We start from the raw sequence: 144,179 nt of genomic DNA, 5'->3' as shown, positions 1-144,179 counted from the left end.
CTGTGGATGTCTGGTTCTGTAAGCGCTGCCCAAGACCGAGCTCTCATTTTCTGCCAAAGGCAAGGTCCTCTCAGTGTACATCCACTGAGTCACTTTGCTTCTCATTAGAGATAGCAATGCCACTTTTTTGTTATTTTTTTTAGCCAATTCCTCCAAGTAATACTAATACTAAGTGCTGGTGAAACTTTTTTTAAACCAATATTGTGATATTGATGACAGATAATAAACCATATGTATCAACATTTAGTTTCACAGAAGTTTTGCTAACAAACCACCAACAACCCAGTGGAGCCATATTAAAAACTATTGCTTAATTCCACATTTACAAAACATCCTCAGTATTTAACCAAGAAAATGCTGAATTTCAAATAAACTGTCAAAATTTTGGATTTCTCTAAATAGCCCGTAGATGTAAACGAGTGTGTGAATGTGTGCGTGCGAGTGTTGCCCTGTAACAAAAGCACTATCACCTGACAATATCCATAATACTTAAAAAGTAAAAAAAAGTGTACCATTATATAAAAGTGATATTGAAAAATATTTCAATATTATAATTCAGCAAAGTCTCACTACAATCAAGATTTCAGCGGGTTGAGGCGGCCGAATATGGATCAGATTCCGATGCGAGAATCAGGAGTGGGGAAGAAATTCTTAAATATACATCTGAGGTATGCAGCTGTGATATTGTATGGTCTACAGAAGGAAATAAAGAGAATATATATAAGATAAATAAAATAAATTTTTATCTGACATGTATGTCTCGTCATACTAATTACACTCAAATCAGTAAACATGGTACAAGAAATATATTCAAAATAAACATCATATAATAATAATAATAATTATATATATATATATATATATATATATATATATATATATATATATATATATATATATATATATATATTCAATATTACCATAGGACAAGTGCAAAAACATACACTAAGTAAACAATAAAATAAATACCGAGGATAGTGCATGCTAACTACGTAGTCAGGGGAAGAGAACAATATTTGGATGGATTATATTATGGTGTGGCTGAGATGGAGCTGAGCAGAGCTGTGTTGTTTATTCGGAACAGCATATGATTAAAAAAAAACAAAACAAACAATCCCTTGCCACTAAACTATGCACTATCCCAGTAGAAGCACTAGGGAAACTGTAATAGGGCAGGGTTCCCAGTACTACATTCCCAGTAACCTATTTCCCACCACGCCTGCATGATAAGTAGAACAAAGACTACAATGTATTCACTAATATATAGGGTTATTTTTTAGAATCAATATCTTTATGCGTAGATCGATTCCCAAAGAGAAATGTCAGGACCAGTGTAGATCAATATTTAGGATTGATGCGCTCATCTGTAGTTCCAGTGCAAACCCACATTCAGTCACGCACAGTAACATGCTACACGAAAACAGAACAATCTGTTCCAACCATCATCCACCAGTGATCTTCAGCATTCAGACAGACCTACATGGCATCAATCATATTGCTCTTGTTTTTAATTACAGGCCACAAAACAAGCCAGATGATTTGTCAGGCATTGCAGAAAGTTCAGTGCTATACTTAGTGCAATCGTATGTGAGCTGAAATGCAATGCAAGCTTAAAGTATAAGAAAAAGAGATTATATAAATATACTGTTCTTGATGCATCTAAGAAATCGTCCTCAGGAGGCCGGTAGTTATCTTGTTTCCAGGCACTTAACTTATCTATATCTGTACTGCTTTTACCAATGTATATACAGAAGATATAGCCATACTTGGTTAGTCTACCAAAAAACCTGTGCACTGAAGTTCCTATAGACTACACTGTAGGAATTAGGGCTCAAGAACACACACACATACACACATACATAGGCATACAGGCCTATCTCCAGTTGGTCGAGTGTGGTTCACATAATATAAATAAACATTTATAAATCTGATTTAAGGGCATATTGAATTTCAAAAGACTTCCCCTACTCCACAAAATGCACATCAGGGGCACTAATATGAGCCATATTGTAGACATATTATAGCGCACAGGCACTGAGGAGACATGATATACACTAACCAAATTTCTCTCTCTCTCTCTCTCTCTCTCTCTCTCTCACTCTCTCATTCTCAAAGCACATTCCTCTGCAATTTCTCTCCCCTTATACATCTATATTCTACATCAGCCAGGCCAAGAATGGATCTGCCTTTCTCAAATGCGCCAGAACGACATCTCTGCAATGTAGATTTTAACATAACATGAGCTACTCAGGAAAAGACTCGTGAATGGAAACTTGGATGTGGGCCTATCCATCATTTTTGGTTATGAAGAAAGAGTCACGGTGCATTTTGTGTAATCTGTACACGTAAAATCTTAGGTTTTGTAGCCTTAACGGGGTGTTTGAAGGGTACATTGAAGATATCATGTTACAAAAACGAATGGTTTAGGGTGTTATGAAATCATTTCTCACTTTAAACCCAGGTTTTGGGAGGTACGGGGGTTTAATGGTTAGCACATTTTCCTCGCACCTCTGGGGTTGGAGATTCAATTCCCACATCTGCCCTGGGTGTGCAGAGTTTGTTCTTCTCGTGCTTCAGGGGTTTCCTTCAGGTACTCTGGTTTCCTACCCCAGTCCAAAGATATGTGCTTTAGACTGATCGGCATCTCTAAACTGTCCGTAATGTCTGAATGGGTGTGTGAGCGTGTGTGTGATTATGCCCTGCAATGGTTGGCACCCATTCCAGGGTGCCCCCCACCTTGTGCCCTGCTTCCCATGGGGGCGTGACCAAGTGTAGGATAAGTCCACCAGAAAATAGATGGACGGAAACCATCTTAACTCCTTAAATTATCCGTGTGTGATTCAGTTATTTAAAATAAATAATATTGTTCAGTAAAGATTATAAATGATGTGTTGTAGTTCAACTATTAGGATGGGGAATGTAGTTCTGTGAGTTTAATGTGTTAAGCCAATCAGTCCTGGGTTGTTTTTTTTGTTTTTTTTCCCATGATTTAAATTTCGCTGTGAGAAACCGTGAGTTTTAAACACTGTTATTTGCCATTCCTGTCCTGTCCATTAATTTTATTAATCTCAACAGCTCAGAGTGATGAATCTAAAAGCTTTATCTTTCCTGCCTCCTTTTCTAAACTGCCCTCTGTGCTAATCCAGCCATCCTTCTCTCTGTCACTACGCTACACTATATGTTCAGCAACCCAGGGAGTTAAGCAAGAATTGCCGCTACTGAGTCCTAAAGTCAATTTGACAAGGTGGAGGTCAGAGATAAAGCTGCTCCCCATTGGCTATTGTTCTCATTCGTATTGTTCTAGAAGGGATAAAGTGACAAGCTGAATGGCAGGTGCACTGCTCTAACAGTGGGTTCCCCCTGAGGCTCAACACCCACATGAGGTTATTAAAGCAGCAGGCTAAATGTAAGCCATTGCGAGCCTGCATACAGCATGACTTTAGATCTCACCCAGCAGTTACAGTATATAAAAATGGAAGCACTGGAAATGTGCACTGCATCATGAATTGAGCTGTGGTAAGAAGGTGATTCATCCGCAAGATCCCTTAAACCCTTCAAGTCATGGCAGAAGAATGTTTATAAAAACACAAAAGCAGCTTTGTGTCCCTCTACCTATACAATCCCCAATTCACAATGCGTTTCCCGCCGCAATCTCCTGTTATTTCCCCTAAAGCCTATGAGTCTAGTCCGCAAGAAGCAGATAGGTATGCTCCATTTCCTCTGCAAAGCTTCGGAGCGCTGTTTGGAATCCTAATTGAGTTGCTCTTCTTGAGTTCGGACTGTGAGTGGTTTTCATCTGGAACTTCCAAACTCTGGCAAGATGTGACTGAACCGCAGGTCAAAAGTACAATAATTTCTGTTTAGTGTACCTTCGTATTCTTTAAAACAGTTTAGTCAACTCAAGTAGTTCAAGTATAACAGCTTTGCTAATATTCTAAACATTCTCTGGTGATATCATTCAGCCTAAAATAAACATGAGCCTACATAATTTTTTTTTTAAAAAGGGGGGAAAAATGCAAATGAGGCCCCCAACATCACATGTAAGAGTAACCGATAAGGATTAAGATTAACACATGTTTGCTGCTGTAATTGTTCACAGTAGGATGCTGTCTACTAGAGTTCAAACCAAACATGAATACGTTATTCTGATATAATGTACTGATAATGTGTTTTAAATTAATAAAAATAAAGATATGAATAAGAAATTCCTTATTTGTGTTCCACCCACAGCCCCCAACCCCCAACCCCCTGAAAAAAGCTTCATTGAGACTCGTTTTTATATATATATATATATATATATATATATATATATATATATATATATATATATATATATATTGCGACTTGGATCCCACAGGACGAAAACATGGTTTTTACTTTCATACAGAGTTTGGAAAGGGCGAATATGAAACTCACAGACAGGGTTGCCAGGTTTCAGCTAAATAGAACCCACCCCAACTACATCTCAAAAACTGTCCAAAAAAAAATAGCTCAAAAAGTTCTAGGAGTGACAAGGGAGGCAAATTCCTCTTCCTTTTCTTAGTCTTCGCATAGGAAACAAGTTAACAGTATTGCGCACACATATAACCAGTACACTCCATGTGACTGCATATCTCTGTTGGGGTCCCACAAAGATAATGATTTCATTAATTTTAAACATATTACCTTGTACTTTCATTGTGAATGTTTTTCATCATTCTTAAATGAACATTCTCTGTTGTTGTTATTAAAAGAAAATCCTGGAAAATCATACAGGCATTAAAATGAAATGCCACTTAAAGGAGGCCATTTTGACTAGCAGCAGCACTGCATCACAGCTTCTTAGAAGATTCTGATAGTGTGTTCCTAGCATATGGCCTTCCAGTCTAGACTATTTCCACTTCTGAGTACGATACAGACACGAAAATTAGGAACAATAAACAAATGCAGATACAGATAGAGGCAATGCGTAATACCCCTACTGTCTACCTTCAATTAATCAGTCACATCTCATTGGGTTTTTCAAACTCTCAGTGAGGCAGAACAGCAGCGGCTTATATTAGATATGGAGGAGACATATGGAGGTGCCTCTGTGAGCTTGTGCTGCTGTGTTTTAATATGATTCTTATCAACTCTTTGTATACTGCACAGTAGAACACCTACAGCTAAGCTCTCCTGCATTCGCGGCACACTATTTGTCTTAGGCCTTGTTGCAGTAGATGGCATCCTGCTAGGACATTGTTTGTTTGTACTCGTCAAAGATCAAATAGAGTGGTTTATTACCCCACCATAGACGGAATAAAAAGATCGGCCCCCTTGTCTTTCATCTGCCAGCAGAAGACCGTCATGTGGTTACCACACGTCTTCACTGGGCATAAGTTCTTAAGAAGGACGCTACAATAACTACGGCTGTTCTGCACAGCATCACTGCTGTCCACACCATCGGTGCCAACATTTGGTTTGAGTTCTGAATTTAGCAGCACTCCAAAAATCTAGCATCGCCCTTAACCATTTTTGCTTGGTACCTTCACAGTGGTCTAAAATAAAAACTAATCAGTGTTCGATGAAATCTAACTTCATTAGCTCATGGTGTAGGATCGGACGTCTTTACTCCCAAGTTGCTGAAATGTTCATCGCAAACCCAATCTGAAAAGTAGTTGATGACCATTCAGAGCATTTCTGAGAAAAGTCATGACGCCGAAACCCTTTTAAATCCTCACTGTGAGAAATCATATCGCATTCCAAAGAGAAAAAGGATCTACATCATCAAAACATTTAGCAGATTCTGCAAAAGAATGAATGTGCCAGTAAAAGATTAGACTTCTTATTGTATCTGGCTGGGGTCTGTCTCAGGGAGGCTTTTGTTTAGTAAATATTATCATTCCCATATCATGTAACTGCATTCCTGGCTAAACGAAGCTCTCATCACATTAAGCAGAACGGACAAAAATGAATTGTTTCATATTTCCTTTGTGTCTGTTTACTCTCAAGATCGTTTATTTCCAAATACCCTGGCAGACGATAGCTCAGACGGCCAAACGTTCGCTCCAGCACAGTCTACAAATTCTTCTACAAATCCAGCAGAAACAAGCGGTTGAGGGGTGACAAGGCATTTCCGAGGCTTCTCGGCTAAAGGCTTAAATGACAGCTAGGCCTCACAGGACCCATCCATAACCCGTCACCCCGAGAGCGGCCAAAAACAAACCGAGAACAAAGAAAAAAATACCAATAGGAACAAATAAAACGAGTGTGGCATATGTCTGTGGACGTCATCGCAAGGGGGAACAGCCGAAGCAAAATAAACTCGGAGTGTTCTGACCATATTTAAGAACGGCGGCCCTGCCAGATCTCCAGAGCTTCTGTTTATTCAGCAGGAGGCTTGTTTAAAACCAAGCAAGCTCCTGGTTCAATGGATGGCTCATGTAAATCTCATCAAAGCTGAAAGGGTCAGCTCCTGGATCTGACGAGGACAATACCGCTCCGGATTCGAACCAGTCGGGTGTGGCAGCATCCTGATGGATTACTAAGAGATTCCAGCTTGATCCTTTTGTTTAACAGGTTGCTAGATGCAAACCATTGTGTTGGGGGCTCTGATTTAGCTTCTGTTACTGTGAGAAATACAAACCATGTCAAGATGTATCCAATTGTGTGAAGTCTAAATAAACATATCGCGTCCAGCTAGGCTGAAAATGACATGGAACGATTTGGAGTCTGGGTTTTGATGTGTTGCTTTGGTGACAAAGGTCCCATAACAAAAGCAGGCCCTCGTTAACCTGAGATGGCCGCAAAGCATGTACACGATCAAACCCAGTCTTGGATTCAAGTGTGACACACACTTGGAGGACTGTATACACACTTTGAGAGACCTCAGTGTCCCTCCTTTTCACTGGGACCCTATCAAGGACATTAATGACTTCGACTTGTGGTTCTCCAGCCAAGTCTTTCGCTAAAAGCATACAATCCTTACTGCCAGTCCTGGCTAAGACATTTGGTTCCTGATGTTTCCCAGAAGTCCATGCCCGCAAGCTGCCTGGCAGGCTGCACTAGAGACGTTCACCCGTGCGCAGATTTCACACATGCTGCTCTTGTGTTGTGCTGGGGTCAGGAGGACACTGAAGACCACAAACCCATCTCCTGACCAAGAGACTGTTAGTTCAAACCTCAGCACAACAAATATACACACATGCTTCTCATGCTTCTCAGCTGCATCTACTCCTGTCCAAAACTTTGCAATTTGTCTCGATTTGATTCAGGGTTCCACAATACACTTCTTTATATATTCTTGGTATCTTGATGGGCATTTGTATTTAATTTTTTATTATTTATTTTCATAATATTTTGCCAGCAGTGCTAATATTATTTTCTCCCCGTTCTTAAAACATATTCTGATATTTATCCATAGTGAAAAATCATGGAGTCAATATATTTAGTGTTCATCTTAAATCAAAGATGCTTGGTATGGTTCATCAATAAGAATCATTTTCTATTGTTATACGTTATGAACCAGACAAATTCAGTAGTCAATGAGCCCAGGACAAGCAGAAATCATTTCTGACTTTTGCTAAACAAACATTTTCATTTGGTATGTAGCTATATTTAAACTCAGTGTGCTTCACTGTGGTAGCATACACCTCAAGACTGTAACGAACAACAGGGTGAGCTCTGTGATTCCTGATCTGATTGACGACAGACCTATTTTTACTAGGCAGAATTAATTAGTGTGTAGATGACCTGTTTATCAGGAATATGAAGAAACGTACACTGCAAATTTGTCATATAATACCCCTGAGAGAAAATAAAGATGCTAGCCACAATGAACTAATATACAGTCACCGATCACTTTATTAGGAACACCTGTACACCTGCTCATTTTTGCACTTATCTGATCAGCCAATCATGTGGCAGCAGTGCAATGCATAAAATCATACAGGTACGGGCCAAGAGCTTCAGTTAATTTTGACATCAAACGTCAGAATGGGGAGTATTTCAGAAACTGTTGATTTTCTTGGATTTTCACACACAACAGTCGCTAGAGCAGGGGTGTCCAATCTTATCTGGAAAGGGCCGGTGTGGGTGCAGGTTTTCATTCCAACCAAGCAGAAGCCACACCTGATTCCCCCTGTTTAATCAGTTGATCTTGGCTTTCAGTAGACTCAGGTGTGGCTCCTGCTTGGTTAGAGTGCAAACCTGCACCACACCGGCCCTTTCTGGATAAGATTGGACATCCCTGCTCTAGAGTTTAGACAGGATTGTGTAAAAAAAAAACAAAAGAACATCCTGTCAGTGGAGGGTCTCCAAGATGAAACACCTTGTTGATGAGAGAGATTAGAGGAGAATGACCAGAATATTTTGAGCTGACAGGAAGTCTATAGTAACTCAAATAGTCACTCTTTACAACCGTGGTGAGCAGAAAATCATCTCAGAACACACAACACATCAAACCTTTGGGTGGATGGGCTACAACAGCAGAAGACTACATCAGGTTCCTCCCCTTCAGCCAAGAACAGGAATCGAGGCTATCATGGGAACAGAGTCACCCAAACTATACAGTTAAATACTGGAAAAAGACCACGTGATATTTTTTTCAATTGTCCAGTTTGGGTGAGTCTGTGCCCATGATAGCCTCAGATTCCTGTTTTTGGCTCACAGGAGAGGAACCTGATGTGGTCTTCTATTGTTTTAGTCCATACACCTCAAGGTTCGATGTTTTGTGCACGCTGAGATGCTTTTCTCAGCGCGAACCTCGGATCTGGCCATTTTCCTCCCATCTCTCTTACCAACAAGGTGTTTTCATCCACAAAACATCCGCTCACTCAATGTTTTATGCTTTTCACACTATTCTATGTAAACTTGTGTATGAAAATCCTAAGAGAACAGCAGTTTCTGAAATACTCAAGCCCGCCCATCTGGCACCAACAACCATGCCACGGTTAAAGTCACAGAGATCATATTTTTTCTTTGTTCTGATGTTTGATGTGAAGCTCTTGACCTGTATCTGCACTGCACTGCTGCAACATGATTGGCTGATTACATAACTGCATGAATGTGCAGGTGTACAGATGTTCCTAATAAAGTGGATGGTGAGTGTATGTAATATAAGTACAGAACACCACATCTCATAGCTGAAACCTTGGCCAATGACTTGCTGACTTTTTCATCGAGGATGCAAACACATTAGTCTACATTAGAAACTTAGAAGGGGATTATAATCACATAGTCATTTGTTAATTGTAGTCGGTATTAATACACTTAACTAGCTTGCCATATGTTATTAATTACTTAGGTTTCAGAGCAAGCAAAATATGCGACTATGCAGCACATTAGAGCTTCCACTTGACTAACTAATGAATTTATGTTTTGTTTAGCCCTGTGATCTTTAAAGGGAGAAAGATTCTTTCCTAAAATGACTAGACATCTGAAACATTGAGCATACAGATGCACATTTTAGGCTGGGTGAACATCTGAGACCATTCGAGAACCCGCATGTTGCTCCAGAAAGAGAGGATGCCATTCCCACTCCTTCTTCTTTGCTGAAATACACTGAGGCATGCAGGGGGTGTAAGGGGACAGAGAATGGCATTTGGCTCATTCTTTCTATCTCTCTCATTTCAGTGTGGACTTCTGATGAGAGCCAGCAGCGTGCTGCGCCAGCCACAATGTGCCACATTGTGCTCCTGAAGTGCGAAGAGCGAGAGCGGACTGGCCAGTGTGAAAACTCTGTCAGTCAGCCCGGGTGTGTATGCAACTGCACACATGTGCGAGTGAGAGTGAGCTTGCATATGTGTGTGAGAATAACAGTGTGTGTGTACGTGTGTGTGACGGACAGAACACCAATCACTGAGTGAAGACTCATAAATGCTATCAACAAAAGGTAACATTTAGAGGAAAAATCTATTAACTCTCCACTATACGTGTTCATGAGACAGATGTGCGCTCATTACACTTCCATCAACACTGCAGGCCGTTACAGGACCGGTGGCAGTGTGTAAACCACCCCTGAGAGAGATGCAGCCAGCACCTGGACTTTAAGTGGTCGTGAAACCATATTTTATGGAAAGACTTTAAGTCAAGGCCTCTGTGAGTTCTGAACTTTTCAGGTTGATCAACTAGTTTCTTAATCCTGCAATCTACAAAACAGCATTAACACTGCCTCACAGTCAAATTTGGAAATACTCAGCGAAGTATGAAGGTGCTTTACCGAGACCCATCCTGACCATGTAAACAAATAAACACCCCACTGTGTGAATAAATGGGGCTCGCCTAAATTTATGTTCCTTCACGTAGACATTCCTAACAAAACCCCTGAGGGTTTGACAGGTTACAAGGGTCAAAAGGCCCTCCAGTCAAAGTTTGTATGTTTTTCTTGTCACGCTACAGTCAGAGAAAACTTTTAATTTGATCAATTAAATTAAATTAAATTAAATTTATAAAACATGCTTGCTCATAGGGCTGGGCAATGTCATGATATAATATTGCTATTGTGATCAATTATATCAATTATATCTTGTATATATACATATATACATACACACACACACACATTTATATATATATATATATATATATATATATATATATATATATATATATATATATACACACACACACACACACACACATATATATATACTGTATAAATGCAGTACACTTTTCTGAGATGTCGTAGCTAGAGAGAGAGAGCAATATCTTTATAACTTCTTTTTTATCTTGCTTAAGGATATTTGACGTTGTACAGAATCTTTAAATTGTAAAACATTCTACTTTCATTACAAAGTTTTAGTGCAAAATAATCCATTTTCGTAATAGAAAAATGTAATAAAACTTATCACTGGACATAAATGCTGGCAGTTTGATAGCAAACCTATGTATTGTGGCACATACTGTGTCTTATAGAAATGACTTAAAAATAAAGGTTCCAGATAAAACCAAAAAAGGGTTTTTCAGCCTGATGCCATCGTAGAACCCTTTTAAGTTGTGCAAAGCCTTTAACTCTCAAGTTATTCAGATTTACTGGTGCTTTAAAGAACCTATACTATTTACTCATGCTTGAAAGAACCCAGAAATGGTTCTTCACAGCAGTGCCACAAGGAACCATGTTATTACAAGTTCTCTAAAAAACCCTTTAAACCTCTTTACTGCTTTAAGGAACCAAAGTACGGTTCTTAAGAGTGATGTCACTCTTAAGAACTCTATAGGGTTCAGGTTCTTTAACCTGTTAAGGGATGATACCTTGAAGAACCAATACACTGCTCTGAAGAAGCCATAATGAAACATAAAGAAATTCTTTAAGCTCCAAAGAACCATATAGCTCAACTCAAGAACCATATACAATGAAAATTGGTTCTTGACAAGAAGAAGGTTCTTTGCAAAGCCTATGGTGCTGTGAAGAACCATTGAAGTACCTTTATTTTTAAGAGTGAAGTATTGTAGAATGTCTTGTAGAAATGTCACCTCCTACTCCTTATGCTGGTTAACTTTAGGATTCATGATGCCTTGCATGTCTATCAGTAAATAGCACTGTGACTAAGGTATTATGATTATGATTATTATTATGATTATTATTATTATTATTATTATTATACGCCGTATAACCTTATTAGCGATAAGAGGGAAGGTCAAGCATGAGACCCTGTTTACTGCCCTAAACTGATCCATTATTCTCCACTTTAGAGACACACACACACACATGAGCCACACTTCATTTAATCGCTTGGTACATTTTTTTTGTTGTTACATTCAGCAATAGTCAGTGGTCTGCTTTTTAAACGCTATAAAATACAAAAGAGCACAAAATTCATGGAAAAAGCATTTCTCAGACAGTGAAAGCTAACAAAACGACAGCATTTAAGGTTTACACATCTAACTGTTCACCACTGAATTGCCTCCTCCTAAGAGCACTGTGAACTTGTGCATATTTCTTTCACAACAGCTTTAGCAAATGCCAAAGCAAACCATTTTACACTCAACATCTGACCACTCAAAAACGTCCTAAAACGTCATGCCGTGTTTGAAATGCTTGAACGACCGTAATATATTTCACACATTCCAACACATCATCATGAAGCGTCTAGCTCATAGGCTGTATTTGAGGGAAAAGCAAAAAGAACCGCATTGTAAATATTATTCGAGATTATATTCATGAGCGGTTTAATGAAGGTGGTGTTTTTTTCCCCGGTACACAGCCAAAACTACATTGTTAGCATAACTCTGAATTAATCCAGTGTTCATACAGTGTTCATGTGTATCCAGCTGCACAATATGTCATTTCGATACTCGTTGCAGTTTTGGCTTTTGTTGCACTAACATTGCGACGGCTGTGAATTATACACAAGGCAAATCACACACCCACATGCACACAAACACGTCTATCGCAATCTCATAAATGTATTCATCTCCTTCTCCGTGTTTACAGATGTTTTAAACTCTGATTCGATTGCGATATTATTTTAAATAAATGAAAATGAGGGTCGCAGTGCTGATCTATCACTCGTCCTTCTCTAATCAGTGCAACAGGTCACGCAGTTTCAGTTTATATATATATATATATATATATATATATATATATATATATATATATATATATATAGGATTCATAAGGAGAACCCAACTTCTACCCTACACATCTAAACACAAAACCTATTTATTATTTTTATCTTACTTTCCATGATAGAGGCTAACTAATGACTAACACACCATCAGTGTACCAAAACACCAATACTAGCTAATTACTTACTAGTTAATTACTACTTACTAACAGTTTACATTAGGTACACTTTATCTCACAGATAAACAATAGCAGCAGTTCACAAACGAACTGTGTTCATTACTGATCAAGTCATTAAATGATTGCACATCCTGTTGCATTTAATCACATCAGCTTTGTCCCTTAATTAAATTAGACCAGCCAGTTGATTTAGATGTGTTTTAGTTCATTTACTATAATCCCAGGTTGGTAAAAACAACATAATAAACTAACATGCATGAAATGAGTCCAACATAAATTCTGCTGGGGTTTTCGAACAAAAGCAGTCTATTGTCTATATAGGTTGGTTTGCAATGAATGTGACAGTTTGACTGTACCTGATATCCCTGTGATATTACGTGTAGGATTCAGTGCATGTTTCAATATATAGCAATACAGTTCTAGTGAAGTGTGTTGTGTGTGTATATACATATATATATATATATATATATATATATATATATATATATATATATGTAATGCATTAACAGACTACTGTATATGGACACTAAGGATACTTATAATAGTGTGGGTTGTTTGATCATCTACCTTGATGTAAGTTAACACCCAAATGTAAGGCATAGAGAGACTGCTATAAGACAGATACAGGTACGCGCGTGCTCTAAAGCCCGCATTCCCAAGGCGGTGATGTGCATCCATTGCGCTACTCACAGACGCTCGGTGTTTCTCGGGATGCCCCTCGGTACAGTCTTGAAGCCCTGCGCCTGGCAGTCCACGTGTGAGCCCGAGCAGCTGCACTTATGCGGACACGCGCGCGCCGCGACCAGGCACAGCAAGCCGCACAGCAGAGCCAATAAGGAGCCGCGCTGGAGCGCCGGGAGCTTCTCGCGCGCAGCCGGTGCCATTGTACCCGCAACAGTGGCTCGCGGCAAACTCGGAAACGCGAGACAGAAGGGGGGTGGGGTGGGGGGTTTAAAAAAACAAACAAACAAACAAACAAAAAATATCCGGTGCTTGTTCCGAAGTCGGTCACAATCCAAAATAATAGTAATAATAATAATAATAATAATAATAATAATAATAATAATAATAATAATAAAAGTACAAGTGATGAATCTAATTCAATTCTAATTAATTCTCCAGGTTGGAAAACTCCAGACGCGCGCGCGTGGATTCACTCAACAAAAGTTAAACTTCCATTCATCCGCATCTCTAGCGCTGAAAAGACCAAGGTGCGCATCCGAAATCCGACATGAACATCACTAGACACTAATGTGCATAATATTCCTCCTTATTGTGTGCGTGTGTGTGTGTGTGTGTGTGTGTGTGTGTGGGCAAATTCAAACAGAAGCGTCTTAATTAGTCTCCTCTGTATAGTGAAAAAGTTCCAGTTGAGTTGATCCGAGCGGCAAATCCTCAGTCGTAGAAGTTCAGAAGACAGACAGGCAAACGAGGAGAAACTTCTTAGGTGCGCGGGTAAAGTTTGCGCGTTCACTCAGAGACTTGTGTGCACGCGCGGACACACACACACACACACATACACACACACACACACACACCCAGCCCCCAAAAGCTGCGCTCCACACTCCTACTGGCTCTCCGGTGTGATGTCGATAGAGGATGTTTGGGGTCTGAAAACGTTTCACTCGAATACCAGCTTCCTGTAAACTGTCTGTGTTTAAACGGGACATGCGTTTTACAAGTTTATAACCAAAAATCGACCTCACATGGAAATGCAAGACAGGTGATCATGTGTAAAACTAGAAAGAGGAATAGAATGTTCTACTTTTAAACAATAAAGCATTATTATTATTATTATTATTATTATTATTATTATTATTATTATTATTATTATTATTTGTTCTCCAGTGTACAGTACTTCTGTGTCTATGCAGCGGTTACTAGCACATCTGCACACTCGCTCCTAATGTGTACTAATGAAACCTGGCTGGAAAAAGTGGCCTGCGGGATTTCTTAGAATAACTTGCCCATACGTGCTGAGTCAAACTATTTCTGTGCCATCTCAAAACCCATTCAGAGCGAAGTTCCTCTTCTTGTGGTGATTAACTTGAGTCTATCCGCTGCCGTCACAACTGATTTTCCCCTCAAAGCTCAGCATTTTGCAGTCGCAGTGCCCTCGTCTGGTCAGAAAGTAAACATGGTTGAGCCAAGTCCGTGACAACCGTGTTATAAATTGCTTCCATGTCCTCTCAGGAAAAAAAAAAAAAAAGGGGGTACTGCTAAACTGTACCATACCACCCATTTTCACTGGGGTGGTACCCTGAAGGGTCAATCTTTTGCACTTTTAGTGTGTATCTTTGGCCTGGAAAGGTAAAGAGTGGTCCTTAAAAACGAAAACTCCGTGCTGAAACACATTAAATAGGTTACAGTATGTTTATATGAAAACACTTGTTAGCAATTCAGATTGTAAGATGCTGGCTGGTGGTGTATTTTTGTTGTTCCTGTGAGAAGTTAGCAGCTGTGTGCCACACTGATGTCACAGGGGAACATTACTAGCATAGAGTTGGCTCCAAACGTCAGACGTCTGCTGGTGAAAATGCTTCGAATTTTCTCATTTACTACAACAGTGATCATTACAAATTATATTATTGACCACAACTTGAGTTGAAATTCGAATCTTTGAAATATTTACATGATTTTCAGACTTTCTTAATATTTGGTACGTTCCCCCCCCCCCCCCCCCCCCCTTTTGCTTTAATGGCCATGTGGACTCGAGCTGGCACAGACGGCACAAGTCTGTACAAAATCTTACGATCCATTTTAGATCAAATCCATCGGCATGTCGTCTGAACACACGCTTCGATAGGAGAGATCAGTCGTGAGGAAGATCTGACCTTTTGTACAAAGCATTTCACATGGTCAATATCACAGATTTGCTTACGTTTAAATAGCGAGCAGAAACCGTGCAGAATCTTGAATATTAAATATTCAAGATCTTGAACATTTACTATATTTGTTTTAAATGTTTAAAACATCTAAAACCTTCTTCCAATTTAAATGAAAAAATAATAATAATAAATATAATAATAATCATCCCAGATTTTCAATGTGGTCTCAGATTGTTGGACCTCCCTATAGTTATGACGGTGTTTATTAAGAGAGAAAATGTAAGCGATCTCAAACATAAGGGATAATGGGCTTCCACTGTTAGCTCCTACAAACAAAAGTGCGAGAACTTATTTTTCACATAGACCATTTTCCTGCAAATCATAATCATCATAATAATGAGATATCCAACACAGAAGGAGTGGAGTCATTCACTATGCAATGCTGAGTTATGGCAGAGACTCGGCTTGGCTAGTTAGAGATCTATGAGGTCTATGAGCATGATGCCATTGATTGTTGGATTAGCGTGATGGTTGAAGATTTGGAAACTCTGTTTCACTAGTGTATACAGATGAAGATGAGAGAGCTGGACAGACTACAGGACTAAAGAGCTGCTGCAATGGTCTTTTAGGCAGAGGGCTAATTCCTACTGATGCCACTGGTACCAGTGGTAATCAAACAACATGTAGAAAATCAGTAACCAAAGTGAAAACAGGCCAACATTTTGAAGAAAGAAGTTTAAACAACAGCAATAACAAAAAGAAAAGAAAAAAACTCAACTCATAATTTCATTATATAAAGAAATCTTGGACTCCATTGAATATCAGATATATTATTAAGATTAATATGCACGTTGTTCAGGGTGGATTTTTCCTTTATTTTTAAAAGTACACTACATTCATGTTCCCATGTAAAATATACACACTACAGCACATTAGGAGCTTGTGGTTAATGTCCCTCTACAAAGTGAGGATATAGGCTACATGTTTCTATACAGTATGTATTTCACGTTTACATAAATTCGAGGCAGATGTTTTGTTTTCTTCAACCAGGCCTCAGTATTCCCCAGAACAGAGTGTACCTCAAAGTGATATGGGGGAAATCAGATTAAAAACTGTGTTTAGAAAATGGAGAACAGAGTGGATTGAATGGAAGTGGATAGCTTCATTAAAATCCGGGTTGTCTGAGCTCCATGCTTCGATATAGCCATCCAGATTAGACTTGTTCAACAAACTGAGCAGATTGAATCAGCAGCCATCTGCCCAACTAATTCACTTACATTATTTCTTTTAAGAGTAAATAGAAACACACGTTTTGACCTTATGGACTTTTCATCTCTCTCTCTCTCACTCTTTCTCGCTCACTCTTTCTCTCCATCTGCTGTTTCTTTGAAGAATCCAAAGCTCAATTCCCCGCAGTAACTTGGTTTCTTAAACACTGCCAGTAGGAAGGTAAGGCTAAGCCGTGAACCATGTGCTTCACACTTCCCCTAACCCACACACACACATGGCCGCAGCCCTATAAATCCAGTGTGGGTGTCAATAAGGTCTGATGTGCTTGCTTTAACTGAGCGCTTTATTCTTTTCACTTGTTCACATCAGGAGCGAGGAATGTTCCACCTGTGCCGGAGTGTGGAGAATGAGCATGCAAGGGGAAGAGCACAGTACTACATGTGTCGGATCCAGAGTTCCATAGCCCAGATCTGACCTCATAACCACAATGCCACAGGCCCAGCATGATCATGTGAATACTGCGGAAATGTGTTCCTGCCCTCAACGAAGATGCAACTTCATTTTGACTGAGGATTTTGGTCGTTGAGGTCAAACGGGCTGTCCACAGACAGAACGCTGGAACTTAAACACTGGTTCTAGCACAAACATCATGAGTGCCATAATATAGTCTTTCTCTCAAACCTGGGAACATGTTCCTTGGCGAACAGAGTAGGAAACCTTCGTCACAGAATGCAGAGCTGTCTTCGGCAAATCATAATCATAAGCTTAATAAACAGAAATAGCAAAACCAGACGTTGCGTTGCCTCTATGGTTATTTTTTAACCCACTTCTGGTAATTGATAGGAATAGCTTGACAGTATTTGTCCAGTCAAGAGGTCAGTGTTAAACTGAGAGTATTATATCAGGTATGCTTCACCCTACAGGAGGTGAGTGGGCAGTGTGCGGGGAAACTTGGCATGGTCAGGGTGGATCGGGGCCCGGGCAGTGGAAGGATCACCATGGCCAAAGACCTGTCTGAGAAAACGGGCCATTAGCATACCATTTAGACATGAGAGGCCCTTTTAATGGAGCACTTAAACATAAAGAGAAGTTTCAACTTTCCAGCAATTACGTCAGTCTCTCGGCCTATCTCTTTGCCGCAACAGTGAGTGGGAGAGCTGTCTCATATGGATTTTCTCTCAGCCCATATATTCGCTCTCTTTGTCATTTTCTGTGTGTCGAGGATTGTCGTTCTGCAGCTTGGTAACTGAGAACAGAAACAGATTTCTCATTTCCCTGGGTGGAAAATTATTTTCTCCCTTTGTGCACAGGCACAAGCGGGAAAATAAGCCCTCAAGCATAAAATGCAACTGCAACATTTGTTTTATGGCCTGCAGATTTCAAACTGATTTCCTCCTTCTAACCAAAGCGAACAGTGCACGCTATAGATTCAAGCTTGTTGTCATGGGGTTCCTACAAGTATTAAGCAAATGGAACATGAATGGGAAAATCACTTCTTTTCTCAGAGTCAGCTTGCATTTTTTTGGCACCTCTGTAAGCCGCAGAGAGATAACAGAACTGAAGGCTTGGTCTGCTGCATCCTTCAGCCTGAGTTGCAGGTTGGACACAGGAGTCCAGGCTTCCGGAGCTACCAAAGAAGATGCATGTGTGAAGCATTGCAACCCCAGCCACTGCTGTCACAGAAAACTGTTAATTACCAGCACACTAGCTGATAAAGGGAGGAACAGGCAGGCTAGGAGAGAAAAGCTGTGGGGAGGTGGAGAGTTGTGGTTAAAGGAAAGTTCTGGCAAAAAACAGTCACTAACCTCCTGGACACATACCCTCGAATACCCCTTTTATAGATTTTGCTAGCTAGAATCACTCAGCTCAGCACAGCCAGTCCTTCGTAGTTCAAGAGCAGCCTAAAAATAAGTGACAGATCTTTGTGGGTGTACAAAGCAGACTATTTTTGACATATGTGCTCACATTGGTAATGGCACACAAACAATTAGAAAACAACACCAGATGTGCCACAGCCCTTTGAGTTTGAGTTGTTTGTCATTCTACAAGCTCACATTCATTTGACAGGAGCCTTACTGGACCATAGTCAACCTGAGGCAGCTTCTTTAACAGGCTTGACCTCTGATCTAGCTCTGATGTTGATACTTGCTCTGTTTGATGTCCAGCCTTCTGCTAAATCTCTTACTTTCTCGCTTACTGGCAGGCATAATGATGTTGTGAGCTGTGTTTATCATGACCTGAGCTGTGTAGCTTCTCTACTTTACACTTGGCATACAAGACCCTTTCGCTTTGGCATGGATGTGCATTATGTAGACCAATAACTGTAGAAACTAAATGAGTTAGCACAACCATAATTGCCACAAAAAATAACTCTCGAGGTCTATAAGGAAGACAATTAGCTGGGCACATTGAAATGTTGGGAAGATTTATACGATGATGGAGTGGTGGATATGATTGCTTGTGTATTCCTTTTTTTTTGGGGTGGGGGGGGGGGGGGGGGTAATCTGCTGCCCTTACATTCCCCATGTTTCTATCAGGATTAGCCTATAAACAGTTACATATGTGGAACTAACCCTGACATTACAATGTAGGGCTTTTTTTTTTTCTTGGCCGGATGATTGATGATCCAATTTACTGGAGAGTTATCATGCACCTAAATACAAACGGCTGCACAGAAGGGTGGGTTGCTTGCTCCTCTACTATTATTTTCCAAGACCTAGAATTTCATCTGCAGTCCTAGAAACAGATTTTGATTTTGCACGTCTGAGATGTCTTTGTGACTTTTCTACCAGTGCACCTTCAAATGGACATAAACACAACAACAAAGCTGAAGAACCTGACTTTTTACAGCTCAGGGGCAAGGAAACAGAGCCATCCAAAATGATCCCAAGTCTAAGACTGGTCTACCCTGGATGCACTTATGGTTCAGTAATAATCTGTAATTGACACTAACCTCTGAGATCAGCCAGTTGATTGGGGCCAGCACATGCACGCCATCTGCACTGCCCTCCACCTTCAGCTCAATGCTCTGAGCTATTTACATTCGGATGTCCTACCAGCATTCATCATGGCCCTCTGTGGGTACAACTGTCAGATATTTGCAATGCAGCTTGCTTTGCAAAAGCAGACTGGCCAGGAGCAGCTATTAGCAATAGGCCATTTGAGAGCCATTCATAGCTATCAGCCAGGCCCATAGACATTGCAGGCTGCAGTTGACAGGGCTGACCTCGTTCTGGCCACCATCCATCTCTGAACAGAGCTGTGATTGCCTCTCTGTTTCTTTTTTCACCTCTGAAAGTCTGGCTGACCAGAATTTTTTTTTATTATTAATTTTCAAATCTGTGCTAAGTCTGTCACTTCTGTGCTTGGCTGGCCTCACTATTCCTCCCTCCGCTGGCTCTTTTGTCAGCGAAGCAAAAGAAAGCCAACTGCACACAAGTGGACCCTCGAAGGGTTTCACAGATTTAAATCAAAGAAACTTCTGGGGAGGGGGATGCTCGACTAGAGATTGAAAACAGCAAAGTTCAAAATCTCCAGCAAGGCATTTTAATTAACCCGACCTGACAGAGTGATTTTTGTCTGTGAGAGAATGGCAGCCAGGCAAAAAGGGTAGGGGGTCTCTTTGGAAGTGGAGAGAGGCTGGTGGAGAAAGCCTCCCAGCTCAGAGAGGGTGAAATCACATGGAGACTCAACGAGGCCGAACAATAACCTCCTTTTCTCGCGTGGACTTTTGTCAACATGAGAAAATTAGAAATGCTGGGCATTATGAAGAGGACCCTAGAAGGTGAAGGTCGAATGCCAAAAGCTCACACATTTATGAGAGAGTTTAGCAGCTGTGATGCTGTTTACTTTGAATAAGCTGGAAATGCCCCGAGTGGCCCCAGCCCAAGGAAAACAATGTTATGCGCTGCCTGGCAGTGGGAACTCTATCCTTCTGCAAGCAAGCCAGTCGTGGTCTGACATGGGCACCAAGGCCTTTGCTAAATCAGGCCTTATTATGTTTACAGCGGCTTCACTGTACAAAGAGGAGGGGAATGGAGGACAGGAAAGGGCTGAGCTGAGCAAACGTTACGTTGTGTGGTGAATCAAATGAATAGGGAAGCACTCCAGTCCATAAAACCACAATTGTGCATCGCTAGAGCAATAGTCTTGAGGCTGATTGGATTGGATTGGCTGGCCTACTTCGAGGCACTGCACAGAGGTCTCAGCACTTTTGCAACTTTCTTTTGGAAACTCTAATGGTGATTACCACAGAACGTTGGGCTTTAACAATGGCGCTAGTGTTACAGGATGAAATGTGGAAATAGGAATTTGACAGGATTCCATGAGATGTTAAATGTGCCAATTCTCTGTGGGCGCTCAAAATGTGGCCCATAAAAGGAGCCCCACAGGCCTAGATTGGGCTATATGATTTTGATTACTGTTAGTGAGATCCACAGGTCTGATTTCATTAATATATTCCACCTGCACAAATATAGTTGTTGTAAGCTACAGGACATTCTGCTACTGCAACAGTTAGATTAGCCATGGTGCCTTTGACTCCCCCTATCTATATCTTACTTGGTCTCTTCCTCTTTCCGTCATCCCTTGGTCTTTGATTGTGTAACAGTTCAATGGTTTGCTTTCTGAATGAAACGGTTAGATTTAATGGTTCTGTGGCAGACATTTGGATCTTTGGAAAGGATTTAAAGTGCATGAACAAACACTCAGAGTAGAGAGTAGCTTTACTGCCAGTGCCTTCCCATTCTCTCAGGCTCCAGAGTACATCAACAACAATGACCATCAGTACAATCACTGACCATTTTAATAGAAACACCCGTACGCCTGCTCATTCATGCAATAATCCAGTCAGCCAATCACATGTGACAGCAGTGCAATGCATAAAATCATGCACATACAGCACAAGAGTTTCAGTTAATTTTCACATCAAATATCCAAACAAGAAACATTTTTAGCTCAGTATTGATCTCTGGTTTGAGCATTTCAGAAACTACTGATCTGGGATTTTCACACACATCAGAAAAAAAAAATTGAAAAAGCAAAAATGTTCAGTGAGTGTCTATGGGTGAAAATGACTTGTTGATGAGAGGGGTCAGGGAAAATGGTCCAATAACTGATCTATACAACTGTGGTGAGCAGAAAAGCATCTCAGAACACATAACAAATCGAGGCAGATGGGCTACAACATTAGAAGAACACATTGGGTTGTACTCCTGTCAGCCAAGAACAGGACAGTGGCCACAGGCTCACCGAAATTAGATAGACTGGAGATTGGATTGGAAAGATTGGAAAACGACCAGGCAGACAATGTTTTTCCAATTTTCCCAAAAAGCCTTCTTGTTAGCTCGAACCAGTCTGACCCTTCTCCTCTGACCTCTCTCAACAATGCCCATATGTAAACAGGTGTTCCTTTTAAAGTGGCTAGTGAGTGTATTATAACACTCAATCAATACCTTTATAGATTTCATTTGGATTGCATGAAAGAGAGGTCCTAAATGTGTGATCATAAGGTCTATAGGGTCTGAGCAAGATACCAGGAAACAGTGACTTAATTACTTACTTACTTTCCTCTCTCTCCTTTGCTCACTTTCTTCTTTCCTACCATCCTCCTCCCCTTCCTCCTTTCATTCCTTCCTTCCTTCCTTCCCTGAACTAAGCAAAGGTATGGCAGTAGGAGAGAGTGGGAAGGACAGAATAGAAACACAGAAGCTAATATTGTACTGCCACTAGTCCCCTTCCTTTCTTTCACACTTCCTCCACCCATCTACTGAGTAAAAGAGTGACAGTGAGATCAAGTGTGCAGGACACAGAGGGTCTAATGCTGTATTTCCACATGTCACTTTACTGAAGCTGAAGGAGAGGTCAGTGCAAAGTGCTCTTTCCATGTTAGACCTGCCAGACCCGCTCAGGCCCCAGCCAGTCTGATGTTTGGGTGACTGAGGGACACGGGTCCTCCAGAGAGCCAAGGACCTGCTCTAGCCCCATGCTGTCAGTCTCAAGGACCTCAAATAATAAGACCATGTGCAACTCTACTTAGGAGGCTTGGTGGCTCAAACCATTTTTCCCCCTACAGCTTTTCCCACAGCCTTGTAGTGATGATGGAGACAACTCAGAGAATGTGAACTCATCTGGATGCCAATAATGGAGAGAGTAAATGAAATATTAGCTAACACCAGAGCCATGTTGAGCCAGGTCAATCTTTCACCACTGCAATTAAGATATTATTGAGGAGAGATTGTTGTATTGCACAGTTTACTGGTTTATAGATTTTTAACCCAACTCATCAGTTCACTATCAGGTCCTTACAGATGACTGTTAAAGCATAAATGCCTCAACCATATCTGTAACATCGTTAGGGGAGCCAGACAGTCTCTTTGCGACATTCTGATGCATGAGTCTGTTGACCAGCTCTCCATTTTAAATGTTTAACTAGGCAGAAAGTTTATATATATAGTAGGCAGTGATTGAGTGTGTGGCCAGTACTTTGTGTATTTACACAGTGCACACTTCCACCTCCAGTGCAGTGACCGGCTACAGCAATTAGCCTTTTATGCTTATCAGGGAGGCCTCGGAAACGCAGTCAAAAACAGTAGCACCAGACCTGGGACAAAGTTACTGGACAGAGGCTGGTGCAGCTATTAATGAGGAAGCAGGCTCCTGTTCTGTTTTAGATCATCCATCTTATCACTGGCTACTAAGATAAACTATCTCTCCTGATGGAAGAAGACTATAAAAAAGGTTTTATATCACTGATGGTATTTATGTTTAAAAAGCCATCTCCTCCTCTGTTTTAAAGTAAAAGCTTCCAGATAAATATTGTAAATATTGGATGTGTAGCAACATCTCTGGGAGGTCTAACATCTTGAAATTCTGAAAAAACTGAAAACAACTGCAGAGATCACAGGATCACAATATCTTACTATCCACAGTCGCCCAGAAGAGAATAGGTTCCCCATTTGAGACCTGTTAAGGTTTCTCCCTTAAGCTATCTCAGCCTTTTTTTCTGGCCACTGCTGACTGTCTTGCTCATGAGGGATCTAGATCTAGACCAGGAAGCTTTAGATTTACAATGAAGTCAGATCACTGTCATATTTACGACTTGGCTATCTTCCACATATATGGTCCAAAAACAGGTCACTACCCTCATGAAGCAGGAAGAAGTGACAGTTTTAATGAACCATTGCTACAGATCCCTAAGAGGATATATTAGTGACGCAGTGGGACAGTGCTACTTATATATCCTCTTGACCAGACGGCAGGATGGTGTTTGGAAGGAAGGGAGGGAGACAGAGTTCTAGGTATCTGATATACAAACATGCAGTCTGTCACATATATTTCTTAGCTTGTCAAAAAGCCAGGGTCAGTTGAAACAATTATTGCTTGGGTCGTCATCTCACAGACTGTGGTCCAAATGTGGATGCACCAAAATGTTTCAGTGGATCGAACCAAGCTCTAGTGCACAGAACCAAAATATTGTAGCAGAGGTGATGTATAAAAACTGGTCATGGGTTAGCGATTCCAGTGTTTTAAACATAACCCATCTGGTGTTTATGTTTAGACATACAATACATACTGTACAAGATCCTTCTTTAGAGCTTGTTGCAGCCAATCACATGCATTTTATGTAAATGATTTACCTAAAGGCAGCTCATTGAAAAAGGAAAGCGTTTTCAGAGACTTTCACAGATTTACCCTTTGTGGTCTGGTTGGATAAGTGATGATATGACTGGTTAAAAAACATTGACAACAAAACCTGTGTTTTAAAGACAATTGGACAGAGAGACATGCAATTACTGTCTGTCTCATGAGTTCATGAGTCCATGGTGCTATTGAAAAGTGGTAATGTCAGAACATTGCTGTGTCTAGAGATGCAACAACTAATCGATAAAATCGATAATAATCGATTATGAAAATTGTTGTCAACGAATCTCATTATCGATTAGTTGGTCTGCGTGTGGTACATTTACTCATTACGTTACTCTGTTCTGAAAACAGAGAGAGTAAATCGGAGTACATCGGAGAGTAAATACTAAAGTTGTGTCCCAAATGACGTACTCTACGCTTACACTATGCACTACCGTCTAGTGCAGTGTTTCTCAACCGGGGGTCTCACTGGGGGGGGTACCCCCTAGTGATCAGTGGTGTAATTGCAGGGGTTCCGTAGGAAAGTTTTTAAAATGTTTAAATTATATATATATATATATATATATATATATATATATATATATATATATATATATATATAATATAATAATATGTTTTGATACATTTAACAACAACAGCAAAAATTTTATATATATATATATATATATATATATATATATATATATATATATATATATAAAATTTTTGCTGTTGTTGTTAAATGTATCAAAACATATTCAAATGAGATGTTTTAAAATTATTTGCAAATATCATATTAGCCAAGCTGCCCATCATTCAATGATGGATTTATTTTACAGTTATTTACAAATGAAATGATAATTTGCAAAAACCTATGAGTGGTATACAAGTTCAAGTGTCACATTGATGGATAAAATAAACAAAAGATAATTCAGAGAGTCAAATTAAATGTCACACCAACAATAAAATGTAAAAAATAAAATCTTGAAATGTTTTGATTCAATTATAAATGTCCGATGTTAATATTATTAATGTTAAATATTAATAAAATAAAGTAACAAATATATATAAAAATGACTATTTAATATATAGCCTATAATTGTTGTGGAGTGAGGGGGTCCTTGTGGATTGTTCAAAATATGCTAGGGGTCCAGAGCTCACAAAAGGTTGAGAACCAATGGTCTAGTGTATGAATTTTGGAAAGGTAATATTATCTCAAATGGAACACATAAGTTTTTTGCTAACCTGAAAGTTTGCCAACCCCCCCCCCCCCCCCCCCCCCATGCGATTAATCGATTAATCAAAGAAAAGGAAAAAAAAGAGTAATTGGCCAACTAATCGATTATGAAAATAATCGTTAGTTGCAGCCCTAGCTGTGTCATGAACATTTAGAACCATGAACTAATCACTAATGGTTAAGCATTAAAAGGTATCTTTTGATACCATTCAGTTAGGTTAGTTGCTTATCTGGATCTTCATGAGCAAGGAATTTTATCTAGCTTTTAGTTGAATACCCCTGACTTATTGTAAGTTCTCCTCGCATTCAGACAGCTGTCAATAATCTGCTCCGTGGTGCCCCCAGCCCCCGTAAATGGAACAAAAATAAATGATCTGGACCACCAACATCCAGCCATTCAGGTGAAGGAGGTGTTTTTATGTATCTTTCAGCTATGTTGCCTGTCAATTCAGAAAGCTCCCCCTCTTGCAATAACATTCAGGCATTCAAGCCTGGACAGCACATGTGCTTTAGGGAGAACACTGAAGTCATGGACTGTATTTGAATTACGAGTGACAGCTGGTTGTCATATTAGGAAGGCCAAAATCTAACATCAAGCAGTAAGTTGACAATGAAATTATGCATTATATCACAAGGCCTCACTGATGACACGACTATCACTGATTAGGTGCATGAATATACAGTCTGGCCCGGAAAGAAATCAGCCTCAGGTTCACTTCATACCATTCTGTGTATTTTTCTTATGCCTATTTAAATTTTTAAAAAGACATTTAAAAGTCTTTTAGTCCTGCTATCCCATTTATGCAAGTACGTTTCAAAACAGCTAGCTTCAAAATCACTGACCGTACCTTCAATCCTGTGACCACTTCCGTAGTTAGTTTAAAAATGCAAATCATTGCTCTGTCCATTACTTTGTTCCGTTCTGTGAAATTATGCAGTAAATATGATATCATATCAGTAACGAGCTGTAGGAACATGGAAGTATGGGTTAATGCTTAGATTACACTGGCTGGTCATGGGAGCTGATAATCACAGTGTTTACCCAGATCAAAGTCAATGAGTATGACTGCTTACAGTAATGCCTATCTAATTGTCTCTCTCTTTCTCAAGCTTTCTCTCTTTCTCTCTGCCCCATCTCTCTCTCTCTCCCTCTCTCAGCACTCCTGAATATGTTGACAGACCAATCCTTAATTTCCACAAACTAATGTAATCTCAACATATAATAAATGCCATTCTTTTATAGCATCATATGGTAAATATTACGACAGTAAATGTGACCAAAAAAAATCCCCACAAGACTCATGTTTCTCACATAATCCCTGTCTGAGGGAATTGATAGGGTTAGTTGTTTTTGATTAGAGCATAAGATCAGAAAGCAGGCGAAGAAAGTCAGAGAGCGTGACTTGACTCTCGCACATAGAGCATGCCCCTCATGGACTGAATACAGGATCAGAGAGTTCAGTAGGAGTCAGGGCCATGCTGAGCTAATGCACACTGGCCCCAAACTGAGCCTCTACTTAGCCCACACGTTTTCTAGCTCCTGCATCAACTAAAGAACCAGCTTCTCTCTGTTTCCCTTCGTTTATCTCCATCTCCCTCTATCACTAAAGATTTCCTTAGTCTCAGCAACGGCAGGTGCTTTTCATTACTGAACTTTGAAGTGGGAGAGGTAGAGATGGGAGATGGCGGATCAGCGATAAGCCTGCTTTCTCCTACCGTGGAGTCTTTTCCTCATGATCCGTATTACCAGCATGGAGCAGAGGGCACAGGAAACGCAGTATCAATCTGAGCCTCCTTCACGTCATTAAAAGAGAATTCTACCTGACCTCCAGACTTTAAACAAATGGTTTTGTATTGAATAGTCAATCTGGAATAACTCAATCACACATTATTCCAGCATTCTTTAGTACCTAGCAACAAATTAGCCTAATAATCCTGTAACTGGGTGACATAAAGAAATTAATGATACGAGGGGGGAAAGAACAAGGTTTAGATTCTCACCAAGTTTCAGGAGAACTAGCCAGGTTTAAGAGAACTAGCTTTAAGTAAAAACACTGAATTTCGTATAACAACTTTGTGACTATACGTACAGGTACTTTGTTAATGAAGTGGTTTTTAAGTGCTTTACCTCTTTTACATTTTCAAACACGGCATCACTATATGTCTCTATTTTCATATATACACATAAGATGACTTTGTCACATCAGTCAGCTTCAGTAAGTTGATTTAAACTCCAAACCACTCTAAACTTTAACAGATCTGTCAGCAAGAATGAGACCTAATACACATCACTATAATCTATCTGCTGCTACTTACCTGTTATACTGTATTTACCAAGACAGTTTGTATTGAGACAGCTTGCTGATAGCATTCAGCTAGTTTTTATTGTCAGAGTTACAAACAAATGCTAGCTAACATGTGAAAGATTAGGAGTAATATTGTCTTTACTTAGCCTTGGGTAATATTTCCTCACTTTTCTTGGTTCTTCACTTTCATGCTTTAAGTTAAAAGTAATTTTAAAAATGTATGCATTTCTACTTCAACTCAAATGAAGAATTTGATGTTTATTCTGTATTTATTATGATACAGTTGAGGTCATGTAAATTGTTATTATTTTGTTTAAATATCTTTTTTTTTCATTTGGTACTGCCCTTCAGAAGCTACATAAGATATTTACATGTTTCCCAGAAGACAAAATAATAATTTACACCAATCATCCTGTTCAAAAGTTTACACCCCACTGACTCTTAATATGTCATTAAGATACATTCTTGAGCATCAATGAATGTTTGCACCTTTTGTAATAGTTGTGTACGGGTCTCTCAGTGGTCCTCAGTGTGAAAAGATGGATCTCAACATCGTAAAGCCACTGTTGGAAAGGAGTGAAATATGCAGAAGATGCTGGAAAAGCAAAGAATGTGCAGGACCTGGAGGATTTTTCTGAAGAACAGTGGACAGTTTAACTGCTCAGGACAAACAAGGGACTCATGAACAACTATCACAAAACATAAACACAGACACTGATCATGCAGGTAACAACACACAGTATTAAGCATCAACTGTACATGAACTTTTGAACTGGTTCATTTGTGTAAATTCAATTATTATTGTGTCTTGTGGACTATATGTAAACATCTATTAAAATGCAGTTTTTATTTTATTTTAATCATTCTTATTCTTCAAATTATTGCATAGTTTGCAAGGTGTATGTAAACTTATGACTGCAATTGTACATGTTGAGTTACACTTTTAATTGAGTAAAAATTTGCATACATTTACCACCCCTTCCATGGAATATTGTTGCTTGAAAAGGGAGGTCAGAAAGACGAAAAAAATGAGCGTTGTTGCAGAAATGAAGGAAAATGCAAGAAAAATCCATTATATATAAAGAATTTTAACTGTAGTATTTTCTTTGAGTCAGTGGTTGTCGATCGTTGCATTCAGAGCTCAGACTTCAGAAGAGAAAAATTACATCAATTTACACAGCTACATAACTAAATTCCTACGTCCGTGCCTCCTGGAAAATACCCTACGAGGCTTTGTTCAGAGCCAGGGCTAATTTGTTGTTCTGCAACCCCTGATTGTTGCCTTAGGTTCAGAGCTGACCACAATGAGCGCATGGTGACACACCACTGCGGGGAAAACACATATTATAGTGTCTCTGCTGATTGATTAAATGCTGAAAAACTCTAAATCCATACCTCATCAATTTCCAACCACTAGTCATGCCAACTTTCCAAGAAAATAAAAAGTCGCTATTGATTAATTCGGATGTTTCCCACTACAAGGAAAAACACAGGATGAGTGTGTGTATGTTGGGTTTGTAACCGTTGCAAATCCATGGTCAAAAGGGTGAATATAGCTGATGCTGATTGTACAAATACAATAAGTGCCACATATTGAGAAAGAATGGACTGGTTAGAGATGTTGAAGCAGGTCGTAGGATTCGGGACCAGAGCGGCAAAGAGCCATGCCTCCAGTGGAGCTGAAATGGCCAATCCAAGGGTATTAAAGGCATTTAGATCTGGCAGGGAAAGTATTTGTTTGAAGCACTGGCGTCTTGCTTAGCCATGCTTTATATCCGGTGCAATTTATCGCTGTTTTGATTGCCCTTCTGTTATCGGGCCGGCAGTGTTTTCACTGGCTGTGAAGAATGTGCACAGGAATGTGTTGATGTTACTGTAAAGCCTAACACGCATCTCATGCTCAGCACCTCCGTCTCAGGCCGATAAGAGCCTCTATCAGATGGGAAAGAATGTAGCCGACAGGGGCTGCCAGACGCCTTGCACCAGTCCACTGCCACTCCTATTAGGCTGTTAAAGCAAGGCTCACTTAACAAATAAACACACACAAGTACACAAACACAAGCAGTGTCTGACATGCACATAACATTGTAGTTTGTATGCATCACGCACACTTGCATGTCAGACCCAGATTAAAGAAAACTTCCGCTGGATGCCTGAAGCACATGATTTAAAAAATGTGAGTGCTGCAGCTGACCGTAATGCATTCTGTCAGGGGCGGAATGTTCTAGGACTTCAACTAAAACACGGCTGACCTGACTGATCCTAAACATATGTGAGTTTGAGCAGTGTGCACCTGCGGTAGTTTGGCTGCCGTTGTAGATTTGTAGATATTCTGTTTGGACGTGATTAATTATTAGATAAAGCTTTTAATCAAACATGTGTCTTCTCATATATGCCCACACAAATAGTCTGATACACCCACACACACTTTTAACACTTCTATCAAGCATGGCCAACATTTTAGGCCAGAAGGATTACAGCTGAGGTTGACGTGATGTCTGAATAAACCGCCTTTGTCCCTAGGCATAAAAAAAATGACCATCTTTTTTAATGATCTCTTAATGAACTTATTCAGGGAATGAGCAATGCTCTCACTCTCTCATGCATTAGACATAAATCACTTCCGCACATCAACTGTAATTAGTATTTTATGGGCGTAGGTTATAAGGTAATAAGATGTTTGTTGGGTTACTAATTTCTAACAGAGTATTTCAAATATTTCGTTATATGATCATTACTGATTTATTATCACAAATGTTTTCATACAAGATAATCTTCACAGGTGGTTTCAGAAGTAGCTCATGCTAAAATACTTTGGTGGTATACTGTCCACTCTGGAGATTCATAAACATATAGCATTAACAAAAGTATTGCTGATTATTCTGTTACTGCAGAAAGTCCATGAATAAATGTTGAATCTATCTATATTTTATTTTAGCAATCCGATATTGTGCCCCAGGATCAGGTCCATGGCAGGTCCATGGCACCAATTCATCCTACTAGGCTGTTTTTCCAGTTTTCCAACTTTTCCAGTTCAATTAAAATAATGTGGAATCTGTGAAAAGGGGTAAAGTATTGAACATTGTCCTGTGATTAAGATCTACTGACTGCAACTGGCCGATTTGTTTACAGGCTGTAGGGTGTGAGTCACCTAGTCAAATAATACATGCACTAGTCACCAGTGTGGAGCTGTCAACTAGTAAGTAAGGCAGAAAACGTGAGGCAGATGGTAGAAACCAGGGTAAATATAGTTTGTTACTCGGAAAATATTTCAAACAAGATGAAGCCAATTCTACAGTCATCTGCACAATACTACACTGATAAAGGAAATGGAAGGGACTGTTTAATGGAATACTATCACATCCCAGACCCTAATGTCAACGTATAATCCTCCATCCAGTGATGGCTACTCATTGCGCTATTAGGAGGGCTCTGTTGATGGACATGAGCTTCTCCACTGTGCTCTCAGTTCCAGAATCAGCGATTTTGCTATCAGGGCATCCATATGAGTGCTTTTTAAGAACTGATACACCCTAAATAAAATAATATAATATGATACATAGCTTTATCATGTCGTCTATCTATCGCACTGATATATTTATATTTGTCATTAAAAAAGCATTGAAGTTGGAAATATAATTGGTAGCCTATGTATAGTTGTTAACTGAAGTGAAGTGCGGATTGATGCATTCTGTTATCTGCACTAATAAAGTAGTCTGATGTCCTATGGAAAATATGACTAGTCAACTATTATTTTAAATTACTGGTCGACTAGTAAAAATGATTAGTCATGCAACCCCTAACATGCACACAGGTTATAGCTTTAGAGCAAAAAATAGCATTGCTAGCAAGAGCTGTTACACTAACAAAACAAAAAAAGAAAGAAAAAATTGTTGTTAACCCAAGCATTCAAAAAACAGCAACTAGCAAAAATGTAAGTGAGTAGGAATTGGTAGTGAAAAACTAAGGTACTATGCATAGTATACAAGGAAATTATGTTATTACCTAAACAAAGCACAAGAAATGCAGGTCAACTTTATTTTTTAAAATAAGAAAGTATTATGAAGTACTATGAAACAACACTCTCCTTGAGGTCTACTCACGTTAACAACCGATAGCTTGTAGTGAGGCATGAGGTCCCTTTCCAGAACCTTCATAGTGACTGTCCCTCAGTGCTGAATGAACTTCCAACCTTAATCTTCACCGCAGAATCTGTCACTATCTCCAAAAAGGCTAAAGACCCATCTCTTCCGTGAACACTTAACTACACACACACACACACACACACATACATTCTACTTACACCTCTACTCTGCGCACTTTGCTCCTCTACAACTGAATTATAAATCTTGTATGGTAGTACTACTTGTATTGTTCTCCACTTGATAGATCGCTTTGCTTGTATTTCCTCATTTGTAAGTCGCTTTGGATAAAAGCGTCTGCTAAATGAATACATGTAAGTGTAATTACTCTGAATGTTGACATGTTATAAATACATCCTTGTTTTCAGTGTAATTATCATTGTTATTGTGTGTGACTCAAGTTACAGTAGAAATTGTCATGATTTCCCCTCGTGCTAGCACTGTAGCATGCAGCGCGCCCCAAAGCTCGAAGCACGCGCTTCCAGATTTCAGTGACATTGACTTTGTTTACTTTTAACATGGGCATTTGTTATAATTTCTGTCCTGTCTCCCCCCTGTACTGTCATCAATTGTTCCCTTATGTGTCATCATTAGTCTCAGCTGTTTTGTGTTCACCTTTAATTACTTTTATCATTTAAACCCCTCGTGTCTCTTTGTTCGACACGAAGTATTGCATGAGTTTTCCGTGTATCAAGCTTTTATTCATAGGTTCACGGCTCGTAGTTTTGAGCCTATCCTAGACGTTGTTGTAGGGGTGGGCAGAGCGAGGCTTTGTGAAACACTGAAGCAGTTGAAGCAAATGTGTCGTATTGTGTCGAGGCTTCGAAACAATCCGACACCCGTCTCCATGGTGACACCTAGTGGTCACTTGCAGGTGTTTGATCTGAAACAACCTTGACAACGATTCAGACAAGTGTCGACAAATTATAACCTACATGTTGTTTGTGTAACACAAGGAAGTGGGTGGGGGAGCTGATAGTGACCTCGACTGACTCACTGCTGCCTTGGGTTCGAATCCTAGGTGAAGTGTCCCTGTCCACATCTTTGTAAGAGCCATTTAAAAAATTAGTGTTTTTTTTTTTATTTTATTTTATAAATGTGTTGAGGTCTGACAATTACATGAGCTTGGTTTTGTAACCTGTAGCCTCCTCATTGTGAATAACTAACTATAGGTTATTTTGGTCATGGAAAATTAAGATTAGTAAATGCAAAACTGTCCAAATTCTCTCTCGTCTACGTAATGACCCACAGCATCTGGCCATGTCCTCTTTACTTTTATCAGGTACTTTTATCTTTACTTTTATCAATTTGGTGGGATTTCATGTCAGATGATTAACAAGGCATCCTGAGGCAAGCAATGAAAATGGATCAGTCCAAACAGTTTAAACCTACTTAATAAAACTGACCAGAGAACAATTCAAATTATGTATTAAACACTGGTTCATTGGTTCATCTGGAGATAAACACCCCCTAGCAGCAAATCATGGAAATTTCGAAACGTTTAAAAACAGTAATGTTGTAACTAAGCCTCGTTTGCTGAAATCATGTGACTTGCCCAATTTGATACACGAGCCGAACCACTGATCCGAAACAAAAGGTTTTGAAGCTTCATGAAGCAGTGTCTTGAAAGCGCCATCACTACCTCCTTGTTTGATTCTTGTTGAGCCTACTTTATGCCCCTTTGCTGATCGCCTGACCTTTAGCCTGTTTTTGACCATGTTATTGATTCACGGTTTAGATTTGTCTGCCTGTCTCTCGTCTAATAAAGCACTTATCTGCACTTGCACCCATCATTAACCTTCATTTACGTGACAGAAATATGGCAACAGGAGGCAATTATCAGTTCTTCAATGTCAGCTTAGTATACTAAGCCTAAAGACATTCTCTCAAACAGCCTTTTTCAACACCTCTTTCCCCTGCCATGGATGTAAACATAATGCCTTTCCAATCTTGCTGCAATTCAATTACAAAAGTGACTTAATTCAAAACTGGCTTTAAGCCAAATTTTGTTTGTCTGTTTAATTATGTGCAGTGTGAAATTAAACCAAAAAGTATGGTTCTTGCTCTGTTGTCGGCTCAGGGATCGGACTAATAGGTGTGAAAGCAGCCATGTTGAACTTGGCTCCACAACCCCATCTGAAAGTGGTTCATTTTGAAGAGAGGAGAGAGACATTCTTATTTCTCTGCATGCCATTTTTCATGCTGCCACCTCTGTGTGTTGCCTTTATAACTCAGGACTTGCCTTTGGAGGATCTTCATTCCGGTCCCATTTAATCTCCTTTTATCCAATTAAACTGTGCCACACACACAGTCCCAGTGCAAATCTACTGCCTCTCACCACCTGCTTCAGGTTACAGGAATAGTCAGGCCACTGAGAGCTCATTGTCTCACAGCAAAACCCCACAGGAGAAAGAAAGCCAGTGTGGAGGAACTCAGTCATTTTGTGTAGCTATGTTTTATGTTTGCCATCTCTCTTTCTCCTTCAGTTTTGAGTCTCTTTGTTTCAAGGTCATGGTACATTCTGTTGTCTGCAAATGAGCCTGTAAGTCCCATGATGTAAAGCATTCATCCTGAGCATGATTCTTTCTTTCCTGGTGCCAGGGCTATTGTAAACCATCAGCGGTGATTCATAGCTCCAATAATCCATCAATAAAACACGCACATGTGTTTGTAGCTTTATGCTTGTCTGTTGCAGTGACAAAACCGGCGCGCACACACACACACACACACACACACACACACACACACACACACACACACACACACTGAATGATAACAGTGAAATAATACTATGTTTAGGCATATTAGATTTCACTAAAATTGAAAAGAAAAAAAAAGAGGATTTTTAGGGTAGAATTATATGTTCATATGTACAGTTAACAGAATATGCTTGGCTTAATGGAAGAAAAAAATATTTATCTTAACTTTACAAAGAGGAAACTAGTCATTTTGAACATAAGTCTTTATAATTATCCATTTGCCAGGACGTAATGTAAATTAAATTGCTAGTTGTAACACAATAACATGCATTGGTAAGAGAGGCATGAACAACACTGGAGTTTCTTGTGGTTCTTTCCAATATTTCCTCTACAGTCCATTCTGGTTATTAATTACATTTATGTGAACAATAATTCCTAGATGACTTGTGGATCGAAATCCTTAACCAACTTATAGCTTTATCACATGGAGATATTAAAAAGCCATTTGAGCTTTAAAAAAGTTTTCTAGGCAATCATAGATTCCTTTTCCTAGTATATATCAATGAGGAAGTGAGACATGCTTGTTAAAAAAGAGAGAAAAGGCAGAGAAGGAGAGATGCAGGATCACCAGGAACAGACGCATGATTAATCCTGCTTTGACGAACTCCTCCGGGAATTCCATCAAAAGGCCAGGGATTGTTTAATTGCCATTCCCACTTCTTCCCAAAGCTTACCTCCCTCCACTTTCCCGGTGAGGGGGTCTTGCTGGAATCTGGCAGCCCCCACACACAGACCGGGAATTGCTTTCAGATGTGCATGTCAGGCTCAGGAGCAGGGGATGCTAGCTTACCTAGCAAGGGCTAGGCAAGAGTTTGTAAGAGTAGGTGGGTTTTGGATGCATGCCAGAGGGCACAAAGAGCACTATAATTGTCCTGGAGTAGGGCTGGTAACAGGTAAGGTTGGAGAATTTGATTTCAGATTGCTCAATGATGAATATTATTATAGGCAAATAGCTCTCAGATCCATCAGATTGAACCAATTCCTTCCATTATGTCTTCATCTGGTCTGAGTTAGGGATACAATTTTTTTCATCTCTTTTATCATTTTCCTGTACTTTTATTGCCAAGGTAGTGTTACAGAATTCGAGAAAAAAAGATTTCCATCGTACATGTTGATATTTGTAAGCTAGTCTTGCATTGACTGCACTTAAATTGTGAAAAATCTTAATATGAAACTACAAAATCTTATAATTTCATACCTCACCTCATGCATCGTATTGCTTGACAATTATACCATGCCCATTAGGGGGGAAAATGATCTCTATAGTCCTTGACAACAATGAGTATCTACTGTATCTACTCAAATGATAACGCATTCCTGTTGTATATACGCAACGTGTTTTCTTAAGTTACTGTAGTGACTATAAAGCTCAGTTTGCAAGAGGAAGATAGAGCGTGCCTTTAAACAAATCTTGACCCAGACAAATGTATTCCAATGCTGTTTCCATTTTCTCTTTGTTGCTTTTTTTGTCAGAACTAAGAGAACTCGCATTTCTTGCCAGGCATTCCTGTTCGATTGGAGAAGAGATCTGTGACATAACACTATATGGACAAAAGCATGTGACCATCACATCCATATATGGGCCTTCTTCAAACTGTTGCCACAAAGTTGGAAGCGCACAATTGTCTAGAATGTCTTTGTATGCTGTAGCATTAAGGATTCCCCTTTACTGGAACTAAAGGGCCAAACATGTGCCAGCATGACAATGTCTCAATTCACAAAGCGAGATCCATAAACACATGGTTTGCCAAGGTTAGAGTAGAAGAACTGAAGAGGCCTGCACAGAGCCCTGACCTCAAACTCACTGAACACCTGACGGCCTCCTCACTCAACATCAATACCTGACCTCACTAATGCTCTTCTGGCTGAAAGGGCAAATCCACACATCCATGCCCCAAAATCTATTGGAAAGCCTTCACAGAAGAGTCTATTGTTGCCTCCTACCCAACTTTTTTGAGACGTGTTGTGGCTATCAAGTTAAATATTACCGTTTTTTTTTTTCTCATAAAACAGTACATTTACTCAGTTTAAACATTTGATATTTTTTCTATGTTCTATTGTGAATAACATATGGGTTTATGAGCTGTTGTTACCCAGATGAGGATGGGTTCCCTTCTGAATCGGGTTCCTCTCAAGGTTTCTTCCTATTAAAACATCTTAGGGAGTTTTTCCTTGCCACCGTCGCCACTCAGTGGCTTGCTCAGTTGGGATAAATTCACACCTTTAATATTTGTATACCGTGTTGATATTTCTGTAAAGCTGCTTTGAGACATTGTATATTGTAAAAAGCACTATACAAATAAAATTGAATTGAATTGAATTGAATGAGCTTTGCAAATCATTGCTTTCTGTTTTTATTTACATTTTACACAGCGTCCCGGTTTTGTTTTTTTTTGAATTAGGGTTATATAATGGGATGTTTAACAAGAGTATGGCTCCTCTTGAGTTTCGATAGTAATGTATATTTGGAAAGATGTACAGTTTATGTTTGACATCAACTATCACTATAAGTATATTTGACCAGAAGCAAACTAGTGCATTTTTGGTAAGCTGGTTTAAGTACATGGAGAGAAGTATACCTTATATGCTAGTATTTGTAAATATATTTGAAGAAAAGTACAATAGGTGCCAAATATTCTACAGGATGTCTCAAAAGTCTCCATACATAGGGGACTATGTACTCCAGCACCATGTCGGTTGTGCCTTCGTCAGTGGATGTTCGTGGACGTCCACTTCTCGGTTGATCTGCAACTCTTCCAGTCTTTTTGAATTTGTTAATAATTTTGGCAGCAATATTGTGTATGATGTGCTTACAGTGTTTTCCTGTTAAAGTCCATCGCAACCTTGCGACAGCTTCCTGATTCAGCCATGAGAATGATTTCAGAACGTTCCACTTCTGTCAAAGGTGTTCTTAAAGGTCATCTAAAAATATAAACTGAGAATGAAAAAAGTTTGGAAGACATGTTGCTAAAAAGTTTTAATTTCCCCAGTTTTTGGAGAATTTAGGGACACCCTGTATATTCCTAAATAACTAGTATTTTAGTTGTAGATGTAATAATACATGTAGAAAAAGTATTTTAGTATGCTAAATACTCAGGTCCACCTAAAATTATATATGCCTTATGCAAGCAAGTTTTAATCCAGTAACGTTATACTAATATGGACATAATACATTGTTATCAACTATTTAACATTCTATTTGAAGAGATTTCAATTTGGTTTTACTCAAATAATATTTGAGTAATAAATAAAATAAATAAATAAATAAATAAAATTATATAAGAAAAAAGTTTGATACTTTTTTTTGACAGTATTCATCCAACACATGACTCAATAAAATAACCATTAAACAATTGAAACACACACACACACAAAAATCCAGGTGGTGTACTGGTAACCAGTGTTGGGTAAATTACTCGGAAAAAGTAATCCACTACAGATTACTAATTACTATTTTAAAATTGTAATTTGATTACATTACTGATTACAGCATGTAAAAAGTTATCAGATTACTAATTACTTTACTATCATGTTACTTTCAAACCTACAAAAAATACACTACGCAGTGAAGCTCATAGTTCTTTGTAGTGTATTTCAGTCATTTTAGTGTGTCTCCATGTATGACATGATCAGAAAAAGTTGGATTATTATCAAAACTTGCCTCGGGTGTTGTGACTGTTTGAAGGACTACCAGACTGATATAATATAAAACTATTCTAACTAGGCTAGTTTGGTGTCACTAGACAAGGGGAGACACAGCTAAGCTATATGTAGCTCATACAGTGCCATGCAAAGTACATTATCTTTCCTTATGCTCTGCTCATATCCTGTTCACATAAACTGGAACTCATAGACATTTACACAGCTTGTTTTCCTGCTCAGCAGCAGAGGATGTTACTGTTTCAGTTTTAACCCCTTTACTGGTTAAAAATAAATAAATAAATATTTTTTTAAAATCAGTGTATATCCATTTTTCCTCACACTGACTGTGTGCTAGCGTTTGGCAGATTTGAGAGACTGTCAGCCAATAAGACACGAGCATTTCCACGTATTTTCCTGTAAAACTCTGTCTGATTGGTCTCGCCTCCGTTCACTGAAGATGTAAAATTACAACACCGCCATCTTCTTTTACTGGTGTTCAGTTACATAGTGACAAACCGTTCCAAATGGAAAATTATTCAGGACTAAAGACAAAATCTTCGGGGTTACAGCCCTGAATTCCCAGGCCAGGTCATGCCCCTGGCAGTATGGGATTCATTTTCCGTCAATAGTATTGTGGTCACGGATTTAATAATAAGTGTGAATCAAACATTTAAAACCACATGTTAAAATATATTGCACAAAACTAAAAAAAAAAAAGAAAAAAAAAAGAAAAGTTATCAGAAAAGCAAACAACGTGGTCACGGATCAAAAAATAATCCGCGTGAATCAAACATTTTAAAAAGCATTTACATTTATAGTGCACAAAACTGAAACATGAATTCAAAGTTTTCTGAATTGGACACAAAATCATGTTTTCCTTGGTTATATTACTATGTTTTTGTGCTCTCTGATATTTTCTGCTCATGTTTGCTTTTTATGAACGCTCGCGCTGTTTTTTCCTGCGCGCGTGTTTCCACATTCTTACTTTTCCAAATGTTGCAGTTCGAGTTTCATGTAAATGAGGGCGGGTTTTAGCAGCACCATTCGTCCATTACAGCTCCTCCTCTAGCCGATCAATCGGAGAGGGGAGTTGACATCACTCCACTGCGACTCCTGAGTGTTGTGTTTATATAGACATAAATAGACGCTGCGTTGGCTGCTGGATCGTAGGTCAATGTCGGCGCAATATTGGTCCGGGCAACAGTAATAGGTTTCAGTTTATATTATAAACTAAATTGCTGATAATCGAGATTTTTATCTATACTGTTTTTTTCTGTAAACCAACTTTTATGACAAGTTCCGCGTTTTGGCTGACCGATTGACATATTGTGAATCTTACTGTAGTTAGTTGACTGGCTAACTTTTCTGACCTGACAAGAAACGATAAAAGATGGGGTTAAAGACAGGAAAATTCATTTTCATGTACATGAGATTATATTACATTAGGGACGTCTCGGCATTTATTAACCAAGAAAAATAAGTAAATCTATGCTTGACAAGCATTTATGACAATGAATAATTTTCCAAGTCTTAACTATCGAGATTCTGAAGTAACTGAAGACATAACTTTTTTTTGTACTCCACGTAGATCATAAACCATTGAAATCGTTTGAGAAATGTAAACGTTATTGTGCTTTTTATCTAGTGAAGCCGTAGTCTTGCCCGGATCAATATGGCAGACGCGTTGACCTATCGCAGCACCGGGCCAGTGCGGCGTCTATGTATGTCTTTGGACACAACAGCCACGAGTCGCAGTGGAGTGACGTCAACTCGCCTCTTCGATTGATTGGCTAGAGGAGGAGCTGTAATGGATCAATGGTGACACTAAAGCCCGCCCTCATTTACATGAAACTTGAATTGCAACAAAGAAAGAATGTGGAAGCAAGCACGATGGAAAAACAGCGCGAGCGTTCAAAAAAGAAAAAAAGAAAAAAGAGAATGTCAGAAAGCACAAAAAACAGTAATATAACAAGGAAAACATGAGTTTGTGTCCGATTCAGAAAACTTTGAATTCATGTTTCAGTTTTGCGCACTATAAATGTAAAAGCGTTTTAAAATGTTTGATTCACACTGATTGTTCTTTGATCCGTGCCCACGTTGTTTGCTATTCTGATAACTTTGCATTTATTTTTCAGTTTTGTGTAATACATTTTTACATGTGGTTTTAAATGTTTGATTCACACTTATTATTTTTTTTTATCTGTGACCGCAATACTTTTGACGGAAAATGAATCCCATAGTACAGGTACAGGTAGGATTAGGGTGCAGTTTATACCCAACTCTAGTGGTAACATATTTACCTTCGTGATTAGGAGATTGTGTTCAAATCCTGTTGATGCCAAGTCTGGCCTCTGTTTCTCCTTTAATCCAAACATCTCACATCTCTTTTTCCGTCTCATTCGATTTCTCTTTAGAAAACATTTGTGCCAAAGTTGATATCTAAATGAAACCCAAGTGAGAATCCTCGTTAAATCTCCTGAGGTATCAAAGGGAACCCTTTAAGCAAAGAAAATTTCCACTGGGGAAATACACTTATTTCCAGATTTCTGGAAAGCTAAGAATAAGATGAAAGCCTGCCATATTCAGTATGGTGTAACTGCCTTATCTGATGTTAGACTACATTGAGAGCCTGACTGCTTGGAAAAGGGGGTTAAATGCAGTATGAGAAAGAAATGCAGCTTTGATCTCTTTTTGATCAACATCAAACAGTGCTTAATGTTCTCCTAGTTGTATTCGGAAAGGGAATAAATATGACATTTCCAGTAGTGCAGGCAGTGTGATAAAGCATTGCTGGTATACAAATCTGCCTAAGAAAACAGATTATCTAGAGGCCAAACTATAACCTGTAACTCTATGTTAGAACTGAAGAAGCTAAGAGTGGTTAAAGGACAGAAGAACATGTTAGCCATGTCAGTGCTTGGTATGATTCTTGTTAGTGCAAACGGGTGTCAGATCATAATCAGTGCCACACCTGCTGAGCTTTCCCAGAAGCCTCTCAGCATGGGGTCGACATTAAAGAGCTCTAATGGTCGCCTCATGAGAAAGACACTGTGACACTCCTGCACCTATAAATACACGACGCCTGACTACTTACAAAAAGGCTTCTCCGTGTCGTCTGTCTGTTTAGTTGTGCACATTAAAAATGGTCTGTATTATTACCGCGACTGTGTCTGTGTGTGTTTTCTGTGGTAATGCAATTATGCGCTGATCCCACTTTTCTCTAGCATTTTGCTGCTCCTATAACTTTTTCCTACCCATTTAACTGCCCGGTGGTGTTACATAGGCATAGGATGCCAAAACACATTTGATGGTGAAAAACATACATACTCTAAAATGACAATAAAATGTTTTAAAATGCTCCTGAGGACCATTGAGAACTCTCTTCCTGTAGTCTCCATGAGGTCCGGCACTTTTGGTCTGTTCAGAGGGCCATAACCAGTGTTAAAATGCTTCTTGGCAAGAAGCATGGCCTGGTTTGAGTTAGGAGGGAAGTAGCATGAAAAGCAAGCATATGCCGCTTCCATTTGTTGTTAAAGGGCATAGGATGCCACAGCTCATTCTGCTCTGGGGGGGAAAAAAAATGGAAATCCAAGATTCGTTTTGTACAAAAATGATTTTTGATCCCACTGTGAAAATTTAGAATCTGAAACAGACGTGTGTTCCTCTAGTCACTAGTACATATATAGTGTTTAAAACAGAACTCCATAGAAGCAATAATATTTCAGAGTAAGTTGTTTAAGTTTGGTCATTTAAAAAGGCTGGCAAATCATTAAAAAAAAAAAAACAAAACAATTTTTTTACAATTTGCAATTTGTTTTTAAACAGAACTACATATATGACCAACAGTCTTACACAGATGTGCCTGAATTCACATTCAGGTTAATTCAGATCCATGAATGCCAAGGCTGACTAAAACTTAGCCATTTTGTCTCCAAATTGTCCAGCTGTCTGTCTCCTATAAGGACACAGAATGCCAGAGAACGTCTCAGAGACGTTTCCCCTCACTATATAACATAACAAGAGAATCTGTGGTACCACTATGTGACAGGGATTACAATTCTTAAGCTGTACTGGCATATGGACAGAATGCCTTCATGAATCATAACTATAAAGATTTCAACGTTTCAAGTAATCTTGCAAAACACTGAAATTTCAACAGCTATAATGGAACTAACAGTTTTTCCATCATTACCACTCCAGTGTCAAAACCAACCATATTTCCTGTAACTTCAGCTTCAACTGATGTTAGGTATTACATTTATTACAGCACTGAATTTTGTAATAATTTGGGGCATGTTTCTGGCCCAAAAAGCCAAAACCATCTCAAGTCAAGTCATATATCATATTTATATGCGTCTAGTTCTCACTGTGCGTGTGTGTGTGTATGTGTGTGTCTGTGTGTGTGTGTGTGTGTGTGTTTGGGTGTTAAAAATACATATCAGCTTGAGCTCTAATAAGCCAATTTTCCCCCTTTACATGGCCAACTGCTATTTTCGTGGTCAGAAGTGAACACACCTGTGCTGATTTAGGTGGAGCAGCACAACAGGGCCACTTGAAATCTGAAGTTACAGTGGTATTTATACACCCACTGTTATGTACTGTCAAATCAATCAATTAATTTTAAATGTTGCTCTTATTAGGATGCTCTGCTCATGGTATTGCATGATTGCTTTGTCTGTTTGCTTGGTGAACCTCTGATTGCTGCTCTATTTTCCAGGGCCATCTGAAACAGAGAGTTTTAATCTCAATGAGCCTGTTGCCTGGTTCAATGAAGACTAAATAAAATAAGATAAAATCAAATCAAATAAACTGCGGTTAAAAAATGATGCTTAAGATACAGCCTGCCTAAATTGCCCCTTAGGATTTCTTACAACCCAGTTTTAGGGATGCACACTATTTAATAGTTTACTTCACACAGCTATAAACTAAAACCATTCATTCATTCATTCATTCATTTTCAATAACAGCTTTATCCAGGTAAGGGTTTCTGTGGATCTGAACTTCTCCCAGGAACACTGGGCATGAGGCATGAATACACCCTGGATGCATTCCTGTAAATAGGTTGTTGTCTCATTATGCAAAGGAACATCATATCATTATTGCAAAGCCAAAACTAATTAAATACCAGACTCAACAAATTCAACGCCATCATAAAAAACAAGGAATAAGCTAATGTAAAACCCCTGTCCATGAATGCTTAAACATTAGTGGTGCAACAGTAAACAAGTAATGAACAAATAATGTCTTAAACTCATGCAAATACAGATATAGAAATGAGGCACCCTACTTTTTTTTTTTCAAAAGCTTGTTTGAAATTTGTTTGAGAATAGATGTGTGCATTGTGCTGGGATGATGTAGGATGCAACAAAAAATTTACACAAGCAGGAAGTTTTTACTTTTATGTGGCCAAGTGGTCAGATACAGATTGTGGGTATGAGTGAGCAGTCAGATATGAAGCTTGTGAGACAAAGACCACATTCTATAACTTTCAATTAATCTACCAGTTTGTTTATATTTGGGGTAAATAGAATCAAATTAGTAGTGAATAAAACCAAGTGAATTAATTAGAAAATATCACAGGCAAGTCCAAACAAAAATAACAACTGCAAGTCCTTAACACATCTATAGTAGAGACCAATTTTGTTCTGGAGTGAGGTAGCTGAGGTTTAGGAAGTTTCAGAGCCAGAGCTCACAGACCATGTGCTGGGATTTTTCCAGTGTTTTCCACTGTTTCTGAGGGCAAAATTGTAGGGTTTTATATTGAATTAATTGTGAATGAACACCCACAAAAGTGTACAAGAGAACAGAACATTATATCAACCCAATCTGACTAAAGAACAGTGTTGATTCTGCAGCATTTGCACTTGAGTAATCATTGTATAAAACTGAGTGCCACTATTTTCCCTTTTATTTCCTCCTTATTACCGGTGACCATAGACATGTGACCACTACAGACTAGTCCAGAGAAGGACAGCAAGAGTAAGTCATGAGTGAATTTCTAAAATGAACTAAACACACAGTTGCAGTGAAAATGTAAAAGAAAAATGTGTCCAGTCCAGTTGATCCCTGTCTTCATTGTATTGCTCTGAATCTTCGAATAGTGCACATCTAGAGTGCATTTATCAAGATCTGTTTTCCCCCTAGGTAGTGCATTACATGTAGTGCACGCCATTTAATATTCAGCCACAGGAGAAATGTGTCGTAAGTACAGAGCTGTGTCAGATTAAAACGTAATCCCATTAAACCCACTCGACTGCTTGACTGAGGCTCTTGTGCCAAACTCGAGATGTGTCTCCGCTTTTCATTACTGATTCCTCCTCACATATTCTTGCTCGTTGTTGTTCCAATAGCTAACAATAGCAGTTCTGGCTGTTTATACGAGTATGTTTTTCCGCTATGTGGTCCTGCTCGGGTGATGTCATCCCTGATGTCAATTTTTACATAATTTTCATTTAACCGGACAAAAAAAAAAATGTGTGGAAGGAACTGTGGCCAGAGAAAGCTCCCAGCAGTATGCATTCAGATATAACAGTACTATTTGCCTATAAACATGTGCTGCTGGAGTTTACAGATTTACAGTGCATAAATACTGAAATTTGTACATACAGAGTGCATATTAAATTTGATATCAAACATATTAAATTGCAGTTCTGACAGAGGGAGAAAGAGAAAGAAAGAGTGAGGGAATTACAGAGGTCTTCACTTTGAGCTGGTGATTAGTTTAGCCCCTTTTGCCATTAGTTTGAGAGCTTCAAGCATGAGCCCATTAAGGTGACGGGTTGAGCCAGCTGCTGGCATCCATAACCACGGGCAAAATAACTGAACACGGTGATGGATCTCATGGCTGTAAACACATTGACCTCTGGGCCATGGAGAGAAGAAAAAAGGATCAGCAGCGTGAACATGCAGGGGTGCTTCAGGAGGCACAGGGGAACATCTGTCATATCTTGTGTCATTCCACAACATCAGCACCATGTAATGTAGTTGAAAAGGGACACTGGTTTTCTATCACACTTAGGCTTAGTTCTTATCTCAAAACAATAAATGTTAAAGTGAGTGTTAACGAAATGGCGCACGAGCTCAATTGAGGTGCTGCTGAATCTTTATGATTTTACTGCAGACTCCGTCGGGTTGATTACATCTTTTTCCAAGTGTCATGTCATACAGGTGATTAGTCTGCTTTCCCTGTCGGCTTGGAGCCTCTCCAAATGAATGATCAACCGAGACCCTTTGACCTGGTCTGCCGAGAACAGGAGGAGGGAGAGTGAATCTCACTCCAGCACCTTCACAGCAGCAAACAACATCTGGAGCTTATCACGGAGGAGAGTTCACACAGAAATGCGAAGAGAGAGAGAGAGAGGGAGTGAGAAATGAACAAGGAGATGAGAGAGTTGCAGTGTTGAATGTACTGTTCTACTTGGTTTATATCACAATATGTCACATGCTCTTATGTTCTAATGATTGCTATCTTAGTTATAAATGTTATAAGTAGAAGAACATATATAATAGTAATACCATTTTGTGGGGATCTTTGCTAGTTAAAAAAAAAAATTCCTAGACTTTGCATTCAGGAAACTGTTAAAACATTCAACTCGTGACTGATCTCAAGCGCTTGAGATGGTCATATTTAAGATAAATAGACATAGAAAAGTGCTGGCTCATGCGGCGGTCTCTTGTCCAGACACAATGGCATTGTTTAAACTGCTTTCCTGGCCAGAGGCCTCTCGTAGCGCCGACCTGCATTAACGTGCAGGTCAAGGGGCGCAGCCTCTGAGAAACTCAGGCTTTGTTTAAACAGAATGGGGCTGGCGCAGCAGCCCGGAGGGCATAAACCAAGCCACAAACCGCATAATGATACAGCAAGCCTTGCAATGCAAGCCATAGCTATAAATTCACTTAAAGACTAGCTGACATGATTTTGTCATTTTTGGATCACATGAACATCTTTGAATCACAATACTATTTTGTAAACAGTGTTTATTTACATTAAAATGTGATCTTCTGACCATGACTAATTTGTCCTCAGTCACATCCAGCTTCTCTGATTTCAGAAGTGCTTTCCAACATAAACTGTGTTACTTTTTTTGTGAAAGCCTTTTTTGTACTTAAAATCCTCTTTGTATTACTTGAAGTTGACTAATGTGCCTTGGATGAACATTAGTCATCCACTGCACATTAGTCAAGATGAAGATGATAAGCAGGAGTACATATGGGAGCTAAGAGACGAATAAATACAAAGACCCAAAGATTGGGCTTTTTGTAAACTAGTAGAGTTTCCTCCCGGTGAATCGGAGACTTCATGACCCTGTATCGACTGAGATTTGATAAAAATCCAAAATCATGAGTTGTAGCCGACTGAACGGCTGGGACGCAGGCAGAGGCTTCGCTCTGTTTGATTCGCTGTCTGTGACCATGCGATTGTGAGGGGATCCATATGTGTGTGTGTTTGTTTATGACGTAGCCCATAGCACAGTGAGAAGAGAGCAGTACGCTGATTATCTCAGAGAACTGACTAGACCATATTGCGGATAATTAAATACTGATGAGGTTCTGTTGTTGCGCCTGGAGATGCAAGTAGCATATTGCTCTACTTTAACTGCTTGTAGTGCCCTCTTGTGATGCTAATGAAGAAAGAAGAAGAAAAAAGATCCCTACTGAGCTCCTTACTGCTGATTTGACACGGGTGGTGTAATTGGTGTTTGGTTTGGACTCCACAGACATAAAAACACTGTCCAGTCCAGAACATATTGTGCTTTGTTGGCGCTCTCGATATTCGCATGGTTTGTCTTGTGCAATTGCTTATCTGCCATGCTGTTGTTGTTTTTTCAGTGCAGCTCAGCTCTGGCTGAGATTACCAAAACCGCTTCCCACCACAATGGGCAGAATCGGGGAGGAGATAAAAAGCCTGGAGAATCAGAAGCGACACACGTCAAGTCCAGGATGTCACCTCTTGAAATCCCCTCGCCTCTCCAAACTCATAATACCGTGGAAAAAGTCGACCTGGTCAGCAGTTTTACAGGCCACGGAGTCTGGCACTTGTGCATGGCATGTTTCCTCAGGCCTCATCCCAACAGCCCAGTAATTCTGAGTATGTCGAAGTGCCTTATTCTCCCCCATCCCATCTCCAGCAAAGTCATCAATCTCTCTCACCAGTCTGGAATGAAACTTTTGGTTTATTGAGAAGCTCAAGTTGACAAAGCTATTTTGGTTGCACGTAATTCCAACATTCCTATGTAAAATGTGGCCTTGACTGACGTACACACGTTATTATCTTTCACTTGTACATTATAAATCAGTCAGGATGTATCCTTGCAATGCACTCATCAGAGTTTCTTAGGGGAAGTGCTCAATAGTTTTGGTAAATTTCTCTTGAAAGGATTTGTGTTATGTGTCAGGTTGTGCTTACACTTACAGTATTTTAATGAAAATGCTGTAGACCTGTGTTTCCACCTGAGGCATCAGCACTAAGCCCACCATATCTTTCAAAGATAAAACATCAATATAAGGCTTTTTTTTTTTTTTTTTTTTGCTGTTTAGAAATGTACTATGAATGATGGATTATTTTGCACTGTTGAGGAAGCAATAACACCACCACCAATTGTTGTAAGAAAAATGCACAGAATGGTATGAAGAAGTGAGGTTGGGGCTGATTTCTTTCTAGCCCAGACTGTAGATTAATGCAGTGTATCAGTGACAGTTGTGTCAAGTGATTAAACAGAGTAGAATACTCAGCAGTGAATGAGAAAGAGCGTGTGTAATGAACATGAACAAGGTCAATTGTTTACTCTATCATCCTTTTTCCCTCAAATGCCTGTGAATGGGAGAGTAAAAGTAGATAGTCTATGCACATATTGTTCAAAGAAGAACTGTAAGTTATTGGTTTGAATGAAATAGCATGTTTGATTTTCAGAGGAAACACAACACAAACCAAGTAGAACATTAACTTTAAACATTTAAAACAAACTAAAAATATGGATGCATCTGCTGGTAATTACTGTATGTGTGTAATAGTTTGCTCCACATCATTGTTATTATGCCATTAGTGATATAATGCATTACTCAAACCTAATATTATCGGTTTGAGTAATCGGTTCATTGTTAAGCTATTGGTAGATAGAGATAGAGATTTTAGCACACCTATCTAATAGTATGACCAATAGATTCCACCAATAGACCAGACACATAGCAGGATATTTTGGGGTAGAAAAACACAATGGAGTAAGTACTAACGTTTTCTACACATCCATCCTTCCATCCATTTTTCATACACCTTATCATACACAGGGTCATGGGGCAGCCGGGAGTCTATACCAAGGAACAAGGCAGGGGACACCTTGGATGGGGTGCCAACACATTGCAGGACACAATCACACACACACACTATGGAAAATTTGGAAATGCAAGTCAGCTTACAGTGCACGTCTTTGAACTGGGGGAGACACATGGAGAGAACATGCAAGCTGTAGGTGCACAGGGCAGAGGCAGGATTTGAACTCCCAACCCTGGAGGTGTGAGGCCAATGTACCACTAAGCCTCCATTCCCACAGGCAATAATACAATAATAATATAACTGTGAGAAGCACAGTTCTGTCCCAAAACTGCACAGTCAAAGAGACTGTACCTACATAAACAAATAAACACATACACATAGACGGATTGGCATTAGATGTATTCATAGCACTAATCAGCTTCATTCCCAGTCTGTTTTTGCTATATTCAAATTGGTAGATTAACCGTGAAAGAGTATTTGTGGAATCTAGGCCACAGAAACCTTTAGCCGTTTCCTGAGTATGAAAATTTCAAAAGTTTAAACCATCTCAGCCTCCTCCCGTGTGGTGTGTTTCTGAGAGATGGTTGCAGCGGGGTAGGACTGATTAACAGCCTTGATTCCACCAGGGGAAAAATAATTGCGGTATTTTAGGGTATGAGTTCAGAAGAAAAAAAGCAGTAAATGTCTGGCATAGTATCAAATATGCAGCTTAAATAAACTGTTTACATTATGCAGGAAGAATATTTAGTGTATTCTGAGCTGTAAAAGATAAAGTGTGATAACAGAATCATATTTTACGGTACTAAACAACAAGTTTTGATTAAAAATGCAAAGGTTATGTCCTTGTTTTGTCACTCTGTAGCTTTGTATGCAACAGGGAGTTTTTGCTGCATAAGAATATGATAAGTGAACTGCTTTTTTTTTTTTTTTTTTAAAGCACAGAGGTACCGGCTAGACAAATGAATATCGCTTCTTTCAGTGAAGCAATTTTTTATTTCAGAATGTCAAATACTTCCATAATTAGGTTCCTTAACTGGAGAACAAAGGATTTAATCTAGCACTGACACTGTAATGGTAGAAATAATCAATAAACACTGTAACTCATTGCTCAATTTTTGTTTCCTGCCGCAGAAGATAGATATTTCTCGGATGGAGTGATATTCATGTAAATGCTGAGAAGACCACAAATTGTGGGGGAAATTTTGAGCCCTGCACTCCTTTTGGGCTTTTGGGTTTAGTATCACATTATTTTTTTATTACCAGTGGGTGTAATAGTGAATTACCTGATTCTGGAAGATTGTTGCTGGCAGGTTTAGATGAGGATTGGGCGGAGGGATTTAGCAGCAAGAATGATGAAGCTGTCTGGAAAGTATCTAACATATGAGGGAGAGATGTTTTTTTTATTTTTTTTTTAATCTTAAAAGGACAGGGTTCAGAATGATAAGGAATTAATCCAAAGAAATGACAATTAAATTGAAAGAAAAATACACATACATATGCACAAAAACAGCCCGAAATGCTTGTGTCAAGAATGATATTTAAAGCAGTAGATTACATAAAATTGTATGACATTTAATTTTTTTTTCTTTTCTTATAGATATGATGCTGGATGGAGCGTTGTCTGCATTTCTCTGTGCTGATAGGAAAAATAGACTCAGACTGCGTCCTATTTTCTTGATTTTCTTTTGGCCTTTAAAGCCAAAGATAAGGCAAGACTCTAGATAAGACTCCTCCCCTCCGTAACTGAAAATAAGCCATACTAAATGCTGAAAGTAAATGGAATGTTTATTTAGTAAATCTAACCTACAGTAGATATCTTGCCAGGTAGTTAGTAAAATTATGAGGTAATATTTATTGGTTACTGCTTTATTATGGTGTGTGTGTGTGTGTGTGTGTGTGTGTGTGTGTGTGTGTGTGTGTGTGTGTGTGTGTGTGTGTGTGTGTGAGAGAGAGAGAGAGAGAGAGAGAGAGAGAGAGAGAGAGAGAGAGAGAGAGAGAGCAACGCTACTATATTCAATGCTTTTTTTCATATGTGTGCAGAGAAAAGCAGAAAAGTTCTATTAGAAAAGTGAATTATTGAACTACATTAAGTGATATGGAGTGTTCCAATACAAGTCTCTGTTAAATAGTTTTTAATAAAGATTGAGCATATTATTATCCATTCGTTCATCCATTTTCCATACCGCTTATCCTACACAGGGAACTCTGGGCACAAGGTAGGGGACACCCTGGACGGGGTGCTAACCCATGGCAGGGCACAATCACACACGCATTCACACACTATGGACAATTTAGACATGCCAAACAGCCTACAGAGCATGTCTTTGGACTGGAGGAGGAAACCAGAGTATCCAGAGGAAACGCCCGAGCCACAGGGGAGAACATGCAAACGCCACTTACACAGAGCACTGGTGGGCTTCGAACCCCCAGCTCTGGAGGTGCGAGACAAACTTGCTAATCCCTAAACCACCGTGCCGTAATAAACCTGTGATTTGTTCTGCAGCCAGCATTACTTGTCAGAGCAGCTGCTATAGGATATTAATCAACACCTTGTGAACGATCAGAATTGTGAAGTTAGCAGTGCCTAATAATATTATCCAGCATTGCCGACTCACACCTCCAGGGTCCCTGGTTTAATCCTGAGCTCAGGTCCGGCTTAAAGTAGTCTGTGTGGAGGTTCACATTGTGTCCGTGTGGTTTTCCTTCGGGTTCTCCAGTTTCCTTTCACCTTCCAAAAACACGCTAGTAGATAGATTTGTATGAATGAGTATGCGAATGTCTGTGTGCATGGTGCTCTGTGATGGCCTGTTTTCCCATCGGATCCACCGCAACCCTGACCAGAATAAAGTGTTTACCAAAGATACATGAATGAATATATTAGGCTAATTTGAATAATATGAATCAGCAGAATAAATGCACAAGCTAAATTGACTGTGATTTAACTGTTGCTCACACTCTCTCTTTCTTTGTTGCTTATTTGTGGTGTTGAGAAAATGTGCTTGTGCCCAACAACTAGCACAAAATGAGCAATTAGGTGTTTAAAAAAGCAGTCAGGGTTTCTGCAGCATACTTGTACCAGTTTCTCAACATACTGGAAATATTTTGTTTCCCGCGAGACAAAATTAGGCAATTAAAAGGACAGTTGCCCTGTGCATGAACCAGTTTAAAAGAGAGACCAGAGAGCGGCTCTGGTGTTAGCGCCAGTTGTATAATGCACTAGAGTGTACATGTATATGATGTAACCACACAAAGTACAGTTTTTCCTATATTTTGGGTTTATGATATAAATTAAGCAACACCTGGTTTCATAACCACCATATACAAATAAAATAGATAGTATAGATACAAATTTCAAATGCTGGCCAATGATGAGGTTTCCTACTTTAAGAGAAACACCTGCTCACTCGTGCAGTTATCCAATAAGCCAATCATGTGGCAACATGCAACGTATAAAATCATGCAGATACAGGTTAAGAGCTTCAGCAGTTCTGCAGATGGAAAAGCCTTATTGATCAGAGAAGTCAGAGGAGACTGGGTTAAGCTATAAACTATTATAAATTATAAATTAAAATGTAATTATAATGTAATTATAATGTAATTATAAACTTGAATGAATTTTTTATTCATATTCACAATGCTTCTCTACTCATTATATTAAATAACAACAATCAAACCACAAATAGTGAATTCTGAAGATTCTGTGTCTGGCTGCCAGGTGTTTGCAACCTTTTAAAGCCTATAAAGTATTCTGCTTTTTATAATGGAGGTTTTAAAATGCAGGACCATACCAGCAATGAGAATAAAACTGATAGTAATAGCAACAGGGTAAACAGGAGGGAGAGCAGATAAATGACTTTAGAGCAGAACCCATAAATCCATGTCCTGGGATGGCATCAGCAGCAAGCGAAGGGAGAGAGAGAGTAAGTCTTCTAATCAGTGGGCAGGGGGTCTCCGAGCTCTTATCTCAAATCACTCCTCAGTGTTGTGAATCTTCTTCACAAATATCGCATGTCTCCTGTCAGCTGCATCGCAGAGGATGTTTACTCCGCCCATCACTTAGCAACAATCAAAAATCAAGGAAGCAACTTTTTTTGTTGGAGGTGTCATAGAAAGCAGTGGCCTTTTCAACAAGCGGTCTATCTGTGGCCGGGATCTGACCACAACACAAGGCAGAGATAGTGAGTGTGAGCGTAGGTGTGTTACTCAGCGATGGGATCACCCCACTCCGCTGAAAAGCATGCGCCCTGTGAAGTTCAGCCAAGTAGAACTGAGCTGCCTTCCTGCTGAAGAGAGGAAAGTGCTGGAACACTGGCGATGATGCTGATGATAGTGTTGACAGTCACCACCCCTCTAATGATCGCAGGTCCCGATAGAGGAAACTCTAATCTGCCTGTGCAAGCTGCGTCAGCAGGGCTGAGGGTGTCTAGGAGTCGCTCTTGTCGTATCTGTGTTGTCAGGAGCAAGCATGGTGTTATAGATATGATAAACACACTCCCTGTAGTCCGGCCTGTGTTAAGTTTACTTAGTTGACTGCCAGGCTTGAGGTTTTTGCAGCCTGTAGAGGTTTATTAGCTTTTATTTCCAGGTAAGACAGAGTAGAACACGCTGTAGGGCAATGCGTTTTGCCTAAATTGCTCTATAAAATGTAAAGATCTTAACATAGGGAACTAATCTCACATGAGGGACCACAAAAGTATCTTTAAAATAATCGTGCTTTAAATCAACAGCTGAGCATTGTAAAAAAAGAAAAGGAATGGTCTATAAGTCATTGATACTCCATGCCCGTGGAATGCATCTAAATCGAGACTGTGTTAACAGCTAAGAAATAATTCATGTTAACGTTTGCTCTTACACATTATGACAGATGATTTACATGTAAATCAACTGAGCAGTGCATGTGAAGTTCTTGCACTGGGAAGAAATAAGAAACGATTTGAACTACTTCATTATTCAGTTTTCTTGATGTTTCCGTGCTAAATGTTCTCAGAAACCTAAAAAGCTGTATGAAAAAAAAAGCATTTCTAATTCTGATAATGCTGAACAGCAAGTCTTTTCTTCTCGAGAGTGGTTAGTCTGTTTTTCTTTAAAAAAATAAAAATAAAAATTTCTCTCATAAAAAGGCACTATGTATTTATCTGTTCTACCAACTAGATGGGTGTGACTAGACAAGGGCACTGCTATAAATCTTCAACGAGGCCTCTCCTGCTTTTGCTCCGACCACTGCTCAAAAAACATTGGCAATGCTGTGCAACTTGACCCTAGGGATAAAAAAGCAAATGTATTTATGTGTCTATTTATTTTTTTCCTTTTCCATTTATACACATGTGCTTAGGATGGGAACACTGATGTGGCTGGCCACTGTGTGCTTATAATTAATGAACTGTAGACTCGCCTAAGTGGAGTGTTTTGGTAAACATAATCTTTATGAGTGTGAGAAGCTGTAGTGTTCTAGGACGTCCTGGCAGGCTCAGCAGATCAGGCGATCAGGCACGCTCAAACTGTAACGGAAAGACCGAAAAAATAAAAAGAGTACAGAATGAAGTCACTCTCTCTGATGTTGGTGTGAATGTAAGTGCTTTTAAAAACATACTCTCCAATACGAGTGACTTCAGTGCTCAAAAGCTGGGTGACCCTAAAGCTGGGTGGAAAACTTCCCAGCATCTGATGTTCCAGACAGCATTTGATAGGAATTGTGAGTGTGGCTTGGCCAGGTCTAAAAACAAATTCATTTCAATTTTATTTGTATAGCACTTTAACAAACGACATTGTCACAAAGCAAACCAGAGGTGACAGCTGCAAGGGAAAACTCCCTGAGACGACACCAGGAAGAAACCTTGAGACTCAAAAGAGAGCCCACTCTCTTCTGAGTGACACAGTATTCAAAAATAATTACAGAATAGAGCTGTAGAAGAGTAAAGACAAACAACACTAGTGATGCATCTATACTAATAAACGAAACAAAATCCTCTCCTCTCCATTGCAGCTCTAATCAATACAAGGTAACTACTGTAGCTAGCTAAAGACACTCCTGATGCTCCTTAATACAAAGTAGGTTTTGGTGTCAGTATCAGTATCAGTCTTGGACTCGGTCTGAAAAAAAAAAATGGTATCGATGCATCCTTAAACAGGACAGACTTTATGATCACAGCAGCAGATCTTTTAATGTACAAGTCTACAGCATCCAGGTGAAATTATCCTCTAAAGCAAAGGTGAGTCTTGGGCATTAACTGTTTTTGGGAAATGCAAAGCTTTATGATTTCCATGTGAGACCATCCACAGCAACAGAAGGTGAGACGCAAGTGCAGAAATCTCCAAGCAGAAGTAGCAAATAAGGACAAGAAGCACGAGAGGAGCCTCAGCAGCACAGTCTGTACAGTATTTCATTTTTTTATTATTGATTTTGCTGCTGCTTTTTTCATATTTGCGATGCAGCTTGCAGAGATTTAATGTTGTTGTTTTGAGGGTTTTTTTGCAGAAAACTACTTGACGAAATTGCAGTCGCACAAAATTGTTTTGCACGGTCTTTCGCAGTGATGTTTGTTGGTAAATGAGACGTTTTAGCTGTACTCGTGTTCGACAGTCGTGAATCAAAGAGGTCTTTGGCTGAATGCGTGTTGTGATGACATCACATGAAGTGTCTCGGCCCAAATCTGCAGAAATCCTGCAGTAATTTTGAAAAATTGCAAGCTCTTCCGAATATTGGAGAGGTACATTTCTGCGATCACAAAGTCGCAAATCCTGGAGGGACTGTCAATAGAAAGCGTTTCAGGTTCAGGCAGCGGCGTCACATCAGGCAGACACATCTACACATCTCTACACAGGTCTACACATCTCTCTGCAGGAGCTCCTATCTACAGGACAAGGGGAGTCATGTTCCAGGCTTGCGTGTGGTTGGCCATGCAGTAGTATATCATGTTCATCAAAGATTCAACATAGTAATGCTCCGAGTAATGCTTTATGAGACATATCAACCCATCAACCCTGCTATGCTGCAGTACTTCATGCATGGTCACTTAGTGTAAGAGTGTTCAGAGAGAACCTGAGGGCTACATGTGCCTTGGTGTTTGTGGAACGCACACGGTTGTGATTACAGCGTGCATGACTCCTGATTGAAACGGTTAACTCTGCGTGGTCGCACGCACTCATTGCAGGGTCGGCCAAAGCACCCTCTGGCTAAACCGTGTACAATGTAATACTTTTACAACTAGGCCCATTACATTTTGATATAGGTTTATTTCCCCAGCCAATGCTAAACATCTCTGCTTTTCTTAACAAGCCCCCCTGGGTCTAGACTCAGCATGTTAGTTTACCTGGTGTTTAGCAGGGCTTGGCTCCAGGTGCATTATAGAAGCGGTGAAGGATGACAAAAAAAAATGGTTACTGCAGTATGCGCTCACGCTCACCAAGCTGCTAAGGTTAAAAACTCTCGCTGAGAAACGCTCCCAACGAAACGCTCCCCACTCTGGGTTGGCGGGACCTGAGAAAGTGTGCAGACAGCCGTTTTTGATTATTCGTGCCCTAAAAACCCTGTAAAATACTAGCAGCACTCAAACCACAGCAGAAATGACTAAATTCTTTCATAAACGGACGGCCTCATTGGCGCAGGCCTGAGGCGAGCCCTGCTGAGTAAGACTGCTTGGCCACTCTCATTTTCCCCAACACTACAGCATGGTCATTTCCTCCACCCTATGAATCTATTGCGTAGCAACTGACCGTTCTGTCTTCAAACATGATGAGGACAACTTCAATTTATTTTCAATTTAGCTGTTTATGGGCCAGAAATAAAAGCAGACACGGTTTGTTCATGCAGTGGTTCAGACTGGTCAAGGCTTTTAATTTATCATCAAATATCCTTTAAATAACCTTTTATTTTATTACATTTTTTTAAATTCTGAAATTACTGGGTTTATTAGTGGCACCATAATCATTAATGCTGTCAGGACATAATGGTGTAATAAGCAAAACTACACACAGGCCCTTTCAAGCTAATTGTGGGCACAGACACTGATTGCAGCACTGAACATCCATCATACAATTAGACATGGTTATAAATGTGTTTTCTTACAGTATATAAGCAAAGCCTGTTGGTAAGTGATTTAATCCCCTTTCTGTTTCTCGTCAGACCAGACCAACAGCTTCCATTCCTCAGCTGAGATTCTTTCAGAAGAAGCAGACTTCGAACATGTAAGAAATAAAACATGACACTTTCACAGGAAAATAATCAGCAACATGGAGGTGTGATGCATTACCACACGGAAACGTATTATTTTCCAAAAACAGGCTCTCTTGAAGTGTTTTATTCCTCATATACTACAGCAATGTACCAGTGATTCTATTCATCCATCCATCCATCCATCCATCCATTTATTTTGCATACCACTTAACACAGGGTTGTGGGGAACCTGGAACCTATTCCAGAGAACTTGGGGGCAGGGAAGGCAGGAGACACCCTGGACAAGGTGCCAACCCATCACAAGGCACAATCACACACACATTCACGCACCCATTCACTTCTAGCAATTTGGAAATGCCAGTCAGCCTACAGTGCATGTCTATGGCCTGTGGGATGAAACCGGAGTATCCGGAGGAAACCCCCGAAGCAGAGGAAGAACATGTAAACTCCACACACACAGTGCAGAGGCAGAAAACGAACCCTCAACCATGGCGGTGCAAGGCAAACGTGCAAACCATTAAGTTAATATGCCCCCTTGCCAATAATTCTTTTTATTTATTTATTATTAATTAAAGAATGTGGTACATTTTGTCTATTTAAAGTTACGCATAATGTTCTGGAACATACCCAAGATATGTTAGGTCCTGGTATCGCTTACATTATAGCAACTATAAACAGTTGTTTCCTCACTAACCTTCCTTTTTTCTCTCTCTCTTTGAGTTAATAATAGACATTAATGTAGCTTCTCATGTTACTGAGAAACTGGAAAACTTAAGTACTGATGCCGGAGACTGGTTCCGAAGATGCTAAATAAATAAACGTTTCCTCACGGAAAATCTTACCATATTAACAAGTAAGTTTTTTTTATCGGTTTATTTGGAGTGTCCGCCATACAGAATAATTCCCAGCGTGAGTTGTTTCTTTGCAAATGATAGCGTACTTTGTAGTTTTAAATAGAATGTGAGAAGTACTATAAACATTGCAGAAAGAACTGCTGTCAGAGCTGTTGTTATAGGAAATGTGTTACTATGCCGAATCTGATACAGCTACAAACACACAAGTTCTGACCAACCAGAATTGAGAAATAGCACTGTGGTATAAGAAATGTTTATACAAACATGTCCTGGCTCTTTCTGGGTTTTACAGCTGACTGAACAAGGCAGATCCAGAATCTAAATCTGATGAGTGTTTTTGTGCTTGGAGTTGAACACTTTACATCCCTGTTTTTTTTTTTTTTTTTTTTTTCATTTACTCTCTTTCATTCACATACAGCCTTCTTGTGATGACTAGATGCATTCAGACAGATCACATCACAAAGGCCAAGATTTCTTTATCACTCCCCCTCTGTGTTTTTCCGTTCAGCCATACCTGTACGGGTTCAGAGGCGGCTGGAAGTGGAAGGTGCCATGGCCTAGAGAACTGAAAGAGCTCCGATACTGCTCAAGCAGAAGGGCCACCCTGAGGATGGATGAAGTCATTGTTTGCTTGCAATGCGTTTCTAGCCACCCAACACTAGAGTTTCAAAAGGGCTGGTATTTATGCGCATGGGCACACATGACGACACAATGTGCACGCAGCCAAATGGGAAAAGGAAATGTTCGTATTATTAGCAATGACAACTAGGCCAACACATGTTTCTCACTCTGGTTAATGTTTGTGTTGGAGGGTTGAGGGACTGCATGAAGCCAAATATATATATGTATGTATGTGTGTGTGTGTGTGTGTGTGTGTGTGTGTGTGTGTGTGAGAGAGAGAGAGAGAGAGAGAGAGAGAGAGAGAGAGAGAGCTGGAACAAACCCTGCAGGCCAAGTTCCTTCGTTTTTAGCTGAACTTCAAATACAGCTAAGTTTTGTTTGACACATGGATTTTGGCATGTGTTCACACAGAAAACAGAAATATTCAGGACACAATATTTCTGTTCCAGATTGCGTCTGCCGCAAAGGATGAAAATCAGTTGGGCCCCTTAAACCTGATTATATTTAACCTGAGTACTGATTGTATTAATAAATTCTATATGGCCCTCTGTAGCAACTTACACTTACCTGTCCTGCCATCTAGTGGACAATTGGTAAACAGTTTTTTTTTTTTCTTTGATCATTTAACTAAGATCACCAGGTCACTGTAACTGGGAAGTTAAAGGTCAGTGATCCCCCCTGCCGGAACTCACAAATCTGAAATCAAATCTCAGTTTCTGAGATCTCGTTTTACCCGATACTGATGTTGGTGAGAAAATTAACTAAAGTTCTTGACCTGTTTTTTCATGATTTTATGCATTGTGCTGCCAGTGAGTATATATCACCACATAGCAGCTTCATAAAGGGCTTGTCACAGAGTTTAGGTGCTAACTAAAGATCCACTACTGATGTAAGAGTCTGTCTGTAGCCATGGTATAAACTCTGTTAGGTTACGACCACTTTCATAAAGTACCTATTATGAAGTGTGCAAAGTACACTTATTGCAAAAAATGCATGTGAGTCAACCTTTGCATCATTGCATCAGCCATTGTAGCAGCTATCATAACAATTACTTATAATTTCAGTGTTTTACAACTGGACATGGATTGTCATGGTGATTAATGACATTATGGCATCCCCATGACGTGTTTATGGTGTGAGTTCAGTGTCAGATGGCAACCCTATTGGTTTTAACTTCCTGACTCATGAATGGTGTTTAGGAACAGAGAGAGAGAGAGAGAGAGAGAGAGAGAGAGAGAGAGAGAGAGACTCAAATCCACACTTAGGGCGGTACCGTCAAAGTACCCCTTTATACCTTTTTGCTCTAAAAATTAATTATGGCCAGGTGAAAGGTACAGGAAAAGGTACAGTTTAGTACCCTTTTTTGAGAGTGCACACACTGATTGATTTTTTTATTTTATTTTAAAAAGAGGAATAACAATTTCACTATAACCTGGTCACGTATGGAGATGACTGCAGTTGTGGTTTCAGTATTTTGCAAAATAGGTGGGCTGATTTCTTTGTGGCCTCAATTATTTTGCAGGTTCGACTCTAATTCATCTCTGTAGTGCCTGTAAGAGAGGGTAAAGGAGAGGTGAACCGGACCCACGGCTTCTCTCTTAGTGCCAAAATCCATCCAAGGGGAAGCAATTTACTTCTCCAACATCAATAATCTTGTAACCACAGACAAAACTGGAGACACGAATCAAACACACATGGAAAACTTATGCTGAAGCTCATTGCATGCATTGCATCTCACTGACCAAAACCAAGTGCCCAAGAAGAAAAATCACGTATTTTAACGAGAATATAATGTCATGGGTTAAGCTACACAGGCTAAAAAGCGATTAACCTCTTGAAAGCAATTAACCGTAGGAATGGCAGTGCTGTTTGCTAAAGATGTGCCACGATTTTGTAAAATCATTTGTTTTAGATCCACGTTATGGTTTATGCAACTATTCGTGAACACAATTCCTTTTATACACCACAGGGGCCCGAGCTTGGGGCAACTTTCTCAACCCAACAGGAGCCAATAAAGAAAGCTCTGTATCCACTGAAGGGGGAAAAAAATAATATTGTAAACAAGGATTTGTTTTATTACATACAACACTCAAACAGTGTACTGCGCGGAAAGAGATAAATAAGAGCAGGCACGACTGGTTGTGACGGTCGATGGGAGAGCTAAAATCTAATATCGGTCAATAGCTAGGCAATGAAATTAGGACTGAGCAATGCATGATATCATTAGGTCTCACTGATGACATAATAAGAAAGATGTGGGGTAAACTATTACACAGGGAGAGTAATTTCTTTTTTCCTCCAAAAACCAAACATGATAAATGCATGATAAACTCTTTTGTTCAAACCAAAAACGTCCAATTCTCTTTTCTGTTCTTTTGTCTAATTTGTACTTTGTTTGGACAATGTGTGCTTAGTGTATCTATTTTTAGTTTCTTCTCCTATCTTTTATTTATTTAATCTTTTTTTTTTTGGGGGGGGGGGGGGGGGGGCTGGAGAATATAAACTATAATGATGGGCTGGAAAACATCAGAGCAAATGCATATGAAATCTAGGGGCTGTATGAATCTACAGTCCTTTTGTTTTAAATCTTGGAAAGGCAGAGAGGTTAGCCCTGCTATATTATTCATACCAGCTGTCTATGAATAAAATACAACAGAAAAGATATCCTCTTGTATAATGTTATTTAGTGGGAATCTGTATTTGATAATTTTTACTATTTTAGAGGAATGCTGGACAAAGGTCAGTTAAATTAAAGCAGAATATCATTTATTATTTGGAGGTTCATGGGTTATTTACAATAGATAAAGACTGCAAACAAAATGCTTATCTTTCCACCATTATAACCAGAATGTGTTTTGACCAGAGAATTGGACCAGAGAATTGGATTTAACTGTCAATGACTTTTTCCATTGCAGAATTGTTTGCTCTTTTGTACACCTCCACTTTGCTGTACTTCAGTCAGCACACACACACACACACACACACACACACACACACACACACACACACACACACACACACAAAGGTTTTCTGGGGCAATTATTATTAAGTAATACTACTAAATGACTAATAATAATAGTAATAATAATAATAATAATAATAATAATAATAATAATGGGTGGTACAGTGGCGCAGAGGTTAATGTTGACAGTTTTCTCCCGGCTCCAAAAACATGCTTGTAGGTGGATTTTTAAATTTATATATATATATATATATATATATATATATGTGTGTGTGTGTGTGTGTGTGTGTGTGTGTGTGTGTGTGTATGGTGCCCTGTGATGAACTGGTATTACCACCTCACACACAATATTCTTGGGATAGGCTCCTCAGGTGGTTACTGAATCCATCCATCCATCCATCTTCTATACTGCTTATCATCTTCAAGGTCACGGGGAACCTGGAGCCTATCCCAGGGAGCATTGGGCACAAGGCGGGGTACACCCTGGACAGGGTGCCAATCCATCGCAGGGCACAATCACATACACACTCACACAACCATTCATACACTACGGACACTTTAGACATGCCAATCAGCCTGCTATGCATGTCTTTGGACTGAGGGAGGAAACCGGAGTACCCGGAGGAAACCCACACAGCACGGGGAGAACATGCAAACTCTGCACACACAGGGCCACGGCGGGAATCGAATCCCCAGCCCTGGAGGTGTGTGGCGGTTGTGCTAACCACTAAGCCTGGTTATAATAATATAAATTATTATTCATAATAGTAATAATAACATAAATAGTAATGATAATAACTTTCTCTTAACACACACACACACACACACACACACACACATATATATATATATATATATATATATATATATATATATATATATATATATATATATATATATATATAATTATTGTGTGTGAAAAAAGATTCTTTTAAATATTGTCCATTTAAACATACTTATAGTGTGTTGTTTTAACAAAAGCAACCAGGCGATGTCACTGTATCACAATATTTCTCGTCCAGAAACTCAGCGCTAGCGGTTGTATCGCTGCACTATGAAGTCGTTCCCACTACTGGTTGCCATAGTAACATGGATGGCGCAACTAACATTCCACTTTTGACAACAAACCAGTTTTCTTGCTGCTAAATTTAAACATTCTGGAGGGAGAGGATCTTATATAAAATTCACCAGTGTATATATGCATTATATCATAGATGAAGAAGAAGCGGTTTGTGCCATCGCGGCCATCTATCTGGGCAAAAAGGCAAGCGCCAATTAGCTTAGCTTAGCTTATGGCATTAGCGCGTTTAAAACGAAATAATGATGAAACACACTCACTTTTCCAATTCGATTCAATTAAGTTTTATTTGTATAGCGCTTTTAACAATGGACATTGTCTCAAAGCAGTTTTACAGAAGCATATACACACAGAATATAGATTTTAAGTGTGAATTTATCCCTATTGAGCAAGCCGGTGGCGACGGTCGCAGGAACAAACTCCATAACATGATATGAGGAAGAAACCTTGAGAGAAACCAGACTCAGAAAGGAACCTTTCCTCATAATTTTCAAAATAATTATTGCATATTCAATAAGAGACTGTAAAAAAACTAAATTTGACCAGTTTATTAAATTAACTGAAATTATACATTTATAACTATATACAAATAATATATACAGAACAAGTAATCAACACCATTGTACTCTCTCTCTCTCTCATATACAGACACTATAGAAACTCTGTCCGGATGTCTTCATAAGCTGTTGACTTGTAATTTATTATTCCCCAAGTACCAACAACAATGAACTTTACTATTATTATTATTATTATTATTATTATTATTATTATTATTATTATTATTCACTGAGTGAATAATAAGTTTCACACACGAGCATTTCCAGAAACAAATGTGGAAATGAGCTAAAACAGTGACAGGATCCCTGAATCAGTAGGTTGAACTCGAGAATCAAATCGGTTCTATTCGTGACTGAATCATTCAGACTGGTTTTATCAACTGGATTCTCCAATTCATTGAAATGAACCGACTCAAACAAACGATTCACTCAGGAATCGGACATCATTACAACACTCCCCTCATAAACCCACGGGACAATTAGATCAGATTTATATGATGACATTAAATTTCGTTAACACGTAACATCAAGCTGCTGCTGCTAGTCCACTGGCCCATTCTGCAGTGAGTTGACAAAACTAGTTGCTGCAAAACTAGTTTCCCCTAAGGGGGACAATAAAAAAGTAAACAACAATAACAACAACAATAGTCACCTGTCGGTCTTCTGTCTCTTGTCCTATCTGAAAGTCATAAAGATGACATTAGTGTTTGCCATTGACTATCGTGCAAATTTAAAAATATAATTGTTTTTTTTAATTAAAAACAACAGCAACATGGCTTTTAACCATGGTGTGTTAACAAGGCAGGCAACGCTAACTGACCACACCAATCCTCAAATATTAGTGGATTTTATTTATTTATTTATTTAAACATTGATGTAACCACATATACATACTACATACACATGTCGGTGTATGTTATAAATATTTTTAATCATGTATTGGCTACTAATGACCAAAAATCGCAGTTGTGTCTCTCTCTAATTCTATGGACTCAAATAGTCCGCAAATAACTTCCGGGTACTATCTGAGGTTTACATTAATCACGTGACGATCAAACGTTCAGAACTTCCTATGACACTCTCTCTCTCTGAGCGATACATAGTTGCGAGTAGCTGCCCTCGCGCGCGTGACGTCACGTTTCCACAGGTGCAGTGCAGCTAATGTGCGTCCCAATATCCAATTTTAGCATCCAAAACACTGTGCTATTCTAGGCCATAGTGTCTGTTACGATGGCGTCAGGTAGACATGGTGGGGTATAGCGGTAGTAAACAGTGTTTAGTAGTAATCCAGAGTGCGTGTGTTTGGGACTGGGACGTGCTGTACTGGAGCTGTATGAGGAGCGTGTGCTGTCGAGGGAGGATTTAAAGCACGCAGATAGGAATGTCGCCGGAAGGTGACCGCCTGAGTCACGGTTTTGGTTTGTTCAGTTGTTTTCGAATTCACACCGGCGTTTAAAAACACACTTCGCTAAATGGAAGCGTTTCACGGGATTTAAACTGCGCTGCGAGTCTGAACAACAACATGGGGTTGAACAACAGGTGAAATAATCTCCTCTTGGCTGTAGGTAAGCGGCGCTGCTGTCAACGGAGGCATCTTCTGCTTCGTTTAGTAAAACTGGCTTGTTCTATTTTTAGTTTCTACACGTTGTTTAGTCTTGCAGGTGTGACACCTGTAGAGTAATGCGAGTGTAACCTTTTACCTTTCTGTACAAAGCTTAGAGAACATTTCACTTCACTCCGGTAACTCGGCTAGCTACAGGTTTATTAAATTTAAAAAAGACAGAAATTCCCAGCATTAAAAAAGTGTGTACACAGTTTATGTAAAAACAGGGTACATTTGTTAAAACTGTCCTCATGTCAAGAATAGTCTTTTTATGGGGGAATATAAATATTATTTTTATGTTTTAAATGTTTTTAGATTCTTCAAGGAATATTAACCAGCCTGAATCACCTGAGAGTGAAATGGTTTCCTCTAGGTAGTATCCACAGATACTTTTCCACAAGTGGGTAAAAACAGGCTACATTTCTTATGGTGTCACGACCTTGTTGTTTTTCTTTATCTTTTTTTTTTCCTCATGTTTTTAGACTGGTAAAATATTATACCCAGTTCTTAGTACCATTTCAATCCTTCAGGGATTCATTCAGAAATGTAAGACTCGCACATCTTACAAGGAAACGTAATGCATCATGTTTATTCATTTGAATGATGAGACTTAATTTTCAACATTTATGACCTAAATGTGAGGATGGTGTGTTACAGCTCCTCCTTGCGTGACCACCTTTGACATTTGTCTGGATTTCAGTGGGGCGCACACATGCCTCACACTTCCAGGGTTGGGGGTTCGATTCCCACCGCTGCCCTGTGTGTAGAGTTTGTATGTTCTCCCCGTGCTGTGGGGGTTTCTTCCAGGTGTCATGTTTGGCATGTCCAAAGTGTATGTGATCGTTCCCTGTGATGGACGCAATACCTGGACGTATACCCCGTCCAGGGTGTACCCTGGGCCTTGTGCCTCCTGGGCTCGGCTCCCTGTGACCCAGTATTATAAGCGGTATAGCAAAAGGATGGATTTGAGTGTAAAACTCATCAATAAACGTTTTTCGATAAACAGAACAATTATCACAACAATCCACGTAGGAGATCAAGTCGCTTCAAGGTATTACAAAAAAAAATAAACAAAATCAAGGGAAAATGGGGAGAGTTGCCAAAAGTAGACACTTCCTGATATTTTTTTTCCCCAAAGAGGACAATTACGATAAAGTGAAATTTACACAGTGTCACAAGCTTGTTGTCGCAAAGTAAACATTTAATGTGTTGCATCTCCTTTCCTGTTACAACATTACAGTTGGATCTCAACTAATCTTACTACTCACTTGCTTTGTAATACAAAGAGCTTAGTGGAATGTTCAAGCTTTCTGATATTATAATACTATTTTATTATTATTATTAATCGTACATTGATGGGGACTTGAAAGAAAACCTGGATGAACTTAACTGTAATCTAGCTTCTTTTCTTTTTACACTGGAGAGTCAACTGAAATAAGAATGACAAAATAAAAATTTCATGCAACTCCAAGATCTTTTAGGATTTAAAAAAAAGTCAGTTCACAGAGTATTGTTACAGTTTACAATCTCTTGTTTCTGCAAGAATTGCTGTTTCAATATAGGCTAGTTCTTCATATTTCAGTAAATCATAATGTACAGGGTGAACCAAAATTCTCCATACGTACGGTTCTATGTTTACCAGCCCCACGTCTGTTGTGCCTTCGTCATGGGATGTTCGTGGACGTACACTCGTAGTTGTTTCTTGTAACTCCTAATGTTTTTTGTTAGTCAGCTTCCTGATCCAGCCATGAGAATGATTTCAGTACGTTTTTGTTAGGGAAGAGTGATATCTTATCGTTTGTGATACAGCGGTAGAAATTCTCCCCACAGTAAGAATTAGTCTTCCCGTGATAGTAACGATAAAGCCTAGTTGATGAAGTATTTCTATGTTCTACGATGTGCGACCCATTCGCAGCTCATGCGCAGAGCAAAAACAAGTATGGCAGAAGGTGGCCATGAAGCCGTGGAGGAGTTTATCGCTAAACAAGAAGGCCAGTTCTACAATATGGAAATGGTTTAGTTACAGAAAATCAGTTACTTTTAGATCAAGGTTTGTGATTCTGAGGCTCTCAAGACTGCATACAGCTGTCACTTGTAGCTAAAAACAGTGGTGAATGGTACTGTATTTATATCATCACTGATATCGTTATCACAATAAACACCAGAACATATTGTGATATAGTTTTAAGTCCATATCGCCCATCTTTAATTCTTCTTTTGTCAAAGGGATTCTTAAAGGTTATCTGAAGGAAATATATATATATATATATATATATATATATATATATATATATATATATATATATATATATACACATACATACATACATACATACATACATACATACATACATACATACATACATACATACATACATACAATGTATGTATATGTGTGAAAAAGTTTGGAAGACATTTTGCTCTAAAGTGTTAATTTCCCTGATGTATGGAGACTTCTGGGACACCCTGTGTTATGCTTTAGCATTTTATTCGTGTAACATCAAGGCTTTTTGTCAGTAAGTTATTATATGATAAGATTGTCTGCTGTCTTTGAATCTTTCTTTTCTTTTCTTTCTTTATTTAATTTTTAAATATCTGCACTTCTGTCCTCATATGAGTTAAGGGCCACTGCTCACTTCTATCAGAGCTGTTATTGTTGTGGGGAAGTGGTAGTGCAGTGCCTGAGCTTCTGAAATCCCATCCTCAAGCTCTAAATTTAAAAAAAAATATAAGGTGTCATAGAGCCATTGTTAACTCGTTGAGGGACTCGTAACCCTCAGCTGCTTAGTTCTGTGCTTGGATGGTATTTTTGCTTCTAAAATAAAATAAAAAGAAATTAATCAACTACTGGGTGGTGTGATGGTGATACCATCCCCAAGCTGATTATTTTTCAGTAACATCACGTCTTAACATGTTTTCTTCCTCTTCTGCCACAGTGATTTGCAAAAGCGAACAAATTTTCATTTGTGAAAGAAAGACACACCATACTTAAAAAAAAAAAAAAAAAAAAAAAAAAAAAAAAAATTACTGTATAGTGACTTTTAATGTTCTGGAAAGTTCACAAAGGAAGTTTGTTCCTGTTATCACTTACACAACAGGTGTTCCCTCACCATCATCTCAAACATGACAGCTGGTCATGTTAAAGAACTTCTTTTTAATCCATCTGTATGGTGTCCTAGCTACAAGTCAGTTTGAATGAGCTGTTCTATAGGAAATATAATGTATTAGATTAATATCAATCTTGCATTGGGCACTCTAGTCAGAGCTACAGAAAGTTACTCTGACCAATCAGAATTAATAATGCAGCAGCACTGTGGTCTGAATAAATGTCATCAGGAAATTGTCCTGGAGTATGGAAATAATAATCAGTAAATAGTTCATTATGTGTTGTGAGCATCCTGGCAAATCCCATTTGTTTCACATGAGCATTATTGGAATTAAATGAATCACAGCATGTGTAAGAACCAACAATCATGTGGTTTGAAGTCAAATTGTGTTTGCAAAAAGAAAGGAAAAGAAAACGCCAGGCGCTCTAACCACGTAACATGAGCTTTTATTCCATGCATTGCAACGCAGTGATACATGATGTCTTCTGCCTTCTCTCTGCCATTGTGTAACAGCAGGTCCTGTGCACATGTTTGTGTCTAATTTGCACCATGCCTTGTTAATCTGTTCACAGCTACTCAGTTTACAGTCTGTGTTTTGTTTAACTTTCACAGTCGTCTGTAAGTCAATCACATCTGCTGCAGCTCTGTAGGATGTTTAGGCTCTTCATATCAAGTTAAGTCTGTGTCTTGCTTTATTTGTCCTTCATACTGTAGTTGCTTAAATGTCAGGTGAAGCGGTTTATCAATCCACTCTTGGATACATATTGAGCAATATGCAACAAGTGGGTGAGACACAATCTAGCATCGCTGCCTCACAGCTGTAGGGTCATCCAGTTGATCCAGTTTCTCCCTTGTGTTCATGTGGGTTTCCTCCCATGTGTTCATGGGTTTCCTCCCGTTTCAGTCCATTGAGCTCTCCAGTTTCCTCCCACCTCCCTTAAACATAGCAGTAGGTTAATTGGCTGTTCAAAATCGTGCCGACGTGTGAATGTGTTTGTGTGTAGAGTTTAACAGATTGATCGGTTTTGCCTATTAATTGGCACCGATAACCGATTGCTGGAACTATGTTTTTCCCGGTTGCGTCCCTTGTGGGAACAGCTGAGAATCCGCTGTCATTATACAGTACGAGAGCGGCGTCTGGAGGCAAAATGAAAACTATCACTGACAAATTTAGTTGTTATTTGAAATGTGTGTTTTTGTTTTTTTTGGATGTCTCTATTTTTATTTGTTATTTGAAGTGTTATTTTTTTGGTTCAGTTTGGAAGTATTTCTTTTTTTACTTTAATATTTATTAATATATTAATATTGATATGTTTTTCATTTAAAAAAGTACAGAGCATTTTTCATGGCACAGTCAGTACTGTTTATTTTTGTTATGAAGCTCAGCAGTATTTTACTTTTAGTGTTACGTTTTCATTCAGTATCAGTTTTTAAAACTGATCATTGCTTTAATCAGTTATTGGCAGGTACCGCCCAAATTAGAGGATTGGTGTCAGTAAAATCCACTATCGGTCAACCTCTATTTGTGCTTGGTGCTAGTGTCCCGTTAGGGGTGTATTCCTGCCTTATATGCCTCGTGTTCCCGGGATAGGCTCCAGTTCTGATGCAGTCCTGACCAGGATAACGTTCTTACTGAAGATGAACGGAGTCCAGATAGCATGCTGGTGGTCTGGTATAATTTAGAGCATATTTGAAACTGCACAGAGATTTTGCTTGTCATTTACCCTCTGATGTTACTTTCGGTAGTGTGTATGTGTATTTCCTCCTGCTTGTTCTGTTTAGACTTTAGGCTGCTTCCTCAGCAAGTGTCATTTCCTTTTCACAAGCTGCTGCAGTCAGTCACTCCTATCCAGTTTTTTTTTTTGTGTGTGTGTGTGTGTGTGTCTGTCCTGACTGGCCTTATCCCATTCCCTCCTGCTAATGGCCCCTCCTTCCTCTGATACACTCTTCCACTGACCCACCCATCCCCCTTCAGTCACACATCCATGCCACTTGAGGCCTTGCAGTCTGACTCAGTGGAGAAAGTTACTCCAGTCAGATGCATGTGTGTTTGTGCCAGACTTTTTCCTCTGATGAAACACACAGCTCTGCCCTGCTCTGTCTACACAGGAAGATCTAGCATCGATTGATCTCGGACTCTGAAGGTAACAATGCTCTTTAAGAGATATTTTAAGCAATAGTGTCTTGTAGCAGACCTGCTGTTTTCCTCCCGGCTCGACTGCAGAAACACTGCACTGCACTGCACCACTTTTAACAGGGCTGTCAGAGCTCTGCGAAACATGCTGAGCAGGGGCTTTTTTTCTGTTTGTGTACATGCGAGCTCAGCTCAACTTGCGCGATTTATCCCAGTAGGAGATCTGTGTGGTTTGCTTTGGTAAAGTGTAAGTTGAAGCTTTGTATTTCTTTGAATGTTGACACAGCTGAAGCGAGCAAACAGAAAAAATTGTGCTTGATGCTTTCCCAGGAATTTTTTTTTTTTGCCCCCCCCACTTGTCATGTAGCACGTTTCGGACAACGTTCGGTTCTTCTTATTTAAATGAAGGTTTCTTAAGGTCAAGGACTATATGGACTCTTGCTACATTTCAAGAGGGGACACTTTTTTTTTCCTCTTTTTTTTTTTTTTTTAAAAATTATTTTTTTATTTTTTTTTATTTTCTTGTGGTTGTTCCACCCCAGAAGACATAACAGTGCTTATCAGTCGAGGTTGAATGGCTCCAACTTCTGTTCTGTCTGCAAACAGCTTTAACAGTACTTGTGTTCATTTTGGAAATTGTTAATCCTAATTGGAATCTATATTTTCAGAGAAACGTCCTAAATTGGGATTTTAATGTACTCTGGTTGGTAACCTTAAGAGTACATAATGCTCTTTACTTTACTGAAGGACATAATTACCATTAATACCTTAAGGACCAGTGTTGTACCTTTTCGAGGTGGTGTTTACATTGTTAATACTGTTGGGAACACGAAGGGACATGTACAGTACCTTTTCCTGACAATTATAAAATTTAAATTTAGTGAGTTGTTTTGATCTAGATTATATCTGGGGACTGTCACTTCACTTGGCAAAGGCAAGTGAAATGCTTCCTTCCTCTTCAAGTGACCTTCAGTCCCTGGCTTTCTCATTTTATACAACTGAGCAGTTGAGGGTTAAAGGCTTTGCTCATGGGCCCAGCATCGACAACTTGGCAGTGCTGGGATTTGAACTCCCGACCTTCCGATCAGTAGTACAGCGTCTTATCCTCCTGAGTTGCATGCTCACTGGTGTCTGGTATCTGATATCTTGATGCTAAGCGGAAGTACTATGTTTTCCCAGCTGTCAAGCAGGCCTAGTATGGAGCGTCGATTTGGGAGGCTAAGTAGGCAGGGAACGTCAGAGGAACTCCCTGAGCTGAAGGAGGTGGCTGAAGAGGTGAGTTGCCAGATACCAGTGGTTTCTGTGGAAGATGTGGATGGAGCCGTTGAGGACTCCTTCGAGAATGAAGAGGAGAACGTGGGGAGGATGAGGAAGACCGCACAGGAAGAGGCAACAGACAGGGAGAAGGTGGCTCAGAGGCAGCTCATGGCCATCCGAGAGCTGGTGGACACGGAGAGGAACTACCTGAAGTACCTACAGATTTGCACAGTTACTATCCGCAGCAACCTACAGAAGCTACAGGTAGGTCCGCTTCTCAGTTTTCTTGTGACGTTTCATCTGATCATTGCTACATTCGATCGCTTCAGCACAGACAAATTAGACAGCCTCTATGTATCAAGATGTCTGGACTTGACTGTAATTACAAGTGTGATGTAAATATTAAGACTATTTTTCATCCAGTGAAGAAAATAGAATCAGAATATTAAACCTGTGCCTAGAAGTCCACTTGTATATATGTGCTGTTCTGTAGTTAATGTATAAGCTTCTAGCAGTGGCAAGAAAAAGTATGTGAACCTTTTGGAATTTCGTGGTTTTCTGTATAAATTTGTCATAGAATGTGATCTGATCTTCATCTAAGTCAAGGGTATTGACAAATATAATGTGTCTAAAATAATAACACAAAATAAATTATGATCCTTCATAACTTTATTGAACATACTCATTCAACATTCAAAATGGCAGTGGAAAAAGTAACTGAACCCTTAGAATTAATAACTGGTTGACCCCCCCACGGCAGCAATAACCTCAACCAGGCGTTTCCTGTAGCTGTGGATCAGACCTGCACTTCAGGAGGAATTTTAGCCCATTCTTCCTGGCAGAACTGCTTTAGCTCGGTCATATTCTTTGGACGTCTCATGAGTATGGCTCTCTTCAAGTCATTCCATAACATCTCTAGTGGGTTGAGGTCTAGGCTCTGACTCTGGCCACTCCAAACAGTGGATTTTGTTTTTCTGAAACACACAGTGGAGCATTCTGTTGTGGACTTGCTCCGGTGTTTTGGGTCGTTGTCCTGTTGCATCACCCAACTTCTACACAGTTTCAGCTGACGTACAGACATGCTCACATTATCCTGAAGAATTGTCTGATATACTTGGGATTTCATCTTTCCCTCAGTGATTGCAAGCTGGCCAGGCCCTGATGCAGCAAAGCAGGCCCAAATCATGATGTTTCTTCCACCATACTTTACGGTTGGGATGATGTTTTCATGATATGCCGTGCCCTTTCTACACCAGATGTAGTACTGTGTGGTTTTTCCAAATAGTTCAATCTTAGTTACATCAATCCACAAAACATTTTGCCAATACCGCTGTAGAGTGTCAGTGTGCTCTTTTGCAAACTTTAGGCGTGCAGCAATGTTCTTTTTAGTAAGCAGTGGTGTCCTGTCGTAGATACCCTGCTTGTTCAATGTTTTACGCATTGTAGACTCATGAACAGAGATGTTAGCCAATTCCAATGATGCCTTCAAATCTTTGGCTGTCATTCGGGGTTGTTTCTTTACCTCATTGATGAGTCTTCGTTGTGCTCTTGGTGTCATTTTGACTGGGCGCCCACTTCTTGGTAGAGTAGCAACAGTCCCAAAGTGTCTCCATTTGTAGAATGTATACCTAACTGTAGACTGGTGAATTTCTAAAGTCTTTGAAATCACTATGTGACCCTTGCCAGCTTTATGTAAATCAACAATTCTTGATCGTAGATCCTCTGAAAGCTCTTTTTGGCGAGGCATGGCTCACATAAGCGTGTGCTTCTTGTGCAGAGCAAACTCCAAAAGTTTGAGGGGTTTTTATCAGTCAAGGTAGCTGTAGTCCACACCTCCAAACTCATTTTCTTAACGAGACTCCAGGTGTGCTAAAACCTGACTCCAATTAGTTTTTTTTGAAGTCATTAATTCAAGGGTTCACATACTTCTTCCACAGGCACTGAGTTTTTTTTTATGTTTTGTTTTGTTTTTTTTTTTTTTTTTTTGGTTGTTCTCAATAAAGACATGAAAGATCTGAATTTATTTTGTGTATTTTTTTTTTTTTTAGACACATTATATTTATCAATACCCTTGACTTAGATGAAGATCAGATCACATTTTATTACAAATTTATACAGAAAACCATAAAATTCCAAAAGGTTCACATACTTTTTTTTTGCCACTGTATGTATGGAATAAAACAGGATGAGGAAGTTATTTTAGAATAACAGCATAGCCTGATCTGTTTTATTATTGTTATATTACAGCAATTTGTCAGTGCTAACATTTTTTTTTCATTTATGAAAATACATGTGTTCCATTTAATACTGTAGGGCTTCTGGAAAACAGGTTAGTTCCTGTTATTGCTTATACTATAGCAGTGGTAAACACTTATTCCTTCGCCAGCCTCGCTGTTACAAAACACTGACAGTGGAGCCTCCTCAGATGCAAAAGCAAAATCCTTAAATGGAAATAAACATTTCCTTAGGAAAGATTTCTGAATATCAAGAATTACATGCATTTATTTAATCTGTTTATGTGAAGCGTCTAGGGCTGCAACTAACGATTATTTTCAGAATCGATTAGTTGGCCGATCATATTTATTTATTTATTTTTCGATTAATCGGATTGGGCGATGAATCGGATTAGATAAATTATATCTAACTTATTTTATAGTATTTATGCATTATGTTTATGGATTTACAAAAAGCACCGAATTAAACTACAGTCCTACGTTAAAATTAAAAACTCACTTTCACTGCACCTTGTGGTTTCTGTTACTTGCTGTCTTTAGACATATAATTTAACTTTTTATCATAATGTTTTAATTACACGTTACAGATCTTGCTCGCACTCTCACTGCATCTACGCTGCGCGTGATCAGCAACGCGGCCTCTTTACTAACACATCACTTCCGTTATAATAAACGACAGAATTTACACTGCTAGCACAAAAAATACAGCATATAATCACAATAAACTAAGATTAAACTAAAGCAGCTTGCACCATTTTCCCTGCCCCTTACACACAGTGGAGCATTTTGGATATAAACAAAAGTTTGTCCTCATGCATCAGTTTGATTTCCCTGGTGTTTAAAATTCTCCCCTGCCTTAGAGGACTTGGAAGTTACACACTTTCTTCCGATTTTGCCTTCGTCTGATGGTGACTGAGGTCATGTTGGGAATAAAAGGTAACACTGACTTCTGGTTGATTAAAAAAAAAAAAAAAAAACAGCTAGTGTTATATTTTAGATGATACTACCTTTCTAAAATCCACACACTAGACGGTAGTGCATAGTGTAAGTGTACAGTACTTCATTTGGGACACAACTTTGGTATTTAATCTCCGAAGCTTGTTTTCGGAACAGAAGTAATGTAATGAGTAAACATGCCCCGTGCCGCGCGCATACCAGCTAATCTATAATGAGATTCGTTGACAACGATTTTCATAATTGACTATTATCGATTTTTATCAATTAGTTGTTGCAGCTCTTGAAGTGTCCTTCATACAAGTCCCTGTGTACACTTTTGCTATAGAAATGATTCCATAGTGTATGAGGACAAGTGTGTTAATAGAATCCTATGCTGCACTAGCCTCAGTGTTGCTGTTTATAGAAGATTAATCAACACTGTCTGACTAATCAGAATTGAGAATTCAAATTCAACAGCACTGTGGTATAAAATGTTACATCATAAACCTTCTGACCCCTGCAGCCCCCACTGGTCAATCTGGATGGAATGTTCCAGAACATTGACAAAGTGATGGACGTATCCGTTCGACTCCTGAGCATCCTGGACCAGGCACATATGAAACCCAGTGATCCTAAGTACCTTGAAACTCTCTGTAAGTATTATAGGAAAACTAGACTGTCAAGTTCAAGTTCCTCAGCATGCTTTCTGTGCACTGGCTGCACTTACAGTGTTGATGTGGAAAGTGTAGGTATTTAGAAATTCTTGGCATTGTAGAACAAACAGGAATTTCAAGTTCAAATTCTTCTGAGTACTCGCTCATCTTTCTGATTCACACCCATCAGACTTCAGCCTTATGAGATGTTTGATTGGAATGTACCAAATTTAGCTCTGACACACTCTGAAACCTGCAACGTAATGATGGAGTTGCTTAAGAACCTTTAGAATGTACAAAGGTTTTCAGAAGGCATAGGTGCTGTCTGCATACCGGGGGTGGTGGTGGTTGGAGAGAATAAGCTATTTTAAGTGTTTTTTTTAAAGTGTTTTTTTCCCCCCATATTATTTTTGACAATTATCCTGGCAACACTTATTGTACTTGTAGTCAAAAGTCTGCTCATTTCACCAAATGCATATATGTGGATTACCTTCATTTGTACACATATGAAGAAGAAACATGTTGAAATACATATGTAATTATTTTGAAAATGCAACCAAAGGACACAAAGAAGACAGAGAGAATTTCTCGATTTCTTTCAACATTTAATTCAACTGCAAATATCGCAGCCTTCCTTTGAACACTTAACTTTCCTAGCTTTGTTGGCCCTGTAAAATTGTCTAATGAAGTTTTTGTAGTCCAACAATCCCAGCATCCCATCCATCTTGCTGCAGACTTCCAGGAGACCATCAGTCAGCCTGTTTCTCAGTGGGGTCTTGACCTAAAAATGAAACTGATTTTAAAGGTGTAGTCCAGAATCCTGGCTAAAGATTGTTGCCGCACAACCCGCAAGTGTTTGGAGAAGAAGAAAATGGAGGAATGTATGGAAGTCTTTACTCAGTTTCATGTAAAAACCTGATAAACGCATTTTTACAGAAGACTGCTTTGATGGGGGCCAATCTTCTAATAACTGGTGCCAAGCTTTGCAGGAATAAATTAATGTCATCTTCCCTGCATTGCTCTCTGTGCCCCCCCCCCCCCCCCCCCCCCCCCCCGCCTCCTTAGCTACCAGGTATCTTTCCACAAAGTCTGGTGTCTCTGGCCACTTTCTTTATTTTTGTTAACTTGACCGAACAGGTTCAGAACTTGTAGTGGAACTATACCTATAATGCTTATGACTTTAATAAGATATTAAACTCCCCATTGATTCTCATTTTCTCTGCAATTCCTTGCCACAGAGCTTCTTTTTTGTCAATGTTTTTGTAGTTGCTGTGACTTTTATAAAAAGTTCTCTGTTCTCAGACACCAATGATGATAAGAACTCTACATCCATTCTCTTCTCTCTTCCGGAATACTTTTCTTCAGTGTTTACACTGTTTTCAAAACAGCTTTCTGTGCTATAGTGCCACCAGTCTCACCATATTGTGCAACAGCAGCGGCGCCGGGCACGTGATCTAAAGCTCAAATGTGATTGTATGGCCCGTTTCATCGTGGAGTGACGGGGGAAAAATCGGCACACTGGTCGCGCCTGGTGTGAATAGCTCCATAGGGATCTATGTTTCGACTCGAGCGTTATCAACGTTGTACATTCGTGTTACTTAATCACGCTTGGTGTGAAAGGCCCTTAAGGCTGTGTTCACACACAATGCCTTTTTTAAAGTGATCAGCACCTGTTTTACATAATAATCCTATGGATTAAAACTCCGAGTTTCTTTTGGGATGCTCTCAACTGTATTTTGGAACAGTGTTTTTTTTTGTTTGTTTGGTTTTTTTTTAATATGAAAAAAGTGGTTTTCATCGGAAAAAGATGTTACGTGTAAACACAGCCTAACTTTGTTTAGCTACCAAGCTATGTTAGATACTAACATTAGTTCAGTCAAGGAATCTTTATGTAACTTCAACTAACTAGCATCACTGACTAACATAACTTAATTAGTACATGAATATCTATGTAAGTTAGCTAGGCTGGCTAACTCGCTGTCGCTATTGTTAAGAATTACTCCCTAACAAAAAATAATGTACTTAATTTATGTTGACGGTACTGAGAAATATCCAATCAGCTGTTTGATTAGCTTGACGATGTCAACACCAATCACTCAAACGTTCGTCCAAACACCGATTGTTGATTGGCAGGTCTTTCCTGTTGCCAGCTTACCTTTCCATTTGAGATCAAGCCACCTGTCTGTTTTTTTGCCAGCACAGGGAACTCTCACTGTTGTTTTTACATTCATTCTGATATGTCGCCTAAATGCCTTTTTACATAAATTCAGATTAAGGTCCTCTGCAAAAACACTTATGCACTGTGCTTAAGCCTTTCTATGCTAGGGAAAACCCTGGGTGTAGTAAACGGATACCCTAAATTTAGGTTGGAAATGAAACCCATTTTTATCAGCCATGACAGGAAAGTTACCTCGTTTTTAAGACTCGAGCCATTCCTTTTAACTTGATGGTGAGCAGATTAAAAGAATTACTGCCAATGCCAACCTTAATTTTCACTCTCCTTTTTCGTAGGTGGTTCTTTCCTGCATATGTCAGAAGACATCGAGATGGCGTACAAGGAATATCTGACCAACTATAATAACATCACTGCTATAGAGGAAAGCTATAAGCAGAAGGAAGCCCAGTGGCTCGAAATGGAGAAAGTCATCAAGTCCTCTGTGTAAGTTGCTGTCACACATCGAGTGTTCAGTTTACAGCCTTTTATCACCTTGGAATCAATGAGTTGGCTGATTTGTCTGTCAGTACAAACACCTCTATATAGGCCTGTCACATTTATTATGTAATCTCATAAAAGCTAATGTTTTGAGCTGAAGAAGATTATATGAAGTGATTTGTACATGTTTCCATCGAAACAAATGAAGTTTATTCTTCATTATTACAACATTTACTTAATTACAACAGCGTAGTACATTTATTCATTTATGTACTTTTATTCTAGTAATGTAATTGAGTATTTCAATAATGAATAGTTATTTGTCTTTTCCTTTTGTAACTTTTTTATATGGTAGACAACTTTCACTCACATTAATGTACTACATTGATGCACTACTGCTGTGAATATACTATAAAGGTATCTTAAATTAACCAACTCAATTAAAATCACAGTTTAATCACAGTTGTGTGTACGGCAATTAATTGCCAGTTCAAGTTTCCTAATCATGACAGGCCTATCTGAGTTCTTCCTGAGTACTTACGTCAAAATTTGGAAAAAAAATGAACCAGAAATAATAGGAACATTTTATGCTTTTCTACATAATATATGGCACAGAAGACGGTGTTGCTCATACCTCCATGGTACCCGGTTTGATCTTGCGCTTGGGTTCGATTTTTGCATGTTGTCTTCATGTCCATGTAAGCTTCGGGGTTCTCTGGTTTCTTCCCACCTCCCAAAAAAAACATACTTTTAGGTAGATTGGTGTTGCCTCTAGGTGCGTGTGCATGGTGACCTGTGATGCGCTGGCATTCCATCCAGGGTGTATTCCTATGTTCTTTCCAGTATTCCCAGGATAGGTTCTGGATCCTGGCACCGATAAAATAGTTACTGTACATGAATGCATTATACTTGCATATCCCTGGTATGAAATGTTCAGTTCACCATCTTATATTGTTAATACAGCACATTAACATCTTTCTTTTCTTATTGTCTCTCTCAGACCAGATGTGAATGCCTCCACTCTCAGCTTCTTCTTGGTGATGCCGGTACAGAGAATTGCCCGCTACCCCCTGCTGCTGCAGACCATACAGAAACACACTGATACCCAGCATCCTGCCTACCTCCTGCTGGAGCACACCGCGCACACCGCCGTCCAGCTCAACTGCAGGATTAACGAGTACAAGCGCTTCCGTGAAGTAGGTGAGGACCTGACTTCAGTTCTGGAAACATTTACAGAATCAACACAGTTTTTTTATTTTTTTATTTTTTTATTTTTATGTAAACATGGTTGGCTATTGGTTATTCACAAGAAAGAACTTTTATTATATATATATATATATATATATCTCACTGTTGTTGTGGGGGTTTTTTCATCACATAAAGCTGATAAGTACAAGAAGACCGAAACCCTGACCATCAAAGACAAGATCAACCGACTGAGTGGTCACAGCATTGCTAAGAAGACAGCCAGACTGGGCCAGTACATTAAACATGAAACTGGTATTGTACCAAAGGTATCGCACACTGTTTACTAAAGCGTTCATATAATATGAAGTGAGATTACGCCCTATTGTGAAACAGCTTAATCTTAAACAGCATAGGCTTTGTCTTTCTTGGGATTGGTGTAAATGAGTCTGATGGGCAATCAGATATATATATGCATACCGTATTTAACACTTCACACGTTGAGACTTGGAATCACTTTGCTGAAAAATACTATGGAGTTTAAAAGCCTTGCTGTTTATATACATTTAGAACACACTGTGAGTGCGATGATGATTCATATGTTTTTTTCCTCTATTGACTGTAGGTAAAGGATGAAGAGTTTGATGCCCTTGCAGGCTTTTTCTTTGTTTTGGAGAAAGGTGTCACAGAGCTGCAGGCCAACATGGCAGCCTATCTCAGCCATCTGCAGGTAGGTAAAGAATTCCAACATCCTTTTAAAAACTCTTACTTTACTATGATTTTTATTGCCCTATATCCTGACATTAAAGTAATATCTGTTTGCATTTGTATTGCTTGGTGTTTTGCTTTTGCTTCCATTGCTGTTTTAGCCGGTGATGAGGCTCACCCCAGGACGAAGGATCTGGAAAATCCTGTGGTGTTGAATTTGTCACATCTGTGTGTTCTGATAGTGTAGTGGTATAGTACAATGTTCTGAGCTGTGAACTGTTTTTATTACAGAGGTTCCTCAGCTGTAGTCCAGAGGAGGTTGACTTGGACCTGGAGGGCGAGAAGGCCGCCCTCTTTTCAAAGGAAATTTTTGTCGCACTCAGGCAATGGATATTCCCCGTTTATGTGAGTAGTCAGATTATACATTTATGATAATAGGGGTCAGCGTGTCATGTTGGCCAATCTTCAGTTTCAGTTTTAATGGATTTACTGGACAGCTAATGAAAAAGCCGAAGATGACAAGGAATCTTAGGAAGAAACCTTGAAAGGAACTGGGAATCAAAATTTTAGCCTGATTTGTGGTTGTTGTGTGTTTTTTAAAGTATTTTTAGAGCTGTATTAATCTCACAATTTCAAAAATGTATTTGGAAAATAGGTTTGCAATATTGGCTATATGTTTTATATATTTTTTTTCTATATTGTTTTCATTTCCCATTTGAGGGTTATTGGTAACACATTTTTCTGTGCCAGAAGTTAGCTCTGCCACACTCAGAACCTGTTCAGCTTAATTATTGCAGTCTTCCTTGTGTTTTGCTTGAGATAAAGTTTGTTGATTATCTATTCCAAAGCTTTTAACCCATTCAGACCCAACACACATCCAGTCCTGTAAATGGGGTTATGCGCTATATAGTATATGTATAAATGTACCCTTGGTTCCTGCAGGAAGGCCGACTGAAGACTCTGGTATTCAAACCATTGTCCTCTCTACGTGAGCTGATGGCCGGGCCACACAACCTCATCCGCAAGAGACAGGACAAGCTGCTAGATTTCGAAATAATTGAGGAGAAGAGTAGCTTGAACTATGATGAGCAGGCCATTGCCAACACCTACAAGACTATTAACACACTGTTGGTCAACGAGCTGCCTCAATTCAATGCCAAAGCCATGCAGCTGCTGTGGGCCACTCTGGGTACCTTCAGCTGCCTGCAAAAGGACCTGGCTATGGACATGGAACTGCTCGCCACCAGCTTTACTCATCAGGTTGGTAGAGGAAGGGCGAGTGGGGAAAAACAATGGCTTTTGTAATGAGTTTATGCATAGCATGGGGTGTCCAATTCCCATAATCCTGTAAGTCAGAGAAACAGATGGTCTTTGTTTTGCACTCTGTTCCAGTTAGTAGGAGCTTAGCTGGATATAGAGCTTCACATTTTACTACACTGGTGTAAAAAGAAAAAGCCCTGATACATTCATATGACCAGGTTACACACCTCTGACAAGGTGGAACCCACCAACCAGGAAACACGTCTCGACCAAGAGGCTGAATACAAATGTTATGATTTTATCTTTCTCTCTCTTTTCTTTATACAGCTCCCACACACTCATCTAGACAGCAATGCATTCTGGGAGTGGGCAGAGAGGTCAGTGCTGGAGGGTGCCAGGAAGCTGGAGACGCTGTGTCAGAGTGTTCAGGATGAGCTCAATGCTCCCATTGTGCAGGTCCGTCCCAGCACAGAGCCCGGTTATTTGTCCATGCTGTGTGGGTTACAGCGTGTCCACCCTTAACTTATTATGGAGCTTGTGAGCCATAGTAGAATGTTGTAGGAAAATGGGCTCAGTAGAGCCATTCACCTTGAATTAGCCAGCCTAAGGGTCATGTGTTTCAGATGAGCCCGCCCATTAAGCAAACTTCTCTCCAAGTCAAGCACTTCTATTTTTACAGCTGGGAGCAAACATCTGTCGTCTATTTGTACAACTCCTTTTAATAAGGAACATATGACCAGGCTATGAGAAAGATAGCAAAGTATGTGTCTTAAAATGCAGTTCTATTCCTTTTCCTTATTCCTTAAATTTTATTTGAACAAAATAAGTAAACATGACAGTTGTCATTATTCATAATTGGTGTGACTCTCCAGTTTGTTAAATGCCATTACTTCACTGTCTGTGGTTACTGATGGTGGATGTAAGGTCATTTCTTCATCTGATGAGAATGTTGAACAGGCAGATTTTGACCGATGAGTTGCTTCTGATCCGTTCAGCATAGTATCAGAGCGTCCTTTCTAACCCATAGCTTATGTTTGTTGCTGTCATTTATACTGACATCTTCATATGCAGGCCTTGAATGACCAAAGTCTAAGTCCTGTGTATGATCGGAGCCCTGCTTTATTTCATGGACATATAGAGATAATTATTAACTTAACAGCTGACTGGTCTATTTGCACACCATTTTTGGAGGACAGGAGCATTTAAAGATGTTTTCTAATTATGTGTCCAAGACATCCAGCTGCACCAAATGAACAACTCAAATGCCATGTTGCATGAGTAGTGATGTAATATCTGTACTGTATTTTGTAGTTTGGCAGGAGCTTGCAAGACTGTGGCTTTGACATGGTGTCATGGGCAATAATTACAACAGGGAGTCAGATACATTATGCTAAACACATAACATTACCATACCCAGTGACAAAGCTTTAGTTGACAGTTCCATAACTTATAATTATTTGCATTTGTTTGACAAAATAAATAGCAGTGACACCACTGATACTTCATAAATATCATTTTGAAATGTGATTTTGCCACACTTGTATGTGTATGTGCTTTTGTATGACTGGCTAAGTCCATTACTTTCCTTGACTATAGCAGTGTCTTGTGTATGAGAGTCAGGTACATTATTCCCATTAGCTAAAAGCATAGCATCATGAAAACAGTAACAAGCTTCCCAGGTTCACAGCAGTAAGAAATAAGGAGGGTTGGGGTGGGGGGGTCATCAACAGGGCGACGTGGTGGTTTTCATTTCCACTAGAAGATTTTCCAATAATAAAACACCATGAAGTGTTTTATTCCTCTTATAACACAGCAGTTTTCCAATGAATTCAATTTAAAATGTATTAATATGGGACATGTAATACTTATAATTTAAGACATATAATTTATAGTTACATTTAATACATTCTGGAACATCTATGAGACAAATTAGTTCCTGTTATCACTTACATTATATCAGCCAGTCTCCCCCCGCCCCCCTTGACATAAATAAGAGAAAAAAAGATCGCAAAGACCGGACAGCACAAACTCGTCCGTCCTGAAGACTTTCTTGTGGCGAAAAAGTGAAGACATTACATAAACGTCTCCTTACAGAAAGCTTCTCCATATCAGTGATTTTAGATGTTTTAAAAGAAATAACAGCATGTTTTTTAAACCATTTATTATTAGTCCTAGATATAGACGATGTGTTATGGTATAATAGTATTACAGTTGAAATCAAAATTATTCAACCCCATTGCAAATCAGGTTTGTCAGATTTTACAGGCTTTTAGCTGTTTGCGATGAACAAATCATACAAAAGCAATTGAAATAGTTCAACACAACGAATGCTTCAAGTGGTTTCCCCAAATTCAACTGAAAATGCAACTTATAATGACTTTCTCCAGTTTCAAATTATTCAACCCCTTCATGGAAAGCATCTTTAGTACTTAGTGGAGCCCCCTTTTGCTGTTATGACCTGCTGCATACGAGATGCATAGCTTCTGGCAGCGTTCCTGAGGAATCTTAGCCCATTACTCATGAGCAACGGCCTCCAGTTCAGTAATATTCTTGGGTTTGTATGCTGCAACCGCCTTCTTCAAATCCCACCAGAGATTTTCTATGGGGTTCAAGTCAGGTGACTGTGATGGCCCTGTAGAATCTTCCAGGACTACTTCAGCAACCAAGCCTTGGTGGAATTTGAGGTATGCTTGGGATCATTGTCCTGTCGGAAGGTCCAATGACACCCAAGCTACAGCTTCCTCACAGACGGCATGATGTTTTCTCCTAGGATTTCCTGTTACTTCAATGAATCCATCTTGCCTCCCACACGCTGCAGGTTTCCAGTGCCAGAGGATGCAAAGCAGCCCCAGAGCATCACCGAGCCACCACCAGAGTGTTCTTTCTTCATTCTTCTTCCTTCAGACATACCGCTGATCCATCATGCTGAAAAGTTTTGTTTCATCGCTCCACAGAACAGAATCCCAAAAGGTCTGTGGCTTATTTATATGATTTTGAGCCGACCTTTCTTATGCTTTTGGGTCAGTAGTGGTGTACGTCTTGGAGTTCTGGCATGGAAACCTTCTGCGTTTAGTACGTGCCTTAATGTGCTCACTGAAACCTCAGTGCCTGTTGCCACCAAGTCTTGCAACAGGTCTTTTGCAGTCACTCGAGTGTTTTTCACAACCTGCCTTCTCAGAAATCTGGTTGCAGCCGTTGATGGCTTCCTTTTTTCTGCCCCATCAAGGTATTTCATGGATTTTCTGCCCCTAGCCAGTTCAAGTATTTCATGTGTTCCAGCGCAAGCACACCTGATGCAACTAATGAAACCCTTGATTAGTTGCATCAAGTGTGTTCCAGACAACACCTGTTTTGCATATTTGTGCTGTTGTGAGGGATTCTATTCAGGGGGTTGAATAATTTTGAAACTGTTAATCATTATAAATTGCACTTCCAGTTGAATTTGGGGAAACCACTTGAAGCATTCCTTGTGTTGAACTATTTCAATTGCTTTTGTTCGATTTGTTCACTGCAAACAGCTGAAAGTCTGTAAATTTTGACAATAAACCTGATTTGCAATGGGGGTTGAATAATTTCAATTGCAGCTGTATAGTAACCTGTGCATGTTTTTTTTTTTTTTTTTTTTTTTTTTTTTTTTTTTTTTTTTTTTTTTTTTTCTTTGATAAAATAAGTAACAGTGACACCACTGTCCTTCTGTCCATGGAGTTGTGACAACACTGATAACAATGTATGTGTGTGTGATTGTGAGTTTTGTGTGTGATCCATCAGCCTGTTGTCACAGTGTCTGAGAAGCGTCTGAAACAGTTGATGGACAGACATGGCACAGAAAAGCTCTACCAGCTGGTCGGCCCTGTGGTGGCTACGCGTGACCTTGACCTCAACCTGAGCAAAGGTGAGCTGGTGGCTGTGATCAGTGAAATGGACACACGAGGGGACAGACGCCGCTGGCTGGTGGATGCAGGAGGTATTCATTATTCATTTGTTATCGTTCAATACAACACTAATAGCAAGAGTGCATGAAAGGCAGATCTAATAAAAACATCTGTGCAGACCAGCTAACATGTAAGGTGACAAGAGACATCGAGACAAATGAAGAGAACATGACTTGAATGTTCGAAGAACTCCACATTGGTCCTTTATTCTATGTAATGTATTGATGTGCATTTCTAGAACAGCATGTGCTGTTTCAACAAACTTCCTGATAGTCAAATGTTTTGAACCTGGAGTGTCTTAATTTTTGTTACAGCTTCATCACAGGTAGACAAAATCAAGCAGCAAAGAAATAAGGAAAAATATTAAACACATGTTGCAGAATAGACATTAATGTTTGTATGTAAGAATTTATCTTATCTGGCCACTGTAAGAACTGAATGAGACTCTGAGTGAGTGTTTTATTCAAGGCCAGACACTTTTGGGGGGGAAAAATTGTTATAGATAAGACTTATAGACCACGATAGTGTTAAGGGATAATAGACTGTGTCTAGACAGTTTATAGTAAAATAAAAAGCCACACAATTTTTTTTTTTTATTTTTTTTATTTTTTATAAAACAGTCCACTAATTTGATTGGACAAGCGACGTTCCAAAGGTACTAATATATCAGCCCTGGTACATTTCACCGTTCGTATCACTCCACTTAACTGTGAATCCTTACATAAAATTCCTGTTCTAGCAATAGAAACTGTCAGTACACTTCCTATGAGCTGTCAATCATTGTGTGTGTTGCATGGCAACACACAATGCTCTATGCAGCTGTAGCTTCTTTGGGCGCTGTTTTCATTGATGGAGCAAAAAGTGAACAAAATATTTGGCCATATTGTGTCTGAGGCGTCAGTTACTTGACAATTTCTTGTTTATAGAAGTTTGTATAAAAGCAATGTCAGACTTGCAGTCGTGCTGTTGTACTGAATATCAGCACGGCTGTGAGTACCTGTGGCCTCATGCCTACAGCTGAGCTCATATTCAGTACGACAGCACTCTTGCTTGTGTGATATTGCTTAATTATACACACATATAATTAAATATATACATACCTGTGACTGCATCACAATAATTGAATTCTGTATTAACAAGCCAGGGTTTAAACCAGTAACTGTTGTTACACTTAAGCCATTGTTCTGTCTGTAAAATACCCTAATCTTTGCCTGTTATGTTAACCATGGCCTACTGTTAACAGATTACTCTCTGTGGTGAAAGAATTGTTTATTGTGAATCTTATTAATATAATAAGTGTCATTTATTTATTGAATGCTGAATTTTATTAGCTTGTTTTGGTGCCCTTTCATGTGTCTCAGAACACCATTACCTGTAAGACGTGCCCTGTCCTGGTTTACTGTTTTAATATAAGGGTGTGTCTACTACTATCATATTTTCTCAAATGATTAATTTTTTACTGTGGTTGTATTATTTGTCAAAAATAAAAGTGGGATTTGTTTTTCTTTTTTTTTGGTTAAGTGACTGGATATAAAGTACAGTTGTTTTGTTATTTTAAGTTAATCCATTTTTGTGGCACTAACACTGCTTTAATGAGTGTTGTTTGAGGTGTTTTATAATATCAGCAAGGACACCTACTGCTCATTTGCTGTAATTGCACTAGCTTACATGTGGGGTTTTTTTTGTTTGTTTTTTGTTTTTTTTCTCCCCCCCTTTCTCCCTGACAATCATTATGTATGTATACATCTAAATCTGTTTGTCTTTTCAGGTCCCAGGGGTTATGTTCCAGCATCGAAGCTGATTCGCTACAACACTGTTGGCATGGCACAGCCTCCTCCTCCTTCTCCACTTCTCAGCGCCACATCCAGTGGTCCAGGAACAAGGAGGCACTCGTACACACCAGGAATTCAGCCTGTCATCACCATGGCTACACCCTGCTTCCAGGTGAACAACCCAGACACTGCTGTAAGCATTAAGTGCCAGGATATGGGTGCCGGCCAGTTACTTGGTCTGATTTATGTGTCGGAGAGATGGAGAGCTGAAGAGATCGATGGTGATGCTGCTCCGCCTTGAGAGCATCAATCATGAAGAGAGACACGTATGCACACTTGGACAAATGTAAAAGAGTATGCCTACAGTGTGTGAGCTTTGCGTAGCAGTAGAATATCAGCACAATAAAATCACAAGCACAGAAATAAGCAGCACGGCCTTGCCAGCCATTTTAGATTTTAATTCTCCATGGTTACGTACTCGCACTGAATTATTCATTCATGTGCTTTGGCTGTCAAACAGCATATTATTTGGCCAGCTTGTATTGAGAAATCTGAAGCCAGGATGAGTTCCTCTCTATCTGGGTGGGTGTAGGTGTGAGCATGAGATTTATGGCAACTGTGACAATCAAAGTGTGGCCATTTTTCCCCCTCCTTCTTCTTTCCCCTGACAGAGTCATTAATCATTAGGCCATTAAACACAGCCAGGCAACATCCAATTTCGTAGATGAGTTGTATCCTTCACCTTTGTAAGCTCAGGTGAGGGAGGTTAATAATTTGCCAACAAGATATCATCTATTTAAAAACTGTTTGTTTGGTGAGGCGGTTTAGTGATGCAGCAGGTAGTGTTGGTGTGCTTCTGATCCCGAGTTTCATGACTCTTTCTGCAGTTGTCTGTGTAGGTTTGCTTTGGGTATTATGGGTTGCTCCTCTAGATTATATACTCTGTGTGTGTGTGTGTGTGTGTGTGTGTGTGTGTGTGTGTGTGTGTGTGTGTGTGTGTGTGTGCGCGCGCATATGCATGTGATGCATTGACATCCCTTCCAGGTTGTACTCTCACAACCTGTGTTTCCACAATAGGCTCCAGATCCAACGTGGCCCATGATTACAGACAGTGAATAAATGCATGCATTAATACATTTTTCTTAGATTGACGTATAATTTGTAGTAGACATGGGTCCATGTATTGGCCACATGGGGGCGTGCTTAATCTTCATTATAATTTGTCTGAGTCTTGCACCAGTTTAAGAACAGCAAATAGGTCAGTGTTTATCATTATGATGTATGTTATGAAGTATAAAACCAGAATAGAGCAAGTTCACACGGCAACCGTGAAACTCCCTGCTGCATTTCACTCCAGAATCCACCTTTTTTTTTTTTTTTTTCTTTCTTCTTTTTTTTCCTTTTTTAACTACAAAAAGGGGGGGAGATTAAACATGATGGATTGTTCTGTTCAGGGAAAATATTAATGACAGGATGGTGTGATTATGTCCTCATTATTTTTCAATAATAGCACATCCCAAAATGTTTTATTCCTCTTGTATCATAGTAATTTGCCAATGCTAATTTAAAAAAAAAAAAAAAATTTTTTTTAAAGAACCCATACTATAGTTACATTTAATGTTATGAAACTCCTGTTCTCACTTGTATTATAACAGCTATAAACAGCCATTCCGTCACCAGCCTTTCTTTTCTCTCTTGAAGTTAAATAAGGCAACAAAATGCAGCTTGTGGAGTTAAGGAAGCTCTGAAGTCCTGAAGACTTTCCAGTGATGAAAAAATTAAGTTACAGCGCTAACTCTGACTGTTACAAAAACCCTGACACTGGAGACTCTTTGGGGGGGGGGCTAAATAAATGTCTTCTCACAGAAAACTTCACCAGATTAATGATATTGAATCAGTTTGTGGTAACCACAATAAAATTCCCCGGCCGTTAGTATTACTGCGTCACATTTAATTATCTTTAAAACTGTGCGTAATTATCGTGATTTGTAAAAACTCGCGGTAAATGCTAGGGAGGTAACGAAATTTCAGCCGCCGAAAATGCCATTTTCGGTTTTTTGCCGAAAGAGAGAAAAGGTTGAAAATATGAGCCGAAAATATATGCCACCACTACCCACCCCACAGTGCTCAACACTTATCATTGCATTGCAACATTACTAGATCCGTGATTTAAAGAATTTTACCTGTGCACGCTACTTTTTCTCCGCATCTGCAGTGATGATACAGGCAGAGCTGGATGTGATGAATGCATCTGCAGTGATGAATGCATCTGCTGAAGGATCAATGCGTAGCACAAAGCAAAGTGCGCCAGAGAAACGGGTGCGTACAAGTGATGAGGCGCAAACTCCCTCACTTTCTGACATGTTTGACGAGTCTACAGGAAAGCGCCCCAATCCATAGGAGTGCGGCAACAAGCGCAGCTACGCTTTCTGTTGCTCGTGCAGATTGCACGCAGGTATTTATCTGCCCCAAGCACCTGATCTCCTGCCAGAAAGCTGAACAAATTTTGTTCTTGAAGAGAAACCTGCCACTTTTGCTTCAGTAGAAAGCTGAAGAATTGGCTATCGTGTATAGCAATTGCATTCAAATTCGTGTAGCCCCGCAAAGCTTTGTTCTTGACTTGAGGCTACATCTGTGGTTTACAGTTTGAGTGTGGTTTTAGTTCTATTGCTGCTGTTTTTTGTACAATAATCTTTAATTAATGTGGAAATCTGTTTACATAAACAGAATAGTGGCGTAGTTCATTACTTGACTGCTGTTTTGCAGATGATAATAGTTTTCTAGAACTTTACATTATTTGGATATTTGGATTAAAAAATCTGTTAAATTTGACTTGTTACAGAACTGAATTAAGCATAATATATTTAATATTATTTTTGGTCTAATATTAATACAATTACATAACAATTAATATTATTAACAATTAATACAAAAAATAACTATTTTAAAATTGGTTTTAAAAGATAAATTTTTGGTTTCGGCCCAAAATTTTCCTTTCATTGCATCATTAGTAAATGCTGTCCACACACCCAGCATTGTTGGTTTTTGGGCGTGAAAACATGGCATAAGGCAGCGACAGTGCTTGAGAATTTCCAACCTTCCAAGAGGACCAAATCCGAAGTGTGGTCATATTTTGGATTTTATTAAAAATGCTGAGGGAAACGTAATAGAAGATGCTAACCCTGTCTGCAGAGTTTGCCAGAAGAAAGTTGTTGTGAAAAGGTGTTTTGGTGCTTCGTTGGCGCTTTCCCCTCTTTTCCCCACGCTTATAAATCGCTTATGAAAGCCTGTGCGGCTGTGCACATTTCACTTTCGCATACCAATTAGCGACAATTCAGGGTCAATTGCTTGAATGGTGGGTTTATTATCATTCTTAATGAAAAACACAACAAGAACAAAACAGTACAATGACGAACTTGCTCATATAAACCAAATCTTCCGCCATCGTCTTGTCAGTCAGCTCGCATCACTCTCGTCATGTGCTAAATGAAATCTGACTCCTGCTGATTTGTGTTGCAACTCCGACCCGTTCGGCTAATGCTGAATTGAGCAGATGCACTCAAATTTTAATTGTTGTCTGTTCTCTAACTGAACTAAATTATTTTTATTACTATAAAAAAGCAAAACGACAGTGGGGGCTTTGCCGCAGAGGGCAAGTGAAGTAATCAGTGTGCAGCCCGAACACCGTGTAACACCGGCCATCACAGCAAGCCTAGTGACAACCATCCATCACTTTATAGTCAAATATAAAACCTGTGTAAATAAAGTTTGTGTGCGTGTCAGTACTTGTACAGTGTCAGCACATTTTAACAATACCGTGATAATACTGATAACCATGATAATTTTGGTCACGATCATTTTCATACCGTTACATCTCTGTTAATTGTTGTTGAAATGATAGGTTATCAGAACGATCCCATTATTCTTTAACTCTTGCTGCTGCAACTAATGTTAGAGCTCTGTTACAGAAAATTAATCTTTTCCTTCTGACCAACCAGAATGAAGAATCTAGCAGTGCTGTGAAATTGAATGTCTTCTTGAATGCTGTAGCCTGTATTCAAAGAAGCAGAATACAGACTAATAGCGTAGTGCAAATAGATTTTCCCACTGCCGTGTACTATAACTATTACTAAATGTATCATTAATGTATTTATCTTCTACAAATAGCAAGTGTGAATTATTTATTTTGGGCTGCATTCCAGTTTGCGCTATAGTGAAGCAGAAGTGCCTATCATGGTCATATGCATTAAAAGCTCTTTTTTTTTTCTTTTTTGTTTTTCCAGGTGTTTGCTGCGTACGACTTCATGGCACGGAGCAGCCACGAGCTGTCCCTGCGGGCCGGAGAACCAGTGCGGGTAGTGGAGCCCCACGATAAGCGGGGCAGTGCCGAGTGGAGTCTGGTGGAGGTGCGAGATCAAAGAGGCTACGTCCCCTCTAACTACCTCGCCATCCTGCCTTCAGTGGTGGCATCACCCACCCTGCCCTACCACTAGAATCTACCACCACAGCATGTATGCATGGAGTGCACAGCACAGCATGTGCCCTCCAAACAAACCACACACTGGTCACCCCGTGTGCACACTGACTGAAGGGCTCTCCATGTGAGTGTGGGCAGGTGATGATTCTGCTGTCCAGTCTGCTGTGAGCTGGAGGGGTGCTTGGGCCTCATCGGGAGTCTCGTTTGCACATCAGCTTTGTTTAAAGCTGCTACAGAGGGAACCATTTGTCAGAACCACACTACCAGGTGGAGATGAGCTGTGCGGCGCTGATGGAGTGTGTTGTGTGGGTTTAACAGACTCTTCAGCAGAATTATTTGTCTGTGCGAATCACTCTCTGACTGAGCGTGATGGAGGGTGTAGGGTGATCGAGTGATAGGACGGAGGGATGGAAGGGCAGTTGAATGTGGATCTGAAGGCATGAGTCAGTGCTGATCAGCCTGACTGCCATGCAGAAGGGGACATCATTTTTGAACACTAGAAGACTGTCAGTGTTGCATTGCGAGGCTCAGTACTGATATTTTTATTTGAACTAAATGTAAAATTTGAGTGAAATGTATAGAAGGTACTGGAATGTTTTTTATTATGTGACACTGGTATGTAGATATGGAAGTGTATACTCTTCAGAACATTGTAAATATTTGTTTAAACCTAGAATTATGAATAGCAAAACATTACTCTATTTTAACACTGGATTAGTATTGCATTGTAGTTGTGTTGGCATTTTTTTTTTGTTGCACAATATGTTGCACTGATTTACCTACTGAGCATTTTATTGATTAACAAAACTTCAGAAGCAGCGACTGTTGCATCAAATGCTTGCTGCAGTGTCTGCCCACCTGCAGTTGCCGTAGCGCTCCACTAGGGGCAGCACAGCTCCATTCTCGCAGGCTGTCCATTCCCTGGAATAAGCTTATTCTGTCCACTGATTTACTCACCTCTGTTCTCAGAAGTAATCATGGACTCTCTCTGCTGTCCAATGTTGTGTGGAATTGCTATGTGGCCATACTAAAAAAAAAAAAAAAAAAAAAAAAAAGCATTGTGGCTTCTGCTGTAAGCATTACCTCAGTTAGTATTGAGCTTAAACCAAGAAAACAGACTGGTAGAATAATCTCTGGTAAGAAGCAGTCTGTCCTTCTGTTCCATGGTAAAGCTTTACTCTGATACTGGAATCATTTTAATTTATTTTACCAGTCAAAGCCTTGCAAACTTCAATGGCAAGAACATAAATTGCTTATTTGAACTTATTAAATTGTCCAGTTGCTCAGAACAATTCCTTTTTCTCATTTTTTTGTAATCTCCCCCCCATTATAATCATGCCAGTGAAGTATTTATTGACCTTCTGGAAATCCGCTGATGTCTGGAGCCTTACATATATGAAATGGGGTCTGTGTGTCTGATTAGGAATTTATATTTGAAAGCAGAAACCAGGGTTTGATGCTGCATTTATCTCAAACGCAGCTATTCCTGTGAGAGTGTGTGAATGTCACTGCACCACCAGTGATGGCTGTATCGTGCTTGCTGCACACTGTGTGTGTGTGTGTGTGTGTGTGTGTGTGTGTGTGTGTGTGTGTGCGTGTGTGTGCGCGTGTGTGCGCGCATGGATGCATGTTCTGTGTTTGTTGCTGTCTCCTCCCTCAGCCATTGTTGCTTGTCAGCAATGATTTGATGCATTGACTCCCTTCAGCTACTGCCCCCGCACTGTGGCACAACACACTATAAATACATTTTTCTCTTCAGCAGGCTAAAAATAGCATCTTGTCGGTAGGATCCCTCTGCCATGCTGCACTCCCTCTGTGACGCCGTTTGCACGTCACAGAACACTGCGTCCATTAGTGCGTGCGTAACACTGATTTGTACCTCCCATTTTTTTAAACTATCCTTTTAAACCCAGGGTCACATGCTATGGTAATGCAATATGGCTTCCTTATGTCTTCTCGTGTGTGTGTGTGTGTGTGTGTGTGTGTGTGTGTGTGTGTGTGTGTGTGTGTGTGTGTGTGTGTGTGCGCGCTTAGTGTTGAGTACCATGTGCAGATGTAATCAGCTGAGAGTAAGAGTTTTATAGGAGTATAGAAAACCTAGTGCTAGATTGGATTTGTCCATTTTGGTTGCAAGAGGCACATCTGTATCCAGTACTCTGGAGAACGTGTTCATTCCAGTGGAGCGAGTGGCCATCCTGCTTCTAAGAAAGCCTCAGCACAGTTCTGCTCAGAGCTGCAGTACAGCCTGGGCTTAAAGTCGCTCCAAACGATGTTGGTGATCCTTCTAACTTCCACCAGACTTGCCACAGAAAGAGCCCATCTCCTCACTTTAGTCCCTTAATCTAAAACTCTTTTCAAAGCTCTGCTCAATGGTATAACCCTGAAGCATCATGTTCCAGAAAGGAGTGCATGCGGTTACACACTTAATTGTAGATCAGTAAATCACCATCACTACCATCACCATGATTCAGTTTAAAGAATTAACTAGATTTTAAGGGACCTGGTTTAGTCCTGTGCTCCTGAGTTGTCTGTGTGGAATGTTTCACTTTCTCTCAATGTGCATGTGTGTCTTGTCTGGGTTCACAGGTTTCCTTTCAAAACCATGCCAGTGACTGGATTGGCCAAGCTAAATTGCCCCTGTGTGTGAACTGTGTGCTGCAATGGACTGACATCCCATCCAGGGTGTATTCTAACCTCACAGCCAGTGATCCTGCGATGGGCTCTGGATCCACCTTGCTGACTGAAGATGTAAAATGACCTAGGCTAGGTTAAAATTCTGCAACCATAACTGTGCTTTGGCAAGCAATGGCACTTCCAAACAAATGAAACGTGCAGATAAACACCAGCAGAAATCAGACATAGCTATGAACAAACTATTTGACAGCATAAGTGATTATACCAGAGACCTTACTAAACAAAAGAATGACTTCTCACTTTGCAATCGAGGCCATTTGGATTATTTAGATCCCTAGAAACACACTTGATTTGGTCTGCGGTCATTCTTATTCCTGTGTGGATGAATTACAAACACCAATTCACACCAGCTAGCACGTGTCACACCACCACCTTCATTTTGAGTAACGTTTCAATCCACATTCCTGCTGGTTTCATCTCCAACCAAAATGTAACATACCTGCTTTAGTCAATCAAGAACTTTGTTAATGCTATGGTTATATGGACAGGTGGGCACAATTAAGGTTGGAGTTCAAGTCTTCATGAAGGTAGATCTCCAGAAACAGGGTTGGTGACCACTGCTTTATACCAAGACAATACCACACACTGTACTGTATATTGTTATGCACGATAAACAACCTAACTATCTACACTGTACAAAAAGTCATCTTGGCAAGTGGAAATAACTTTATTTATCTAGTATTTATTATTACAAGATTACAATAAACCAAATATCCATCCGTCAATCCATTTTCTTTATTGCATATCCTACACAGGGTTGTGGAGAGCATCGGGGCAGGGGACACCCTGAATGGGGTGCCAACCTATCACAGGGCACAATCACACACACATTCACATACTATGGACAATTTCGAGATGCCATTCAGCCTAGAACACATGTCTTTGGACTCAGGGAGGGAAGCAGAGTACCTAGAGGAAACCCCCAAAGCACAGGGAGAACATGCAAACTTTGCACACACAGGGCAGAAGCAGGAATCAAACCCCCAACCCTGGAGGTGCTATGCAAATGTGCTACCCACTAAGCCACCGTGCCCCCCATAAACCAAATATAAGATTATTAAACCTATTTCTAGTCATTTGTTCATTTTGATCTTGATATCCTTGGTCTTGTTCCATTGGCAGGTAATTGTGCTCTATTGTGCCAATAGAAGAGGAAAACTACAAGCTTGAAATGAGTAATAATGTCCAGAAATATGTTTTATGATCTTTTATTTGGTTTATGGCAATCTTAATAAGAAATACTAGATAAATTTGACAATATTCAAGACATTTTTGCAGTATAGCGAACTCTTGAACAACTAATTTTGTTAATTATAAACAATATTAAACAGTTAATATTACTCTTAAAACAGAAACAGAATTGTAAGTTCATGTATTCATAACTGATAACTGAATGCTGAAAACGGAAGTTGCCAATACAGATTAAAATCAAAGGCATGCAGTTGTACTTTCTCCTGCCATTAGCATGAATGGAAGCGTAGCTGAGATGTGTCCTGTGTGGATTATGAGGTGGACAATGTGGAACCTTAAGGTTCAGAATTCAACCTGAATCACATTGCTGCAATGCTAGGCTTACTATCTACTTAAAAAAAAAAAAAAATATATATATATATATATATATATATATATATATATATATATATATATATATATATATATATATATATATATATATATATATATATATATATATATAAAATATATATAAAATATATATAAAATTAGTGCTTTGCTACTTGTGTATTTATAGCCCTCTCTTGTATTGGCTATGTGTACACATGTAAAATAATTGAGAGATATCTCCTTACCGAGATGTTTTCTTTTATGATTGGTTAATGTATTGCAATTGTGATGACATTACTTGTTGCAGATTGCAGAACCAAGGAAAGGCACGTAGAATTTTCCTTCCTGGTATTTTAATTCTAGCTGTAAAGACTGCTTAGTTGAAGTCTTGTTAACAAAAGAATACCAGCAGCTTAAACTTTAACAGTAAGATAAATGAGTGTCCTGTTATGGAAATGTCTGCAGCAGAAGCATCTAACTGAAGCTGTAATATAAGCTGAAGCATAGCTGTCATGTCATCCTCTGGGACAGAAAAGAGGGTTAATGATGAGACAAACAGCTCGGACTTTTCACTCTTTTTTCTGATGAAGAGTCAGAGGTGGTTGAACCCTGTGCAGTGCAGATAAGTGATTTCTCTCATATGCAGTAAATTTTATCAGTCACTCAATCAGAGAGTTATAACTTGCCCAACCCACGCACAGGGTGAATAAATCAGTCCACTGGGTCCATGGTGCAGATTTACCCTGTAGGTGGACTTTATTCAGTCCTCATCTCAGCCTCAGATGCTCCACCCATGGATTGAATGATGTGCTGTATACTTAGCAGAATCCTGCTGGTAATAGTGTTGTTGCTTGCCATGCGTACTGGAATGACCCGACTTTTGACGGCATGAGCGCTTAAAGAAATGACAGCAATTACAGGAGCTTTAAACAGATTCCATTTGCTGTAACTGATCCACAACATAGCAGGCACGAACTTTAATTCTAGTCTCTAGTCTAGGACTGTATGATGTGCTGTAGTATATTATACACATTGGGGATGGGAAAAGGTACTGAGAACTTATACTTTGTAATAATTATTGTGAAAACATCCTGCAATCTCTGTAGGTTTACTGGTCATACGTATAACTAATGTTACATAGTTTGCTAATGAATTAATCACAAGTGCAATAGCATTTAAATTACCAATATTTAGCAAGAGCTAGAATTATGTATATTGGCCCCCTTAGAAATATGAGCAAAGAAAGCTGTGAAAAAAACTTTTGAACTTTTGTTAATATTCTGCTCTCATAGATATAAATCAATTGCAAACACAACACACGTTTATAAAAAATAAAAAAAAATCTAAGAATAGGTGTGCAACAATTATTGGCACCCTTAATCAATACTTTGTGCTACCTCCCTTTGCAAGATAACAGCTCCAAGTCTTCTCCTATAATGCCTGATGAGGTTGGAGAATACATGGCAAGGGATCTGATACCATTCCTCTATACAGAATCTCTCCAGACCCTTCAAATTTCGAGGTCCACGCTGGTGGACTGTTCTCTTCAGTTCACCCCACAGGTTTTCTATGGGTTTTAAGTCAGGGGACTGGGATGGCCATGGCAGCACCTTGATTTTGTGGTCAGTAAACCATTTTTGTGTTGATTTTGATGTATGCTTTGGATCATTGTCCTACTGGAAGATCCAACCATGGCCCATTTTAAGCATTCTGGCAGATGCAGTCAGGTTTTCATTTAATATCTGTTGCTATCCTTTTGCTGCACATCACAGCTCTATTCCTTGGTCTTGTTATGAATGACTAAGGGAATGTGGCCTATGTGTTGCCTCATATTTATACCCCTGTGAAACAGGAAGTCATGGTTGAACAATTTCCTGTTCCTAGTCACCCAAGTATGCTAAAAATGTAAAATAAAAATAAAATAAAATGGGAATATAATTTGAATCTATTTTCCTCATATGAATTCAAGGGCTGCCAATAATTGTTGCACACTTGTTTTTTTTTTTTTTTTATAAACCTGTGTTTGCAATTGTTTGATATCCATGAGAGCAGAGTATTTTTGTGTTTTTGTTTTTTTTTAACAAAAGTTTAAACAATAAAGACATTTTCACAGCCTTCTTTGCTCATATTTACCAAGGGTGCCAATATTAGTGGAGGGCTGTTGGGATAAAGAAAATAGCTTCTAATATTCCTCTTCCCTCAGTCAGCCTTCAGCCTTACGGTGTTTAAGAGAAGAGTGTTTCTCTGTGCTACCGCGCCAATGTGGTTTGCCTCAGAGTATATACGAGCCCGGAGAAAGTCTGATTGAACACGTTGATACAAAGAATAGTTCAGAGAGACTTCCTAATTTATTTGCAGACTAATAGAGGTTTATATACATATACAGAGGTACAGATAGCCAGGATAGGTGTACTGCTGTGTGGAAATAATATGGCAGCTGAACTGTCTGGTCATATATGTGAAAAACATCTTAAGCAATACAAGAATGTACAGGTTTCTGAACATATATGGTAACTGTTTGCTTAACAGAATAGAGGAAGTTCCTATGGTGACATTTTAACTGGCACGTATACAACAGACAGGTCTAGAAACGTTCATGAGACAGAACCGTATAACCTTATAACCTAAACATACTTATACATATCTGAGGGAATAGAGAATAGAGAGTTTCCAACAAGGGCACTGTAAGCTGCTGGAGTTGATGCTGGTCTAACCTGGAATTAGCAAAGAAAACAGGCTAACTTGCTTAAACATAGCCGGTTAATGTTAGCAAATTAGTGAAATTCACCTCAACATGTTTTTTGGAGTCCATGCTTTCTAGGGAGGCAAAGAAGAAACCAAATTTTACATAAGTGTTTGCTTACTCCAGTGAAAAAATGAATGCAGAATCAAGCAAGCTCCGCATTATTCGGATGAGCATGCAATTTTTCAAAATTACCGCAGATTTGGGCCAAGGCACGTCATGTGACGTCATCACAATACACATTCAGCCAAAGCCCTCTTTGATTCATATGCATCGAACATGAGTGCAGATAAAAGGTCTCATTTACCAACAAACATGACTGGAAAAGGATGTGCAAAACAATTTTTGCAACTGCAATTTCGCCAATTCAAGTTTCCTCAAAAAAATTAAGCACAAAAAACAAGTTGCACAAGTTTGATAAAAGCCGCAGCAAAATCAAGCATCAGTCAATCGATCTCTGAATTCCTGATCGGACTGCTCCAGCATATTGAAACATTTTATTGAGGTAGGTTCAGGGGAGCTCGTCGTCAAGGTCAACACTTCAGTCTGCTGGCTTATCCATACTCAGATGCACACAGATAGATATAGCACTGGCTATACTGTGTAGCATGAGAAGGTCACGGCAGATGATGAAATGGCATAACTTTTGATCGTATACCGATGAACTGGGTTGTCACTCATCCTGAATTGTAGCACTATCTCTAAAATGATGGTTCTGGCTGATATTTTACGCTGTTTGTATAGGAGTGAACAGTGTGCTCATGCATGTGAGTAGGCCGGAGCTACTCAGGATCCTGCAGCGGGACGCGGCACAGCTGCAGTGTTTAGGAACCTTGGCTATGTAAGCGTCCTCTCTCCTCTCACCTTTTGCTCTTACTCTCTCCCTTCTCTGAAGTTCTTGTAAACAGTGATCCAGCATGTACTGTATATACAATTTAGGTCATAAGTTTACATATGCCTTGCATAATCTGCAAAATGTTAATGATTAAAAAAAATAAGAAGGATCATTAAAATCGATTTTGCTTTTTATTTGGTTTTGCCCTGATTAAGCTATTTCACATCAGAGATGATATAGTCCACAAGACACGATTATAACTGAATTTACACAAATGACCCAGTTCAAAAGTTTACATACGCTTAATTCTTAATACTGCGTATCGTTACCAGGATTATCAACGACTGGTTTAATGTTTTGTGATAGTTGTTCCTGAGTCTCTTGTTTGTCCTGAGCAGTTAAACTGCCCACTGTTCTTCCTGAAAATCCTCCAGGTGCACATTCTTTGCTTTTCCAGAATGTGTTGTGCTCTGATGGCCATAGGAGGAAAAAAAAAAAAGGTAAGAAATTACAATTCAGTGCTTGTCTTTTAGGCATTTCTGGTAAACTGACAATGACATTGTGCACAGATTGTACTACACATGTAAGTATTTTATAAAAATTAATGTGACATTTAACGAGATAAAACGTACAAAAAAAAAAAGATAAAAATAAAATTTTATTAAGTTCATTTATATAATGTGCCAAGAAAAAGTACAGAAATGTGTCTTCCAGCAAAATTATACGGCTTATAAAAAGCTTAAAAGCCCTGGGGGTTACTGACACGTAAAAAAGAAAAATAGGTTTTGCATTCTATCTCATTGACCTTTCAGATTGCACACAGTATTTACAATTTCAAAAATATCATCTAACATACATTTTGCATTGTAAGACTTTTCCATCATGAAGCTGCATTGTTATTGGGAAAGAATTTAGTACGTCTGTATGCATCCTAAATGCAAACGCCATTGATTGAAGGAGCCACTCGGCACTTCAGACAGCATCTGTACTGCATGATAATGCAGTTTGGAGAGAGATATTGTCTTCAGTATCCACACTCACAAGTCTTCCATATCCACACACAGCTCCGGCTCTTCGGCTATAGACCCGCCAAAGAGACCGATCTCAATGGGAATCCAGTCACACCAATACACAATGCATGCTTTTTTAATCTTTCCGTCTCACCCCTCACCCCCCCGCCTCTTCCTCATCCCTGTCTGTGACTCATTCAGAGATATATCTTGGTGAATTCTGTGACCTTCACACCTCCGTGATTCAAGTGAATCCAACCTTACCTTAAAGCTGCCATGTTCTCCTGATTCTACCTCTATTGGCTGTAAAAAGAATAAATGATGATGTACGTTTGAGAGGACCACCACACACTGATAGCTTTTCCATAAAGTGTCTGTCAATATGGACTGCGCCCACCCTCCGATACCAATATCCCTAGGATGGCATGAATCCAATTATCATTATCTCAATTTTTCATCCTGTTCTAGCCTACAGGTTTTCATTAAAGTTTATGAACCAATATGAAACTGTCCTCCATCAAAGTGACTCCATATTATAGAATAGGTGTGTTTGACATTAACCAGTGTCAATTCTCCTTTCATTAATGTTGGAAGATGTGCTGAGTGATGCTTGGTTTAGGATTCCAATATACATATCCCTTTATTATTCCTGGAGGTCACATGGGCTTTCAGCAGCCATCTCTCTTTGAATACTGACCCACAGTCTTTGCATGTCTGTGTGAGGATAATACCCCTGCTGTTTACCTTTCCACCGCCTCGTGTGCGTCCATCCTGATTCTTCTCTGACAGCTTGCATCTGAGACCTACATGTTTAAAACGTTGCCCTTTTCCACCACTTCCCCAATGCCCTACTCTTTAATTAGCAGCTCTGTCCACTCTCACAAATGGCACCCAGTCGGGTCAGACTTAGAGGTGGCAGGCAAATCGCAGAGATTGCTGACATTTCAGCGACTGTTTCTGTCGAGTATGTGTGTACGGTTCATTTAGGCATTGTTGTGTTGGCATGCTGTCTTGCGAATGGGTTTGAAGGAAACTGTGGATGAGAGAAACAAAGAGCAGAGAGACTCACCGGCTGAACCGAACCATGGAGGCCAGAGTGATGTGAAACATGCTGGAGACTGTAAACACTCAGACAAACAATAGCACAGAAAACAGTTTGACTGTTTAACTACGATCATTAATAGCTCACGTGATTATATACAGTAGAATATAATGTAATCAAGAGGACAATGCATGAATGAAGCCAACTAGCTGAAGTAAAGGCTTGGGCTCAAAATGAATAGATGTTTCTGATTTCAATCTTCACTCAGTCTGACTTTCATTCAGACTTCATCTTGATTTGCCTTCAGCCTCAACATGTTGGAATTTTTTTACTTTCATACAGGTGAGTGGTCAGATATGAAGCTTGTGAGCATGAGCAAGCAGCCAGATTAGAAGTTCAAGGGACATTCATTAAAGTGAATATGAACAATGCACTTACAGCATTCATTCATTCATTTATCCTTACTCACCATCTGTTCAGAGTCATTTAAATAATTAGGCTACTAGTGTGTGTATATATACAGTATCTCACAAAAGTGAGTACACCCCTCACATTTTTGTAAATATTTGATATCTTTTCATATGACAACACTGAAGAAATGACACTTTGCTACAATGTAAAGTAGTGAGTGTACAGCTTGTGTAACGGTGTAAATTTGCTGTCCCCTCAAAATAACTCAACACACAACCATTAATGTCTAAACCACTGGCAACAAAAGTGAGTACACCCCTAAGTGAAAATGTCCAAATTGGGCCCAATTAGCCATTTTCCCTCCTGTGTTTCATGTGACTTGGTTACAAGGTCTCAGGTGTGAATGGGGTGCAGGTGTGTTAAATTTGGTGTCATCACTCTCACACTCCCTCATACTGGTGACTGGAAGTTCAACATGGCACCTCATGGCAAAGAACTCTCTGAGGATCTGAAAAAAAGAATTGTTGCTCTACATAAAGATGGCCTAGGCTATAAGAAGATTGCCAAGACCCTGACACTGAGCTGCAGTACGGTGGCCAAGACCATACAGCGGTTTAACAGGACAGGTTCCACTCAGAACAGGCCTCGCCATGGTCGACCAAAGAAGTGGAGTGCACGTGCTCAGCATCATATCCAGAGGTTGTTTTTGGGAAATAGACGTATGAGTGCTGCCAGCATTGCTGCAGAGGTTGAAGGGGTGGGGGGTCAGCCTGTCAGTTCTCAGACCATACGCTGCACACTGCATCAAATTGGTCTGCATGGCTGTCGTCCCAGAAGGAAGCCTCTTCTAAAGATGATGCACAAGAAAGCCCGCAAACAGTTTGCTGAAGACAAACAGACTAAGGACATGGATTACTGGAACCATGTCCTGTGGTCTGATGAGACCAAGATAAACTTATTTGGTTCAGATGGTGTCAAGCGTGTGTGGCGGCAACCAGGTGAAGAGTACAAAGACAAGTGTGTCTTGCCTACACTCAAGCATGGTGGTGGGAGTGTCATGGTCTGGGGCTGCATGAGTGCTGCTGGCACTGGGGAGCTACAGTAGAACCATGAATGCCAACATGTACTGTGACATACTGAAGCAGAGCATGATCAGTATGCAGTATTCCAGCATGATAATGACCCCAAACACACCTCCAAGACGACCACTGCCTTGCTAAAGAAGCTGAGGGTGAAGGTGATGGACTGGCCAATCATGTCTCCAGACCTAAACCCTATTGAGCATCTGTGAGGCATCCTCAAACGGAAGGTGGAGGAACACAAGGTCTCTTATCCACCAGCTCCGTGATGATATCATGGAGGAGTGGAAGAGGACTACAGTGGCAACCTGTGAAGCTCTTGTGAACTCCATGCCCAAGAGGGTTAAGGCAGTGCTGGAAAATAATGGTGGCCACATAAAATATTGACACTTTGGGCCCAATTTGGACATTTTCACTTAGGGGTGCACTCTCACTTTTGTGAGATTGTGTGTGTGTGTGTGTGTGTGTGTGTGTGTATTAGATAGCCTTTAAGAATGTCTTTGACAAAAAAAAGAAAGTATTGCAATCATTTTCATGGCTGGATCAGGATGCTTTCGCAAGGTCGTGATGGATTTTAAAAGGAAACATGGCCAGCACATCACAAACAACACTGTTGCCAAACTTATTAACCAATTTCTTTTTTAATTTCCCCCCCATTTTGTTCCAAATTTGGTCTTGCCAATTCCCACTCACTCACTAGCTAACTCTCCCCTATCATACGACAGCTGGGGAGCGTGGAGCTAACATGCACCTCCTCTGAGACACATGCAGAACACATTTCTAAAAAAAAAAAAAAAAAAAATAGAAAGAAGAAGAAAGTAAGAAATCCCCTTACAATTTAGGCTACGCCCACTTTGTATTTAAATCCTAACACAGATACAGTCTCGATCAGCTACCTTGCACCCTAGGTCATGATTAGGAACATACTGAGCATTGATGCTCCCAGGTTTTGCGGTGCATTGTGGAATTATTTAGGAAGCAAATGTTCCAATGCACTAGCCCTTAAAATGGCTGACTCCCTGATCAGTGCCTTGACTACTGAACTAGAGAGCTGGTTGAGACACACCCACAGATATGAATATTATATACAGATACAGTGGCATTGTGCCATTGCGTTACACCCCTGCTTTATATGCTTTATATGAAAGTGAAAATTCGGTTTGACTTTCTTTTGTAACGTCCCTATGTTTTCCTGTCTGTCCATTTATTTATTTATTTATTTATTTACATTTCAGAAGCAGCTGCTCCTTTCTCTTCCACTAGCCAGTCAAGGTTATGCAGGAGCTAAGTGTTGACAGAGATGGAATGCTCCTGGGATAAAAATGTCACAAGCCAGAAAGTGCAGCAAGCTGAAGCGGTCTATGAGCTTTGATAGAGGTCAATCATATATGAACTAGAAACTTTCGTGTCTCCTTACACAGTAATCTTACAGTGTCTGTACTGAGCATTTAAGTGCACCCCCCCATGGCTTAATGCACAGTACAGAAAAATGGATTTGACCTGTTAATGGATATAATGATTCTTTATTGGTCACATATACATTACAGCACAGCGAAATAATTTTTTTTAGCATACTCCAGCATGTTAGGAAGTTGGGGTCAAAGCACAGCGTCAGCTGTGATACAGCGCCCCTGGAGCAGAGAGGGTTAAGGGTCTTGCTCAAGGGCCCAACAGTGGCAGCACCGGGGCTTGAACCCCAGACCTTCCGATCAGTAACCCAGAGCTTGTCAGTGTTCTGGCTTGAACCACCGACCTTCCGATCAGTAATCCAGAGCCTGGTAGTGCTGCAGCTTGAACCCCTGACCTTCCTAGAATAATGGATTTATACTAGCATTCTCGGAAACAGTCAGTATCTGTTCAGTTATTCAGCGTTCAGCAAATACAGGCAGCGAATGTTTTGCCGCTACTGTAATATGCTTACATGTAAACAGAAGCCACGCTAGTAACGTAGTAAATACTGTTGCCAGTGTCAATAATGTGTACAAGGGACAGTGAAAAACAAAAACACAGGTTCCATATGAGTAAAGTTGTGATAATAAGAGTTATAATAACCGGAAAAGGAAACAATTTCCTTCATCAGGTGATACAAACTCCCAAGAAATTGCTTTCCAAATAAACCCACAAAAGTGTTCCCACACATAACTGTTGGGGCATTTGAAATGGATATCAGTGGTATTTCTAGAAGCCAAAGGGTTGCCTGTTTTGATGTTTGACCCGAGAATGGAATTCAGAGTGACGTTATCCTGCCTCCATCAGCCGTCTGTTGTAAATTCAGGTTAGTGTTACTAAATGTGTGTTTCCCAGCTCAATCACCACTAGAGGGCATGTTATTTGTTTTCAGTACAGTGTCAAAATGAACCTATCATTTCCCACCCCCCTTTTATCTCATCTATCATAATCATGCCAAATTACAACAAGGGTCTTTTTTTTTCCATCACACTGTGTATGTGTATGGACATTAAGATCCAAAATGGCTGCTTTGGTCCTTTTCATACAGTAATGGTTACTGAAATAAAAAATGTGATGAGGAAACAGGATAGAAGGAAAAAGCAGTCGTTTTTTTGTGACTGGAATATAAAACATTCCCCATCTTCAGCATCCTGCCATTATGAACGAAAACATCAAATGCACTTTCAGCCAAAAAAGAACACAAGACATTGAGTCATGCTCTAGTAAAGTGGATGGTTCGTGCTGTCAGTTTAAGCAGCGAGCCTTGAAATAAGGCGTCAGATAGGGCCAAGTTGGGATGACCGGGGTAATGGAGTACTCTGTGCTAGTGATTCTGCTAGGTAATGTTTGTGCCCTTGCAGGCTAACCTCCATGCCCTGTTGTCTGGCTTGGTTCTTTTCACAGGCTTGGTTTGATGTCCTACCCTCACTCCCATTTGTTCCATGCACTTTAGCTCCAACCAGGTAGTGCTGTGTCATCTCCAATCCCTTCTCTCCAACAAAGCCTCCATTAAGGCTCTTAAGCTTGATTTGATTACATCACGATCTGCAGCAGTCGTGTCTGATTCCTACTTTTATACACTGGCTATGCCAGCATTCTGGTAATATCCACAAGTGCTGTAAAAATTAATGAGTAATTTTCATACTTCCTATTCCCTGATTCTGTGATAGACATCCAGAGAGATTAAACTGAGAGCTGGAGTGGAACTTTCTTACTGCTTTGTGGCCACGGGTTGCCTTCATGGAGAATTGTGGCTGTCATCCATCATGTGAGGCTCAAAGCTGTATGGCGCACCAAGGCAATAGTGATGCTTGCAGACTAAATTTAGGCTGTTGCTTGCCTCCATGAAACATGAGCTTGTGTCTAGGGTTTTAAAAAAAAATCTCTCTCCTCAGTTTCTCTGACTTTAGAAGAAAAACTCTGTAGAAATGTTATACTGGGTAGACTGGTACTGGATACTGTTGAGAGAAAAATGCACCTTGAGCAACGTGCATATTAACCTTTATAATTACGTCTTCTATAATTGCCGTCCATGGGCACAGTGGCTTAGTGGTTAGCACATTCACCCCACACCTCCTGGGTTGGGGGCTCGATTCTCGTCTCCGCCCTGTGTGGGTGGAGTTTTCATGTTTTCCCCATGCTTTGGAGGTTTCCTCCAGGTACTCTGGTTTCCTCTTCCAGTCCGAAGTCATGCACTGTAGGCTGATTGGGATCTCTAAATTAGTAGTAATCTGTAATGTGTGAACACGTAAATAAGTGTTGGTGGAAAACGGTGGGAAAAGAAGCTCGTACACTGTTGTATGTGGCATACATCCACTAAATTCCCAGAGGAATAACAAAAATACAGCACCAACCAACAAAGCACCAGATTTGCTAAACACATGATAAATATTTTAATATAAACATATTTATAGTTCCGGGGTGGGGTTTTCCTTAAAAGGAAATAGATTTATATTACAATAGAAAATGAAAATGATGACTAATGATCTTTTTAATCTACAGTTAATGGAGTAATGATCAGTCAGTTCTCACATTGCTCACATTGAGATGACTTTCACATTGGCGGACAACGTGCTTTCTACTCAGCAGTCGTTGAGCAGTACATAAACAATATTTATGTACTAGGTTTTCTGGTAAAGTTTCCTGTGTACGTGCACTGAAGAGTTTGCAAGTGCTGCTGACTACAGTTAGCTCAACGGGAAGTGGTGTCTATTGGTTTCAACCACACTGGGTTAACACTGTCTTCTCTTCGTTTTTAAAGTAATTATTTGTATTTCATTACTAGTACTGTACCCCACCATTGCTACATTGCACCGCTTCTTCTGTATGTCACATATATTGTTTTCCGACAATTCGTCAACTATCAAAATGTTATTGTAAAGTTGTAATGAAGCTGTACCATGCTGCAGTTTAATTCATGACAAGACATTGTTCAAAGAACATTGGTTTTTCACTTCCTGTTTGTGAAGAGAAGCAATGTGAGTCAGTATAAAACATGCTCAGCGAGTAATATGGTTGTATACACTACATCAATTCAATTATTTGGGTTATTCCATGAACATGAAGGTTTATCTCATAAATTTTTGAAAGGCATCTAAAAAAAAATTCACATTTACATGATGGGAAATTGTATTGCAGTATCTAGAGCTGTAAAATTCTCCTCATGTCATGTTCTTCAAGACATTTGCCATATTTAACCATGCAGTAGTATTTCAGTTAAATGTCTGCTAAATGGCACTTACATGGATCAGCTATAATATTAAAACCACCTGTGTAATATTGTGTAGGTGCAAAACATGTGCTGCCAAAACAGCTCTGACCCATCAGGGCATGGACTCCATAGGACTTCAAGAAGGTGTGCTGTGGTATCTGGTATCAAGACGTTCACAGCAGATCTTTTAAATCCTGTAAGTTGTGAGGTGGGCCCTCCATGGGTCGGACTTGTTTGTCCAGCACATCCCATAGACATTAATGTTGAGCTTTGAGGAATTTGGAGGCCAAATCAACATCTTTGTCATGTTCTTAAAACCATTCCTGAACAATGTTTGCAGTGTGACTGGGAGCATTATCCTGCTGAAAGAGACCTCTGCCATTAGGGAATGCTGTTGCTATGAAGGGGTGTATTTGGTCTGCAGCAATGTTTAGGTAGGTGGTACGTGTCAAAGTAGCATCCAGATGAATGCCAGGACTCAAGGTTTCCCTGCAGAACATTTCCCAGAGCACCACACTGCCCCCACTAGCTTGTATTCTTCCCATAGCGCATCCTGGTGCCATCTCTTCCCCAGGTAAGCAATGCACATGCACCCAGCCATCCACATGATATAAAAGAAAACACGATTCATCAGACCAGGCCACTTTCTTCTGACCGGTCTGTGGCTACACAGCCCCATATGCAGCCAACTGTGATGCACTGTGTGTTCTGACACCTTTCTATTATATCCAGCATGAACTTTTTCAGCAATTCATGCTACAGTAGCTTTTCTGTGGGATCAGACCAGACTAGCTAAGCTCACCTTCACTCCCCATGCACATCAGTGAGCCTTGGGTGCCCATGAATCTGTTGCTGGTTCACCCATTGCCCTTCCTTGGACCACTTTTGGTAGTTACAAACCACTGCATACCAGGAAAATCCCACAAGACCTGCCATTTTTGAGATGTTCTGACCGAGTCATCTAGCCATCACAATTTGGCCGTTGTCAAGATCAAAGATCCTTACGCTTGCCCATGTTTCTTGCTTCAAAGCAACGTGGGCTTCCATAACACCTCAGCAGTGCCACAGGCTGATTTTCTCCATGCCACGCCACATCAATGCAGTCATTCGTTCAAAAGGATCCCCATCCATGTATTGAGTGCATAAATTAACATACTTTTCAGAAGGTCAACATTTCCATATTATAAATTCTTTATTATAATATTTTGAGATACTGGATTTTTGATTTCCATGAGCTGTACGCAGTAATCATCAAGATTAAAACAAAAAAAGGCTCGAAATATTTCACTTTATGTGTAATGAATCTATAATATATGAAAGCCACACTTTTTGAATTAAATTATGGGAAAAAATGTACTTAACTTTTCCACGATATTCCAATTCTTTGAGATGCACCTGTACTGTATATCCTCTAACGTTGTTTATATTAAAAAAAACAAACAAAAAAAACAAATAGGCTAGACACAAAACCAATTTTAAATGGAAAGTGTCCAAAATGGAGTGTTTTTACCTTTTAGTTTTAGTGCTAATTGTTTTTGGGTGACGGAACCCGTCTCATTTAGTTATTTATTTACTTGTGTGTTCATTTAGCTAAGATGACATTTAAGTGATGAATCATATAGCACAGAGGGGGGGCATTTGGAAACAAGGCTATGGCCTAGATGATTACTTCATCAATAGCTTGTCCAGGCCACTCACTGGATCAATACTACACAGCCTTGGGTGATTGCTTGCTGCTCTGAGCCTTTTAGTCATGTGTTCCTGTCATGTTCAACACCAAATTCAGGAGAAATACAGTTACTACTTTGAGGTGAATCTGATGTGGTGCAGCACAGTCTCTCTCTCTCTCTCTCTCTCTCTCTCTCTCTCTCTCACTGTCCATTTCTTCTGTATTGGAATGAGATACAGATGTACTCATCATGGCTGAGCTCTTAATTCTGGGAGATGGATCATCCTCATTCCCCAGGATGTGAATATAGGATGGCTAGCTCAGTGCCTCACTGCTCACTAGCCATACGCAGCTTCAGTCCCCTATCAGGACATACTCTAGCCTGTCAAGGACACCATAACACAGGACAGTGCGCTCTCATGAACAGAATGTGGAAAAAACCTGACCAAGCAAACTCATTAATCAAAACAGTAAACGCATGCTCCAATGGAAACATTACTAGATTTCCCAAGAATTTCATTTCAGATGCTTGACTGAATGTGAAGACTTGATAAAAAAAAACATTTAAATGGTTTTAAACACACCACCAAACTCCTGGGATGTACAGTTATCTGCTAGAAAAAAAAAAGCTTGCAGATGTGTATCAATCCACATGATGCTGCATCCCACAGTGGAATATGCCATGACATCAGCTCATGTGCCATGCCACAATTGCAAATTTCCAGGAAGCCCCGAGGTCATTTGCTGTCCTCTACTGTAAAATGTAAACTCCGTACAGCTTCCCAACTGAACTGAAAGCCACTGAGAGTCAGTGTTAATGTTTGTTGGTGCCACTGTGAACTGTTTGCCTATCCTTCAGGCTAATGGTCATCAGCCTAGACGTTGTATTTGCTTACAGTTGTGGCTTGCTGCATGGCAAACCATTAACACAAGCCCACAATCATTCTTTGTAATCATTCTTAAAGCGTGTTTAAACATTATATCCCAGAGATAAGGTTGACCTCCACTGAGCAAAGTCACCTTTAAACTAAGTTTACAATTAGCTTTTGAAGGAGCTCCTCATGCATATTTATTAACAGACTGAAGGTATGCATTTCTTGCATTTGTTTCAATTTTAATTATCATTATTATTCTGCTGATTGCATGGCATGGTGTTCTAATGTGCAGAAAACATCCCTCTCACTGTAGCAAGATGTTGCCTCATGAAGCCCTACACTGTGTGCACGATAAATTGTGTTTCTGTATTGAAAGATGATTCAGTCCTCTTTCAGAGGAAAAACATTTTTTTGAGTGGTAAAAATCTTACATGTAAGATCCTGCAATTGTTTTAAATGGCTTCTCTGAGAGCGGCAAGTGTGTGCAGAATGTCTGCTGGCTATTTACGGCTCTAAACCTGTGACACAAGCAGTGCTGCTCAATAATGCATTAGACTGCTTTTAGGAGAAATGCAGTGGCTGAGTGCATAATTTGGCAAGGAGTTTTACTTGAGTGCCATTTTTAAAGCCCATCATGTCATGCCATCCCATTTATTTTCCCCTTATGCCTTTATTTTTATTTATTTGTAGTGGCTCTCCATTAGTCACCTCCATTTCAACTACTGTAGCTAGTGAAGTTGTTAGGGTCATGTTTTTATGTAGCTCTGAGTATTTTTTAAATTCTAACTCTTAATGTTTTCTTTTTAAATTAGTGCTAGAAAACACCAACACCTCATCACTCAATAGAACAACAAATATCCATTGAGTATTATAATGGTATTAAACAGAACACCAGGTATAATGTAACAAGTAGTAGAGAGATTAATAATTATATATTATAAACAAACTCCAAAACCCCCAAAAGTCAGATAACCTATCTAACAAAATATAAACCAACCATTTCTGACTGGAAGCCAACTGGCAATGACACTGGAAATCTCCTGTGAATTCTGGTTTATTCATTTCAGTTGCAGTGAAAACACCCACAAGCGTTCTCCTAACCAAATCCACCCTCTGAATGTCTGTCTCTTAGGTTGCCTTTTAAGGAAAAAAATTAGAAGCACATCTGATTTCCAGGCCAGGGTGTAGAAGATCCAAATTGCGAATTTAACTTATATGAAAAATTGGAATATGATAAACATTTGCGAATGAAGCACTGTTTCCATCCCATGTGTTCAAGAGAACAAAATAGTCACTTCTGGTGAAATTACTTCGTCGTCGTCTGTCCAAACATACCTCTAGCTCTCCACCATTTTTATGTTCATGCATATGTCTTCTTATTGAATAATAAAAAATGATCTGCCTCAACTGAGTGCATACGTTTTTAAGCTCATTGTGAAGAATTTATTTGCATCCAGCGTTGTTTATGCAATATCCCAAAATTCACATAAAATGATGTGGATGGAAACATGTGAATGATGTGAATGACGTGGATGGAAACATTGAATGATTAAGGTATTGATAAGCAATCCTATGAAAACAGTATTATCATAATTACAGTATGTTTGGAGTTACTGTATGTGTTAATTACAAATTGTACATTTTGTTTTACCAATCTGGTGACTTACTATTTCTAAGTATAAAAATGATTAATAATATTGAGTATTCATTGGGTGGGATGGGCATGGTGGTTTAGTGGTAAGCATGTTTGCCTCACATTTCAGGGGTTGTGGGTTCAAATCCCACCTCTACCCTGTGTACATGGAGTTGCTCCCCGTGCTATGGGAGTTTCCTCCAGGAACTCCGGCTTACTCCTACAATCCAAAGACATGAGAGGCTGATTGGCATTTCCAAATTGTCTGTAGTGTGTGAATGTGTGCGTGATTGTGCCCTGTGATGAGTTGGCAGTGGCATCCTGTCCAGAGTGTCCCCCGCTCTGTGCCCTGAGTGTCCTGGGAAAGGCTTCAGGCTCTCCAAGACCCTGTGTAGGATAAGTGGTACAGAAAATGGATGGATGGATGGATGGAGTACTCATAGTTGATGAATTGTGATAAATCAGCTGGTTAGAATTGTAGACATTTTCTTCTTGTGCTACAAATACTCAAAATCATTCAGATTTCAGGTTAATATGTCACTGCACCTTTGCATACAGTAACAGGTGCTTGTTTTGCATAACAATGAGCCCCTATGGCTGCCCGTTATTTGTTTTGTTAGAATGAGTGCTCTTATCAGAGAAATGTTGCCTGGTTGTGTTATACCAGCACATTGTGTTGTGCTTGCTGTGTCTGTTGTCCAGCAGACGTCCGGTGAGTTTGTTTCCCTCGCCCGTTTTCCCTGGCCTAACCAGTTCTACTACTAACCACCAAGTCTATTGTTGTGTGTTGTAAATGTGTGTTTGCCAATAAAAGAGCAAGTGCTGTCTTTGTTATTTTGTTTGTTTATTTTTACAATGCTTCCTGTTTGCCAACACCACAGTTCATTGGTGTATCCAGACTTAAAATCTGTATCCCGTGTTTTATATGTTTCTGTAAAGCTGTTTGAGACAATGTACACCGTTAAAAGTGCTATACAAATAAAATTGAATTGGCTTTCACTTGATTCACAAGCAATGTTTGTAAATGAATTCAGTTCAACATACTAAACAGTGATTTGATTCAGTGATTTGAAAGCAGTATAAATAATGCTTTTATAATACTTGTTCCTCTAGAAAGAACTTGGCGAGATTGATTTGTTACTGAAGGCCAAATGCATGAAGCTGTTTGCTGTCATTTTAGACTGTATTTACTGTGAAAAATCTTGTCATGTAAACTTTTTTTTTTTTTTTTTTTTTTTTACAAAAATCAGAAAACTGAAGTATTGCCTAACCATGATATAATGAAACGATGATCCCAGAAATATTTTGTACTGAGCCAGGTGTTTTATTTTTTTATTTAACGTGTGTGTGTGTGTGTGTGTGTGTGTGTGTGTGTGTGTGTGTGTGTGTCTGTCTTCTAGGGTATGATGCCACGTCTGCCCATAGATTGCTCTGGACTTAGACCCGAATGTCTTCACATTCTCCACACGCCCCTGAATGCAGCTCATTTTGGCGTCAGTGCCGCCCACACATGCACAGCCACATCCTGTTTACACACATGCACATACAAATGCACCTATTAATATAAGCATAATGCTAGCCTATATGCACGATCTCCAAATAAAGACAATGCCACTGTTAGACTGAAGAGGCAGTGGAATAAGGGAGAAGGGTATGACTTTAGATATTCACCTTCAGCCTTGCCACATCCAGTTTAAGTAATGATGAAAAGCAAGAGTAAAAATATAATAATTGGTATACACCTGCCCATTTCTGACCTACTCACTAATTCTGAAAACTGTGAAGCTTGTAATATTCTTCATGACCTTTTGTTGCTAATGTGCCCATGTGTCAAAATGTGCTCATATGTGAGGAGACGCTAACATTTTGGTCTGTGTATAATTCTGATATGTGACAGATGCATAGGGCTTGCTGGGAATAATGAGAAGTATAGAGGCAGGTGTTTAGGTGGCTGAGGTTGCCAGGGCTACGCGGCTTGTCTTCCATGACCGATCAGCACAGTGAGAAAAAGCAGGGACATGATGTCCTGGCTTACTGCACAAGAATCATTCTAGAAGGGCAAAGCAACGAACAGGAGAACATTTCTTTCTTTCATGAAACCATTCGGTGCCAGACACTCTGGAAGATCAGCATGCCTGTTGCTAGCTATTGGTGTCCAAAACACTTCAGTCAGTGCAGTGAGAAGGTTGAGTGACAACCCCTTCCTAGTATACCACTTTTGAACAGGACAGTGTGGAACAGCTCGGTATGGTGATCAGTTTGATTCCTTGTCCTACTTGTACTCTGGTAGAGTATCTGTTTCTGTTTTCCATTACATAAACATATACATATAGGATGAGATCTCTGTTTTTTGTTGTGTGATGTCATGATTTCACATTAGCAGCCACAGTAGCAAAAATAAAGGACCTTTACAGTCTCATTTACTTTACCGTTATAGTAATTGAGTAATGGCTCACTGCGATGAAGGACTCCAAATCTGACTGCCAGAACATGGCCATAACTCATCCTTGATGAGACTGCTCTCTCACAGCAGCTTACAGATACGACAAATTTAATTGGTACATAAGCAGCATGCAAGAACATTTCAGCACAACCTATTAATTTATATAGTATTTATAGTACTTGTTTGCTTGTTATTATGCAGTTTCAGCCTAACTAACTAGACAATTTAAAATGTGTTTGTCTGACTAATTCTAGCTCAATATATAACGTTTTAGATCTTAGATTGGCATTCGTAGTACCCTGGTAAGAAGGAAAAACAAATCAAGCACTTTTTACATAGATTAAGTTGTAGATTATTAATGACAAAATTTTCAACCCAAGACTTGTAACTGTAATCTTGCTGTACATTAATGTCTCGAGGATAAACATTAGGGCATTTCACACTGCACTTAACCACGGGTTAACGGCATTCTAAACCCTGCTCATAACCCCAGGTAGAGGGAATTTCACACTTATATTTTAGAAGCAGGTTTAGGATCGCTTTTTACCCGGGGTTCTGAAATCCTGCTCCGAAGCAGCGTTAGCATAGCTTTTGTGGTATTAACCCCTCATTGCAGTGCCATATATGTATAGTGTGAAACTATGCGGTGTTCGAATGTGCTAGAAATAGCAACAGACACCCAAATAGAAATTGAACAGTGCATTCCTCATATCAGTAATAGTTAACCCAGGTTTAGGATTGTACTGTCTGAAACGTCAGATTATGAATACCCAAGACTAATTTTTAGCCCTGTGTAAAGTATGAGCAGTGTGAAACGGGAAACAAGACAACCCAGGATTCCGTTTACCTGGGGTTTAGAATGACAGAGGGTTAACTATTTCAAGTGTGAAAAGCCCGATTGAGAGTTTCCACAGATTTCTGGGCCCTGTTTGAATTCCCATGTTTTGAAAGCAGAAAATTAACTTTAACCTTTAACGTAACTACCCTGAATAGTCAGATACACGATTCCCCCCACCTACAGTGACATCCCTGAACTTTGATGTGAGTGCCAGGTGGACACATTACTAAACAAGTTTGAAGACAAACAGCCAGAATCTGCAGACCTGGGAAATGACCTCTGTATAGGAAGTCCTGTGTTGTAGTCTATGCAGAAATTAAACATGCTACAGAGTAGATGGGCTTGGACTGTTGTAGCAGTAAAATGAAAAACTAATAAATCATTCAGACTCCAGATCTATTCTTATCTTCAACCTTGCACCAGCCACTAAATCCGTAACCTTCTCTACATATGTACCACACTCTTACCCTGGCAATGAGCTTTCTTTTGGCTGCAGCTGAGGAACGCTGTGAACCATAAGGGGAACTGAGGTTCTCAGCATACCACAGAGGACACTCTGATCTGTTCCTCCTTTGTAACAGAAGGCTATTTCCAGAGCGAATCACATGATGACAATAGGCATGCGTGTGTCTACCCTACACCTCCTCCTGCTCTGTTTAATAACCGCCAGTCTGGAGCCTGCCTGTGTGCACATTGATATGTTTAAACTTTAAACAGATCCTGCTTGTGTAGTTGTACCTGTTCACCATAAACAGTAAACGGAGACTGTTCTATTCTTGTTGGCTCCAATACTGCTCTCTGCATGACAGGAGACTGACTTCAGAGAGTTGTAGGCATTGTGTTAATTCTCTGAGCTCCTCACAGTTCCAGCTAGAATGCTGTTGTGGGTTAATCAAATGAGTCTGCAACTGTCAGAGACACCTGTTTTCTGTGTGTGTGTGTGTGTGTGTGTGTGTGTGTGTGTGTGTGTGTGTGTGTGTACATGTGTTCAACACATTGTGCCTGATTTTTATACCCACTAATAAGAAATCTTGGCTTAACATTTGCTTCCTTCTGGTTGGTATAGTAAGGATTGGAAAATGATCTTTTTAATCTGAAATCAACATGAAAGTGAAGTATTTCTAAATAAGCATATGCAGAAAATTTATATTAAGTACATGTCTTAATAATTTGCTAATGCACTATGTTTTTTTTTTCTTTCACTATGTTCCCCCATTCCACGTCTGAGGAGTTCAAAGCAGAGTAAACACACAAACAGAAAGATGTCAAACATAAATTCTGGATTTCTGGCACACCCTGGATGTGCTGAGCACCACTTTCATTCAGTTGAAGATTAGGCTATGTTTACTTCTCCTCTTCCACCTTACGCCAGCTGAAAGGGTCAATATAGCAGCCTACGTGAGTCAGACGTCAGCACACACGTACTGTCTCTCACCTATGAAGGGTTAAAGATCATGTGAGGAGGGTTGCTTTCCACAGTCTTATCGACATGTGTACATTAAACAAACAGAGGAAGATTTAACCTTTGCACACAGTTATGAAAACAAGTGATGGTGGCATATTTGGCAGAGCAATGTAAGGGCATGGATAGCTAGGGGAAGCAATCACATGAGCCTTGTTTTGAATTCCATTACTCCAACTGTCCAAATATCCCAGGAAGGGGACAGGGCTGTGTTCTTGTTGGAAGCATGGCTTCTAGAGAAATAAATGTGTGTGACAGATCCCAAAAAGCAGGAAATGTGTGACTTGGATGTGTGAAATGGCTGTGAAAAGTCTTTCATAGAAATCCACTGGACAGCATTATTTTGCATTTATTGTACTCTAAATGTCCTGTAATATATTCTCATATCCTACTGAAAGTTTTCTGCTTTAGGCATGGCTGGTTCTCATGGCCTTGCCTTGTAGTTAGATAGGGGCTTAACACCTCCACAAATCCATCCCCTCCTCACATAACCCAGCAGAGTTATTGATCTGTGGACTAGTAGCTCTCAGTGCTGGTATGGAGGATGTGGAGCTCCTCCTCCGCTAACTGAGGTAGAAATCCAAATTGATTCTCATCCCTTAGGGAAGGACTGCTTCTATAGCTACTTTTTCTAAGGGATATCCCACTGACTTCCAACCTTCTTGGAACATGTGTGCTGTTACTGCATGCTATTTGCATGATAACTGGATGTAAATGGTGCTTGGAGGTCACCCTGGTGAAGCTGCTGACTCTTAAATATGGGGTAATATCTCTGGAATGTTAAGGCACTGCTGTGGAACTAACATTCCACCAGCAGCAGTTGTCCTTGAGCTAAGAGTGACTTAGGTGTGTCAACAAAAGTGATTGAGGTTGCTGACAAATGTTTTTCTCTTTGGAATGGAAGAAGCTGCCATGTGACCTCTGACCTACAGTACCAAAACCCCATTGAAATTATTATGTAGATAAAGACAGAAAAGTCTCTGCACTTTCTGAAACTTGGATTAACACCTTGAAAGACTAAGACAGCAGTAATACTAATTAAACAACGGTGCTGACAGGCGGTGCATGACAGCTCCATTTCTCCTTTGTGACTGAGCTCAGGGGTTAACCATGCTGTAAACATTTTCATCATCACGAAACTTTCAGTGCCAGTTATGGGGCGGCTGTGGCTCAGTTGGTAGAGCGGGTTGTCCACTAATCGTAGGGTTGGTGGTTTGATTCCCAGCCTGGGTAACTCCACATGTCAAAGTGTCCTTGGGCAAGACACTATACCCCAAGTTGCTCCTGATGGTAAGCTAGTGCCTTGCATGGCAGCTACTGCTACCATTGGTGAATGGGTGAATGAGACACAGTGTGTAAAGCACTTTGGATAAAAGTGCTATATAAGTGCACCATTGGCCTTTGCTTTATTAATATCTGCATATTTCTATTATTTCACAATTAAAGAAAAAGGCCACATGGAAACAAATGAAATATGTTTATACTGATTCTGTGGCTAATTTATTAGCTGGTGGTGTAGTTTTGATATTCCTGTGAGACTTTAGCTGTTATGTGTTTGCTGATGTCACAGATGTTGGAGATGTTGCTAGTGCAGTAACAAAAGCGTTTAATAGGAGAAAATGTAAATAAACATCTCAAACATATGTCTCTAAGAGCTTCTTTGCTAACTCATCATCTCCCAGTGATGGTCAATATCATTTTAATGAGAAATCCAGTATAGAAGTAATGGAGAGAGCAAATGCTAGGCTCAAATTTCCATCTATATGACACAGTTGTGCTAAGTTACAGCAGAGACTTGACTCGGCTAGTTAGCGATATATGAGATAAGCACAAGGGCATTGCTTAACCTGAAGCTGAAGCTTTGGAACCTAATCTGGACAGACTGAGGCCGGTTTCACAAAGCGAGTTGAACAAACTCACAGTTGCAGAGTAAGTTTTGAGTTGACAAAACCAAACAAATCCAACCCGAGTTAATTAAGGTTAACAGGTTAATTAAGGTGACTCTGGTTATCAACTTTCTCAGTCAACCCAGGTTTTAACCCAGAATCAAGGTTTACTCAGAGTGCACATGCACATAAATGCCCAGACGTTTGCATCAAAGAGTCAATAGCGCTCAACATGGAAAAAAGCAGGTGTGTATACATCCGGTTGAGAAGCAAGAAATTATTATGCGAAAATATGAGGTGTTTAAACCTACACTAACCGCGAAAATCACACAGTTGCAGCTGCCAAAGCTCAGGAGAATTGTTGATTTTGTAAATGGCCAAGTTTACATTTATAGGCTCACAATGAGAATAAATGGATTGGAAATTTATAACCCAGGTAATTTCATTTATATTAATGTCAATTATTTTAATTACATGTTAATAAAATAAATATCAATTTGCGACAATATATTAGGACAGGAATAATGTGAACGCATGAAAATATGTACCACTCACAAATGACCGCCAAGCAATACAAGCAACACATACAGTTTGCAATACAGTAAGGGCGTGGCTTCTGAGTGTCAGATTTTTAATGTGCGGCTCAAGAAGTCGGCATAGATAAACTATGTCATCTGCTGAAAATCCATATCTTTTGTACAGATGGTCATCTGGAAAATCCAGGGGATTGTGTCTGTCCCTAAAAGTTCTTTCCCTTCAAAGTGTCTTTATTATTTGCTCTTTGAGCTCCATAAACGGTGAAGCCACCTCTACAACCACTAAAGAGTTAACTTGCATGCATCAGATTTATATCACTTTGCTCACAGAGCAGGTTACCTCTGCTCTGGAGGTTTCCTCCAGAGCAGGTTAGCCATGTAGCACATATTACCATGGCAATGAAACCTGCTAAAAACCAATCCACCTTGTTGAGACCGAAAAATCAGAGTTAGCTCAAACTAAACACAAACTTACCTGGGTAGCCACCAAAACCAGCTTTGTGAAACAGGCCTCTGAAGGACTAAAGCGCTGCTGCATTACTGTCTTTAAGCAAGAGATGAGGCAAGGGCTAAATGCCACTGGCACCACTATCTGCAGCTAGTTGAACAGCATTGTAGGTAATGTAGGAAGCGGTTAACCAAAGTGAAAATAGACCTACATGTAGGTGAAAGGCATAAAAACTATAAAACTCAACTCCGAATTTCAGTACAAAACAAATATTGAATGCTGTTAAAGATCAAATATTAATTATAAAGATTGATATACAAGTTGTTCACTGTGGATTTTTCCTTTAATAGTGACTACAACCTTTTAATAGAATCATCAAAATACATGATAAAACACTCACCTCAGAGTATAAGCTAAATGAAGTAGAATAACCAAATTCCTCACAGAGACCTTTGAGCCTTTTGAGATATTGTCATTGCAATCCCATTAAATAACAAACAACAGTTTTTTTTTGTTTTTTTTATTAGTTCTACCTTCTCTTTGAAATACGATAACAATCTGAAGCGTTTCCTCGAAACTTATCACTGGGCTGATTCTGGACTTGTTTATTCAGGACCAGATAAGATAATTGATGGAAAATTACAAATCATTAGTAATACAAAGAAGAGGGCACCAGTGTTTGTCTGGGAATTGGGAATTGGGAATTGGACGCTTTCTCCTTTCTCTTTCACCATCCGAATCATGAGTAAGTTATATTTTCCTGTTTTTTCCTGTATTTCTCGTTTATAATTTATTTTCATATTTGCACTATATTTCTTAGTTATATTTCCTGTAATACACCAGCCACACCTTGGTTTGACATGGAAATAGACAGGAGCTACTAGAAAGAGTCTGGAAATGGTAAGGGGACATTTGTATGCTGGCTTTCTAAACACTGAAGGCAAAATCTAATCCACAAGCATACCTGCCTACCGAGCACAACATGTGCTACATGCTTTAGAGTTAAAAGGATGAGAGGCACTCTATGTGTGCTCTAGCAGACAAACAGCTAACAATGAGCTCTGGAGGAAAAGCCAGCTATCTGTGCAGAGATAGGGGTTTCTATGAAGCCAGAATAAAGTCAGCCTACAGACTGAATCCCTACTGTGGATCCAGACAGTTTATATATATGCATTACTTTGGCTTGTGTGTACTGGGCTGGTCTTATGACTCTATGGATATAGATGGAGAGAGACTGAGATGATTTACTGCATTCCAGATATACACAGGGTTCAACAGGTCCAAAACCCTGGCACTATCCTCATAAAAGAAACACAGGATGCAATTTTTAATTGTAAGTAAGCCTGAAGGATCGGAGGAGATAATGATTCAGGACATCACATACAGGTCAATGAAAAAGTTCACATTCTCTGATTTATGGTGTTGTAAAAGAAGAAAGAGCAACTACAGTAACAGCTCATCACAACATTGGATAAATGCCAGATAAAGATACAGTGCCCTGCACTAATATTGGCACACTTGGTAAATATGAGCAAAGAAGGCTGTGAAAATTTGTCTTTCAATTCAATTCAATTTTATTTGTATAGCGCTTTTAACAATGGACATTGTCTCAAAGCAGTTTTACAGAAACATATACACACAGGATACAGATTTTTAAATGTGTGAATTTATCCCTATTGAGTAAGCCTTTGGCAACGGTGGCAAGGAAAATCTCCCTAAGATGATATGAGGAAGAAACCTTGAGAGAAACCAGACTCAGAAGGGAACCTATCCTCATCTGGGTAGCAACGGAGAGTGTGACAGTAAAAGAAAGTTCATTATGGTTTTATAGGAAGTCTGTTTGTTGAACTAGTCCACTGTTTTTATTGTTTAACCTTTGATCTTTCATTTTAAAAAAATTCCCAAAAATACTCTGCTCTCAGGGATATCAAACAATTGCAAACAAAACACAGGTTTATAAAAAAATTAAAAAAAAATTGTTAAATATAGGTGTGCAACAATTATTGGCACCCTTTTAGTCAATACTTTGAGCTAGCTCCCTTTGCCAAGATGACAGCTCTGAGTCTTCTCCTATAATGCCTGATGAGGTTGGAGAATACATGGCAAGGGATCCGAGACCATTCCTCCATACAGAATCTCTCCAGATCCTTCAAATTTTGAGGTCCAAACTTGTGGACTCTTCTCTTCAGTTCATCCCCACAGGTTTTCTATGGCGTTTCAAGTCAGGGGACTGGGATGGCCATGGCAGCACCTTGATTTTGTGGTCAGTAAACCATGTTTTGGATCATTGTCCTGCTGGAAGATTCAAGCTTTCTGGCAGAGGCAGTCAGGTTTTCATTTAATATCTGCTGATATTTGATAGAGTTCATGATGCCATGTATCCTAACAAAATGTCCAGGTCCTCTAGCAAAAAAACAGCCACAAAACATTAAATATCCAACGCCATATTTAACCGTGGGCATGAGGTACTTTTCCATATGGCTACTTCTCTGTGTATCAAAACCACCTCTGGTGTTTATTGCCGAAAAGCTCTATTTTGGTTTCATCTGACCTTAGAACCCAATCCCATTTGAAGTTCCAGTAGTGTCTGGCAAACTGAAGATGCTTGAGTTTGTTTTGGGTGAGAGTAGGGGCTTTTTTTAAACCCTACCAAACAACTTGTGGTGATGTAGGTGAATTCGGATTGTAATTTTTGAGACTTTCTGACCCCAAGATGCAACTAACTTCTGCAGTTCTCCAGCTGTGATGCTTGGAGATATTTTGGCCACTCAAATCATCCTCTTCACGGTGCGTTGAGACAATATAGACACACTTCCAATTCCAGGTTGATTCATAAGATTTGGAGTTGACTGGAACTTCTTAATTATTGCTCTGGTGATGGAAATGGCCATTTTCAATGCTTCTGCTACTTTCTTATAGCCACTTCCCATTTTGTGAAGCTCAACAACCTTTTGCTGCACATCACAGCTATAGTCCTCGGTCTTAAAAATAGTTATGAATGACTAAGGGAATTTGGCCTATGTGTTACCTCATATATATTCCCCTGTGAAACAGGAAGTCATGGTTGAACAATTTCCTGTACCTAGTCATCCAGGTGTACTAAAAAATGTAAAATATCAAAGGGAAAATACTTCAGATAAATTTTTCTCATATGAATTCATAGGGGTGCCAGTAATTGTTGCACACCTATATTTGAGATTTATATATATATTTTTTTGGATAAAACTGTGTTGTGTTTGAGATTGTTTCAGATCCATGAGAGCAGAGTATTTTTGTTAATTTTTTGAACAAAAGATCAAAAGGTTAAACAATAAAAGACAAATTTTCACAGCCTTCTTTGCTAATATTTACCAAGGGTGTATTCACTAAAGTGTATTCACCCATAGTGATTATTTTGCGACATCAAATGTAAGTATATTAGAATAAGATTTTGTTTTGCTCCTTTTGAAATTATGCTGTACAGAAATATAAATAAAATAAAATATGTAGATGTCCTCAGAATTATTTGAAAATTAATTGATAATTAATTTATAATGGATAATTAATTGATTATTTATCCACCAGAGTCAATAACTGACTTGCAATACTTGCATTGTTCTTTTTCAGCAATTACAGATTTGAGTTGTCTTCGTCATATCTTTATGAGCATTGTGCATTTAGATTTTGGTATTTTCTTCTATTTCTCAATGCAAATCTTTTCCAACTCTGCCAAATTACATGGAGAACATTGGTGGACAGCAATTCTCAGGTCATGCCACAGATTTTCATCTCTGGGCTTTGACTTGGCCATTCTTTTTAAAAGAGTGCTCAAGAAAATACTCAGTGCTCAAGAAAAATTAAAAGAAAGGGCAGTGAATACTTATCAATTTAGAATTTTTATTTTTAAACAATTCTGAGTGTATCTAAATAATGTAATTTAAGAAATAAATTTAATAGTTGCAATACAGCAAAACAAGAGGTAATCACTAAGCAGTGGATACTTTCTGGAGGCAATGTTTATGGATGAAGCATAGTCATTTTCATCTTTGGCAACTGATTTACTATGAATAAACAACCATATCTCTAATTACATCATGCTCTATTTTTTATACTAATAATGAAATGCTGAAAATAATATTAGATGTGTATCTATTTCCTGCTTGGCATCCATGCCTCTAACCTTTTTCACCATTCTTGTATAATAATCTAATCCTTATCTTAGTATTCTTGACATTATAGTTTGATTAGCGTTCCACAAAACCTAAGAAGGACAGATCTAGTTGAAGCATTTCTGGAGAAAAAGGGTGTGTGTTTCTTCATTGTCTAGGGCTAGGCAATACAGAGAGATATCAGTACATAGTGACTAACTATAACACTACAACAGAGTTATGTCTGAATTTTGCAGAATAACATTGCAACAGTAATACCAGTACACACATTCCATATATAATTCGCTCGAGAAATATGTTGGCAGCCTTGTACAATAAGTTCTAGTTGTGTTGTTTACTTATGTGACTGTAAATAGGCAATTCTTTTAATTTTACTTTAGAAGATATTTAGTGTGCAGGATCAGTTGGAGAAATCAATACACTCTGTCTGAAGTGTTTTTGTTTAATGTTCAAGAAAAGAGACATTAGGCTTGATTTATTTAGACAGCAAAGTAGAAGACAGGCACTCTCAAAAAAACTTTATCTGTCCTTGTTGCTGGGGTTGTACCCTCAAACATACACCTTTTGTACCTTTTGTATGTAAATGTTACATGGAAAGATACCTCTACAGGGTGTCCTAAAAGTCTTCATACATAGGGGACTATGTATTCATTCATTGACGTTCACATCTCAAGTTTGGCAACAGTGATTTCTGATTTGTTAATAATTCTGACAACCACGAGAATGATTTCAATACGTTTTTGTTTTGTCAAAGGCATTCTTAAAGGCTATCTGAAAGACATATATATAATATAAATGAAGACTGAAAAATTTTGGCAGACATTTTGCTAAAAAGATGTATGTAGACTTTTGGGACACCCTGTATTGTACCTTTTAAGATTTAGCCTTTTATGGTCCCATTATCCATCCATTTTTCAAGCTGCTTAGTCTACATAGGTTCAGATTACCTCCTTAACATTAGCTCTGGGGGGAATGTATACTTCAATTATATGAACAGTGGTGAATTCCCATGGTAAATAAGATGGTCTGCATCTAACAGTCACAAACTCCACCAGCGATAAGAGCTTGCACTTTATCCAAGGGAACTCGGGGCACAAGGTGGGGGACACCCTGGACAGGGTGCAAACCCATTGGAGGGCACAATCACACGTTATGGACAATATGGAAATTACAATTAGTCTTCAACATATATTTGGACTGGGGGAGGAAACCTGAGTACCCGGAGGAAACCCCCAGGGGACAGGGAGAACATGCAAACTCCACACACACAGGCCAGAAGCAGGATTCAATCCCCCAACCCCAGAAGTGTGGGGCAAACATGCTAACCACTAAGCCACCATGCCCCCTGGTCCCATTAAGTCCACAATGGCCAAGTGGATATCGATCATTATAGTAGGCTGTAGAAAAAGCCAACTATAATGATTTTTGTTAGCATACCACAAACCACTTTAGTATTTTGTGAAAAGTGCATCATGTGAGTGTCTGGTATTGCTGGAGTGTAATTTAGCTGTACTTCCTTATTCATGGATGAATCATGTTCCTCCTCTGTAGTTATGTGTGTCACTACAGTGTGCATTTTTGTCATGCACTGTGCATTTTTCATGGCTCAGTTGAGTCTTACATTAGCCTCAGACGGGAAAGTCCAGTTGTTGGTGTTTTTTGTTTCCCGTGCAGCTGCATGGTTCCTTAGTCAAATATTTCTTATCCACATAACCACAATGGTTATTTTCGCCTGTTACAATCAAAATTCAAGGCTCTGGTTTTAGGGATTATAATATTTTGTGCACTGTCTGTGATCATGTGCATCATAAGCTTTGTGCATTCATCTCGTAGCAGCAGGTGAACGGAAGTGCTGCATGGAGAGCTGAGAGTGTTTCATTGGGATTGTGCATCCAACATTATAGCAGATGATTAATCTGTGATTTAAACCCCTTAATTAGGCTCAAACCATCTCAGTTCCTTGTCCCCCTCTCTTGTTACTTCCCATCTGACTTTAGCTCCTTGCCACACTCTGGAACAGGGAGAAATACATAGGCAAATGCTAAAGCTGAACAAATTACCATGTACACATGAAGTGTGCTAGTATTTGACTGTTATTTTGAGTAACAGTATGAGTGACACATATACAATATCCCCCCTGCCTAGCATGAGCCTCTTAAGCGGATTCAGTAAGCTGTTGATGTTTCGGTACTGTACGCTTCCAGTGTCAGGTGTTCCTGTGTGCTTGTCTACACATGTGTGTGTAAAAGTGAGAGAGAGAGAGAGAGAGAGAGAGAGAGAGAGAGAGAGAGAGAGAGAAGCAAGGAGTACCTAGTGACATTGATTTTTTAATAATGTATGATCACCAAAGAGAACAAACAAACCAAAAAATACATTAATGCATAAATATAAACTTAAGACAGCAGATTGGTATACATTTGCTTTGATTACATGGCCTTGAAAATCTTAAAAATTAAACCTTTTTAAAAAAAAAAAAACTTTTCAAATGTAAAATAAAGAAATAAACAAAAAATGGGGTTAAGTAGCATCTGTGGTAATAGTATTAAGGACTTTCTAATGATTTACTTCAAATTAATTTATTAATTTTTAATAGTTTTTTCCAGTCTATAACTTTGGTATATCACTTTCAAAGAGATCTTGTGAGTCAGTATCACAATATCATTGAAGAAAAAAAAAGCGGGGGAGGGGGGACAGACATACTCCTCTTCTTCCCATAATGATTTAGACATTTGCAAATGATGCAACTTCCCTATTGAACATGTGTCTTTTGGAAGATCCCATATATTTCATAAGAGTGAATTACAGGGTTACAGAGTTTGAGTGAATATTGTGGGACACAATTCAAATGCAGCCACTTCCAAAAGTAAAGGCCTTTTAATTTTTTTGTTCTATACACCAAAGACATTTGGGTTTGAAATCAAAAGATGGATATGAGAAGTTAGTTTCAGCTTTTATTTCTGTGTATTTACATCTAGATGTGTTAAGCAACATAAAACAAAAAACCTTTTGTATCAGACTACCCAATTTTTTGGCGAGCAAAAGTATAAGAACAGATAAGATTTGAAGTAAATTAAAGTAAATAACTCCATTATAAAATGTTCCTGTAAACTTCTGAATTCATTGTGCTGCTACCATCATGAGTTACATCATCAATAAAGACTAGTGAGCCTGGTCCAGAAGCAGCCATGCAAGCCCAAGCCATGACACTACCTCCACCAAGTTTCACAGATGAGCTTGTATTTTTTGGATCATGAGCAGATCCTTTCTTTCTCCACACTTTGGCCTTTCCATCACTTTGGTAGAGGCTAATCTTGGTTCCAGAACCTTTGTGGCTCATCTCTGTATTTCATTGCGAATTTCAATCTGGCTTTCCGACTCTTACTTCTGATGAGTGTTTTGGATCTTGTAGTTTGGCTTCTATATTTCTGCTCTTAAAGTCTTCTTCGAAGACTTGTGCGAAGAATGGTGGCTTGTGATACCGTCACCCCTGCCCATTGATGGTTGTTGGTGATGTCACTGACTGTTGTTTTGGGGGTTTTCTTCACAGCTCTCACAATGTTTCTGTAATCAGCTGTTGTTGTTTTCTTTGGCCAACCCATTCACTGTCTTTTGCTCAGTTCACCAGTGGTTTCTTTCTTTTTTTCTCCGCTTCAAAATGGCTTGCTTTTCTCCCATAGGCAGCTCTCTGATCTTCATGTTGGATTATCCTTTCTTTTAAAACAACAAATGCATTCTTCACAGGTGAAACTGAAGGCTAAAACCAAGAGTAGATGTTCAGAGTTATGTATTGTTAACAATCAATCTAACAGGACACACCTGGGCAACTAGAAACACCTGTGAGTCACATTCCAATATTTTTGCTTGCCTACAAATTGGGCAGTCTGATACAAAATGTGCTGTGTTCTATGGCGTTTAACACGTCTACATATAAATAGCAGGAAATAAAAATTCTAGCTGAAAGCTGAAATTCTAAACTCTCTTCTCATATTCATGTTTTGATCTCAACTGCAAATGTCTCCAGTCTACAAGAAAAACAAATGAATTGGCCTTGCTGTTCCAGTAGTTTCAGAGGGGACTGTATGCATTTTTCAGAATCTGTAATGGATAGCTCATTGGATAACTAAAAAAAAAAAAAGCAATAATAAGATTTTGAAAGTACATTAATGATTATATAATGTACCTTTAAATTTAAGTTTTCAAATGCATGTTTAAAATGTACTTTCCCTTTACTTTACATACATGTTTGTAAATGTAGCATCAGTGGGTCACAAATAGCCCAATCATAGATTCACACACAATACTGTATCAAACACTGTGTGCACACATTTGAGTGTAATATACAATATTATGTGCACACATTTGAGTGTAATATATACAATATTATGACGGCCCAGCAAACATTTTAGGTTAGCACAGTCTTTTCTGAATGTTATGGTTCTGTCAGTTGGTTCCTAGACTGTTCAGGTGTATTGGGATGTTCTGAGAATATTTTCACATGATGTTTAAATGTGTTCATAGAACACTGCTGCAATGTTTCTAACTGTAGAACTTTAATTCCAAGTTTCCAAAATATTACTTTTTGTCAAAATGGGAAATGTTGTGTGCCCAACATTCTAATAACATTGAGTCAGAAGCCTAGCAGATGTATTTTGGAACATTGCCCAGAATGTATTTCTGGAATTTCCTACTGTAACTGTATATTGTAATGATATACTGTAATCCTACTATCCGGTGTCATCTATAGTTCCCTGTTTAGTCTGGTACTCTTCAGTTCTCACGGCAGCTCACGGTTATTTTCTTGCCACTGTCAAGTCTGGATTGCTCATTATAGATTTACAGCTCTTCTACCGTATTAAAGAACTGTACAAATAAAATTGAAGTGAATTGAACTGTATGTTACATTCACAGAACCTGTAGACTTCTTCTGTAATGTTACTATAATGTTATAATAAATTTTTATGTTGGAGCGTGGTACTGAAATTCTTAAATGACTTTACCCTGAAGCCAAGATGTAAATTTTGAGTGTTTTCATTCATGCAAATGAGGGAAGAGGAGGATTCAATTCATCCCTTTTTGATTTTTGATTTTCCAACAGCACTGAAAGAGGAAAGCCGAGCACACTCAGAATGTTCCAGCAAAGCCTTTTCCAAAAAGAGCTCTGACTACTTTACTGCACAAAGAAGGAAGGGAAAAAAAGGAAAGTGAACTGAATTCCTCTACTGCCTCTTTTTGATGTGCAGCCATGTACAGAAATCTGCATTTATAAACTGTTATCTGTCCAATACATTGAATTTGAGCTGTGTTTTATGAAGCATGCAATAGTAATTAAAGTGATCTTTTGTGTCAAAACAAGTTTGCAGCTTGCTTCAATAACCTCTTGCCATTTCTGCTTCATGTAAATGGATTATCATGTGCCTGCTTACAAGTGCTACCAAAAGACACTCAATAAAAGAGAAAAAGGGAAAAGATCATTGTTAGGGAAAATTAATCTGTAGGGCATTTTATGGAGCAAAAATAAGAATATATATCCCCTCAATTTTGTGCTAAGTGTGCTATAAAACTCTCCCTTGCGAAAGGTATAACACTTTTGCAGTGTACTGCAGGACAGATGCTATTGCTCGTGTTTATATTTAGCGCTTTTCCTCCCGTTATGAGTGTGAGGTGGAATAGAATGAATACCAGTTGCTGTATAATCTTTGTATGACTAACCACTGCAGCAAACCTACAGTAGCATCTCTGTCAGAACTGAGGTAGAAGCCAAACACACACACAATCACATTACAGAATTAGAGGTGGACACAAAGGCAGAATCTCAGTGAAACATTTTAATAAAGTATCAGACAAAGCACACCGCAAGAATTACATGGATAAAAAAAAAAGACCATAACATGATACGTGGGGACAGAACAAACGATGCAAGACCACAGTGCAGTGCTGAACGTGACTATATATACACATCAGTGCTAATGAGCTAAACGTGAAACAGGTGAATGAGACATGTGACATGGTGCAGTGGCTGATGGGAAACGTATTTCCTAGTCCTTCTCCAATATTACATGACATTACCCCCCCCACACACACACACACCCCTACACCCACCCCCCTTAATGTGTGGTTCTTGAAGCACATAATCAGTTCAAGAGGGGGTCCTGGATCCCCAGACCAGATGTCCAGAGTTCCACTGTGTGTCATCCCTCACAGGGCTGGATAGAGGATGCTTGACGTGTTCACTGAGGTTCAGAAATGGGTCAGTCTCTTCCGCACTGTAGAGAGATGACGTGCTATTCCTGGCCTGGCTTGAGCACGGAGTGATGGCTACTGTGCAGCCTGTGGGGAGAACGAAGCTCAAGGTGGAGCCCGAGGGGGGAGCAACATTCACCATGAAGCTAGACGGGGATTGATGCTCCCGAGGAGGGGGGGGGTGAAGTTCTCCGCAAGGCCAGAGGGGGGACCGAAGTTCTCCCTGAGGCCAGAGGGGGGAGCGGAGTATTACGGGGGAGTGATGTCCTCCATGGAGTAGGAAGGGGGAGCGAAATATGGCACAAAGCAAAGAAAAGGAGAGAAATCTTCAGCTAAGCATGGAGGCAGAACAACATCCTCAACAGAACAGGATGGCAGAGTGATGTCCTCAACCGAGCAGGAAGGCGGAGCAATGTCCAAAGCAGCCTGGCATAATGATGTCCGAGGCAGAGCAGGGAAGTAAAACGGAGCTCTTGGCTACACCGGGAGGTGGAGCAACATCTTCAGCTGAACAGGGAGACTGAGCAGTTTCCTCAGCTGAACAAGGAGGCTGAGTGATGTCCTCAGCTGAACAAGGAGGCTGAGTGATGTCCTCAGCTGAACAGGGAGGCTGAACAATGTTCTCCGTTGACTCGGTAGACTGAACGAGATCCACAGTAGGGGATTGAGGAAGATTGATGTCCTTAGTGGGGCAGGGAGGGTGGGAGATGGTTTCTGCCTGGCTGGAAGGCTCCTTCTCGAGATACGCCCTGAAGGAGTACATCATGTCGAGCCATTCACGATTGGCCTTGATCAGGGAGAATCTCCCTTCCTTCTCCCACCTTGGTTTTTCCATTTCGAAAAGGGCCTCTTGCATGCTGAAAAAAATCTGCTGCATCCATTCATTCGGTCTTGCGTTCTGTCCCGTTATAGAATTAGAGGCGGAGGGAAATGCAGAATCTCAGTGAAACATTTAATAAAGTATCGAACAAAGCACAACACAAGACTTCCATGGATCAAAAGACAAGCATAACGTGACACATGGGGACAAAACAAACAATGCAAGACCACAGTGCAGTGCTGAACGTGACTATATATACACACCAGTGCTACTGAGCTAAACGTGAAACAGGTGAATGAGACATGTAACATGGTGCAGTGGCTGATAGGAAACATAGTTCCTAGTCCTTCTCCAATATTACATGACACACACACACACACACACACACACACACACAACCAAACTGCCCATGCAGTGCTGCTTATAATCAGGATAATAGCACTGTGCATAATTCAATTACCCAGAGGTTCACTGCTGAAGGTGTGTGGGTCTGTGATAAGCCAACTGTGTTATCACGTCTTGCGTCTCTGTGCTGCTAACGGCTGCATAGGGGTTTAGAGAAAGAGAGGACTGCAAGGGCTATGGCAGTCATTGCCTTCATTATCATTTTGTCCTTTGGGGATGGTTGTGCATTCAGGTAATCATCTGTCATTGTGTGGGATTCATGAGAGTGGGCGGTGATGAGATCTAACCTATTGGTCCTGTGCTGAATATTGGTATGACCTGGCCTGCCTTTCTATCCGCAGGGAAATGGTGACACTGTCATTCATGAAAAGTCTTTGTGCTCTCTATATCTTCTTAGATATTCATCCAATGCCTGAAAAGCTAAGAAATATTGGTATGAAAATTTCAAATATCCAGGCAGCATTCCAAACATACTCCAATTTTCTCCATCTCTTTCCATTCAGGGAAACCTCCATTACCTTCTTTATGAGATCGCTTGCAGCCATGATGTGACCACTGAATGTTTGAGTCCTGAACAAACACCTGCCACCTTTTATATGGGCCTATATATTATTTATGTGAGTGTATGGGAGCCTCCTGTACCTGTGTGAGCTTGCATATGTATATGCAGCCATATGAGCATGTGAAGCAGGAATGGTGTGCTTTGTGTTGTAACTCTAGGCAAGTTAATGTATGTTCTCCCTGTTTTTCATCCCCAGTATGGCTTCCCATAAATTATTGTGTCTCAGGGAACAACCAAGCAGTCTAGTATTGGTCAGGAGAGTAACCATTTTACATACAAAAGTCACATGTCCTAGTTTGCCCAGGATGCATCTAGCTGTGCACTCAGCATTTCTGCAAGTGGAGGGTCAGCACTTGTTCCAGGCCTCTGATAACACCAGACCCCACCAGATTCTGGCTGAGACTGGAACCAACTGGAACTCAGGTAATGTTTATTTTAATGCATACAGAAGTAATATATACAGTAGGTACGTAGACAAATGTCTCGAGAAATATCTGGAAGTCTATCTAGAAGTCTAAGTCTCTCTCTCTCTCTCTCTCTCTCTCTCTCTCTCTCTCTATATATATATATATATATATATATATATATATATATATATATATATATATATATATATATATATATATATATAATCACATTACCGTCAAGTCAAGTGGGTTTTATTGTCCTTCCTCTATACAGCTTGTATACATTGGAATGAAATGATGTTTCTTCAGGACCATCGTACAACATGGAACAGTATGCAAAGACTATTTAAAGTGCAAATACACTTTAAAGTGTATTTACAGTGCGAGATGAGTGCAAAACAATAAATTCACAGGACAGTAAATACACAGGACAATAGATATACAGAACATGGACTGTAAGCTATTGTTTAATGTAGCAACACAAGTATAGCAGCAATACTGGCACCGAAAACATAGTATAAAGTGACTGATGCAGCTGTGTAAAGTGCAGTGTGCAGTAGTACTGAGTCTTACTGGGTTAGGTGTTTGACTAGCCCAGGTGAGCGTTGGTAGGCAGCAGGGTGTTGAGTAATCTGACTGCTTCAGGGAAGAAACTGTTGCAGAGTCTGCTGGTGGTAGCATGGATGTTCTGTTCCTGTACCTTCTGCTAGATGGCAGGAGGGTGAATAGTCCATGAGAGGGGTGAGAGGGGTCGTCCACAATACTGGTGGCTATGTGGAGGCAGCGGTTGTTGAAGGAGGTGCCAATGGTGTGTAGAGAGACCCTGATGATCTTTCCAGCTGTCCTCACAATTTGCTGTAGGGTCTTGCGGTCGGAGGCTGTGCGGTTCCCGTACCACATGGTGAGACAGCTGGTTAGAACGCTCTCTATCATCTCTCTGTAGAAGGAGTTGAGGATGGGAGGGGGAAGTTTGACTGTCTTCAGCCTCAGCAGAAAGTGGACGCACTGCTGGACTTTCTTGACTAGGAAGGTAGTGTTGATAGTCCAAGAGAGGTCCTCAGTCATGTGCACACCAAAAAACTTGGAGGTTTGACTCTCTCCAGTTATTCCATTGCAGTTGTTCTCATGCTAATCTTGCATGAGTGGTGGACAATATACTGTACTTTCCTGACTTTTCCAAGCTGCCCCAGAAATATTTTGTATGCCTTTTGGTAGGAAGCATAAACCAGAAGGCAACATGCTTTCTTGGACTCCAAGCTATGAATGACTGTGGCATCATTTGGAGTTGAACTCCAGTCTACTGATGATGTAGACTGATGATGCAGATGAGGTAAAAACTTAGACCACTGTGCAACCATGGTGGCACAGTTTGTTGTTATTTTAACAATGTATCATCCTTGTAAATTCCTAATAAATTGTGGGCTTGGAAGGCTGGTGTTTCCAGCTCAGATGTTTCTCCTGAAAGGCCTTAATGCATGTGAGACTGATGAACCATGATGGACATCTGGGAAGACCAGTGGCCTCAATTATACAACATGTGACAACCACCAATTAGCACAGAAAAACACAAGACTTATCCAAGCATTTGTAATGAATCTACCCGTCTAGATCACTAATGGTAACCTGGCATGAATGGGGACAGATATATGCTGAAAAGACACTGGGGCTGTCCTCTATTTCTGTAAGCTTGTCTAAATGGAGCACCTGATAATGCATGCAGCAAGATGACCTGTGTTAAATTAGCACACTTATTGTTGTTTTGGCTTACACTCTAGACTGTGTGGGCTAGATCCTCCAGTCGTTTTACAGCAGGTGGTAATTTAACATTGGACATTGAACTGCACTTGGAATAGTCACATTTCACTTTTCACACACAGTAAACTGAAGATGACTTTTATTCTTTTTATTTCCGTTTGGCATAGATGTTATGTTCCTATATAAGCGACCAAGCTTGTGATGGCTCTTTGTTTGTTTAGCCCTCAGGCGAAAGATGGTGGGAAAAGAAATCCAGCAAATCAGGACACAAAGGCAGGAATTCTACACATGTGGCAATATACACAAACATTGCAGAAATTCAGATTGTGTCAACCTTGAGCATTGTGGATGACTTCCACACACATTTGTCATACCAGCACATTGTTTTGATGTGCACTTTGATGATGAACTTCAGGGCAGGATGAATGTGAAATGCAGGGAGGTGAAATATTAGGCTTATCCTGTCAACACAGTGGCACACCAGGGAAGTTGTCACGGGCCGAGGCCAGATGAGATTCCTGGGAACAATTAGTGGTGTATGGTCATGTAGAATAAAAAAAATCTGAAGTACATCTATTTAATCAAACTATTATGGTCAAAGTAAAATTAAATATTTCCCCTATTTTATAAAATGGTTTAGCTGCATTTCTATGGTAAGAACATCCACATCTTTTGTCTAATTAGACATTTTTCCATATGTAGAGCACAAAGAAAACAGAAAAGGGGAAGAAGAACTGGTTAACTGGACTGGCAAATAAGTTCTTAAAGCTATACTGAATATCACATTAGAATGAGTTATAGTTCAGTTATGTGTCACAGGCATTTGCATTGTGTGTGTGTGTGTGTGTGTGTGTGTGTGTGTGTGTGTGTGTGTGTGTGTGTGTGTGTTTTTTTCCTTGGGGCCCCCTTTTAAACAATTTGTCCCATGCCATGCTGATATGCACTGCAGGCCTGATTATTCTTATACGTCTCAGAAAGTATGTTTGGTGCGTTTTTTGTTAAGACAGTGCTTCTTTTGTGTACACTGTAACCTCAGTTTGACCTTCGCTTTCTAGGGAAGAGTATTGACTACATAAACAGCAGCATGAACTCATTTTACATGTCTAAACTTACTGTTTTTTTTTGTTTGTTTGTTTTTTACTGAATTTAAAGACTGCATGTGTGTGTGGGGGGGTTTAACAGATCACTGTACAGCACAGAATGAAGCATATATCCTCTGATATGTACAATCTTTAATTGAATTTTCCTCCAAAGAAAGAACAAACAGTATACTCTCTGATGCTGATTTTCAACTAGCCATCTAAATGTGCTGAGGTGCTTTTGTTTACTTCCCTGTACATTTATCGTCCTTTAATCCTTTAGTAATCCATGATTTTAATTTTTTTATCAATTGGAAAAAAAAAACTTACACTATTTTATTATCTCCCGCTTTATCTCTTTTGTTCTCCACCCCCACACAGTGTGTAAACTCGCCATTTTCAATTTCTCCTTTCATACTTTCTCTGCCCTTGAATCTATCTTGATTAGGAAGAGGGTACTGTATCAAATGAAGGTGTGCCAAGAAATGTCCACTGTAGAGCTAGTTCCAGACCCCTGTCCTTTTGTGTACATTCAAAGTTTTTCTGACCTGCCCAGCCATCCATTTGTTTAACTAGCATGACAGAAGCAAATGCACTGCTCCTACTTAAAATGGCACTCAAGCGAGTCATGTGACAGCTGTATGCGGAGGCTGTTGGAGACTGTTTTCCAGCAATATAAGACCTGCACAACTCCATACACACCCTCTCTTTCCAGCCTCTCAGATACCAGCAGGTTTAACCAATCACTGTGCAGCCTGCCTTCCCTACTTTGCATGTTCATAGTATCCCTGGCCTTTCCTTAAGTCACAGTGCGGTATTTTATGCCCTTTATCCACAGTTCAATGTGCCTGAACGTCTCCACAACGGCATAGTGCTGTTTAGTTAAACTTCACCCTACAGACTGTAACAAAGACATATTTCTGTGATTACATGGTTCACTTCCTCTGGTGCTTGCTCAGGTCGTCCTTGAGGCACCCAACACTGTAGTTCTAACAAGGTTAGAGTAAAGAGCCTTCCTGTCCCATTCAGATTTTCCCACTAAGTACAAAGCTAAGATGAGGTTCACTTATACTCAGAAGATTAACTCCCATTAAGAGACTATTAGAATCAGGGTCATTCGAGAAATTAAATCCAAATATACATTATTGTACAAAAATTTACATAAGAAGCTGCTGTGCAGACATCAGAGGCCATTACAACAGCATTAAAGCAGCAATTAAACTGTTTAAAAGTTGTTCAACTCAATTTCCCCTCTGTTGTTTCCACATAAAAACAAAAACAGCTAATGAACTGGTTTTAAAACAGTAGCCTTTGTAGATTTAAGGTAAATGAGGGACAGTGCAGAGTAATTTACTTTTTAAATAAAATTAAGTATCTCATATTTTACTTGCCACTGTTGCTGTCTTCTACTGCATGTGTAATCACATCACCTGTGAAATACAGTGAATTTGAAAGTAGACGGCTATTACATTGTTTTGTCTTGATAACCCAGCATAATGATTGTGAAATTAAACAACAACCACTAGCACAAAACAACAACAATAATATTAATAACAACATCACCATCATCACCACCACCACCATCATCATCATCAACAACAATAATATTAATTACAACATCAACGTCATCATCACTGTCGTCATCATTATCATCATCGAAAACAACAATAATAATAACAATCCTCCATCCATCATTCCACCCATCCATTTTCTGTACTGCTTATCCTTCACAGGGTCACCTGTCCCAGGAGACTTAGGGTACAAGGATGGGGGACAGCCTGGATGGGGTACTAACCCATCACAGGGCAAAATTCACAAACACAAACTATACTACAGTAATAATAATAATAATAATAATAATAATAATAATTTTCATGATTACACTTAATGTTGAATGAATGAATGAATGCCTTTTATTGTCACTATACACATGTACAATGAAATTAAGAGCCACTCCTTTTTGTTCCGTGCAAACATATACATTCAATACACAAGAAGATTAAACAGATAATACACAGATAAATAAATAAGATAAATAAACAAAATAAATAAACAAGATATACAATATATGCAAGATATATGCACGATAGATAGATATTAGGGTGGATGGCGGAGGTACTATGAAATGCACAGTTTGAGACAATATATACATATGCTGTGGACTCAGTACATGTGTTTGTTTATCATGGTAATAGCTTTTGGGAAGAAACTATTCTTAAATCTGCTAGTCCTTGTTTTGATGCACCTGTAACGTCTCCCTGAGGGCAACAGATTGCTTTACAAGTTTAGAAATACAAATAAATACAAAGACACAAAACTTTGATAAAACAAACAAATAAACATGATGTCCAGCTCCTTCACATCTTAGTTTATTATCCAGGTATTTATCTTAAAGAAAATTATTCAGTAACTACTAGGATTTCAGTTGTAACGACAATGCAACTAATAGAAAATGCATGTACAGTGCCCTCCACTAATTTTGGCACCCTTGGTAAATATGAGCAAAGAAGGCTTTGGAAAATTGTCTTTATTTTTTAACCTTTTGTTATTTTGTTAAACAAATTCACAAACATAATCTGCTCTCATGAATATCAGACAATTGCAAACACAAGACAGATGTCATGTATCAGGAAACTCTGGACTCCAGTTCCCATCAGCCACTGCACTGCACTACATGTCACAAGACCACCTGCACCTGATTCACGTTCTGTTAATGAGCACTCTTGTATATATAGCCATTGTCTGCACTGTTTCTCGGTCTTTTGTTGTCTTAGACTACCATGTTCCATGTTTCTGTGTTTTGTTTCATGCCACAGTATTTTGCCTAGTTGTCTTAGTGTCTTTGTTTTGTTCTTTGATTGTTTAAATAAATGTTATATACTGCGATTGCTTCCGAGCCCATCCTTGTTTTGTGACAACAGATTTATAAAAAAATATATATATATCTTTGTTAAGTATAAGTGTGCACCAATTATAGGCACCCCTATGAATTCATATGAGAAAAATATATTTGAAGTATATTCCCATTGATATTTTACTTACATAAGTATCCTACATGACCACAAGTTGTTTGGAAGAGTTTCAAGAAAAAAGCCTCTACTCTCATCCAAAAACAAACTCAAGTGTCTTCAGTTTGCCAGACACTACTAGAACTTCAAATGAGATCGGGTTCTATAGTCAGATGAAACCAAAAACAGAGCTTTTTGGCAATAAACACCAGAGGTGGTTTTGGCGCACACAGAGAGGTAGTCATATGGAAAAGTACCTCTTGCACATGGTTAAATATGATGGTGGCTCTTTAATGTTTTGTGGCTGTTTTTTTGTCAGAGGACCTGGACATTTTGTTAGGATACATGGCATCATGGACTCTATCAAATATCAACAGATATTAAATGAAAACCTGACTGCCTCTGCCAGAAATCTGAAAATGGGCCGTGGTTGGATCTTCCAGCAGGACAATGATCCAAAACACCCATCAAAATCAACTCAAAAATGGTTTACTGACCACAAAATCAAGGTCCTGTCATGGCCTTGAAACCCCATAGAAAACCTGTGGGGTGAACTGAAGAGGAGAGTCCACCAGAGTTTGAAGGATCTGGAGAGATTCTGTGTGGAGGAATGATCTCAGATCCCTTGCCATGTATTCTCCAACCTCATCAGGCATTATAGGAGAAGACTCAATGCTGTTATCTTGGCAAAGAGAGGTAGCACAAAATATTGACTAAAAGGGTACCAATAATTGTTGCACACCTATACCTAACAAACATATGTTTATTTGGATAAACCTGTGTTGTGTTTGCAATTGTTTGATACCCATGAGAGCAAAAGTTTACACAATAAAGACACTTTTTCACAGCCATCTTTGCTCATATTTAACAAGGTTGCCAATATTAGTGGAGGACACTGTAGTTATGAGAATGAGGAATCTAAGTCTGAGCCCACCAACAGGTCCTACGGGGTTTAAGGGTTTACAGTTCCTAATTTAAGTTTTTATTAAATTGAACTTACCTACTATACAGGGTGAACCATATAATCATCTTTTCAGAATCATAATACCTCCGTTTCAGGGGACTGTAATGAAAGTAAATACAATTGTTTTGTTTAGTGCTCGGTTGCAAATCCTTTGCAATCCATGACCATCCATGACCCATAAATATTACCAGATGCTTGACCCTGTAGCAATCAATTTAAATGTGGTAGATATAAGACCCAATTCATTATTTACTGCACTGTATATGAACAAATCTCCAGTGAGAGATATGGAGATGTGAGCAGACATACACACAAACACGCACACACATACACACGCACACACAGACACATGTGTCTATCTATCCATCTATCTATCTATCTATCTATCTATCTATCTATCTATCTATCTCTATATATCTATATCTATATATATATATATATATATATATATATATATATATATATATATATATATATATATAGATATATAGATAGATAGATAGATAGATAGATAGATAGATAGATATAGATAATTTTAACAAATGGCAACCATTTCTAAATGAAACACAAAAAAAGACAAAACCACTCAGTGAATGAGTAACTTTTAGGTTAACGTTTTGGTCTTGTGACTAGGAAAATCCAAGACAACTTCTGCACTTTTGCAAAGTTATTCTCATTCTTAGACAAAACTTAACATTTCCTATTTTCTAATGCAGGAACAACTTTGTCATACATTGCTTAAATTAACCTTCAGTTATGGCTTGGCAAAATAGTAATTTACACAATACACAAAAAATACATAAGACAGGACAACCGAACAGTATTGTTTGGGAAAACCAGTGGAGACAATTGTCTGTAAATATTGACTATGAACTTTAGCAGCAATAATGAGTAAATGATAGCAGCAAAAAAAGTCTTATAATATTAAAAGTGTCCCATAGCAGCATTATGAATTATTAGCAGCATTTTAAATGTTATTGTTGTGAAACATCTGCAAAATCTTTTATTCTTTTGTGTTTATCTTTTGTATTGTATCAGCTATAAACAATTATGTTACAAAGAAACCATATGAGATACTGGAGATCCTGACGCCGTCTGTCCGCTGGAATACCTGATCAATCCTGATGATCCACTTCTGCTTGGAGCATCCTTCACCTGAAAATTCACTCACTGCTGCTGGGTATGGCCCTGCTTGGACAGCCTAAAGATCACCATGAGATTGCTGGTCACACTAAAGATGGCTGTGGATGTTCTTACTTGGATAGCCCAAAGACTGTACTTGCTAAGAACAGTTTACACTCAAGTCTAAATCATTGAACCGTCAATAACTTCACTTTGATACTATAGACTTGAGGTTAAAAAAAATTAATCAGAAATGACTCTGATGCTCATACTCAAATTCCTGACGTGGCACTGTTTGACATTTAGTAAACTGTTATAGTAGGGAAACTATTTATAATTGCACTATTCAGTGTCACTAAGATGAGGATGGGTTCCCTTTTGAGTCTTGAGTCTCAGGGTTTCTTCCTCATGTCATCTCAGGGAGGATTTCCTTGCCATCCTTGCCAATTGCTTAGGGATACATTTAAATCTATATTCAGATTTCTGTAAAGCTGATTTGTCACCATGTTCATTGTTAAAAGCGCTATATAAATAAAGTTGAAATGAATTGAATTGAAAGAGTTAAGTGCTATGTCCTGAAGACTCTTCCACGGTGGAAAACCATAATGACTATTACAAAGTGCTGACACCCAAGAGTCCTTCCATAAATGTTAAATAAACATTGCCTTAGAGAAAGCTTCACCAAATCAATAATTATGTGATTATTAATATAAACATTAATCCGAATTTCAGCCAGCACTATTGTCAGAGAAATTCATCAACACCTTCTGACCAATCAGATATTGAATTGTCTATAAGTGTTTGTTTAAAAAAATGCACAGCAATGATTTAGAGTAACACAACAAAGTTAAATATAAAATACAGCTGGTTACTGACAAACCTCAAAACCGTGTTGGAAATCTTCAAATTATAGCTTTATCCTGAGTGTTGCAAAGCACTAACACTGGAGACTCCTTGCAAAAATGTTAAATAAACATCACCTCATGGGTAACCACCATATTAATGATTACACCCACTTTTTTTCAATCAATTTATGTGGAGAGTCTGCTATACAAGTCCCTCTGTAAGTTGTTACTACAGAAATGATAACATTAGAATGAAGACATTATTATAAATCTTGCTGTTATTCAATGCATTCTGACCAATCAGAATCAAGGTTTCGAAACCTGTTGTAAAATGCTTTTAATTAATGTCTCTTTATGTGTTTACACATGAAACATTGAGCGGAACACTGAGCAACACCACAATGTTAAATTGTGATGTAACTTTGACCGTATCAAACGGAAAACCAGCAACCAGCATTGGAAAATAATGTGCAAACTGTATTTACTATTGCCTGTGGACAGCTTGGGTTGGATGCACAACAAAGTTGACCTCTAAAAGCCCAAGCCTCATGGGTGAATCAATACGATAATGTGATTGAGGAAATGGGGTATTCCACTGAGTTATACAGACAGCACAGTTGTCTACTCTGACAGTTGTGCAAAAGGGCCACTCACCCGTGTAATCTTTCACAGCACCGTAGCAGGTGATATGCACATCCGGGCTGTATGTAGCACACACAGTGGGATTGTGACTACTGGCAGAGTTTTTAAAGGACCTTGGATTCCTCAATGTCACCTGCTGGCCCATTGTTCACTCTGGATCACTGTTACAACAGCGTAGTAATGTCATTCAGATCCCTTTTATCACTGATCTGGTTTATTATTGTTTCTGTTCAGCTCTGAGGACGGAGCAGTTCTCAGGGTTTAGTTGTGTCACAATAACAAGATCAAAGAGCAAACTGCCAATCCTTGTTCAGAGCCCAAGAGCCATTACATCAAGCATTTAAGGTTGGTTCACATTATACACTTTACTGTTCAATTCCAATTTTTTGTCAATAGTGTGAACAGATCTCTGTCATTGAGTTTCAGAATCATTAGCATCACATGCATGAGCCACGTTTGTCATTCATCACAAACATGGATCATGCGTGTGGTGTTAATGATTTCAAGAGTATATTTGTAAGACAGTAATCCATCATTGTAGCAGCAGAATTAATGAATCAGCAGGCAAATCCTTTTGTTTGGAGTTCGGCTGATGGTTCATCAGCTGTTCATAATTAGGCTGAGTGTAAATAGGCCAAATGCAGAGTTGCTGTTTTTGCAGCTGGTACTGGCAGTCCTCCATTTTTTTTTCAAGTTTGCTGCTGCTAGCATGCGGCGTATGATGGACATGGCAGTGAAATGTGCATGCATGGTGAAGTCTGATGAAAAAGTCTGGAAATATGTATGTATCCAATCTAGAATAACAAACTGCCAGTCAACCCCCCCCCCCCCCCTCACCCCCCCAGTATTTAACTGGGTTTTACAAAGTATACAGATACACATATATGTAAAAAAAATGTTGTTATCTTAAACAGAGAAGTATTAATAAATACTTTTTGCAGTAAGTAAATGTGAAATAAAATGTTTCAGAACTGTCCTGAGCCCAGCTGTGTTAGTAGTTACCTCTGAAATCACATATTTCCTCATACAAAACATAAAAATTAAACAGAAAACAGAGGAAAAGGAGTTTAGAAATAAATATTAAGCTCTTTAAGTAAAACATGGAGAATAAAACTGGGACTTGGATATGCATCAGTACCTATCTCATGTACTGTATACACTGTAATACACACATTGTGATACACTACTTATACATGCTGTGATACATTATTTCTACTAATACATTATCCCCATCTATTGCTGTGATGTCTTAAGAAGTAAATTATAGTTTCACATGCCTGGTCCTAAGCTTGAATTGTTGTTGTTTTTGCACTGTTAATTAGTTACTTATGATGTATAATATATTTTTGCAATAGACCAAACAAAACAATACAGAGTAGTAGTTAAATAAGGAAGCCTACATCTTTGTAGAAGTAATTAATGGTCATACTCAGATATTACTGGGACTCTTAGTGAGTGTTTTATTCAAGCCAGCACATGTTTCCTGATTAGATTAAATCTAGATTGTTCCAATAAAATAAAGTACTCCCTCATGTTCCAGTTGAGGTCATTTTAACAAAAAATGCTAAAGTGTAGAGTATAGAGAAAATCTTTGACTGGTAGTACGTAAACGTGGTTCAAATATGATTTGGGGAAATTATATATTTGTATTCTTTCAATAACAATCAGATGTGTGCCACTTCGATCTTTTAATCTAGGCTTAAATATTGCCTCAGCAGCACACAGATCATTTAAAATAAAATGTAACAAAATGTGCTGGATTAAAAGACCTTTCAATCAGTAATATCTTGATTTACTCTTCCCTAAGACGTGAACCATTTAGTAATGCAGATACAGTAGCTACAGTAGATAGACAGAATGGTGTTCAGTGGGTTGTTGGACTGAGGGCACTTTCTGATTTGACTGAGGAATCACAGCACAATTTTCAAACAAGCCTGTCGATTTAGATCTATTATTAATGTTAATTCAATGGGCGTTTCTGGGTCAGTTAATAGATTTCTTTTGCAATTGTGACTGAAATGAAGCTGGACTATGTGTTTTGGTCTGTAGCGCTGGAGCATGGCAGTAAACAAGTGAGTCACACTAACTGCAATGAAAAGATTTACATCACAGCTCAAAATGTTTGGTTAATGTTGGGCAGTGAGAAAATGGCAAAGTACTTCAGTATCATTAGTGAAAAATGGTCAATGATTTCCAGATGTCAACAACTCCCAGGAAACACAAGTGGCATTCGTCTAATAAATTCCAGGTCTTGTTGTGGACAACTAAAATGCCAATGTCATGTGTCAGTGAGCTAATTACTGTATTTATACTAGTAAATTTTGGAAATAGTGTCAGATACGCAGGTGCTTGTGAGGAACACTGCCTAGTCTAAATATGAGTTTGCATTGATGCAGAAGCGAAAAAATAAAATAAACAAATAGCCCAGCCTTCCTGTATAAATGAGTCATAGGATGATGAGTAACTGAGACAGTGCATCCTATTAAGGATTACTACTTTTTGATTGAATTTGCTTTGTAGTTCATTGTGCAGTTTTTCCAATTGTCCATTTTGCTCACATATCAATCTATATTTATTGAAATATTCTAAAGACATGGACAAAAAACTGATGCAGTCTGATCACATTCTGCAATGATAGTCTCATTCACCTAACGCAAACTTTTTGCAGCCTCTTTAAATGGAAAGGAAATTTCATGGACCTGTCAGGACAGATTTATATTATGAGCCTAATTCAACTATTTAAATATTACTTTTATAGATGTTTATTAGAGCTCTAAAGATATTTTTTATTTATTCCTGAAATTTCCAATCACAAAACACAAAAGACCCAAGTTGGGATTATTTATTTATTATTTATACTCCTACTTGCTATTAGAGTTATCAAGAATAGGATTAAAACCATTCAAATTTCAGAGACCAGTTAACTAGTCTAGTAATTATAACAATAATAAATATAACTTTGATAATGGTTGGTTGCACCACTGTAACAAAAATAACAAATTAAGGATGTCCTGGACCCCACTTTCTTGCTCTTCTGTTTTCTATTATACATCGCATGGACACTGAATGTGTGCTTTTGACTACAACTTCTAACCTTTTTTATTGATGTCTTTCATATAAACCTATGAGCAGATGTCAGTTTTCGTCACTGTTCCTATTGAAATACAGCCAACATTTTTTGTGACTGAAGCTCCTACCATCTGGTCACAAACAATGAACCCTCTTTCTAAGTCACTTAGATCAGTGCCTCACACACACATTCACACACTCACTCACACTAGAGGCAATTTAAGTTAGTCAGTTCACCTACCGGAGGAAACCAGAGAACCCAGGGGAAACCTAGAACATGCAAAACTCCACACAGACACTAACACAAGCTCAGGATTAAACCAGGAACCCTGGAGCTCAGAGGCTATCCACTCAAGCATTACTGATTCAGTGGTAGAATTCTCGCCTGCC

The 144,179-nt window shown here is 39.3% G+C and overlaps 2 protein-coding genes and 1 long non-coding RNA gene across 6 annotated transcripts in view; 1 reads left to right on the top strand and 2 right to left on the bottom strand.

Moving 5' to 3' along the window:
- slit3 (slit homolog 3 (Drosophila)) overlaps positions 1-14,294 on the bottom strand; it is a 181,967-nt gene extending 167,673 nt beyond the window's left edge. Inside the window, exon 1 of the mRNA XM_017474763.3 lies at positions 13,394-14,294. Coding sequence (XP_017330252.1) covers positions 13,394-13,587 — 194 coding nt within the window. The 5' untranslated portion in view covers positions 13,588-14,294. The remainder of the gene's footprint in view (positions 1-13,393) is intronic.
- A 49,778-nt stretch (positions 14,295-64,072) lies between these two features.
- arhgef37 (Rho guanine nucleotide exchange factor (GEF) 37) lies at positions 64,073-94,318 on the top strand. 4 transcript variants are annotated; one of them, XR_006982948.2, is made up of 14 exons: positions 64,073-64,550; positions 71,009-71,350; positions 74,780-74,909; positions 77,421-77,568; positions 78,563-78,762; positions 78,946-79,076; positions 79,373-79,477; positions 79,747-79,860; positions 80,398-80,715; positions 81,043-81,171; positions 84,484-84,679; positions 86,416-86,591; positions 88,635-88,738; positions 90,703-90,835. XR_006982948.2 is itself a non-coding variant. In XM_017474929.3 (13 exons), exons 2-13 carry the CDS (start codon positions 71,027-71,029, stop codon positions 90,910-90,912), a joined length of 2,181 nt encoding a protein of 726 aa, XP_017330418.1. In that variant the 5' UTR covers positions 64,074-64,524; positions 71,009-71,026; the 3' UTR covers positions 90,913-94,318. The 4 variants fall into 4 exon arrangements, 3 of the variants coding, with proteins under 3 accessions (XP_017330418.1, XP_017330417.1, XP_017330419.1); XM_017474929.3 differs by lacking the exon at positions 88,635-88,738 and having other exon boundaries at positions 64,074-64,524; positions 90,703-94,318; XM_017474928.3 differs by lacking the exon at positions 88,635-88,738 and having other exon boundaries at positions 64,074-64,550; positions 90,703-94,318.
- Positions 94,319-134,272: 39,954 nt separating this feature from the next.
- Positions 134,273-138,492, bottom strand: LOC124628426 (uncharacterized). Its single transcript, XR_006982947.2, has 2 exons — positions 138,148-138,492; positions 134,273-135,569 (listed from the first exon to the last, which is right to left on the bottom strand). It is a non-coding gene; the product is annotated as an uncharacterized LOC124628426 (long non-coding RNA).
- Positions 138,493-144,179: the final 5,687 nt, after the last annotated feature.

Source organism: Ictalurus punctatus, chromosome 8, assembly GCF_001660625.3.
Source record: "Ictalurus punctatus breed USDA103 chromosome 8, Coco_2.0, whole genome shotgun sequence".
Lineage (NCBI taxonomy): Eukaryota > Metazoa > Chordata > Actinopteri > Siluriformes > Ictaluridae > Ictalurus > Ictalurus punctatus.
This window is presented reverse-complemented; position numbering and strand designations above follow the sequence as displayed.

What these genes read in the sequence shown, in the direction of transcription:
- arhgef37 (XM_017474929.3), top strand. Translation starts at nt 71,027, where the DNA reads ATGGAGCGTCGATTTGGGAGGCTAAGTAGGCAGGGAACGTCAGAGGAA. An exon ending in CCTATCTCAGCCATCTGCAG is followed by an intron (nt 79,478 to 79,746) that starts GTAGGTAAAGAA and finishes TTTTTATTACAG; the next exon opens with AGGTTCCTCAGCTGTAGTCC. An exon ending in TGGCTACACCCTGCTTCCAG is followed by an intron (nt 86,592 to 90,702) that starts GTGAACAACCCA and finishes TTGTTTTTCCAG; the next exon opens with GTGTTTGCTGCGTACGACTT.